Raw genomic sequence first — 144179 nt, 5'->3', positions numbered from 1 at the left:
TTGCAAAATAAATTCTACAAATATTTATTTTTAATCACTCATGGTATTTGTGATGCATTCTTCATAACTACATTCTCTGTCTTTACTATCTTACTTTCAGACAAACTTCTTAAATGAATAATTCAAGAAAGAGGATTAAGGGTTTATTTCTTTTAAAAAAATAATTTTAAACTTTCATTTTATTTTAAACGGTTTTATTATATTGTAAATAATTTTAAATTTTATTGTATTAAAATTGACATGTAGTGTTTTTATACAGCATATCAATACAAAAAAATGCAATCAAGTATCTTCATATTTTATTTCATCAAACCCTTTTCCCCCCCTAATCATATAGGTGATCAGCCCAGGGTTACATTGAGTAAATATTACAGTGAAAAAATCACTTTTTTATATTTGACCCCTCTCCCACTCCTCTTGGAATCGAACCTGGGACCACCAGTACGGTAGGCGAGCATGCTGTCCATAACATTACGGAAACGGACGGTATTTAAATAGGGATAATATACATTCTTAAATCTAAGTAGTTTTCTATTTTCAAGCTTTTTGTCAGATAAGGTCAAATTTAAAATAAATGTTAGATGCTATATTAGTTTGATGCAACGTAAGCTTACAACGCCAATAATTACTTGAAATTTTATTTTTATTTTGAGTGAAACCACATCATACTTACCCCATTGTTGAAAATTCATAATAACATAATTTATTCTATTTTAGTACATCCTGACACCTGTCAATCAAGACAATGAAAAGTTGCAACGCTGCGGCAGACTTCTAAGAAATTTATGCCCTTACATTATTAAGTAATCCTCCCTATATTACCTATGGGGATATCGGCCTTCATAATAAAGCAGTTAGAATTCCATTATCAAATTCATCATTTTCTTCTTCTTCTAACAGTTATCCACACCCAGTGGAGCATAAGGGACTGCTTCATATGGAAGCAGTGTTATCTTGAATATTAATACATGAATGAAAGGCAACCAACCTTACGCTTTAGGTACAAACATAAGAGAAAAAAAATGCATAAGAGGTTAGAGGTTAAATTGATCAAATTTCACCGCTTTTTTATATTATTTGTATATTTTTTTAATCATAGAGCTATAGTTCTTTAAAAATACGCAATCGTAATATTTATATGATAATCAATTTAAAATTAAGATCATTTGTTTTCCTTTTTTTTAACAAACAACTTTTTAAACCTAATTATTGTACTTAATTACTTTCAACCAATGCTGCATAAGTTTCTGCATCAAATTGATGCAATGTTAAGTTGATGTTTAATTTAACGAGTATAAAAGCAAAATCATTGATCTTGCACCTCAGGTACAAGTCAATGGTAATATTAAATAAGTGTTTTAGTGAAAAATCATTTTTTAAATGTATGTTATGTTAGTTTATAACAACTCACCAAGATTTTGGTCTACCGATTTCGAAACGTACCCGTCTCTGCATGAATATACTACTTTGTCTTACATTGAATCTTAAATGTAAAAAATACTTACAAATTTATGTTTACCGGTAGGCTTAATTAAAGATAATAATATAGGGTTCTGTTATAACAAAAAACCTTTTGGTTTGTTTTATGCAAAACCAATCATAGAATATACAGCAAATATTATTTTTATATATTTCAGAAAATCTCTTTCAATTTCTGCGTAAAGACTCGTATATCTCCCTTTTTTATAACTCCAAGCATGGTCTCATTTTCTGAGTACACGTATACACTCTGAATATTATTTCGAATACATTTTGCCTCGAATATGGTATTAACTTCATAGATGTAATCTCGACTTTCAGGGGGCAATCACAGGCGCGCAGAGACTTGTAGAGCCTTATTCAAATTTCTCAGAAAAAGCTCCGCGGGTAATCAATATTTCCCAATACGTTTCCTCGAGTACCTGTCGCATGGGGTGGGAACATAAAAATGTAAATACACGCACGAGCCTCCACTGAGGAGCTAACCGGAAGACAAAGGAGGCTGTAAGATTTTCATACTTCCGCCATACGAGCTCGAGTTCTCAATGTTTTAAAGCCGCACGCTTTGAATATCAATGTAAAGTGTTTGCAATAAAGCGAAACATTTGCGCTACATAAAACGATAATAAGCCTCGGAGGAACTGTTGTCATTATCATATTTTTTATGCGTGGCCATCAATTTAGGCACTGAAAAGGAAATAATTTTTATCACGCTAAAAGAGAACTATTGTAAGACACTAACGGCACTCACGAAATATGAATAATTTACATTTGTATTTAAAAAATATGCCACTGACGATTTAAAAGGACTACAAATAAACGTAAAGAAAATATTAAGTACAATAAAAAATTATTATGGTCACAAAGTGTCCCTAATAATTTTTGAGAAAGGTTATTACTAGTAGAAAAATTCATCGTATAAAACTATTAAGTCTAAATAGTTTTGTAAGATCAATTTTTCTATTACTTTTTACAGTTCAGTATCCCTCCTTGATTTGGTATCATTCAGATGACTAATTGTAATTCGTCAATACTGCATTAAGATAAAAATTTAAATTTATTTTAAAATGACTAAATAAACATTACATGATAATAAGCTTACTAGTAGGTATTTATAAAAATCTTCAAGGTGTACCTTTTCACAAAATTACAACAACAGTAAAAATAGCTATTGCACCAAAATTTTTCATGTATGTATTAACTTACTTTTTCTCGTTTTTTTATATTTTTAGTACTTATTATTATTTAACGCATGGCCAATTTAGTGTTCGATTGATTGACATAACTGTATTCACCATACAATAATTGCTTCCTTAAGGATTATGTGGCATGAGACAAAACATTGCGAGTACTCCATTAGGACGCTCGTCTTGATTTATAAGGTACGCGTAAGTGGATAGTTAACTTTGCTCATTTGTCCGTATATAGTTGCAATATATTCTCATCATTTATAGTCCTGTGCAAGTAAGATGCAGCCAAGTAGAAACGAATTATTTACTCTAATATATCTGCTGTTTAGTGGTTTTCGGGTAGTTGAGACACATAGATCATTCTCTTAAGAATAGGGTTGTATATTCAAAGAAAACTTTATTTTAAACGAAAATAAAAATGTCGAAGTTTAAGAACAATTAGATACAACGTTTTTAAGTACAACAAAGCTTACAACAAAAATTAATATCTACCTAATGGTTTTTGACAATTAAGTCAAAAACAAGATCATCGCAAACACTGGATTCTAACTGTAATTCTATCGTTAAAATATAAATCAAACAAAAATGAACATAATTCATGGTCTTATAATACTTTTTCCAACAGCGTGTTATCTTTCAGTGATTTAAAAACATAAAAACAGTACAATATAAACTCAAAAATAAGTTCTTAAACAAAAAAATTAAAAAAAGGTACTTAACTTACTTCAATTAATTGTATTTTTATAATTTCAAAAGCATTTCAAGTTAATTTTTTAAATTATTCATAGTAAATATGTACGTTAAAACTTGTCTTTGAAAACGTTGTATAAAATTAAAGAATTTTGTTGTTACCTAAAATAATAGTTTTTCTTTTGATTTTCTAAGTTTTTCAGTTTTATTTTTTTTAATTTACGTCCATATTTATTATATTACAAAAAAAATCTGGTACCTGATGTCGACCGTTAAAAATATATAAATAACACATTTCCATTTTTGTTGGTAGACAGCATATCCGAAAACGATGATTAAATATTAGTGATCTCAAATTTAAAACGTAATAAACGAAGAGTGTTAAATTTATTTTCGGCTATAAAAATGCCGTATTAAATTTTTTTAACATTAATAAAATGAATTTAGTACCCTCGGATGTTAATTTAGGTGCCCGTTAATTCTCAAATATTTTTCTAATATTTGAGAGTTTTATAGCGAGTTGCCAAAAGCGTTAGAAAAACGATCCGGCCATTTTATTGGCGGCTACGTTAACACAGACATTTATCGACGTGCCGTCCTCATTTGAGGGTAATCAATTAATTAGGGTAAAGGGTAAATCCTACAACCTTACCCTCTCCATCACCTGACGATGCGTGGAGAACTACGGATGCTATACAGCTTCAGAGAACACAGGGATGAACTTCTGCACGTCATTTTTTCAATATTTTTTTATGCATTTACCATTTACCGATTAAATAAAATGGTATGTATATAAACATAAAAAATTAAAAATAAAATTTATGTGCGTTGCAAAAACATGCATAATCACCTTAATAAGTCTCTACTTTTTTAAACCTGCAATACGTGTTCCAATATAACATTAATCCAATCAAATATATGACATAATAAATAAATACGAAAAAACGTTTTAATCCTGGTCACTGGAATAAGTTTTTTTAAAAGATTCCTCTTAAAGAAATCAAAGATCAGTAATCTATTATTAACAAAAACTTGTAAGAATACAGATACGCATCCCTGAGTAGGTATTTGTAGCAATTTACCTACATCAAATATTCTTTCTCCATTTTAAAACAGTAAATCGGTAACTTCACGTGCATTATGTTTACAACATAAATTATCCTATTTCAATATTTTAGTCTTTATTAATATGAAACCTTTGATAACATGCCAATAAAAAAACTTGGCTACATCCCTGTTTAGTTGATATGCCAGGGGAAGGATTAGTCGAGAGAGTGTTTTGCTGTGAATAATTTGAGGTGGAGATTTGTTTTCCTGAACTGTGATTGATTTGACATCCGAACGGATTTATACTCAGCACAGCAGCCCCGAACACTAATTTCACTTTATTATTGCGGAGTTTCACTACACAGTGTATTTTTTCACAGGGAACTCATTAAACCATTATATTGTTACTAAACAATATTTTTAATGGGGTCTATTGGTGTCATAAACTCTTATTTTTGTTCTTTATTACAAGTGTGTACCCAAATGTTTATAGAATCTACAGTAGTCTAATGCTTGCATATAATGCATCAGGTAAAACTTTATATGACACTTGTTTTGATATTGTGATTGCAGGACTAACGCAATATTTTTTTCCAATATCCACAAGGCTCGGGGTAAGGAAGGGTAGAAGAAGAAAATCACCTACGTATAATATTTTATGATAACGATAATTTTACGTTATTATAGTAACAATATTTAAAAAAAACATATATTTAAAACGTCATTCATTTGAAGTGCTAAAATCACCCTTTTTTTCAAAAATTACATGCTGACCTTATTATACTGCTTGAATTTTAGTAAGCCACATATTCGAGTATTCTCTCTTATCTGAATTATCTTTTAAACCATCCAGAGCTAAAAATATAACGTGTTAAAGGGGTAGAGTAAAAAACTTTACCAAAACTTCTGGACTTTAATATCTGATGAATTTGGCATACTGAAATCAGGCGCCTATCAACATTACTAGCAAATTGTTGAAAATTTATTTCTATCGAGTAAAAATTAAGGTAAATTTATCAACACTGTAGTTAATGAGTTATCTTCTTACTATGATTCCAACCAAGGTAACTTGTGTTTAATGTTATTTGTTCGTCAAAAAGAGCTAACTAATATAGTTTATGTAAAAATATAAAAATATATCTGGTATATGCGAAAAATTATTTTCATTCATTGCAACAACATCAACATTACGATTAAAAAGACGAATATATATTTTTAATTTTGTTAGTGGTCTGAGTATAATATTGATTATCGTCAAACATTATTTAAAAATGTTTAAAGCGTCATTTATGATTATATTGTTAAATGTACGTCATTAATTTATGCATAGTTCACTGCATTCTACTAGATAAAGTTTCACCCTTGAAATTTGAATAAAGAACGTTCAATGAGTTTGCATATATTCGTACATACCCTCCTGCACCAAAGAGGGGTGGCGAAATTTCAAAATTACATACCATGCAGTTGCATCATTTCTTTGATGCCAGTGAAATCCCTAGATAATGATACAGGATACGGTGATTATGGAGACATTAAATCCACAGTCACACGTGTGCACGGACGGTAAAAGTTTATCTTCTCACGCGGCGCGTGGATGACACGTGGCGATTTCGGTTTCAAAGTGAAGACACAGTGACAAATTAAGCAAAATCAGATCATTCCGAAATCACAAGAAAAACAGTCGTAAGAGTTCTCGTGGTATTATGAACTGAGATAAAGCGATCAATTTAGTGAGACTGTGATATTGGAGACGCAGTCCAATTTAGATTGCTTTAAAGAGGGTTTCGGATTTTTAAGCGGGGATTTTATAAATCGTTCCGTTGATCTTTTAAAACTTTAAAGAGATCAGCTTCATGGATTGCCAGATTATAATATTTCATCCGGGTTAGGACCACAGATAAGCAAGGTGGACTTAAATCTTAACACGATCCCTGAATTTGCTTATTCGTATTAATAATATTATTTTTATATAATCTTTTACTTAGTAAATACCACTATTTCTTAAAATCTACTGTGACACGTGTTTTGATGCATTCCGCATCATTTTCATACGGTGTTTGAATGCATCGAAACACGTGTCACAGTAGATTTTAAGAAATAGTTGTATTTACTAAGTAAAACATTTATTAAAAATGGATAGATTTTACCACAAAGTGACTGCCGAATCAATTAATGAAATGATATTATGTTTACAAATGTAACTAGTTGCAATTGAAATATTTTAGTTTATTAATTCTTGTAAAATATTTGAAATTCATAAGTATCGTCTTATGAACCTCTAAGAATATAGAGAAAATTTCAATCAGTAGAGGCAATTATTAAAATTTCTTTATTGTTACTAATGTAACGTCTTAAACATTCTTTTTTATTGTGTACGTTGAGTAGCATCTAAAATATTATTTGAATAAAATTTATATCAAATACATTTATAAATATTTATACATATATATATACATATATATATATATATATATATATATATATATATATATATATATATATATATATATATATATATATATATATATATTTATATATATATATATATATATATATATATATATATATATATATATATATATATATATATATATATATATATATATATATATATATATATATATATATATATATATATATTTATATATTTATATATATATATATATATATATATATATATATATATATATATATATATATATATATATATATATATATATATATATATATATATATATATATATATATATATATATATATATAAATATATATAAATATATATATATATATATATATATATATATATATATATATATATATATATATATATATATATATATATATATATATATATATATATATATATATATATATATATATATATATATATATATATATATATATATATATATATATATATATATATATATATATATATATATATATATATATATATATATATATATATATATATATATATATATGTATATATATATATGTATATATATATATATATATATATATATATATATATATATATATATATATATATATATATATATATATATATATATATATATATTTATATATAAATATAAATATATATATATATATATATATATATATATATATATATATATATATATATATATATATATATATATATATGTATATATATATATATATATATATATATAAATGTATATATACATATATACCACGTTTTATCAGTAAATTCTGGAAACAAAGCTGTCACCGACACCTGATACTCTGAGAGTGTCAAAGCCTTACGTGACGTCACAAGACATCAAGTATCTCCGTCGCATCTCTAATGGTGTCTGACTTCCTCAAGTGGTCACGTGCTCTTCCGAAATGGCCGAAATTTCCTTCATGAAGGATAATGCGTCCTCTGGGTGGGGCGTTTTATCCTCCCCTTCGCTAAGTCCAGAGATTTATGGGGCTTTTTTGTTTTATTTCCACATTTTTTTAGGAAAAACAGGTCTAATCCTGCAGGCTATATTTCTCGTGTACATCGCTGCAGGGTAGAAAGCAAAGGGCAAGATATATTTGCAATAACACCGTGTTGTGGCTACAACATACATATTCTCAGTAGCAACATATTTCTCTTTCCGGATTGTTCCAGCCCAAACAGGACTTTTAAGGATTTTTTATGCTTTTGCGAACTGCTTTCGTTATCCTTGAGGATTTACAGTATGCACTTACACATTTTTATTCATTTCTGTTTTATGAACATTTTAAAATATTTTTTGTCGGCTGGCACAGCCGACAAAAAATGAGTAAATACGGTTTTATAAAATTAATATCCGTACCATGTATACTCGAAAGTGTTCAAAATACGTTTTAATATATATTTTTTTAACGAAGAACCCATATAGCCTATTTACAAAAGGTTAGTCTTATAATTGATTAAAGAATGTATTAGCTTTGGATAAAGGCGAAAAAAATTACATCTATTGTAACTTTATCATAATAAATGCACTCAAAATTAGACTTTGAAACTTATAAAGATGGAGCTTAAGTAGGAACATGATTAGCTGTATTGCATAAGCCGTATCTAGATTTAAGAATCACTTGGAAATTAGATAACTCTAAAAGATTATAAATTTTAGTAATTTTTATCGAGCTGTGTACCCAAAACAGATCGAATTAATAATTATACAAAGAAAATTCATATAATTTATTTGCTTTTTTTAAACAATGACCGAAATATATTTGTAATGAATATCACGTATTCCGACACCGGGACATTGTTTCCTAGAACGTTCTCGTATGCAAATATCCATTCAGTTGGGAAACTAATTAAAAGTTAATGATATTTATTCTAATTGGGTGATTTCCATTGCAAGTGGAGCGCCTTTTAGAATAAGCAAAGTACTGAATTTCAATGTAGTTTTAGCCACTACCAAGTTTCTTTGAGATAATTTAAAGTATTATTAAAATAAAGTTCGTTACGTTGGGAATTCAAATTCTCTTTTGATTTGAATTTAAAACTCATTTCATTTTTATTGTGTTAAAATTTTCTTAAAAGTTTTTACCGTAATTTTAAAATACAATTCCGAAAAAATGTATGTTATAAACGGCTTTATTTACAGGTAAGTATTAAAAATGTTTTCTAAATATTGATTTTAACGTAACGAAAACTTACAACTGCACCAAATACACGCCATTTTTGGAATATAATATTTTTTTACATCGTAACCTTTTTTTGTTAAATATAAATAATTTTTACTATCAAACTATCCCGACATTGCATATCATAACCTTAATTTTGGACAGAAACGTAACAGGTATGGAAAAAGATTAAAAACAATATTTTGAATATTCTTGAGGCAAAAACGAAAGATTTTTTTTTTTGTATTTGAAGTTGATCAATATAAAAAAATTGTTGCGTTTATTTTAGATTTTTTTTATTTATCACATGTTTGCAGCGCCAGTAATTTACTAAAGTGTTAATGTATTCCGTTAATGTATTTTTTTGACAGTTTTAATTACAAGGTTACCTAACCTCAACTACAAACAGGTTCATAAAATAGTGCCATAAGTAGATTATTGAGAAGAATTAACCCACGTTTCAGATACTCATAATAAAAATTAAAAAATACATCTCTAAAACAAAAACATATCTATAAAAACCAAAACTTTCCTCAAGTTTTCGTTTGTAAAAACTCAAAGTTGATCTCGAAATGTTATTCCATAAAATGCTGGCGTAATAATGGTAATAATTTTTATGTAAATTATTTTGAAATTTTAGAGACCATTTTAGGAGCAAAGATTTTTAAAAATCATTTCTCTGAGTTTTTAACTAATTTCTATTAAATAAATGTTTTTTGGATAATTTTTTAACGATATATGTTTTTTAAACAAAAAAATTAAGTCAAAACAATTTAATGAAATATTAATCAATTCACCTTTTTCGGGTTAATATTTTTGTAAAACCTATCAGCTTTTAACAGATCAGTGACACAAATTATCTGTATCAATCCGTGTCCACATATGGATGGTTAAAGGTCTCCTTGGTTAAACGCTGTTCTTTGAGTTTTTGGAGTTTATTTCATTGACTCTTTTCAGAAATATCGGCAATATCATTTGTCTATTTTCATGGTTCACGACCGTTCTTGGTCGATGCTCTGGGTTTTTTCCCCAACTGACATTGTCTCATCAGTAGCTCAGATGTTTGGTGGCCTGCCAGAACCCTTCTATAGGAAGCCCGATATCTTTGCCATCAAGTTATCCTTAGTATTCAAAGTCAAGGAGTCTGTTCAAAGATCTCCAATCTATTATCTATTCTATCGATAAAAAATGTCAAACACACTAGGAGAATTCAGAAATTTTGGCTTGGAGTACGAAATATGATGTTCTTTAATTTTTTTATTTATTTATTACTTTTAACAATACCTTTTTTTTATGAATGCCACATTACGCAAAACATTTACATTATAAAATATATATAACCAGAAACTACAAACGATACAACATAAAATAAAGTAATATAAACACCTACTGCATTAATTAGCGCAGTTGATCACAGTGAAAAATTCACAAGCACATAGTTTATATCAATAAAAGACACATTCCTACAATAATAATGTATAATCTTTACTTTAAAATGGGTATGTACATATTGGTTTTTATTAAATTAACAACACATTACAAATAAACATAATAAAAAAATATTTAAATTACAACACTGTAATTGATTTCCGCCTCCATATTGTTGTAGGTAGAGCGTTTGAATATCATGCTGGAGGTATCGGGTTCTAATCCTGTATAAGGTGAAAAAACAATAAAAGTTTATTTCTTAATCTAATATTCATTTGATTTTACAGTGTACTGGTACCTAAATTACCTAACCTTACCTAACCTAACCTAACCTTCATACTCGTAAAATTAACGATCAACTTAACATTGTATCAATGTGAAATAGTGGACATGGACATGGACAATGAATTGGATTTAGACAAAGGTCTGTAGTAAAATGATTGAGTATGAAAAACAATAATTTTAGTACCATTTAAAAAATTATAAAATTTACAATCCTTATTTTATTAACATTATAAATAAGTATTAATACATTTTTACAGTTTTGATATCATAAAAAATAACACAATTAATAATACTAGCGGTGTTATTTAATAATTTTATCATGTCACCTCTTATGCAAAAGAAATCTATAATGTAGAAAAATAAAACAATTCCTAAGGTTTGAATACCGTCGATAAATTTGCAAAATGTGCTTTTTGTTCGCCTAACGTGAGTAAACGAACCGTTTAAAAACGGTAGACCAAAAGAAAAGCGGTCCGTGCGGAAGTTGCCTGAAATATGGGGGTTTTATTCCCTGAAAAGGCTGAAAAATTGTTCAATCAGGACTGAAATATCTCCATTCTTCTGAAAACATTACGAATAAATGCATCTTACAGTAACAACTTCTCGATTACATCCCATTTATAATATAATATTTTATTATTACGTCGGAAATACTTTAGGGTGACATTAAATGAAAGCTAACATTTTAGACCAGAAGATAGAGTATTTATTATTTAATTTATTTTAATAAATAAAATAAATTCATTTATATTGTCATTATGATTTTATTATTTCTATATTTTTTGTCCAAACTACACAACAACGATAATTATCAAATATTTTTTTAACATCTCATCAAAGGTGAAGAAGAATACGGAAGTCTGGGCATTTACGGGGCTGACGACCGTCATAGGCTGGTTTAAGTGATCACTTTACACACCAGCCCCGTAAATGCCCAGACTTCCACCTTTTTCTTCATCTTTGATGAGATGTTAAAAAATAATATGAAAATAACTCCTGTAATTGGAGATAATCCAGATTTTGTGAACAAGTATTTCGACACACTCAAAATGTTGTAACGATTATTTTCGTTAACAGTCAAGAAAAAACAACAGGGTACAATTAATACAAAATATAATTAGTTTGTTTTTCCATAAATCCATTAACTAGAGTGTAACAGACGATAACAGTACAACAGCGCATAAAAAATATATCATCAAATATAATTATGGAATTGGGTTGAAGTAAACCTTTTTACAAAATTTATTTTCGTCACATTCTACGATTTTATTCTGTAATATAAAAATACAGACCACTCCTATCAAAAATTAGAAGTCTTGTGTTATCTAAGAAAATCGAATTTAATTTTTAACATAAGATAATTAATGGATGCTTCCTAAAGATCTCCCTAGAGGCTGCATCTCAGAGCAGCTATTCAATAGAATATAATAACCAAATAATTACATAATAGGGATAAAGGACAAAGCTTCTATGTTTAGATTTCCTTTATCATTAACTTTAAAATTCATAAATAGGGTCATTTTGAATTAACATCGCTTTTAGAAGAAGGGGGAGGCAGGAGAGGCTTTTAAGTAATTAAGCCTTTTCCAGCTCGTAAAAATATTTTACGCAGCTTGACTTTAGATTATAAATTACTTTGTAGCACAGTTGTTAAATCCTGAGAAACGGATGCTGAAGATTAGTCTTCTTAATTGTCACAATTTTTAAGAAACTTTGGGCTGATCTTCTAATTTGAATGTTGAGACGAATGAGTGAGTCCTGAAAAACGTCTCGACAATTAATTTATATACAAGTACAAATTGTATATTAAATATGTCCATATTTACTGACAAATGAAGTCAATTTCATTTTTATTTTAAATGACATTGTTCTTCTGTATTACATAGAATAATAATGATCAAATTAATAAATAAAATCAATTTGGACAATTCATAAAGCGCCATTTTCTTAAATACTACCTTCGTTCAGTGCGATAAGTTAAAAATGGAATAAATTTCTACATGACCTTCAAGTTGAAAAAAATATATTTAACGAATAAATTCTTTACAATCATATTGTGTTCTATTTTTTTCATTAATAAAAGATTACCAAAACAATGATTTCTTTAGAAAATCATAACATTTCTTTCTGTTTACAAAATCCTTCATAAGCGAAAATTCCCCCTTGAATTTCGATTCATTAAAAACCATTTAATGGCATTCATTTCAGTTATTTATTTTGCAAAACATTTTTGATTAATTGCGTCTTATATAAACTTTTTCAATTATCTCTCTACAAATTCATTATTAATCAGGCGATTTACTTTTAATTATAGTAACAATTTTGGGAGTACATATTTGGTAACTTGTGATTAATTTATACAGCCTACGAACTCTTGGCCAACGGACATTTGGGCAGCACAAATGTCATTTCATTGTCATTTCAATTTAATTCTACATTTTTCATGAAAGAAAGTAGAGCTTTAGGTTTAAAAACCAAAACCTTCTTCTTCGTCTTCTTTTCGTTTTTCTTCTGACGCTAGTAGTGTTGTTTTTTTAATAAAACGTTTGTTTTATTTTAATATTTTGCTCTTTATTTGATTGATTTACATCTGAACGTTTATCTTAATGTTGATAACCAAAAAACAATTTCCTTAATACATATGATATATTTTTTTAATAAAACATTTTGTTTTATAATAATTATTATGGTCACAATATACCTAATATGGTCGCAGAAACATATTAGGTATATTCAATTCAGTCGACGGGATTCAAGATCCGTTGACTACTTATAAAAATTTAAATAATTATATTTTTTTTAACTCACGACTAGGTGTTTTAATTTTTATAATACGTAGTATACTCGTTTATTCTAAATTGTAATAAATGTTTTATTCTATTTATAAAAACAATCAAATTAAATGTACAAAACAATTAACTGGTCTAATCAAACCATGATGCTGCTAAGATTCTCATTTTATCTGTATAAAATAAACATTACCTTAATAACTGTTCACTAAGGCCTTGTTCTATATAGAGTTTTAAATACCAGACAGTTTATTTAGTTCGTACGTGCTCAATACTGTAGACTATTGTAATTGGCTGACTCCAGGAATAACACTGAGTACATTCTACCCTTCAGGATTTCTGGAAACTACCCCTGTACGAAGCCTTTGCTGGACATACAGGACTCCCTGCAGGTCGTGGAATACACTCTATCTCGTAGAAAAACAGCAACTTCAACGAGCAGAGGGGAATTGGAAAATTAACGAAAATCCTGAATAACGAAGGGGAAACTCCGTAATGTGAAGGCGTAATGCCCTACCCGATATCAGGCAACAAGGATAATAAAATAAGCCATTCAATTTGATGGGAAGAGCACAAATATTAGTTTTGAAAACATGGCTCAGAAACAGGATTTATAATGTTTTTTTTTTAATTATGACGATTTTAATTTCAGTTTTTTGAATAGATAAAATAAATTTTATTTTCAAGGATGATTTTTTTGAACGTCTAGCAATACTTTGCGATATGATGACTGATGACTATTGTCAAAAAAATCGTATTTATGTATTCACACATTCAGTTTCCAAAGTACACAAGCTAGAATGTTAACGAATGTACAATCTCGATTGCCTTTAATCTATCATTATACACTCTTTTTTATTTAAGTTGTACTTTTTACTTTATCAAATAAATACCACTTTTTGTTAAAACTGTGTGCAATCAATTTTTGCCATGTTAGTTACTGTTTCTATCGACATGATATATAAGCGATATAAACAATTACTGGAAAAATAACTAGTTTTAAAGTCCATGGCAAATGATGCATTTTTTTTTTAAATTAACCCGTCAACTAATTTTCCACTAATAAAATTGATTTGTGTTAATAAAATACCTTCATTGTACACCGGTCAAGTTTAGGGGAAAACATATTATTTTCCATAGATTAGAAGGTGAGATAAATAAGACTATTCTAGCCGCAGGTTAACAGAATCGGCACGTCTTGTTTTAATAACCCCCGATATTATAATCATGTCTCTCTATTATTGCATTATGTTCAGGGACCGTTCAATGCGCAGTCATGCACTTATCGTAATCAAGACGTGGCTAGTTATAATATTTCCATCGTAGAGTAGGAGCATCATTTTTGGAATATCTAACAATCATACATTTAATAAAAAAAATGTTAACTTTATTCGATCTTCATATGAGTATAACTTTAAAATCTTGGAAAATGGGTGAGTTGCTTAATATAACATGACCACTGTTTTATATTTTCTCAAATTCACTTATTAATTTATTTATTTTCAATTTCCGTTGACGGTTTTTATAAAAACTGTTTACTTTAGAATTATCACTAATGAATGACTGTTACTTTTTTAAATTACCCTAATGGGAAAGAAGTTACATTTTTTAGATTTATATTTTATTCTAGCTTTACTTTTTTAAGGATTGATCAAATTCCAAATACACAACAAAATTTGTGCACAATTCGGCGTGATTAGCTTTGAATAATCGAATCCAAAAACTGGGTTGCATCATAAAATATCAAAATCTTTTAAAGAAGACGTTTTACGATTCGGTTTTCAATTTGCTTGTTTAAATCTAGATTATGAAAAAACATATGAATGTAGTACTCAATCAGCCATACAAATATATTTGTTTGTAAAATTCAATAAAACATAACAGTTTTAAAAAAATTAAAAACACATGAATTTGATAAAATATAAAATAATATAGAGAAATAAATCAGCTTACAGATGCACGCAATTCCAACATTGGTTTACAATATTTCCATTGAATAACTATTTACTGCATAGCTCATTAATGATTCATAATAAAAACGTTAAATTAATCTAGGCAGTAGTAGCCAATTCATTTTTTTTATCTCCGCTTCGTAAAGATTAGGAGCATACTTTTCGATGACACCCTTTAATATTATGAGTATAATCACTAAGCCAAACAGATAAATATTATCTTGAATATTGTATTCAAATCTTTAGTGAAAATTTGTATATAAAATTATTTATAATGTTTTTTATAATTTAAAGATAAACATCCGCTCAATGAGTGGTTGTTACGATATACAGAGCTCATAAGCACGGAGTGAACTCTTATATCACGCAATTTTGCATGATCCTGGGAATTCAACTTAACCTTTTGTATTATAATATCTATTTGGAAACAAATCCTTGTACGAATTGCCGACCAACCCTAGATTAATTTAAACCTTTACTTTCCAAATAAAAGTAACTCTTAATTGTACCTCTATTTATTTATTTCTTTGATCTCAGACTTTTTTACATTAATTGATCTGATTTAAGCATTTTTTTTTTGAAATTTTTTGGTGGAACTGCTTTTTTTTAAATAACAACAACTTTATAGTTTTAAAAATTTTTATTGATATCTCAACATATATGAAGAATAATTTGGAAGTCTGGAACTATTTCTGCCAATATTTTTTTACTAATTTAAACCATGTTGTTTAAATCATGATGTTTTCAATCGAAGTATGAATATAGCGAAATTTGGATAGTATGATTGTCAATCATGGATAGATTGTTGAACATGTACATGTGAATAAAAGTATCACTCAAACCACCCTATGATAGATCGTAAGCCAATTATATATCCAGACTTCCATATTCTTCTTCATCTATGTTGAAGAACCCTGATTAGTGTATAAAGATTTGAACACATCCAAAATTTTATGATTTATGGTTTAGTCAAAGTTAGTAAAGATATCTAATATTTACTTTATCAAAAAATTCTTTGTCCTTTTACGACGTTTGTTGATTTTGTTGGTTAACGTGGTTATTAAATCAGTATCATATTATAATATTATCCGGGTAAATCGTGTTTCCTCGGCAGGAATACATCACGCAGTTACGAAACTAATTTATCAAATGGCTCGATCCCTGAAGCGACCCAGTTGTTGGAAGTATGAATTGGGAAGTATATTTTGGTAGAAGAATACTGAAATTTCATTACTCCGTTACATGCCTGACAACAGTTAGGCCCCTGTCCAATAAACGTCACAACTAAACCGCGGACCTCCGCTTTTCGACTCCTATCTGAATAATATCCTTCTATTTTCTCTGTTGTTCTTTCTAATTTATCGAATTCACGGATTATTAAATTTCATAAAAAAAAACATTAAAAAAAACATCTTTTTGATTGAATGGATGATTTTTTATTATGAATTCAAATACCAGTTTTTTTCTTTGTACCTACATATGTGTTTTTAACGGAAAATACTTAAGAATGTTTTATTGAAATGTATTTATTAAATATGTATCATACTTCAAGTACATTAATTTGATTAAAATAAGAATTCCAAAAATTAAACTTAAATTTAAAATACCTACCATTTTTTTTAAATTTTGACGCGACTATGAAAGTGAATACATCGAAAATACATCGAATACATCACATAAATATATTACATAAATCGATTTTATTAAAAATACTAACTAATAAACCTTCACGTTGCTTCACCGCAGGGGTAGGTAGAGAAAATAGAACAGAGAAAATAGAAATAGAACAGAGAAAATAGAAATAGAGAAAATAGAGTCTTTGCCAAATATTTTTCACCTCTTCCACGTTCATTCATCTCCTTATACATACCCGCCGATTATTTCGACTCCTAACATATTTTAAGAAGTGCTATTCAAATATATATATATATTTTTTTTGAAATCGACATTACCATAAACTGAGTTTATTCGTAGATTTCTAAATACATTTTTTTATTTGAAAGAGAAAAGTCCCTTTAAAATAAAGGCAAAAAGAAAAATATATATTTTAAATAACAAATGTTTATTTTTTTGCCCAAATAATAAGATTTTATTTGAGTCCTATCTTCAATTTCCCTTTTTAATTATCCGATTATTATTTAAAAGGATATCAGAAGAAACAAATACAAAGATAAAGAGAAATGAGGAATTCGAAAATAAATAAGAGAGGGTATTTTATCTGCTGTACATTTACGTAATTAAATTCAAAACATAACAATCTCTGTCGTCTGTGGAGTAAGTACTTCAGATCAGAAGCCCCTTGAACGGGCGACCAAGGGAATTTCTTAATAATAAGGGGAAAGTCTCTTCATTTTTTCAAATTAAATTTTACCCAAAGCAATTATGATACTAAAGGTTTGCGACATAATTTAAATATCCCCCCCTCTCCAAAAATGTCACCCCCACCGCTATTGCCTTGTAAGCTCGCATAACTAATTGACTGAGAAGCGCTTTTCCGAATACTTTCCCATGTTAATCATTTTTCCTATCTCGCTCGAGTCTCAAATATGTGACTTATTTACAAAACGTACATTAAACCCGTGCACTCATAATCAAATTAACTTCAAAGGGTCGTAACATCCCAACAATATTAAGATTCATGTTTTTATAACATAATTGTCTACGTTTTATATAAAAGGATTTTCATTAAGGTATATGTATATAGCATTTAAAACAAAAACGAACAAATTTCTTTTTACAATAATTTAAATAAAATAGACTTGTATTTTGTATATTAAAAGCATTGTATACCTTGTGGTAGAGTAATATAACACTCTCCTTATCATTCATCGTTATCTTTGTGTAATACCAAAATTAAATTAAAGTGTTATTTTTAGTATTATTATAGATCAATTAAAATGTTATAGTGATATAAAAATATAAATAAATATAAACCGCTCGTAGTCAGAAGTGGTGCCATTGAAAATAGTCTCATACATGTATTTATAGTACAGTTTGAAAATAAATCATGAACTTTACGTAAAATAAATCGGAAATAGATATGTGTTTTCTCATTTTGCACAAATATTATAATTTAATGCTTTTTTTGTGAGCCCGTTATTAAAAACTAGAACAAAACCACGGTAGCATATTATATTCTGCCTATAGTAGCATATAATATAAATCTATAATATTCTACACTCAGATTTGGATTATGGTCTCATGGTTAGAATTAGACATCAAAATATCCTCTTATTCTAATTCTTATTCTAACAATTCATCAAAAATTTCATTTCTTTTCTTTAAAACACCCACGTTACCGAGTACAAACTCAAGTACATTTATACATACATATCATTTAAATATTTTCCCACAGAAACAGACCTCTTACCCACTGAAACTGACACCCAAAAATGTTGGAAACATTTTGGTCCATTAGCAGAGAAAGAATTAGTAAAATCCGTGCCTAATTAAAATTGTTAACGACCGCTAGACTTAACGCGCGGTTAGCGATCCGTGGTTTCCTTTCAGAGTCTATTCTCTGCATAGGCCGTTTGGAAAATCATTGCTACAGTAAAAAAAAACTCCGTTAAAAATACCAGTAGTTGTTTTTAGGCGAGTAGAAAAAAACGAACGATCGTAAAATATCGAATGTTTGTATTATATTATTTTAATCATCATGTATCATCAGGTAAAGGTAATTTGTCTTGGAGTATTTTTCATATAATGAAAAACACAATCGTGAAAAAAACACGTTTGCTTTAAAAATTAATATTTTCTTTGTCAAGAATCGAATATCGTGTTCTAGAGTTTATGCTTCTTGCAAAAAGAAGTAACCACAATGATTTGAAATTGACTTATTGTTAGTTCATTCCATGATTTAAACTATATAGATCATTTTTTAAATAAAAACCATTAACTCTTATGTTTGGCAATTCAACTTCCCCATTATTTAAAATAAACAAAAGCATATATTTTTTTAAATACATCTTCCAACTAACATAAATATGTAGGTACATCCAACCAATTAATATTGTGTTATTTCATGAATTAATTTTGCAGTTAAATTGTAATAATATTTATTTATTTTAATATAAGTTTTTCTTAGTTAATACCACTTCTTCTTAAAATCTATTGTAACACGTATTAGGATGGGTTTTTTCATTTTCGGGCATCATCATCATCATCATCATACGGTTTTAAATTAATGATGTGAAATGCATCGAAATACGTGTCAAAATAGATTTCAATAAATAGCTATAAAAATGTCAAGCTTAGTTTCGACATGCAAAATTAGCTTGTCAAATGATAAACTCGTAATTGATATAACTAAATTTCGACATTTAAGGTTTCTGAGTAACTACTCGTTTATCCTATATTAAATATTTGCCAAAGTTTTGTTGGAAAGTCTTCGCCTTACAATGAACCAATCAGTTAAATTATAACACAAACACCCCGGCGCACTAGTAGCTTCTTGTTTGTCAGTAACTTTCGCAAACTCCTGAAAACTGTACCGAAGGCATTCATTCGTCTCCTCGAATACCTTTTAGTGTTACTGTTTATTTTGTATTGAAATACGATACAACGTTTCTCTGACTACCGTTATGATTTCTGCGAATTATAGTTTGTATTTGAGGCATCTACTTGCTTTGTTAATAATACATTCAATGAATAATAGGTTAAGTGAAGTTTATATTCAGTAAATAATATTCACCTCCCGGAATTAATATTAATCACAATAGCCTGAAGCGCTCGGGTTCGATTTCAGTATTATTATTGTTATTTTATTGTATAGTTCATTATTATAATTGAAGTACATTGTTTGTTATTGTAAATATAAACGGATTCATAAAACGATTGTTTATGCTCCTAGTGAATTAAATAAAATAATAATAATACTCGGAAATTTTCAAAATTATCGATAAAAATTTATATCGTTTCTTTGGATGAGCAAACGCTTAAAGTCTGGAATATTATGCTTATGTAATTTACTATTTACTGTTATTGGTTCGATTCCCACCAATTATGAAATAAAATTTTGAAATATAATATCTGAAGAGCGCGCTAGATCACTTTGCTTTAATTTAATTGTCAATCAAATTAAAACCGCGTTGATCTGATACTGTTCTCTATTCACCATTTGGGTATGAATTGGGGTTAAATAATTATTTTATTTAACGAAAGTGTTCTCCAACGTACATGAATCTCGATTTAATTATATGCTTGGAAATCTTGTAAAAAAACAAGCGAAAAAAAATGTAACATAATGGGATATGTATGTACCTATTAATATCAAATAAATAATAATGTGTTTTAAAACGCCTTGCAAAATTACAAAAAAAACCCTCATCCTACAGTTCCCGAAATTCCATAAGGCTTCTGGTAAGCGAATATCGTGGAACCTACCACTTACGACCCCGCATAAAGCCTGTAACATTTATTTATTTGTTCCACTCCATGTGATGTCGCACCTTTACCTTCCTTAGTTTCCCGGGGTTAAGGGAATCCCGGATATTCCCGGGCAACGAGGGCGGCAGGAAGTGACAGCAGTTTCCGCCAGCTGCTCATATGAATCAGATCTTCAAAGGTTATTTTAAAAGTATTTCTCAGTGAAATTCATTTCAATATTTTCATTTTCATTCGTAAAAATACATAGTTTACCAAGGTTAAATGTATTGTACAAGAGTTTGAACCTATGAATGATACAAAATATATATATATATATTTATATATATATATATATATATATATATATATATATATATATATATATATATATATATATATATATATATATATATATGTATATATATATATATATATGTATATATATATATATATATATATATATATATATATATATATATATATATATATATATATATATATATATATATATATATATATATAATAATGCTACCCTTGGCACTGTTAACTAAATAAACGTTAACAGATCATCTCTCAATATTATACAATATGTTAACGCTGCTCAATTATTTATACTAGACTGACTTATTCAAATTATTTATTCCAAATTAGACAAATGTACGTTTTTTTCTTCATTTACTTTTTAATATTTATTTATTTATATATATATATATATATATATATATATATATATATATATATATATATATATATATATATATATATATATATATATATATATATATATGTATATATATATATATATATATATATATATATATATATATATATATATATATATATATATATATATATATATATAATGCTACCCTTGGCACTGTTAACTAAATAAACGTTAACAGATCATCTCTCAATATTATACAATATGTTAACGCTGCTCAATTATTTATACTAGACTGACTTATTCAAATTATTTATTCCAAATTAGACAAATGTACGTTTTTTTCTTCATTTACTTTTTAATATTTCTTCATTTTCTTTCCCAAATAGAGAAGGAATTCCTGTTTATCCCATCAAATATATTATACGAGCACTATTCCTTTATTTAAGAATCAGGATAACAGGATTGATCAGCTTACCTTAGTTTAATTAACGACTGATTTAAAACCTAACACGGTTCAGATGCGTTGCACTATTGATCACATTTATGCATTGCTTAATCAATGCATTAGAATCAAACAAGAAACATAAAATATCAGCTTTTGTTGCACAGAGAACATAAATTTATATACAAATGAATATTTAGATAAAATTAATATGACCTACATTACATTTTTTTAAATATCAATTAACTAATTTCTATAGACGTTACAAAAATAAATGTAAAATATTTTCCATGTATGAATGAATATAAATAAGCAACGTTAGGACTCCAGTTCTCATAAGGATATAAATTGGGAGTAAAAAAACATTGATATCGAAGTAATTCATTCAAAATGTGTTTTTTTTTTAGTTTCTTTAGAATTTCTCGACGGTTGGTTGATCTTACAAACGCTATTTCAGAATGAATACTACACATATTGTTTTTTGACATCTCATCAAAGATGAAGAAGAATTGGGATTAAACCGACTTTTATTATAACTGCCATTTAAGGCTTAAATGTTAACGCAAATTAAAATATGAGATCATTTCTATGTTAAATTCAACCAATATAGTAAACCGACAATCCGATTAATGTATTTACAATTAGACATCAAAAGACATGGTTGAAATTTCATAAATATTTTGCAATTTATCCTTTACCTTTAAGATAAAACATAACTTTAACGTAAAAAATGAGATAAATAATTTTATTTAAACAATTTCAAAAATGAAACGGATTCACATTGTGATTTAACGAATTTATATTATTATTTTTTGATATCTCATCAAAGATGAAGAAGAATATGGAAGTCTGGGCATTTACGGGGCTGACGACCGTCATAGGCTGGTTTAAGTGATCACTTTACATACGTGTAACATTCATCAATTCTACCCATTATTGACTACCACACTACTCAAATTCTTGGAAGTTCTATATATACATATGAACCAATTTAGAAACCTTGTTCTTGAATCACTAGAACTTCACTAGAGACATCTATTGGTGAGATGTAAAGAAGCTTTTTACTTAACAGAAACTTGATGAGATGTCAAAAAATTATATAAAAATAACTCCTGTAATTGGAGATAATCCAGATTTTGTGAACAAGTATTTGGACAAAAAATGTTGTAAATAAATTATCTGGTCAAAATATATGTTGTAAATACTACACATGAACACAAAATAGTATATTAAATGCTAAATAGTTTAAGTAATTAAGTACGTACATTATCACAAATATTATTTCATAAATATGTGTATTTAAAATTTAACATTTTATTTGGCAAATATATTCACTAAAATACCCGAATTCTAGAATTTTATTTTACTTTACGGGGAACCCCTTTCAACTTAACGAAAGATAAAAGACAAAAGAGTTTAAGTTGGAACAGTTTTAACGCATGAATCACGCATGGATTAAGGGAAGATATAGAAAGAGAACTATTAAAGGGTTTAAGGATCCCTTAAACTCCAAAGATGTCCAGTCGTAAAACAGAGATAAGGGTAGCATATTTATGTCATCCAACCTTAAATACATATTTGTATAACGTAACATACTAAAGAATCGTAACTGGAGGAAAAATAAAAATATATTTCTTGCTTAATTTGACGTTTTTACAAATATTGAATTCGACGCATTATAAATTTTTAAGAAGAAAAAAAAGATAGATTTTTTTTGTATTTTTTATTTTTATTTCACGCCTTATTTTTGGTCATCAATGAAAATTTCCCGCAAAGTTTTATACACTGCGTTTCAGTGCCATTAAAAAAATTCAATTAATAAATATAAGAGGATACTTTACAACAGCATACCTATAAAGCAAACCTATAAACATTTATCAAAAGCGCATTATAATATTTTTAAATTTCATATTTATACCCATTTTCAAAAAGGATAAAAATGAGAACCATATGATGCGCTTTTTCATGTCCTGAATAAATAAAATAATTTGAAAAGGCTCTGAAGCACAATGTATAGAATTTTTATTTGTGAAAATAACTTCTGGATTACTTGTTGTTGTTTTTTTATATACTGTGTAAATATATAAAACCGTTGACTGATTTCAAAAATCTCCTAATGACTGTGAAATTTCAAATAAGTACATGTATTAAAAAACTAAAAATTGTATTTAATTTTTTATTGCAAAATAAAGGAAACTTTATTTGTAAGAAATAGTTTTTTAATTTCTTAGTAATAATTTGTTGAAAATTAATAATTTAAATGGCAATAAACAGGATGTTCGTACGTTTATATATTTTGTTTAATTAAAGTAGGCTCAGAATATTATTCTCAACATGGTGCGAGGTAGGTAGGTTGTATAACATGCTTGGGAATAACATAAAGAGAAATTTTATTACTTTGACAAAGGTAATAAAGATAATATAAATTGTTTTGACGTTCATTATACAAAATACAAACACCGATTTTAATTGAACTGGGTTTGTTGTTTGTTATTTCATGAGAACAAATGCGAAAAATTAAGGGTATCATATTAATTCGTTGAAAGATGTGCTTGTACAAATGGTATTAAGTACGAATTACGTCGTCATCCTCCGCGTAATTACGAACCCGAGATTATCATCAGCAATCTTTTTATCCCGGTTCCGAGTAATAAATTGGCTTATTATGTAAATCGCCATAAATACGCCACAAAATGGCGGACGACTCCACTTCCCAGAGGTCCCAGTGGGGATTCTCCCGGAAACCGATCATACTTGAGACTGAATATCATACAATATGATCCTTGACATATACAATTGAGGAAATTGGTAAACATGTTATTTATTATGCTCAAATAAAGGAAATATACACAATGGTCCGTATTTTGATCGCTGAATAAGACTTCATTTGTGGGGTAAACATTGTAAATTTCATCAAAAATATACGATTATAATTTACATAATTTCTTCCTGTAAACAGGGCTTATTTTTTATTTATTATTAGATTAAAACCAATATTTTTAGCTTTTCCACTTTTTTATTTGACCAGTGACCGGGTTTCGTCGTTACCGACATCATCAGACTGGTCTGATGATGTCGGTAACGACGAAACCCGGTCGCTGGTCAAATAAAAAAGTGGAAAAGCTAAAAATATTGGTTTTAATCTAATAATAAATTAAAAATGCAATTCCATCACGAAGTGTCAGTGGATAATATAAAACTTATTTTTTATTATTACAAAAACATTAATATAATATTGTGAACTGCTTAATTTTTTTATCAATGTTAAAGATTTATTTATATTTTTTTATTTTACGTACTTTTTAACTTTTAATTAAGTGGGTGCTTATTTGGGATAAACGTACATGCATTATTTGACTCCGCACTCTATGCACAATTTAAGAAGCGGAACTTTAATGTCTTGAAATGAAAAATTAAAAAATGCGTTTTCTATTGAAAATAATTTGATGAGCATTATGTTAACATTGAACTTGTGTTTATACACGAAACCGTAACAAATTTCCAAATATACATTATTTTGAATAAAGTATTTTTAATAACACTATGGGAATTCTCACTTTATTCTGTAGCAAGATAATTTTTCCTAGATATTTATCAAATGAGTAAATGTGATATTGATGGTCATGCAATTTTAGTTATTGCACAGTGACACGTGTTCCGAGTATATTTTTCTTTATCACATACAAATAAAGGACATTGAAAATGATCAGTATCTTACAAATATACTCGTATCTTTATGATAATTTCGTGTCATAAGAAGATCCACTTTTCATTTCAAAAAGTAATATTTTTCTTCTCTTTTATTTGGAAATATTCGTAAAATTCAAGATTTTTTTAACAAGTGCATCCTGAATACCCATACAAATTATATACGAATATCGTTATCTCTACCGCAGTTAGTCGCTTACTCCCCCACTTCTGGGATGATAGAGCTTGATAAGAAGAACGGACGCATAGCGGCGGCGACGTCCCATGGGGCAAATCTGCTCTGGCGTCGGCGTCGGCGTCGTCTGAGGATTATGGACAAAGAAGCAAAAACATGTTTACTATTGCTCATGAGATGCGCTGTTATGCGCCAATTACAATTACGGAGAACGTAAAGGATGGGTTTTATCTTTCATTTCTTAGAACGGGGTTACTTATATTGTATTCGTAAAGTAAATTTAACGAAATATTTTATCTCCATTCCAGTTTCACAATAAAATGAAGAAAAATATATTCACTAAAAATTTTATTTATTGATTCAGCATTAACATGCATAATGAATGTTGAATATTTAAAAAAAAATAAAACTTGTATAACATTACTTTTTGAATTTACTTCCTTACACACGAGAAAACACAGTTGTTTTCGTCGACAAGTGATGAGTATTTTGATGAGCATTTATAAGTCGAAGAAAACAATTATAGATTTTGAAATTATCCAACTAAAGTTTTTGATAAAATAAAACTCAATTAGTGGTATAATACAAGTATTTAATATGTTTTAATAACTAACTAACTAACCATCATGCCGCTTCACACCATCTCTTCATACATATCTACCAACTATTACAATAATATCAACGAAGAACTTTATATATCAACAAAATATATCGAAGTTTTGTTTTCTATTATATTTTAAAGCATATAAATTAATCATTTCTTTTTTCATTTATTTGTGTTGCCCCTTTTCTAATTTTGACAAGCAAACTAATAAAACAATTCAGACAACAACATCAGTCACAATATAATATGACCCTGAAACGTTCTCACAAAATTTCGGAATTGTCACGCGAATCGGGGGATTGTATGGGTCCCGTGAAATGTTTCCTCCTAAGCCTCCTTGATACCAGTGTTAGTATAGAGCCTTCTCGACATTCTTGCCGAGGGTAAACCGTAGAGCCTTCGTGATGTGAAGGTCCGCTTAAACCTATTCACTAACTAACTGTAAATGTCCGAAGTCTTATTCTGAATCTCCTCGACGCTTACTGTAAGTTTTATTTTCAAAAAAGTTTCGAGAGAACTTGACTAAATAGAGAGTCCAATAATTGAAATTTAACAATAACTAAAGATGTTTCTTATAAATTGAATTAACATTATAATGATATTCCGTAGTTTACTTTATTTAAGTTTATCGTAGGTTTTTAATGATTTAGGTGTAATCATTTATTTTGTGACATCTATTACACCTTACAAGGGCATTTTGAAACCGTGTCAAAAAAACTGTAAACCGAAAAAAAATAAAAAAGAACATTGTCATTTCTCTAATATGTGATTATTTAAAACCTTACATTCCTTAAGATTATAATAAATCTTCTGACGCCATGGCATACAAACCAAGACTTTGGTGCATAAAAAAAATCACTCACCACACAATTGACTTCTATCAACCAATATTATACGTTGATAAGGGGATGTTATTTTTTAGACAAAGCTTAATGTTAACTTGGAAAGGTGAATTACTTATTCTTGAAAAATAAATAGTTTCAGTAGAATCATAAGTTTTGCTACATTTACATTTTTGATAATTGTTCCATATTTTTTTTCATTTATCAACAACAACAAAAAAACTAGAAATTAGTCCAAAAAATTTTTTTGTTGATGACTTTAGACTGAAGTTATTTATTAATTTCTTAATTTTTTCAAGTAAAGATTATTTTGTAAAACTAACAAAATTCACTTTCATTTGCTAATAAAACACATACTTGTCTTCTAGCTCAGTTCAAAACTATTTTCAGGTTAGCCTTAGCGACCTGTGTTTAAAAGTAGGAATTTTTGTTGCAGAGTAGGGGTCGAACTTAAAGCCCACGATTAGAACATGACTCTTGTAAAATAAAAGTTAGGAATAATTCAATGCTTATTGAATTCATTTCATTTCTTAATTTATTCATAATTATGTAATAAAATTGCATATTTCGGATATTTAAATATTAAGTTAAATTGTACGAATACATATTGTTTTCAAAGGATTATGTGAATATGGCAGAAAAAGTCAAACCTCAAACCATACATTTTTGATTTGATTACAGTAAGAGTTTTACCCTTGTATATTTTATATCTACAAAAAAGGAATAATATTTTATCAAAATCTCTTTTTAACAACAGAAACCTTTTATGCGAAAAGCTGAAAAGACATGTATTGATACTTACTTCTCAAAATATTGTGAAGTTTTTTCGAGTGAAATCGGAAGGCATTAAAGATTACGAGTATATGAAAAAACTAAAATGTAGATGTGATTTATAAAATATGGAACGAGGTTTTAGTATGTCACGGCTTTCTCAATATTTTATTATTGTAAATCATTTGTTTTTACATAATATTTTGGATGTGCGAAGAATTTTTTTCTACAATGATGGATTGAACCTTATCTTGAAATTTTTAAATGAAGATATTTATTTTTATCTTAACAAAGTTGAAGAAGTTATGAAAAAGGAAATAATGTGTTCATTGCGTGTTAAAGTGATTATTTTAAGCAATGTGTTACTTACATCATTATACTTATGGTTAACATGACAAGAGTGAGCAATGGATAGAACACCAAACTCATCTGTCTTAACATACACTCATAACTTACTTTACATCTATGCATCAAGTCAAACGTGCCCTCCAATGAAGTAAACTTTAGACATAATCAGATTTTAATTTCTGATTGATGCCACTACCAAGTGGCAAGTCTTTCGTTGATGTTTTTGTTCCGTTTTCTGATTTACATTATTCTTAGTCATTTAATCAAAGTCACTTAGTCATTTCTCATAATTTATTACCTCTCTTAATCTTATTATTTTTTGACATCTCTTAATCTTCATTTTTAATTCTATGATACAACGATTTTTCCACACACTCATCATCGTCTTTTGACGTCCACTGGCTTCATAATAAAATTAGTAATCATATATTTAAATTTCTTACATCAGTGTTGGCACTAACACTCCATTGTGAACTACCAGATTTATATCCATGGAATTATTTTTATTTTTAACATTCAAATTAAAATTTATATACTCTCGGCATTAACTCAATTATTTAAACATTTTCATTTTGTATTATTGAAACAGGAAAAATAATTCGCATAGACCTGTGAGTATACAATATGGTAGAACTTACACTTTCGTATGAAACTAATCGTAATTATTTTAAACTTGAACTTTAAAAGATGCAACCTTTATTAAATAAATTCATAAACCTACATATTTAATCAGAAATCAGATATCATAAAACAGTTTAGGGATGAACAATGACTGCCTTAAAATGAAGAAGTTTGTACAAGCCATGTAGTTAAGTGTCCCTATTTAATGAAACACTATTTATGGTATCATTTAACAGGCATCTCCGTCTCATGAACATGGCCTTATTCAGCGTTGGGTAGAATCTAAGAACCTCTCTAAATTACTGGTATTAATTAAGGGAAATTTACCTTCAAGTATTTTACCCAAAGGCTCTCAGGGCCTCGTATGTTGAAGTGTTAACTGTACGCCACCGTATTGGATCATCCCTTGAGAGGTTATCGAAGGTTATTCTCATAAGACCCACGCTACATGAGATCAAATACTCTTCCCTATTGGATTTCAAGAGATAAATGAATACGAGCTTGTTTAAATAATTGATTGAAGTAAGATGTTTTACATATTTATGATGATAGGCATCATCATTCTTAGATAATCGTCATCGAAATTAATTTAAATTAATACTTAATTTCTCTAATGTAATTGAGGTAATTAGTTCCCTTTAGTAATTTATATTATTAAGTTTTATTTTGTATTGTTCTTCTCTGCCGTGGTCAAACATTTGGCTTACTATATTTACAATTTTTAGACTACTGTTGTGCAAATATTGAATTCTGTCTGATATTTGCGACGTAGAAAACTGTACTTATACTTACATATCTTGGTTAAACTGCATTTTACATGATAAAACTAATTTTTCTCAAGTCTAAACATAACTTAGACACTAGTCTCATGATGTCGGTAGTGACGAAATCCAGTCACTAGTGAAATGAAATAGAAGTGGAAAAAACTTTTAAGTTGCTGCTGTCCGTTCTATTTAAACCATATTTTTTCTTCCATCTGAATTACATTATGTTTAAAAAGCCTTTAAATATACATGAATATATTTTTACATATAACTAACGTGATTAATCGACTTAACATTAACTTTGTAGGATATGGTGATAAATAAATATATAAATTAAATACCCGTGTTAGCCCACTTTTGAAGTTATTAATGTACCTAAGTTTATGTCAGTTTATACTATCACCTGTTGCTGACGACATCTGTAATTCTCGAAACTAGTCGTATTTAAAGGAATGAATCCAAATGCAGCAAATGACTTATTTTTATATTCAAGAAAAAAATATTCATTGAATATTTTCGAAAAAGTGTCAAATTTGACAAAATCCGTTTTTTGGAACATAAAATCGAGCTAAAAGCGTGCCAAAAAATAGTTTGATGAAACCACAAGTCTTCCAGATCACATTACTAGAAATAATTTGAGAGTCAACCCTTAACAGAGAGATTTATTACGTTTGAGAGTTTCTTTACATAGGACCTTAGATAAATGGCCACATGTCCTCTCACGAAATCTCCCTTCTACGGCGACTGTGGCTATAACTCCCACATTTAAGTGCTTGAATAAATTACATCAAGTAATTCGTTGGAATTGTATTAAACGCATTGGTTTCCCCAAACTTGAACATGCGACAAATATTTTTTCCTCGTATCACACATACTTTATCTACAAAAACTAAAACAAATTAATATTTATGGTCACAAGTTAGCTTCTTATACATGTTTGTTATGGAATTAAGCCCTTTTATTTCTGAAATTCAGTGCAAATGGCTAAATTTCGCTAATACATAGATAAGATCAAGATTTAGTGTCGGGTTGTGGACTCGTGGTTAGTGTCGCGGACTCTTAAGTCAGGGTTTCTCGGTTCGAACCCACTCTACCACAATTCGATACCTTTTTCTAATAATGAGCCGCTTAGGCCTACAGAAACAGTATGAAATTGAAATATTTGTGTTAATAATAAAAACATAAATATATCTCATTTTTTTAAATATGTATTCATATATATAGTCTATATCTCGAGACAGAAGAAATGGAATATGAAATTTTTTACTTATTTACAGGCCTACGACTTATCATAAGCCGGTTTAAGTGATTACTTTATATGACAGAGTACAACAGAATTCTGGTTCTAACCCATATGTATGGAGGCGAAGGATGGAATTTCAAAAGAAGGGTATAAGTAGACTGCATGCAGTAAAAATACTATCACTCAGACGAAGGTGTATCAAAACGATGCATGATAGATATTCGAATGGTGAAATAAGGAATGAATGCTTTGAATATGTAAAACGGTTGAGTGAGGAAATAACATTAAAACAATATTAAAGGCAAATATTGTTTAAAATAAGAGCAGAGAAAGACCGAGGAAAACTAAGTATAATCAAGAATTTCTAACACTTGAAAGTGGTCAACTCAGGAGTCAGAATAATCGGCGGGTATTTGCAAAGACAAATAAGTGAGGCGTTCTATTTTCTATGCCTACCCCTGCGGAGAGCATTGTGATGGATTGTTTGATTTTTGTTGTTTTTCTCGTTTTAGGTTATAATAAATATTACCATATTACTGTTATTCATGCTTGTAGAATAAACATACTGGATAAAAATCAATGAAGTTTAGCGTTACCTTTTGTTTAACCTATGTAGATAACTAGAAGGAAAGGGTTATCTTAAGCAGCCCTTAAAGCTGGACCCTCCACAGCTTAACATCCTCCTCCCAGGCATATGGTTGATCTATGATGACCTCAGATTAATCTTAACAAAACTGCCTAAGCTTGTTTACTGAGTTATGTTTTACTATAAAATTTTCCCAATCCCTGATAAGTTTTCAACCCTTTTAGTGTCTGCAAATCTTTGTAAGGTAATGAACTGAAATGTATAAAAAGGTATAATATAGTTTTTTATTTGCAATATCAATTAATTTGAGCAATGTACGGAATCAGTATTGATCATTTTAATCGTTACATCTTTCAGTTGCGATAAGCAGTTACGTTTTATTATTTAATAAATATTTTGAACCTAAATTACTGAAGTAAAAAAAATGATCAGTCTGCGCCACATTAAAAAGAATATTTATCTGATGACGCCTGAACTTTATGCCAATATTAAGCCAATCGGATTCTGGCAAATACTCGCAAAATTAAAAAATTAAAAAGTTTATATCATGCTTTCCCGCATTGGTAGGCACAGAGAATAAAACGCTTAACCAATCTGTCTTTAAAAACCATATTTACCTCTTTCATATTTATATATCTCCTCAAACTTAATAGCCGATTATTTCGACTCCTGGTTGGATCAGATTTCAAGTATTTGAAATACTTAATCATGGCAAGTTATTCACGCTCTTCTTTTGCATCTAATCTTAACTGAATTTGCCACGTTTTAACAGTAAGAAAGTACAGACTTTCTCAATATTTAATTCATATTTATCAAAACCAGTAAATGGCTTGGATAGAAAAATGTAAACGGATAATAAAACGATTTGAAAAATAGCATTTTGGTTGGTTTTCTAATTTGTTTTTGTTTGTTTTAACGATAAATTTCTTAATAAATAAATTAAAGTCATAATTTTTTTATAGTTTTCAAAAATAACATCCTCATATTACGGACTCTAAGCAAAAAACGACCGAAGTTCTTTAGATTCAAAATAAGTAAGCTGGGTTAAAAATAACAATCTTAAGCTCTTTTTTCTTACCCCGCTGTTTTACATTACTTACAGTAGAATCTCATAAATGAAGACATCTTCTAAATACCTCAACATCATCATTAAGGCGCATCTTCGTTCCGCACGCGTCAAAGCAGCTCAACATTTTATCAATATTAATTGCAATGCTCCACTCGTTACACAAAACAAAAGACTCGCGTGGAACATCCCTTAACGATAAGCTAAATTACGAGGTGGTTTCAGAACGTCGGGGGTGGAAAAAGGTAAATGCTTAAGTTAATTTAATCCTTACCTATAGTTAGATATTAAACAAAAGCCTGGAGTGTATTCAGATTGCTCGCTATGAAAGCCAGCAGACCGACTTTACCCAAATGTGCCCAAACAATGGTTAATCCAGGGGCTTAACTGCGCGCGCATGCCTACTCGAGGTGAGAGGTTATTCAAACGTTTGGGAAAGGATACAACCATTTTATAAAAAAATTCTTGCATTAAAAAAATACTTACAACATTTTGAGTGTGTCCAAATACCTGTAAAAAAAAAAATATATATATAAATGAATACTTATTTTTATGATAATAAAATCGATTTCACAAAGGCTTTAAAATGTATTTCCTATTTTAATGTTTATGAATCACAATTCCAGGGAACGTAATACATATGTATTTTTTTAAGAATAGAAGAAAAAAATGAATTACTGTCATCAGTAATTATTTTTGTTGGAATATCTATTTTTTTTATTTCTTCGTAAAAACGTAAACAAGCAATTATCTTTTGAACAAAATAATAGTTTTTTTTATATTCTTTTGTATCATATAATTTATTTGTACGCAAAGGTTGTGTACCTATATTGAATTGATATTTACTGTATGACCCATAATTGTTAATTTTGTATTAAAATGCTTGTCCAAGTTAAAATCGGATAAATTCTTAAAATTTAAAAGAAACCCTTTTATTTGTTTAATGAAGAGATTTACGTTACTTTATTTCATCCCTAACTATTTTTCACAATAAGGGGGAATATTCAGAATGCACAGTTTTATAATAAGAATTCTCTTTTTTACATGTACCTTTTTAATTCCAAATATTGGTGAACACATAAAAAACAATAAGTTTTCAAGGATATTTTTTTAATTACTTGTTGTATCGTTTTGTTTTAAGGGAGACAAAATTTATCATGTAATTATATAGCAAAACACCTTCAATGTAGTATTTAACGCATGTGACACTATATAAACATTATTATTATATCATATTTTTTTGCATTTTTTTGAAAAATAAAATTAACTACTAAATTTTAAGAGTACGTTGAACTTAGAAATAATAGATGATGCATTTTAATTAAACATTATTCATATCGTTTATGCTTTAGCGCATAATATTCTAGTGGCTTAATTATGCTTTTACATAATGTAAAATTCATATTTTAACATTTGTATCGACGACTGAAGAAAAATATTTAATAAACTAAGCGATCTTAAATACGTGACTTGAAAATATATTTTTTAAGTGTTTAAAAAAAACGTACATACATTTATGTTTAATTGGCTATGAAATATTTATTAAGTGAGGAATAAGCATTAATATAAATAACATTTGATTAATTGCATAAAAAATTGATTTTCATTATTATTTCTATGGTTTGTGAATAAACAAAAAATCTATTTAGCGTGTTCCTACCATAAAAATGCAAAACTCAACTATGGTTCATATTTTATAAACGTATATGTTTTTATTGTAATAGTAGAAAAATTGTGATTTAATAACAAATTGTGGGCAGAGAGTAATGGCTCACAGTTCTTCTCCTTTGTTACATGCGATGATTTGTAGCCTTTGAGTGATAATAAATAAAATAAAAAAGGGGTTGAGGACTGCTGCTCACACATTTCACACGGAAATAAATTGCCATACTTAAACAAGGTAAGTGCTCTTTATGAGAATATAGTGTACACGTTCATACAATTTGGTACATGAATGTTCTTCAGTATTTATACCTGTCCGAATAAATTAAGTATCATCACATACGGTAAATTGCCGCAGCAACCGTATTTTTTACAACCGTTCTCTAATGCTGAACAATCTGCAAAAGCACTCAAGTCTATATTTCAAGAGATGGAATGTAAATAATGGTGTTCCTGCGTGTGAAAAAATATCCCTGCTTGGTGCCATATATTTCATAAAAAGATAATGTTTAAAATTGTTTCAATTGTTATACTCGATTTTAAATTAAATGTCATATACAAAAAATATATAACTTTTTTTTTTAATCAATGCGAAGAAGAAAAAAACATGAAATATTCGTCAAGAGTTGTCTATTTAAATAAATTTTTGAATGAATAATGAATTAATGTTATGTAGAACGTGAAGAACACGAAGAAATTTATATTATGGCTGAACATATACAATCAATAAACCCTTTATTTTTCGATACCTTTTGAATCATTCTACATTTAATATTAATTAATCCGTTCATCAATTGATTCACAGTCACTTTGTGTTTAAATCTATCAATTTTAATTTAAGTTTTACTTAGTAAATACCACTTTTTCTTCAAATTTATTATGACACGTGTTTCGATGCATTCCGCATTGGTGTTTGAAAATGATGCGGTGTGCATCGAAACACATGTCACAGTAGATTTTAAGAAATAGTAATATTTACTCAGTAAAACTAAAATAAAAAATTATTTCATCCCATAATATCTACTTTAAGTGGTTCATATTTTATGCAAAAATATATTTATATCCAAACAATGAATAATAATATAAAAATCTGATACATTACATTTTTTTTACCTAGCCTTTGTCCAGTTTTGCATACTGCATAGTGAAATTAATAAAGTACTTTTAAGGACATTTACCTCGAAGGGAGAAAAGGGGGGTGCTGGTGACATATGAGGGTGGGGAATTAGTGCCTTCCAACCCTACTGTGACAATAGTTGGATCCATTTGTGCGTGAAACTGATAAATAAATCCTTCAATGTATATAAAAGTTAACTTTATACTACAGACTGACAGACGTGTACACTAAAGGACATAAATTTGCTACCACTAAATTTAAAAACAAAGGAAGATTTTAAATTATTTTGTGCACTGTATAATAAAAAAATATGATTTATATAGAGCATTTAAATATTTTTTATGTAAATTAAAATTGGTTGAATTTTAAATTTCGTAGAAATTAATTACGGTACATTTCACTGTTTAATATGTATGAATAAAGTTTTGATAATTTCAGCTCGACCCTACCAAATGGGTAGTTTTTGCTGTGTGCAACAGATTGGCAATGATCCGGAAAATTACCCCATAAATTACTGAAATTTGATTTCAGACTTAATTACAAATTTTGGTTGTTCATGTATTTTACTTTATTTATTCAATCTGAATTTTAATTCAATTAGGCGTAAAGTAATGTAATGTAGAAGCGTTTTTAAAATGTGATATATATTTTTAACGACGTTTATTTTATATTCTTTTTTTTTGTTTTAAATCCATTTATATATATTAATTTTTTTAATGAATAATGACATATTTGCAAAATGTTATTCTGACTATCTTGACAAAATATGTATTTAAATTGTTTTATTTGTTTACGAATTCTTCCTTAATTACTACTTTTCGAAAAGGAAAGGAATCCATAAGTCTTCTGAACGTTTACGTCTTGTAACATTATGTTAGTTTTTACGCTGTGCATAAAATTAGTCAGTTTATTTTGATTAATAGCCCGATAAACGGATCTCAGTGGCCTATATCCTATTGTGATCCCGAATAAAAGCATTGTAAAGGAGTTTAGAGGAAATATGCATCAAACGCCTAAAAGTGGGCGGGAAACGATCACGTCGTCGATGGAAACTACTTTTTGACTTTTCCCCTTTCAGAGTCCATTAAGATAATGGCTATCGGATTATCAGGGGAGCAGGTAGGGGCGGGGATGGGGAGACAGGTGGAGGGATAGGAAATATAAGGGATGGAAGGATACTAAGCGGATAGGGTTCAAAAAAATTCGCTAAAACACGTTTATATAATACATTCATTGACAAACAAAAATCTTATAAAATATGTTAAATAACATATAAAAACATGAAAATTTAACGTTCGGTCGCCGTTTTGTTTTTTTTTTTCTGTTGAATAACACAGAACTCTGAGAAATTCTAAATTTTAGGGAATATATTTATTTACAATTCCTCACCTAAATGGTGTAACCCATACACCATTTGTTACGACTAATGTTACTGGCACAATCAAGAACAAATATTTATTTTTCCAAAATTATTGATGAGAAGAGCAAAGGCGACAGCAATCAATTGCATCGCAGCACGATGTTTTGCTTCTAAGCAGTACTGAGGTCTGAACGCAAAGAACACACTTTAACAAACCGATCAAATTATAATCAGTAGGTACTGAACTCAAAGGACAAAGAGCGCGATATATTACGTCTAGATTCTAATCTACTCTGAGCACGCTAAATATTGATGGCCCCCCAAATATACCGTTCTTGTGTGTACGTGTGGTAGGAAAATTTTAAATATCTTCATATTGTAAACATATGAATATGCTTGCAATGAGTCAACGAATTACGTCCCTTTGTTCTTCTCGATTTCAATTATGTGCTGATTTATAATCTTAATTTCTATACACAAAAACATTGACGTACATAAATACAAATAAAAAGTACACAAATTCTAAGAAATGACAATTATTCATATTTTTAAGGCACAGGCAAAAATAAACATGGGTTTTAATCTCTCCTGAAATATAGAAGACAATGTCTATCCACTACCTAGGCCAAACTGTGTTCTCAGTATTGGAATCAAAATGTTAGATGAAATAATTCGCTTGGTTAAACCGATTTGAGAAGAACACCATTTAGGTGAAGATAGGGTCAAATAGAAAAAGAAAATATTTGTTATAATTTATAACAATTGTAATACTTTTATAATGCAAAATATATTATAAATTTTATATTGATTATTCATATTTGTATTTCCCCATCAATCCATAGCTCCTAAAGATGGAAACCGTAACCCCACTTAAAATAATCTTTTTAAAATCGTTTTTAGTGAGGTGAAAATTTTTGCTACATAGAAAGAAAATATCCCATCGTACAATAAGATTAATGAAATTAAAACATTTATTATGTTTAAAGGAATTTATATGAAAAAAACTTTTAAGTTTGTACATAAAAGAATTTCTATGTACAAACTTTAGTCCGTTACTGGAAGCTTTTCTTAAAAAAAAAAATAATAATTTATCCACAAAAACTCGAGTGTGTTAATGTTTAAAAAATTCCGTTTTATCCACTTAGGAGTTATGACATGTCAAAAACTCTGTAAAAACATAGACTTCCATATCCTTTTTCTTCTATGTTGAGACATCAAAGTAAAAATATATTACTTGCATAATGTTAGCATGGTTGCACTTTTGCTCTCTCTTTATCATACTACCTCCAAGAACACCGTTTGCATAATTTATCCTGCGTCTCGGTATCATGCCTCCCCGTGAATCTGCCCATATATCCGGAGACAAGCCAACTGGAAAACTTTGTATTGGACGATTTCCATCTGAATTTATATTGAATTATAAACGTGACGCAATCTTACTAAAAAGGACTGTAAATTAATCAAGAAGCCTTACGCTATTTTAACGCAACTGTAAATACAAAACATATCGTAATATCACAAATATCGTGAAATACAAAAGGGTCAAATATCCCATAAAGGAAGAATTTCGAATCTTTTAGTCTTGACGAATGTATTTTAAAAGGTTTTATACAAAATGTTATAAAACCTTTTAAAATACATAACAAAATATTAAAGGTACAATTTAATATAATATTATATAGTTTAATATAATATAAAGTATAATTCAATTACAGTACAGTCACTATAATCGAAGACTCTGGAAAAAAACACACATACCACAGTAAGCTTTTTTTTCAGTAGAGCAAAATAATATATTATCTTTTAAAGAGCAGCATATTTTCACACCTAATATGAGCGACATACATATGTATTTTTTTCAACATTTCATTCCTCTTTAGGTATTACTATACAAAGGTTTTTTTTAAAGTTACATATCTGATATTTGTTATATGGCCCAAAATCTTTTCATACTCAGTGTTTACAAATAATATTTTTTGTAATCATGGTTAATAAACGTTAACACAAAAAATCTTGACAATTTATTTCTTAGGATAAAAAAACAGCTTCGTTCTCCGCATTGTATATCAATTAAATTATACCAAAATTTCAGAAATTAAAAATTTGTACACAACGGCCCTTTGAAATATGAATTCCCTTAGAAAGAGAAAGATTTTTGTACAATTTTAATATCGGTTTTTGTATCAACTTAATTAATAAGGGCTTCATTTCAAAGGAGGCTTTTGTTAGCAAGTCCAAATCTGTTTTTTCTTAAGTTGGTAGATTTTAAATATTTTTATGAAATTTCAAATACGAAACTGATTACTTCATGTATAATAATGTTTTGGAACAGCAGAATGATCATTTTACCTACATCTGAAAATTACAGGTATATTGCTGTATATCAAAAGGTTTATTATGACGTTTTACATTGTGACGTATTCGGAAGGGGGTTGATTTACAGTCTGACAATTTGGGAACGATATTATTACGCTTAATCAACTCCATGAAATAGTTCCTGGCTCTACACAGGGACGTTAAATAAGGCTTCATTATATGACAGAAGGGTGTTAACATACCCTGTTATTAATTAACAATGCAAGCAGAGTAGACGGAACTATTCGGAAATTGGTTTATGGTATCATTGCTATATTTATTTTATAAAATGGTCATGTTTTTCTTAGCTAAAAAAGTAAGTACTAAATCTTTGAGACAAATAATATAATTGAAGATCATGAGCACAAGACAAATATAGAAATTTGAGAGATACCGTTTATAAGTCAAATATAAATGTCATTTCATGAGTAAGTATATGAAATCTAACATTCGTTGATATTTTTTTAAGTACTATTGATTTATTTGAAATTTAATTAAATTTTATTTTATTTTTATTCGATATCTCAACAGAGAAAAAGAAGAATGTGGAAATATTGAAATTTACTGTGCTTACGACTTCTCATTAGCTGGTTTTATACATCACTTTTAATGGATACATTGTTTTACAAATAAAATATATTTTTAAAAAAAATTAGTAGTTGCATTTATAGTTAAATTGATAATATTTACCATGTGTTACTTCTTCGACGATAAAAATGGTTAAAATCAGTTTCTAACTGTTTTATTAGCAGTGTATGATATCAATTTATTAAATGTTTTATTTGATTCTTTCTTGAATACAGTACAAACTAGGAGATACCTGTAAAAATCATAAGGATACACACAAAATGTTGTGATTAAAAAAAATATAGCATGTTTATTTTCAGTTTATTTTATTTATTTATATCTAATAAAAGAATACTGATATAATCTATTTAGTCGTTTATTCATATATAAAGTGCAGTTCCGCAATAAATGTGAGTAAAAAATGTTTTTAATCACATATGTTACAGATTACTTTTATTTTTGTACAAAAAAGTTAGGAGCAAAATATTAAGTAAGTTGGGTAAATATATTCAGAAAAAATTAAGGTAAGTACCTACATATATTCACAGCACATATTCAAACCCATTTCAGCTGCACCTGAACTGACATCTAGCGGGACGCAATGTAATGATTTATACTGCTGCACTTTGCATGACCACGGAATATACTACATTATGTACATAGCCACTGAGGGCAATTCACTTTGCATTGAAAATACCCAACTCAGCGGTCAGCAAAACGATCCTAAAGCTTTAGGAATAATATATTTTGCGCTGCGTCAGAGAATATCGCACTTTCAGTAGAAATGACTAAAGTCTGCATTGAAATGTTTCCATCCGAGTTTTTACATCAACTCCATATTTTACAAGGACAAGCGACAAGGAAATGTAAAATATTTAATTTTGTTGTGTTCAAAGCCCCTTTGACAAAATTCAAATCCTTCACGACTTTGCCAAAAGTTTTTAATAAAGCTCATATATCACAATCGGATTTTGTAAAACTACTCGTATTTCACATTTTGTAACACTTTTTTTGTTCACATTTTATGTAAAAAATGCGAAGCATAAAATGCTACATAGATTTAATTATAAACCAATATTTTTGAACACATCCATTCGCGCTAGAAATATCTATATATATATATAAAACCTTTATATAATATATCAACTGAAATTTATTGCAATTAAATTGATAGGACTTTTTGTGAATAAACAAAATAATTGATAAAGCAACGGAGAAATTATGAGAAATTTATGGGAATGGATCTTAACTAGCTTATGAAAGGACGTGTGTCCTGTAAATACCTTTCATATTCCATATCGATGTCTCACAAACGTGACAATGGTGGTAATTTTGGTACAATTCTTTGTAATAGCTATTATTTAGTTAAGAAGTATATTTGAATAAAAATTACTCTAGTCTTATCCTTATTTTGTTTAACTAAATAGGGTTTAGACATCGATATTTCCTTCATATAAAATTTTTCTACGTTGTAGAAATTAGACATCGTGATATATCAAATCCACGGAGGATTTGACCATTTAGTGTAAGATTTATATAAACTTGTTAGTAAGTTAAAATAAAATATTGGTATTGGTATTAATACTATTTTAGTAATTAAGATGTTATCGTGCGTTTAATTTGATTGTACTTAAATCTTTTGTTGGTTTAAATTGTGTTTATGGTAAACTAAAAACTCAGGAAATAAGAAGAGAAAAAAAATGTATCAGAAAAATAACATGTATAAACACACGCCTAAATAAAATATTGACGTATATTCAATCACGCTTTTATTTTATTTATTATTTTAAATTACTAAAAATTAAAATGTTACCTGTTTTCACAAAAAAAAATTCTTAAATATAAGGATCCATGTATAAAAAAGGTATTTCAAATTAATTGCAAGGACATGAAAATATCCGTTTTATTTTTCGGCGATATGTTTTTTTAAGACTGAAATGTGTGTAAAACAAGAAAAACATCCATTTTTCATTTTTACGACGTGTCTTATTCTATGCTAGACCAATAAATGTTAGCTCCAACCGAGACGAGGACCGGGGACCGTGTGGAGGAACGTGATTTTCATCTTCGGGAAAAATTTCACGCGGTATAAGTAAGCACCAGATGACAAACGTTTGACATATCATGAATACGGAATGATGAAAAATGGCAAGCGTTGAATTTTTCATTTCCGCACAAAGAGGAAATGGCTGAAAATCTGCTTCCCCTGTCTTATAGCGTCTTGATGACACTTTTATATAACGAGATTTCGTTTGGAAAGCGCTTTCGATTTTAATAACGGCTGTTTTATCGGCCTGCGAAATAATAAATAGCAAAGATGGGCAGGAAACCTTCTGGAATATGTGGGAAGGCTTAACACGAATATATTTCAGGAAATTTTATACACTTTTATATGCTTCCTACCGTCATCCAATTTATTCAGTTAAAGGTTTATTAAGATACATATAAATTATTATTTAGGGATGCTAGCCGCTGCAGGCATAGTGTACAGCACTATGCCTGCAGCAAATTGCACAGAAACAAACAGATCAAATCAAAGGTATTTTGATCTGTAACGATTTTTATATATTTTTTTAAAACATCTAAATAATTCTTCAGCTTTATTATATAATATTACAAATATATTACGTACTATTTTTCCAACATAATTAAATAGAAAATATAGTACGTTATAACGTAATACTTGAGGTTTGCAATCATTATGTAAAATCCGGGAGCTATTTATATCATAATAAAGCTGGTCAAAGTGCACGTCGACATAAAGCCTATTCTGTATTATTTACTGCCAAATCGAACGCACTCTACTCAACAATAGGAGAAAAACTATACTTCTATCACAGGGTCGAAACGGAAATGGGACATTTTAACCCTTAAAATATTATTTTGCAGGGGTTAGAACGACCTCTTTTATGTCGTCTCAATGGCTATCACCTGCGTTGAATTTCACGGAAGGGGGTACGTACTTTATTCCAAAAAAGGTCCCTGAAAAACATAAGCCCCCAGCGATAAGCCGGGAAGACCGAAAGGGTACGTGCGCTGAAATATGATTAGTAAGGTTTGCGTTCCCGCTATCCGTCTTGCAGGCGATAATACCGAGCCCTTTGATGGAATCATAGAAATTACAATCACATAATTCATATGGAGTAGTGGAACACAAAGGCCTCGAGATTGTTTGGTTTCTATGATAATTTATTTTGCAAGTTTTCAATTTTATATATTTATATGTACTAATATCGCATCAATCTTATTCGTGATCCGATTTACCGACAAATATTTAAAATAACATTTTTATGTTTCTTGTATCTCGTCTTGGTTTCGACAACCTATGATAAAATACGCGTAGAAAATAAAAACTCTTTTAAAAAGTGATTCAAAAAACACAAAACGAACCTATCAAATATGCATCCGTACGACCAACCCATCACTAACAATATTATCTAACCAAAATCCACGATGTGTTGTGATCGTGGAGACAGAATTTCACAGAGATTTTCTTTAAAGTAACAGAAGTAACAGCGATCTTCTCTCATTTCTATACACACGAACACAGCTCTATGCGATTTAACACGTCGCGGAGAAAGTGAGAAATATAACGGTCCTTTATGACAATGGATGAGCGTAGAGACAGTGGGAATATTCCCCATGTTCCGTGTATAGAGATGCAAGGGACGCGAACGGCAGGCACCCTTGTCGCTACATGCGCTCCTAGTAAGTAGCTGGCAATAAATATGTCTACCAGGAAAACATACGGGGCTGTAGATGAGAGAGTGGATATGTTTTTATCATCCCAAAGGAGGTATGTGCTGAAATGTGGCGCACCGTCGAGCTGAGTGAAAATATAACGCAAAGAATAAATTCTATTTCTACAAATAAACAAACAAAACAAATAAATTTTAGTTTTCGAGCAAAAAATATTCTCCAAGATGCTATTAAACTTATGATTTCCTATAATGTAAATAATAAAAATTTTCATGCCTATACAATACTATATTTTCATGTGAATTGTTTTAGGACGTTAAATTGAATTAGAAAAAATTAAGATGTCTGCACAAAAATATTTCACCAAAAATAAAAATTCTGTATTGCAAACATTTGTATAGATATTTTCGCATCACCGCTGACCCTTGCAAGATCTCGTATAATAGAAATAGCCATACATCGAATTCGGGGGTCAAATCAAATCACATGATAGGATGAAGGAAAATCCCTTTCGGAATTTATTTCCACCGATATTTATTTTTATTTTCTTCTCTGTACAAATGTTTCCGTTGCAGATGTCAAGATTAAGAAGCAATGAAAATATTGGTAGTTTAATATATTGTAATATTTCATGACGTGGAGTGTTTTTATTTTGAACGTATATATACACACTTATTTATGAATGTCTAATTGTCATAATAATTAGTTTTTATAAAATAAGCAAACTATCTAGAATAAATCTTCATCAGTTTTTTCTTGTTTTATAAACATTTCATTTTCAATGTAATAAAATCGATTTTAATGTGAAATATCTGAAAGATACCTATGTTTTATTTACTTTCTTTCTCATCCTTTCTTACAAAATACACCATTTGAAAAATAAACAAAATTGTTTGTGCCTTTAAAAAAATTATACACTGTAAACAGAATCGTAAGTTTTAGACATATTTATATTTAATCAAAGCGACACAATAAATAAAAAAGTGAGTTTTGTACCTCATTTGGGTATAATATTCAATTGTTCTTCCTCTTTGAGTGAACATAGCAAACACACCACACACACACACACATATATATATATATATATATATATATATATATATATATATATATATATATATATATATATATATATATGAACATAGCAAACACACCACACACACACACGCATATATATATATATATATATATATATATATATATATATATATATATATATATATATATATATATATATATATATATATATATATATATATATATATATATATATATATATATATATATATATATATATATATATATATATATATATATATATATATATATATATATATATATATATATATATATATATATATAAATATATATATACATATATATATATATATATATATATATATATATATATATATATATATATATACATATATATATATATATATATATATATATATATATATATATATATATATATATATATATATATATATATATATATATATATGTATATATATATATAATATGCAATTTTACTTTTACGCCCCAAGCCTACAATATCGATTATCTAAATGATTGCCGGGCCTGGGTACTTTATAGTAAAGTCGATAAATCAAACGAACTCGTAATCTTTAGCTCCAATCTCCTCACTTTCAGTTGCACCTCTGCGTGTATCTGTATATATGTAGGCTGTACGCTGTATTTTGTGTAGCGTAGGTACATCGGCGAGGAAACTAGAAGGAAAATAGAAGAAAATAAACGACGTTCTGGGAAAACGTGACTTAAAAAACGATTGACGGGAAATCGACATTACCGGAAAACCTGAGATGGGCTAAACAGGAAAACGGGATACGCGGGGGGATAAATGGATACGGAGGGCCAAACAAAAATTGGAAATGTTCATTTTATGCATCATTATGGGAGGTTTTCTGTTAGCATGCAAAGAGGACTGATATACCAGAAGGGTTCTTAGATAAATGGATAAAATGCACATTTTTTAAATCTCTTTCTGTTATTCTAGATTTATATCGATGGAATTACTTTCCTAAGCCTTATGATAAAGGTACCTTTTTTAAAACGAAGGATATTTATTCAATTTTGCGACTCAATTCAACTAAAATCAGCAATAATTTCATTAAAAAAAACCTTAATTTTTGAATTGAAGAATTTAACCTACCCGGACCTTAGAGAAATTTCGAGGTCTCCCTTAAACGATATTTAACATGATAACTATTTAAGAAATTTCATCAATATTTTTGTAATTTTTTAAACAAATTAGGTAAAATTTATAAACTTAAATTACTTGGTATTTTTAATCCAGACATTTTTTGTTGTTGAATGCTGAAAACGTGCAATCTCTAATTTATTGTTTTGATAAATATTTTCCCGATCAAACAGTCATCGCGACGCTATATTTTTTTCAATTTAACTACTGCGTGCCACAACTGTGTGGAAGCGAGACAACAATTATGATCTTTATTATTCTGATCATTCACGCCACAATTCTCACGGTCGATCTGTGAACATGCCACTGATGCAAGTTTTTGGTCGTAAGCTCCGAATTTTAATAACATAAAATATTTCCATGAAAACTACTTTTGGTTTTCGAATCCCCCTCCTCCTTTGAAGTATGGTCAATTTTTGGATACTTTGGTGAGGAAGGTTAATCTATTTTTATTTCAATATAATTTTTTACGCAAAATAATTTGTAGTAAATGTAAATTTAGTTTTAAAAGGGACTTACAAGAAATCTAGATGTTGACCTCTCGTACCAGTTCTGTCGAATCAACAGGATTTTATTACATGGGAAGGATAATGTGAGCGCATTCCACCCTTACGGTTTGTACCAATATTCAGTTGATTTCATTCCTTATTCTGTTTGATATTTTAATATAGGGGTGCTTCAAACTCAGCTTCTTTTTTTTGCTTTCTTCATGTTTTTCTTATTTTTTCACGGTGTTTCAGCGAGGAGTACTACTGAGAATGGTATTCGGGTTTTTATATCCGTACTTGTATTTGTTTGTTTAACTTATACAATGAAACATCTACGAATCGATTGAAGTAAAATCTTTGTTTTTCTTATGCCAAAATCAATAGATGTTTCACATAACACATTTTATCTTTTATGACTAGGTACTGAACAATTAAACATCATATTTATTTAATCCTATGTATCCACACCCCACACCCAATGGTGCATAGGGCACTGCATCATATAAACGCAGTGTTATTTTGATTGTGAATACATGAAGGAAAGGTGATCAGCCCTCTGCTACAGGTATAATTCCTGGGTAATATTAAATAAATGCTTTAGTGAAAAATCACTTTTTTGTATTTGACCCCCCCCCCTTTGGGAAAACCCCCCCGGGACCTCCAGTACGGTAACCGAGCATGCGGAACATTACTCTACGGAGGTGCATTTTTTAAATAACCTTTGAAGTACTAAATTCGGTAAATATCGTAAATATCATATATCAATAAATACAATAAAAAAATGTTTTTCGCTTTTATTGATATACGATAGCTAAACGTTATTATGATATTTTAAAAGTTGATTTCAAATACATTTTTCAGTAAATATTTTTTTAAATATTTTTGTTAAAAAGACTTATTCTTTCTTGTCCGAGGCCCCTAGTTTGATTTACAAAAAGCTCAAAATAATACGAGTATTCGTAATTTTTCACTCTCACATGAACTCTGCACTTAAATTTGACACGCAAAACTAATCTCCTTGCCTTGGTAAAATTAACCATAAAGATTACAGTACCTCGGTAAAATGCAATACCCTATTCACCATTGGAGGCAAATTCGGCTCTTCAAGCTTGACTTTATGATTTGCCTGACTCGCTTGATATTATGGATGTAAGCCGCTTGCAGAAGAAGAAAAATATTTATACAAATAAAAGATAGTCATTTGTCATTTAGGTAAATCCGATCTGTCAAGCCGAGATAGTACGTATAAAATTGTCAATTCTAAAAATGAAAGATTTTTTTTCATTACCAACCCTGCTCCATAGCGAAGGCAGTTGTCACGCATGGAAAAGGCTTTCCCGCGTCAAAATCCAATGCGTGAAATCCTCGGGGGAACGTAAGGGTGCTGTAAAAAGCTTTCGTAAGCTATTTTAAATTCCGCTCCTGCTGGAAATTTTTAAAGCTCACTTTGGCATACAGGAATAATGGCATTCGTCACTCTTGTGTAAATCCAAGGCGTGACAATTACACACATGTCAATCATTACGTATACATCCTAAATTCCCGTCGCAAAGGCTAAATAAAATAAAAAGGCTAAGGATGAGCAAAGAGGCGGAAAGTGAAACTTTGAGTCCGGAATCTTATCAGAATTCTCCTTATTGACTTTGTGAGTGAGACGTGATTTATTCTTTTTGCGTAAATTCAATCATCTTGACAACCTTGATACGTTTTTTCATATTATATAGAATATGTTTATGACAAAAATTGAGTGTTTTCTCATATTTTAACCTGATTTTTTTTATTAAATACTTCAGAATATCAAAGGTTATTTTACACATTTATTTTTGAATAATGCAAAATTTCAACTATTCAATTGTCTACGTATAGGGATAGAGAGAGAGGGGGGGGGAGAGAGAAAGAAATACAAAACTGAATCAGTGTTGCTTTATAAATACTACAACATACATATTTTAATGTTAATTCTGTTTAACTTGTACATACGAGTATTATTATGATGAAAAAGTAATTGTATACATTTTCATTAAAATATATCATTACAGTTTAAACTTAGTTAATTTTGATGTTATTATTTTTTAACTTTTAAAATGTTCATTAAAATAACAGTAAAATATCAAATAGCTTGTGTACAAAAAAATATGTATTCCATATTGTCTGAGTTTATACTTGTAACTTTAACGGAGTTGACGAATTAGACCCGATTTCCGTAAATTCTATCGTTTAAACGTTACGTTTGTACACATATTAGATCAGTTGTGTGTGCTGAAGTAATCAGCAAGGAAGACTGAGGTATGGAAAGTTAGTTTAAAAGCAAAGTTGACTGCAAACTTTGTGCTCGGCTTCAGAGATAAAGTAAACAGTCTCGGAAGATAAATACACCTGATGTCTGTAGTAGAATCCACTCCTATATTATACAGGCACTTCTACGATATATATATTTGTAAATACTGCAAAATTGTGATATCAGAAAATTAACGGGGATATGTGATTCTATTTGATTTCCAAAATTTATCAATTTTAATAAAAGCTTTGGAAAAAATAGTTCGTTGATAAATTATATTTTAAAGATAAAGATGAAATAATATTTATATTTATATATTAATTTTTCAACACTTAAATACTTTAAACTACTCTTGAATGTAAACATAAATACTCTTCGATTACGCTTATAATGTATAATAATCCTTTTCATAATTTTAGTGCTACTACATAAAGTTTTTAATTATTATTGATAGGATGATAACCAATTCCGAATAAAATCAAACACTGTATTATTATTCTATAATATTCATAAAGGTAATTTTCCTACATTTGTAAAAATATAGGTACATTCATGTGTGCATAATACAAATTTCCTTAACGTTCTTAATCTGTATTTTACATAACATATGTTATAAAACATAACATTATTAACTTAATAAAATTATCCGGAGCATTGGTCTGTATGTTGCCGATAGTTACCTAAGACCGGATCGTTTCACACTCCTAAATACGAGTACAGGACCAACTTGCTAATGGTAATTCCTGTAGGAAGAGCTACCGCTATGTTGAAAAATATCACATTGGATATTGATCTGTTCCATGTGTCCAAAGGAGTTTTCCTAAGCGGGATTCTTTACGTCTTTAAGTCTTCTTCCTTACTTTTAATATATACGCCTTGAATATTGTTTGTTATGTACTTAAATATAATGTTTTTTTGGTTGAATAAATTGAAATTGAAACTGAAAATTGTTATTCGTAACTGGAAATTATGAGAAAAGTCAAAGCGTTAACATTAACTTAAAATAGCTTTTACTTTATTTCCAAGTAAAACACCAATGTTTATTAATTTTCTTTTTACGTATCATTAAATCCTGATGAAAGTAGACTGGATGCAGTCGAAATGTGATCTCTCAGAAGAATTTGCGACAAAACGATGTATGATAGATGTTCGAATAGTGAAATATGGAAGGAATGCAAAGCTGAGATAAGCATTATCGATAAAATTAAGAAAGGTGTGTTGAGATGGAGTTTGGACATGTTGAACGAATGAGTGAGGAAAGAAAGGTAAAACAAATTTATGAGGTGAAAAAAACATGGCGAATGTAATTGGAAAAAGGAGCAGAGGTAGACAGTATGCCAAATACTTGAAAGCGGCCAGTCGAAACAATCGGCGGGTGTGTGAGGAGATGAGAATGAGGAGATGCATGAACGTGGAAGAGGCGAGGAATGTTTGCAAAGACATAGTGGTGTGGCGTTCTATTCTCTCTGCCTACCCCTGCGGAGAAGCGGTGTGATGGTTAGTTAGTTAGTTAGTTTAAATACTGATAGTGCTGATCTACAATCGGTTTCAAAGTGTACAGAATTTAGAAATAAAAATCCAAACGTAAAATTTACATTAACTCACGTAGTTTTAACTTATCGTTGTAAATCTTAAGAATTCTTAAGAAGTCTGTGAAAATATTTCAAATGTGGACACTCTATTCGGAATTTAACCATTTAATTACCAAAAAGCTTTACATCTCGAGTTAAAAGAGCATCACATTGTTTTAACAGCGTCCCATCCATGGATTATTCATCTAATCTCGGGACTCAAGATGCAGTTCGGGAAGTGGTTGGAAGGCCCGAGCCCACCCCTCGGGTTCAGCGCCCTCTGGTAAGGGTAGGCAGAGGTAGCCAATTCAGCACGCACCGAGGTGGTCCTCTTGTCTCTCCTCTCTACTTCCTCTCCACACCACTATCTCTCGGCTCTACTAATGGGGTACTTCATATCAGTCGTATTCTGAATTTATTTGTTTCCACTCTACCTATATTATTGTTTTATCAAACATATGCAATGTCACGAACTGTATATACATATGCACGTACGTATTATGTACTTACATATGAAATCAAGATGTTTACGGTTTTAAAACATAGAAAACAATGATATATTAGTTATGAGATGAGTGTCACAATTAACATTAGGTTAAAAGCTTCAATAATAATAACAATAACAATAATCATAATAATAATTATAATAAAAATAATGAACTTCTTCCAAAAATGGCTCAAAGATTTGAACAACCATCGAAACAATCAAATTGTGCCGGTATCAAGGTAGTACTTTAGTTCTAGGGTCCGATTCTCACGGGGTCAAAATAAATAAGTATATGTGATTTTTCACTGCAATATTTACATAACATCTTCCCAAACTGGTATCTGAAGTGCAGGAGTCATCACCTTGCTTTTATTGAATTGATGAACGTGAATTCACAGTTTGAGATACAGAACCCTATGCACCATTGGGTATAAGTAATAGTCGATAAAGAAGAAAACATAAAGGGTGTGCAAGTGTGTATAACTTCAAGTTAATGCATTAAAAGAAAAGTATAACTTATTAATCACTAATTTCTGTTCTCCTCAATAATTACGCTGCAATTATTGAAAATCTCTTGAAGTGTGTAGTATCCATTATAATTCTTGACACTTCATTTTATAAATCGACACCCTTGAATAAATGATACTGTTATGCAGACGTGGTTTTAAGTTTAGGGAGAGAGAGATTACATGGGATTCTTCTACACATTTAACATTTAACAAGAGTCTTCTTACTTACTTTTTAATTTTTTTTTTTTAATGTATACGCCTTATATGTTAGTTTTTAATGTATATATTAAGTACTGAATAAATTAAAATTGATTTGAATTGAATTGAATGGTTGTGATTTGGAATAAAGAAACGATTAAATGATAAGGAGAGTGTTGGAATAAAGAAACTTATCAATCGGGAAGAATTCATTAATAATAAAAAAAACTTTTTTTATCGATTACCTTGGAGTAAGTTTTTTTTCCAATCTATTATGTACGTACCATAGTGTGTGGTACTTTCTACCTTCGAATTCCTTTGTGAAGCATTTCAAGCGGAATTGTTGGTGTCACAATGGAGGATAACATTAAGAACCCCCTTCCCTTAGTGGCCGCGAATATACGAGCCTGATTGTGCCTTGAATATGGATGCGGGAAACTGAAACGAAACGGCACCCTTAGTTTACGACGGGACATTGGGGTAGGACTATACAACTAACATCATTACATTCGATCTTGCCCTGAAAGCTTTACAACAGGAAGTTGAGCTGCCGACACGAGTAGAGCCTTCATGTTTATTATAAAGCCTTTATATGCAAAGGACATAAACACTCCAGTAAGTTTGCATGAATACAATAATACAATCATTTGCGTACTTAATAATATCACACTTCGATAAAAAATACAATATTATGGCAAATAATATTTATAAAATAAAACAACTTTGTTTTAATCCCTTTTTTTTTAAAGTGGTTAAAATAAAGTTGTTTAATTTAATAAAGTTTATAAAATGTGCCACAAAGTATCTGCGAAAAACATTTAAGAAAAGCAAATAATGTTGTTTCGGCAATATTTATAGTACAATAATTTTAGTAATTTATATTTGTAAAACATTATTCTCAATCACTTCATACAAATTGTAACGTAACATTTTAACCGTTTGGTTTCTAATTCTTCTTCCTCTTAGAGTAGAGTAGACCATGTGGACTGTTTTTAAGAAGAATTAGCCTCCTGCGATGTCAATTTCCAGTTGTCAATCCATCTCTTTGGTGGTCTGCCCGGTAGTTGTCTACAATGTCCCGGGTTGGCCGTACAATACAATGTGGGATGGTCTGGAAGGTTCCATTCTCCTCGCATGCGCATACCATTGTCTTCTTCTTCGCCTTCCCCAACTAACAACACATTCGATCTCCCATTTTCTCTTTTTCTCGTTTTCCTTATTTTATCTCGTTTAGTTTGGTTTTGAAAATTTATGCTACTAAAAGAGCAATTTCAATGATACTGACCACAATTCCATTGACAATATTTTAATAATAATATTGAATTTTATTTCGGCTAGAGTAAGCGGTGGGTGCTTCACATAGCTATATTTTGTTTGCAATAAAAAGATTTATGAAATTTTAAAAAAAATTGTATATTGTAAATAACACATTAATTGTGCGTGATTCTGGAGATCGAGAGATCAGCTCGCTGGCAATCGTAAAACTACGCTCCAGGTAAATAATAAATATAAATCGATAAAAAAGGTATCGATATTTGAAATTAACTATTTTTTTGGTTTTTGTTATATTTATTTACTAATTATATTTTTATATAGACTTATGCACTTCAGAATAAAATAAAAAAATTCAATGTGAAAATTTTTATTTTATTAATAATTATTTGTAATATGCATACTAATAATAATATTTTTATTGTTTATATACCGCTTCTTTCCTAACATACTATATTCAAGTATATAAAACAGTAAAATCAATCGCATTCTCTCGTTAGGAACTGGTAAAATGATATTTTATTTTTATTTTCTCTGAATTATTATACTTTTGGTAAAAATATGTAGTGCAAGTATAGTACTTATCATTATTTGTATAATTCTTGACATGTAGTATTGTATGTACTAACAGATTGAACGCAAGGGAAAAAGCTTTTGTAAGGCGGATCATTCGGCTGTAATGAGATTGCTCCTATAAAAGATCAGTTTCGTATATTAACTGCGTACTCTGTTATACTCTCGAGGGAACGTTATGAAAATAATCCTAAATGAAAACTCAAAAGACCTCCCTTAGCGACCTCTCTTTCCTTTCAACATTCTCCGACATTTGAACATAACTCAAATTCCTCTAAATAAAAACGAGCTTCGATTACATTTTATCAATAAGCCTTAAGTTTTTCATTTAATGAAAACATGTGACGAAAGTGTGATCGCCAAGTTAATTAAGAAAATAACTACAAAAAACATATTTTTAAGAAAATGCGTTTTAATAATATTGAATATATGTGAGGGAACAATGTAGTTTAATACACCGCTCCCATTCAAAAATATCAAGCCGTAACTCGTTCAAGTTTGTAAAGAAATTAACATGAAATTAATTAAAATTTTATAAAATTGTAACGTTTTATTCAAATGAGGCTTTCTTATAAATTAATTACCTAAAAGCGATTCTCAAACAATAAAATGCTTTTATAACACAACATTTTTGGTTGGGTTTTTTTTTTGTTGAGTTATTTCATTATTATATAAAAAGTGATCACTTTTACATTGTGTAAAAGTGATCACTTTGTAAAAGTGATCAAAAGTGAATACATTGTGCACATTTATAAAATCTAATTCTGAGTTAAACATTGATGTTTTGTTTTAACGCATTGTTTCTATGAGAGTGTTAAAATAATGTAGAAAAACTATGATTGAGATAATTCATGGCATAATTATTATTTTTTAATTGTGAGACAAAAATGTATCATAGTATTATTAAAAAAAAACATTAATTAGAATTGAATTTATAATGCATTTTTATACAATTAAAATAAGTGTGGTAATACTCGTAGTTACTTTTTATACAATAGTAATAGTATTTAGTCATAAAACGATGACCAAATACAATAATTTACATTAAGATCATGTCTTTCTTCAAATTAATGATTATGTAAAATATATTAATAAGTGTATACTAGATGTATAAAATGGTACAGAAATCCATTCCTGTCGTTTTAAAAAAGTAACCGCTGCGGTTTATTTCAAATAATTAGAGTGGAGAAAAGTATATGTGTATTATTGCAGTGCGCGGTAGTTCCCATGACAACACGTTTCACTGTCAAGACACAGTCGTTGAAGCGAATAAAATCCTCCAGTAAGGGATGGAATAAACTTGAACAGGTAGTTCATAAGTCACAAGTTCAGGAAGAAGGACGCATTATTGTAAGCCTCTTTCGTAAGGGGCGGGGCGCGTCTCGAGACGCAGCGGGGGACTTTTAAATTAACCTTTATTATCTTTCCTATACACCTATTTAATGCCTTTACTTTCTTCCCTTATCTCTGCAGTATTGATCTTTCGGGAAACTTTTGCCTGAGAATATAAAAGGCAAATAATTCTTGAGGCAGCCTTTCTTTTATAAATTAATTTAAATTAATTAAGAACGAAATTAAACAACATCAAACTTCTTAAAATTCATAATGTAGGTATAGGTGTTTTTACATACTACATTTTTAGAAATATGTAAATTTTATAATAAGTTAATGTTGTGTGTTGACATTTGTTAGTAAAACCGGATTTTATTTAATAAAACGATTAGTTTTTTCACGACTTTTATTTAATTTGACCAGAGGTCGGGTTTCGCCTTTACCGACATAATTAGTCTGATTACGACGAAACTCGGTCACTGTTCAAATGCATCATCAGACTTATTATATCGGTAAAGACGATACTCGGTCACTGGTCAAATAAATTAAAAATACAAAATAGTTTATGTTTTATTTTAATTATAGCAATTGTAAAATCTTCTTTTTTAACACTTATCCGTACCATTGTAGACAAACGCACTCATAATACTACCGAGGCGGAAATTCAGCAAACGTTTACTAAAAGAGAAGCCTAGAAACAGTTTAATAGACTAATGTCTATTAAACTACGCTCAGTTATTATTGTTGTACTTGCATTTTTTTTTAAATAACAGCAACCGAATTAACAGTCCGGTATACGATTATGGAATGGACAAGCAAACAATTTGATGACACCAAGGTTATGAAGTATCATTCTGCAAACTGGCTCAAATCAAATTTCTGCCGGAAACGACGATTTTTTTGACCTTTTAAAGACATGTGTATCATGAGTTTTTTATTGGTAACTAGTAAGTGGATATTATACGTGTTGAGACTCGCTGCTTCACAATTAAGTTAAAATAGTTACTAAAAATGCCAAGGAATAATAAGAGATCGCAGAAGGGATGAAAGATTGCTTTGTCGGCTGAAAAACAGCGGTCACTGTCAAACAAAACGCTCTTAAACATTTATTAAATTGATTGAAAAAAATCATTACCAGATAACTAAGACATTCAAAACAGTTCTTGTTTACTAATTTGTTTTATTAAAATTCTTCATTCATTCTCTGGATTTGCTCCAGGGTGCTTTTGCGTGTTTTTTCAAAACAATTTATGTATTTTGTTTTTTTTTTTAAACATACTAAAGGGTAGAAATAAAATTTTATTTATCTTTATACAGTTTTTAAGTAGATTTTTGTCATACTTATTGAACGACCCATGTACAACCAACTTCCACCAAAAAATTCATTAAGTATTGTGTTGCTACTTTGAAATCTATTTAACAGGCTGTACTGAGTAAGTGAAAATATTTAAATTTATGTACATATTTTAAGCAAATATTGAGGTAGTACATAGGTACATTATGTGAAACATAAGGAAAATAAGTCATAATGAATATCATAATTGGGACCAAAGCAGAAAAGTATGACAAAAAATATAATTATTCTATTCAATTCAATACTTCTTAATGTTCTCGTTGTTTGAATAACAAGTAGGTACTCTATAGTTTCTACTAATGGCTAGACGCTTTTTTAGTTTAGGGAAAAAATGCTGAGAATAAAGGTACATTTTTAAATCATTAAAAAAATGTTTGTGGAAAGAGTATTTTGTGTCGGTTCGGAAGGAAGTAAATGCAAAAATAATGAGGTATCAGATTAAGGCAAGAAGTTCTAAACGTAATTCTAATTCCCAGAGGTCATGGCTTCGTTAAAAGAATCTACCTTAATCCGAAAGTTGTGCATCCATCCCTTATTATAGCAGGGAAAGTCGCGTCGTTATTAGGATTTGCTTAGATCAAGGGGAAGGTAAAGTCACTAACTGAGATTTACAGCTCTATATCCATGGTAACCAATCTGCCCTCTGCCCTCTGCCTCTGCGTCTGTGACCCTTCAACTATCTTGTCTTATGTATATAAATGATGAATTCTAAAGTCCATGTAACGACTGGGAACTTTCACAAATCCTAACATACCATTGTGTACCGTAATGTAACTACTCCAATGCAATGGGAAAGTATTTTCATTAATTGATTCGGCAGCCAATTTATAATATAGGTATCTATCCGTTTTAAAGCGTAATATTTACTTTTTACATCAATATTATGTATAAATGTTATATGTATTTGAAAATGAAAAACATTTTTTAAAGTTTTTTTTCTCCAAAATATTTTATAGCTTTTAACATAACACATATAATAAAAAATATAGTTTTAACCTAAAACTCCATTGATCTAGTTCAGTGCCTTATGCACTATTAAATTCAATAAATGATCAGATGTGTATACTTATGTCTTTTTTTTAAAATACAATAGTTTACTGACTATACTTTTATATAACAAAATAAAACAAAAACCAAATAGTTTTATTGTGCTTAATTTTTATTTATACAGCGGCCGGCTTTCATGGTTACCGATATGTAAGTACCGATGGTCCCGATAATGTCGGTAACAGCGAAAGCCGGTCATAGGTCAAATAAAATAAAAACGGAAAAAAATTGTTTTCATACTTTATTTTAAAACTTCTTTAAATCAATGTAACAGAAATGATAAAAAAAATAAATAACATGCACTGTTAAAATAAAGCGATTTGATTTGATAAAAAAATTATGATAAGAAATTAACAATTGTTACGTATTATTTTCTGTCTTTTTATAAATAAATCGAGAGAAACAGATAAGAATATTCTATGATAAAACCTGTTTCGTATTTTTAATTTGTGTTTTTTAAGTGCCAGTGATATGGTGATGCTAACTCGTATCCGAATCTCGTATAAGCCGTGTTGCTTCATAACATTTGTGAAGTAACATTAAAACACTAAAGATAAAACAGCTGTGTTTAGCTTATCAGTGTTAAAATAAGAATATAAACGTACGAGCTACTAAACATGTTATTTTGGATATGTTTAAGTGTGGTTGTTGTTTATTTTTACCTGCGCAATAAAAAGGTAAAGGCACAGTGTGATTATTTACCTGGTCCCGAGACATTCCCGTTCTTTGGAAATGGCCTCGAACTCGCGGCCGGTGGGCCCGAAGGTTTGTTGTTTTTATAACTTAAATAAATTATTCTTTACGTCATTATAAAATGGAAGTAATGAAAATATACCAAATGTTTTTCATCATCTTTTACTTTATGTATACGTTTATCATTGTCTGAGATTACAACTTTCGACACTTGACTTCTGTCAATATGTTACTTAGATTATATATATCAGTTATCATAACTCAGTTTTGAATATTATTTTTTAACATCTCATCAAAGATGAAGAAGAATATGGAAGTCTGGGCATTTACGGGGCTGACGACCGTCATAGGCTGGTTTAAGTGATCACTTTACACACGTGTAACATTCACCAATTCTACCCATTATTGACAACCACACTACTCAAATTCTTGGAAGTTCTATATAACAGTTCAGTTCAGTTTTGAATAATCACTTGGAATTTTTATTTATTTAAAAAAAAAAGATTTGTGTAGAATTAACCCTAACCAAAAACTTATAATACAAACTTTTTTTAAATAGTAATTTTCAAAGTTTACTGCCGATACTGACTCATTTTTTATATACATATATAAATACATACCTAATAGTCATTAATTATAAAATCTTACGGTGTATTGCTGTAATTCTAAAATTAACCGATCAGCGCTACAGAAAATGTATTTAAAAAATAGAGGACTTGTGTTGAAAACTATTTTCTTATAGATTATTTTGCAACAGTATGCGGTTACTGGGAGAAATACGGAAATAGATTCAGAATGTTTATAGGAGAAGGCCTGGCCGTGATGTTGGCTGACCCAAAAGATGTGGAGGTAAAAACCTCTTATATTTACTTACCTACATATATATTAATAATACCTTAGATCAAAGTGTACTAATTGTATTTTTCCAAGTAAAAAAAAAACTAAAACTAAACAATATGTTAAGATTTATAAAAAAACATTAAATTAGTAGTTTTGTATGCTTAGTTATCGATATGTAAGTATCTATAGCTTATTTTGTAATTTGGACATTTAATCCAATGTTTTACTTAATGAAAACAAATATAATAACGAATAAATAAAACACTTATTTCATACAAACCATCTTAACATGTTAAAAATAATAATTATAAAAAAATCATTTCACTCTGAACATTTTAAATTTTTCAGAATAAAAGGTTTTGTAAAAAAAAAACATTTTAAAAAATACAACAGAGTGATTTTTTACTTTGTCAAAACAGTAAATAAGTCAACATGCTTGTTATAGAGACATAGGGTTATAAGCAGCTTTTGTATGTACCGTATATTTTGGAAGCATTTATTCAAATAAGTATATTTTGTTTTCAGTATCAACAAATCAATGAAATATTTCCGAATTACAGGTTGTCTTAACGAGTCAAGTAATGATTGAAAAATCGAGGCATTATGATTTATTTAAACCTTGGCTTGGGACTGGCTTACTGACTAGTACAGGTGCGTGGTAAAAACAGTAATATTTTTTTAATAATAAAAGAAGTGATTAATGAATCTACGGTTTTTTGTTTTATTTTCTAGGTGAGAAGTGGAAGAAACAGAGGCGAGTAATCACTCCAGCTTTTCACTTTAAAATATTGGATCATTTCGTTCAAATATTCGATGATCAAAGTGAAATCTTCGTTAAAAAACTCAAACTTAAAGCCGACAGTAATATGGAATTTGATATTTACTCCTACATTACTCTGTGCGCCTTGGATACTATATGTGGTATAAAAAAAATGTTTCTTCTTTAATATTGTTTGAATATTTAGTGACATTTAAGCTTGTTCATATTTGAAAGCTAATAAAAATTATAATAAATTAAATGTTGCGTTATTGTGCATAATATCAAAAACGAAAACATTTCATGAGATATCTTTATCAATATTACTTCATCAATCATTTTGATTTTAATCCAAAATTAGAGAGCGTGTTCTCTTTTTATATATTATTTAATGTTTTTACATATTTTATATATGAATTTCTGACATCTATTGTATAATAATATAGTGGAAAATAAGTTAAAATACAATAAAGTAGTGTTTGAAGTTATATCAAATTTTATGTTTTCTTTGCAATATGTAAACAAGTAAATAGCCATCACAATACCATAAATTACTGACAGAATTATAAATCCATCTGATTTTGAATGCATTTGTTTTTTAGATAGGTATCTAAAAAGAAAACACAATACATATTTGATATTTTTTAGAGTCAGCTATGGGAGTATCTGTAAACGCTCAGCAGGATTCGGAATCTCAGTATGTCAAAGCTGTGAAAAAGTATGTAACAAATCAAATAAATCCATTTTTAATTACCGTTTTACCGTGTAAATACCACTATTTCTTAAAATCTACTGCGACACGTGTTTCGATGCATTCTGCATCATTTTCAAACACCGTAAACAAACGTACGGTGTTTGAAAATTATGCGGAATGCATCAAAACACGTGTCACAGTAGATTTTAAGAAAAGGTGGTATTTACAAAGTAAAACTTAAATTAACAATGGATAGATTTTACCACACTTAATGAAATCAAATAAAAATCATTGAATGAAAGAGAATGTAAATTTATTGATTCAAATTCTATCACGATTTCAGTGCCTGCAATATCATCAATAAGAGAATACGGAGTCCTTTAATGAGGAGTGATAAGTTTTTCCAATTTACAAATGCTTCTAAAGTACTCAAAAAATCATTGGACATTCTTCACAATTATACAGATTCCATGATAATGCAGAGACGGAGACTTCTAGAATTATCCAATGAAAGCTTTTTGTCTTACATTGAAGATACCGACAATGTTTATGGTAATTGTTTTTATCATTTTGATATATTTTTTAGCTTAATTTCCTATGTATCTATGAACGCATTGGGTTAATATTTGATTTGTAGGTGCTAAAAAGAAAATGGTCTTCCTAGACTTGCTCCTCTTGTCAACGGTAGAAGGAAGACTACTATCGGATCTAGAGATACGAGAAGAAGTTGATACGTTTCTATTTGAGGTAGGAAGGTTTTCTTTTAAAAAAAAAATTGATATGTAGCCATACAATTTATATTTACTCACCATTCACACACAAAATGATTCAATATCTACAAACCTAATTGAGTTAGTAAAATGAAACTTTTTATTTATATTTTTACAGGGTCACGATACCGTTTCATCCGCTATTGGTTTTGCTATTTATTTACTATCGAAACATAAAGATATTCAAGATAAACTATTTAAAGAACAACTAGATATATTCTCTAAAGACTTCTCTCGATCCATTATTCACAGGTGAAAATATCATAAGTTATCCTTATTGTTTGAAAGGTTGCCAATTTTACCTACATGGAATCAAATAAATAAATACATTTCTTTCCAGTGATCTCCAAAATATGAAATACCTGGAACTTGTTATTAAAGAAACATTGAGATTATATCCATCAGTTCCTTTTATTGGAAGAAAACTCAATGAAGAGACAATGATAAGTATGTAAATATTTTACCTATCTTACTAACAGTGAAATGAAATCCTTCATAGTTCTAACCCTTATTTTTCAGTTAACTAAGTATATATTTCATGTTTAATGTTTAAAAAATCATCACACTTAGAAGAGGAAAAATATATTTTAATAAAAAGGTTTCTTTCCTTTAAAAATCCACAGGATCCGTCAGGAAATTCAAAACATCAAGAAATTTTTTGAACTAGATGGTCAAGATCCCATCTCTGCTATGATAAAAACCTAGTGAAGAAAATTTGTTTATAAATTTCGATAATATTATTTACAATTTATTTTCAGATGACATGCGTCTCCCCCAAAATACATCTCTAGTAGTTCTATGCTACAGCATGAACAGGAATCCAGAAATATTCCCTAATCCTGAAAAATTCATACCTGAGAGATTTACACTCGAAGAGTGCAATAAACGAAGTCCATTTTCAAGTGTTTTCTTTAGCGCTGGACCAAGAAACTGCATTGGTAAAATAAATTTCCTTATGAATTACCTTACTCGCATGTACTAACTGATTTGAATCACTAAATAACCATGATAATGTTGAGTTTCATAAATTTAAATATAATAATATTTACTAAATATTTTTTGCCATATTAATGCCATCTATCGGATATTACATAAACATAATAAGTACTCATGTCCTTGCTAAGGAATATTTAAACTAACCAGATGCTTTTTAAATGTACAAAAGATGGCAGTAATTTATTTTAGAATATTAAATAATATAATGACACTTTTTTACGTAAATAAAAGCATTAATATCGTAGTTATTAGAAAGCCTATTAATGATTCGCACCTCTACATTATTTATATCTTTGTTTCAGGCCAAAAATTCGCTATGCTGGAAATAAAATCAACGCTCTCTAAACTCATAAGAAACTTTGTAATTTGGCCAACCGATGAAAAACTGGTGTTATCGGCTGATATCATACTGAAATCAGTCAATGGGATTAAAGTTCGTCTTACATTAAGAAAATAAAACACTAAAACACAAGTCATTTATTAGATTTGAATTTAATAAATATATTAAAATTATAAGATATGTATGTGTTTCATTTTAACGAAGTAAATCATCCACAAAAATTATATTATTATTAAAAAATTTCATAAATAATTATTTGTGTATGAATATACACCTACATACTGTTGTATTATTTACTCAAAAATGAAACACTATTTCACGAATGACATTTATTTTAATTACGCAATTGCATCTTTTTTTACGTTGAAACAATTAAATAACTCAAAAATTTTGGGATTAAAAAATATATAAAAGACCTTTCACTGTGATAAAATTTATCGGAGACGGAACGATATAGATAAGAAAAATAGATTGCGCACATATTCTTCGTGTAATTAGCGATATTGATAGCACCGCATCAATCCAAGGTAATATTGAATAATGATAATGGTCATACGAATAAAACTAATTTGTTTGAAATTTACATTTTATTTTTTAAGAAATTTAATAATATATTTAATATACCTCAACCCATAATATTAATTATACTATAAATATATTACATAAATAATTATTAAATTATGCTTTTAAGAACTACCTGCCGTTGCTGCTATCATTATTTTCCTAACATATATATTTTTTTAAATATTCCTTCTCAATTTTCTTACCCACATAGCACAAATGCTTTTCATTCTAAACGCCTTCATGTCACCTGTTTTTCATAAAATGTATTCCAATCATAGATCCTAAAATCCGGAGCGCAAGACAGATCACCCTGCTTTCATATAAGCAGCAATTGAATAAAAACCGCGTCGAGTCTATTGCGGTTCCTATGTACCGCTTGGATAGAGAACATATAGTAAAAAGGATAAATGCTGGGCCCGTTTGGAATGTGAAAGAGGATTTCCTTAGACTACAAGATGCACAAACGTCTCCATCTTCCAGGTTCTATCTGTAATCAAAGATTCTCCAAGACACGTGAAAAAAATAGTTTTCGCTATACTTCGGACATATTCTAATAAGTTTCAAGAAGCTGTAGTAAAAGGGACAATTAATCGAAAGTAAGCGAGGAAGAAGATGGTCTCCCATACAGTTTGGACAGAACAAATAGGATTGGAGGGGAATCATGCACTGAGGGTCTCATATATCAAGATATCACTATAAACAAGAAGATATAGGTATCAAGTGTAGTATCCAAAATGGTTTAAAGAATATTTAGAGTGATTTAGAAGATTTGGTTTCATCGTCTTGAATTTAGTGTGATGTTGATTCCGTGGACTGATTTTAGAATAATATCTGCGGATAATGTGAGTTTTTCGTTTGTTGATCCGATGATATAATTTCTCACGAGCTTTGAAATGGTTGACTTCATCTCAAGCATGGCAAACTTTTGACCTGAAAAAGAAAAATTGCCTGAACTAATGTTTCAACCATACATATACATACATTTTTGATATCTAAGATACTATTTGTTTCTGCACAATCAAATTGAGGAAATACAGAATTTGATGTTTGTTTTTTTTTAAAATCGTGTAAAATATAAATAAATATGTATGGTAGTTGGTCTAAGCTTTTTATTATACTCTAAACGAGTAAAAGTGAAATTTGAAATTTTCCTATAAAACATGATTTTTTACATAAAATAGACACTTAACTGCCATCTTTATTACACTATAAAAAAACTCTGATTTTAGAGAAGATTTCATTATTATATAATTTGATCATTATCATTCATAAAACGAATCTACTTTGCTTAGAGGTTGAACAAGAACAGGATTTGAAGATAATTATGCTATTGGACTGATGAATAATAATAAAAAAGTAAATAAATTATTATTTTCAATATATGTTGTCATTTTTAAGAAAATGAGGAACCGCATTCGGTTAGTTATATGTGATATACTCATGTTTTATATGGTTGGACCCGGTATGTGTCTATCCAAATATTAGGAAGATATCAAAAACTGCTGTAATTCATGCAATATAAAACTGCCTAAAATTGGTCTAAAATCGTCACCAGAGGATGAAGCATTACACTCAGTGGTTGTACGTCACCAGAGGATGAAGCATTACACTCAGTGGTTGTACATGAACATATACTGTACACACAAAACGAGTATTATATTTCATATCTATATATACATTAAAAGCCATTAAAATGCAGTGATCACATTAGCTGACCCACGCTGCATTTATTTGACTAGCAAATATTGAGTAAAAAAAAGTAAACGTTTTTAAAAAGCATGTACCTATACAATTTCTTGCTCCAGCGCTGAAGTACACGGATGAAAATGGATTTCTTTTACTCGCTTCCTCGGGTGAAAATCTCTCCGGAATGAACTTCTCCGGATCCGGAAATATTTCAGGATTTCTATTCATCGCGTAACAAAATATAACTATCGACGCATTTTTGGGAAGTCGCATACCATCTGGAAACATACATTCAAAATTTATTTTAAACAACTGTGCCTATTTCACAAACGTGAGGACTATATTTAATCAATTACAAAACGCTCATACTTAGCATAGTTTCTTCGGTAATTTCTCTTCCCATCATTGGTACTGAAGGATATAATCGCAACGCCTCCTTTATCACTAGATCCAAGTATTTCATATTTTGAAGGTCACTGCAGTAAAATATTAATTCAGCAATTATTTAGATTTATGATTTTAATAAATATGAAGGAAATAATCTTAGAGTTTTGGGTTTTTTTTATTTTTACCTGTGATTTACTGGACGCGAAATATTCCCTGGAAAAATATCCATCTGTTCCCGATATAGTTTATCTTGAATTTCAGGGTGATTCGATAGTAAATAAATTGCGAAACCAATTGCGGATGAAACTGTATCATGACCCTGTAAATAAATTACCACCCTTGATTTTCATATTTTGAAATATATATAACCTTCGCTTTTCTTTGAAAAGAAATCTAAGAGATTTTGTACGTATTTCTATTTATTATTAGAGTTATTATATTCTACACCATAATAAATGTCATTTACTTCTCGTAATTATATCAGTGTAAGAGAAATACGATTATGTAGGTATCGTTATAGTATTTGAAATAAAAAGCGACAGTTATAATAACTGATAACTAAGCTAGTGATGCATTAATATGTATTTATTATGAGTTGACCCTATCTCGTATGATTTTTCATATCTACAACTAAAAAATATAAAGCTATAATTAACTTACTTCAAATAAAAATGTATCAACTTCTTCTCTGATATCCAAATCAGTTAACGGCTGTCCATCGATAGTTGATAAAAGCAAGACGTCTAAAAATGCCATCTTTTTTTTGCTACCTACAAAACATATAACACATGAGAAACATATAACACTTAGTAAAATAAAAGTCTTTAAGGATAAACAAAACATAATTTATAGAAACAATTCCATTCTACAAGGTATAAATCAATGACACCATGACTTTACAAGAGCTTTCGGACAGTCTTGAACGTAAAACGTTAACTGCTGAATGTAAATAACATTAACTTACTTCTGGACTTTTATATCTTATTATTTTTGCATTTAAACCAGTTGTCGATCAGTATTGCCATGATGTTAAGTTTTTTTTAAGAATAAGAAGTAAAGTAATATAGTAATATCTACACCAAGTAGTAAATGTGTTAACTTTGGAACTGATGCCCTGGTGTATCCATTATTTAAAAAATAAAAATATAACACAGTGACAAGATTTTCCCAACTTCTTTGTCTTTATGTCTCCTTGTCACTAGTGAAGTGCAATTAAATAAACAATTATTTCAAGTATATTATTCGGTTTCATATGCTCCATTTTGTATCTTTTTATGGGTAATCATAACGCTTTCAATGAGGAAAAACGGCATGATGTTTAGTTAGCTAGAGTTTTAATATTTATCTTGTAAATTCGTTCCGGTGTCCTGTCACTGGGTGTGGACAGCAAGCAATATTGTTTCTGTTTGTATGGTAACAGTTGTCCAATACACGATGTGTCTACTTCACGGTAGTTTTGGCCTACTATAGAAAATTGTTATATAATAATACTTACTAGTTTACAATGTGTTTAACGTACCGTATACTTCATCTTCCATATAAGACGACAGATCTGCTTTGGATTTTTCCAGGAATTCTCTTCTCTGCAGTATCATCTCATCAGTATAATTATGAAGAGTATTCAACGACTTTTCCAACATTTGATATTTTTGTGTGAATTTGAAAACAAAATCGTATCTCAAAAGGGGGCTACGAATTCTATCATTTATTATACTGCAGGCGCTAAAAACATTAATTTAAATTGAGTTTCATTCATAAAGATACATATTTTTTTATTGCACAGTAATGGATTAAAATATTTTTTCAAATATATAGAATTTAAGGAGATTTATCATTTGATTTATGTTAAATACTTACTCTTTAACTGCGTTTACGTAGGGTGATTCTGAATCTTGCTGAGCATTAATAGGTACACCCATAGCCGTCTCTAAAATTAAACATTATAAAATATCGTTAAAAATGTGTATGTTTATCTATATATGTACTATGTATGTATAATAAAAATGGTAAAGAAACAGTTAATCCTAAAAATGAGATCAATTCTTATACAACAAAAAAAAATACTGTTAAAAAACAATGTACAATAATTTATTAGTTTTTTTTTCATTCCTTAAACTACTGATGGTTTAATTAGCATATTATCTTACCACAGATTATGTCTAAGGCACACAATGTAATATAGGAGTAAATGTCAAAAGGTTTATTGTTATCGGCTCGACTTTTTAACTTTTGTATGAATATTTCACTCTGCTTGTCGAACACTTGGATGAAGTTGTCCAAAATTTTGAAATGAAAAGCTGGAGTGATGACCCTCCTGCGTTTCTTCCATTTTTCTCCTGTGAAAACACAAACGAAAAATACAATTAACAAATGTTGATGCTAACTGTCGAACAGGCGATTCTTAAACAAGCAACCTCAAGATATTACGCTAAAGAAATGGCAAAACATTGCGTTAACAGGGGTATGAGGTATGAGATAAGCGCATGACATAGATTGACGGTAATTTACTACCGTAACTGAATGAAGGTGGGATTCTGGAGGCGTCGATTAGCCAAATCTCCATTTGTGTGGATTTTGTATTGCTGGGTCAAATTTTGACAGGATATGTGAATACGGGAATATGGCTATAAAAAAACATGAATAAAATATATTGATTGTAGATATGATTCCGTAATTTAAAGACAGAATAAACGACAACTGTATCAAGGAATCATTATTGGTAAAACAACATTAATTGAAAGCAAATATTGAGCATCAGACTATATATAAATCAATGTCATTAAGATTTGATACATACATAATAAATGTATTTCATTGAATAAGTCCTATCTATGGGAAATATATTTGTAACCATATTTTCGTACTTATTTGCTCAATTTATATGTTTGGACTTGGATATAAGGGGTCAAATTCCTTTTTTAAACACGTTTGATTAAAATAAACAATAAAAATGAGAAGCATTAAAAGTCTGATTTTGTATAAAAAAAGTCATGTCATTTATCGTATTAAGCCTAGATTAGATATAGCTGGGAGACATTTTTGATGGATTCAGAAGCTGATTCTGATAAAACAATTATATTGATTTTATTCTGCCAAATTATTATCAGTAGATACTGAAGTATGTACATTATATTGATTCCCATTATATTTTAACGTTTTTACATATAAATTGAGTTATTATTTTAGAAAAAGGCCGTAAATTGTCTCTACGCTTATAAACTAGCTAATCCACGAAGTAACAAATGCCGGTCAAAACCCAAAATTTACTCTAATTTCGGACATTGACTGGAGTGATTTTCGTCTATCAGCAAAGTGGCTAAAATAAGGTTAAAGTCCGGTTAAAGCCGTTTGAACTTATCTAAACCTAAACTATTTTTGATAGTACAAATTTACTACGCATTTCATGGGGTTTGCTAGGCAGGAGCGTATTGGTGGCATAATAATTTTCCAGCAACGCCACCGATTCGTCCCTGCCCAACTGAAAAAGCATATTTGAAAAGTATCTAAAATATGATAATAATATATTACCTGTACTAATAAGTAAGCCAGTACCGAGCCAGGGTTTAAGAAAGTCGTAATCAGACGATTTATCTAGGAATTGTTGGCCAGTCATAACAACCTAGAAAATATATCGAAATTAAAAACATAATATGTTTACAGTTTTTCATGTACGCAGATCATTTTTTTTATTGTTCTCAAAATTCGGATTTAAAAAAATGTTCTGCTTAGACTTGTTTAGAGTGAGATTTTTAACAGTGCCAAAGTATGATATCGACTCTAGAACAGTAATGTTGTTTAATACTGTACTAAGTTTATTTAACTGTTTTGATATACCAACATATTTTAAATGATGGATTTAAATACTTAAGTATTGTATAATATATGTGCTACGTCTTTTTTTGTTTCATATAATTAAATTTATTTTTCATCTATATAAATTCAATCATAGTGTATTTGTACCGTGACCTTCGTTTATCTCGCAGAGAAACCTTGATATTCCAGTAGTAAACAAGTCCATAATTATTATTTATAAATGTTTGTAGTATTCAAACGGTCTATTTTATAATTTATTATTCTTATGTCTATACATACAAGATAATATAATATAATACCTCAATATCCTTAGGATCAGCCAAAACTACAGCCATTTCTTCTCCTAAAAACACTCGAAATCTGTTGCCATATTTACTCCAATACCCTTGAACGAGAGTAAAATAATCTGAAAACATACAAAACTATTTTGAGTTTTTGAAATCAAAAATAACACCAACATTTAAAAACTTTGTAAATTGCGTTTGTTTTACCCTGTGAGAAACGTTTCCATTTACAATATTTTTGAGTAGGGTCAAGGTGCCGACAGTGGATCAACCTTTTTTTGAGGGGCTGTAATTTTGTAATGATTCAAACATAAAAGCTAAAATTTTGCATTACCTTAGCTTAATTATCATATTTTTGTAATGCATTGTACTATTTTAGATTTATGAACAAAATAAAAAGTTACAGATGTTTTAAATAAAAATGGGAAATGATCCACTGTGTACTGAGGGTTGGGTACAGTGGATCAGGAATAAATCAACAGTGGATCAATGAAGTACACAGTGAATCATTTAGAATCATCATAGAGAAAATTTAAGAAATAAGACAATTAATTTAACCAAATTAATATTTATTAAAAATTTAGGTTTTTGAAATTACAAAAGTGACTATAAACACAACAAGTAACATAAAATAATATCGTTGGTAATAATAAAAAGACACTTCAAAAATATCAAATGAAAATTTCAAAAGAAAAGCAGTAATATGATTGCTGTCTAGTGGTACTACCACTTACACTTGGTTTCGGGAGAATCAGTTTTATGTCGCACTCTTTAACGGAGGGGAGGTAAGGGGCTCCTACGTCCAAATTTTTGCTAACGAATTCTGGATTTGATCCATTAGGACTTATATTACATATTATAACCTAGATTCTTTTTCTAATATCTCAACATGGATGAAAAAATATTAAATACAGGGCATTTCCATGTCTAACAATCTGTCATTGGCTGGCTTAATGATCACGTTATACATTGTGTAATATTCACTACTCTGCATGTGATTGCCAGCCACATAACTAAAATATTCGGTAGCTGAATTTATACTTTAATTGAAAAGATAAATTACATGCTACTTCGTCGGGACATTTATGATTTAAATATTTCTTTATTTACCTGAATCAAAAATTATGATAATGAATATTAATACCTACATTAGTAACTACTATTTTTTCATAGTTGTATGTTATAAGTCAAATTGAAATAATGTATTTCTTATTGATATTCTTACTGATTTTCCAAATTCAACAAAATGAACTTTCAATCCACGCCTATTAACCGCGAAATATATTTGTATTTTTTACAAAGTACGATTGATAAATTTTCGTTTAAATTATATTATATTACGAGGAAGAAGCTGTATCTAAACCGGTCGACATTATAATTTCAATGTATGAAGACACATGTTGATTCTTAATAATATTATTTTGAAGGTTAAAAAATAGATAATCATAACTTGAGTGCTTCAAATATTGAAATTTTAAACGTGTTTGGGAATTCGACTTTCATTTTTTAATAACTTAAAATTATCTATTATGAATTCCCATAGTGTAAAAAATATAATATTTATACAGTTTGATTTATTTTGTTGAATTCAAATTAGAGTGTTAAACGATTACACCAAAAATGTATTAGAAAAAGTGATTTTCGTAAAATTATTATTTAAGGGAGAATCATATATGTAATAATAATAAACCCGTACCTATTTTTTATTTCACAGCTTTCATTTTTTACTATCAATGTTTTTTATATATAAAAAATAATCCATATTTTGTGAACAAGTATTTGGACACACTCAAAATGTTGTAAATAAATTATCTGGTCAAGTTATAAGCTTATATAATAAAAATGAAAAGAGTATTTTCTGGCGTTTCTCATGTGTGTGATTGAAATCCAGGATTTGGACCTCACATACTAATATAAGAGTTTCTCCTTGGATGTCTCTAGTGAAGTTCTAGTGATTCAAGAACAAGGTTTCTAAATTGGTTCATAAATATAGAACTTTTAAGAATTTGAGTAGTGTGGTTGTCAATAATGGGTAGAATTGGTGAATGTTAAACGTGTGTAAAGTGATCACTTAAACCAGCCTATGACAGTCGTCAGCCCCGTAAATGCCCAGACTTCCATATTCTTCTTCATCTTTGATGAGATGTCAAAAAATAATTTAAAAAAAATATTTTGAATGTTACGGGGTTATCTCTAAGCATTGATAACAGACAGATTTCGTAAAGTTATAAAAACAGGGAATATTGGGTATATTAATATCAGTTTCGGGTTGTGGTCCCGTGGTTAGTGTCACGGACTCTGGAGTCGGAGTTTCTCAGTTCGAACCTACTCTACCCCAATTTGATACCTATGTGTTTCTAATAATGAGCCGCTTAGGCTCACAGAAATAGTATGAAATTGAAGTATTATTGTAAATAATAAAAAAAAACTATAAAAATTTAATATAAATTAAAATATTTATGTGTAAAAAAATATATTTTAATTAAATAATTGTTTTTGGCCTACCACCAAAATAAAGAATAAGGTTGAAGTAGATAAGTAATTTCATAGAGCGGTTTTTGGTGTTCTAATAAGCTACAGTAAAAAATACCTTGAGGTCTTCCAGCTGCTAATTCCAGACCATTTCCTATAAATGGTAACCCTTCAGGTCCTGGCAAGTCACATTGAGACCGTATCTTCTTATGTCGGAAGTAATAAAACACGGACAGCGAACAGAATAGCACTACCCAAAACAACATGACTTAAAAATACGTAATTAATCACAAAAATGCCATGAAGAACGTCGATGGAAACTTAATTAATTATTTACATTTATTTGATTGTCTCGTTGTGACATATGTAACGCGACAACCGAAGACTCTTATATAACTAAATATTTTTAATCAACCCGAGCAGCACAATCAGATAATTGGCATAACAAGAGATGATGAAGCAAAATATTGTTATCTGAAAATATGTTATATTGAAAATAACTATCCGCCTCCGTAGTGTCATGGTCAGCACGCACGGAGGTCCCGAGTTGAATTCCCAGGGAGGAGTCAAATAAATATAAGTGATTTTTTCGCTCTAATATATATTCAATATTACCCTTGACTGGTACCTAAAGCAGATGGCCGATCATCTTTCCTTCACGTGTTAACGATCGAGATAACACTGCATTTACATGATGCAGTGCCCTATGCACCATCGGATGAGGTTAAGGGTTCTAAAGATTGGTTAAAAAATAACTATAATTAACCGTTACGCCGCTTCCCCGCAGGGGTAGGCAGAGAGAATAGAAGGCCACACCAATCTATCTGCATATATTGTTTCATATTCCAATAAACAGGTTCATCCATCGAAGTAATAGTTATACCTATTGGAAAAGTTACCATAATGCTGAAAATAATATATTTGGAAATTAATCTCTTCTATGTCTCCGAAAGGATTTTCTTAAGCAGATTCTTCTTCTATTTTGACAACAGTCTTTTTCATAAGTTAAGAATTAAATAATATGTTCTACGGCATCAATCAAACATTTATTTCAATGTATTATATAATTATATACAGCACTCAAAAATGCAGTTTTAATAGATTGCTGCAAATATTTTAATATCATAATATTGTGATCAATTTAAAACAATTATCTCACAGTGTGCAATTTTTATCGACATTAATAGAGTTTGACAGTCTCGGCTGAGAGACGTGTTTAAAGTGAATACATATAATATCGTTAAATTGGTGTTTCTTGCCTTTGAATTATTGCAGTTCGTAATAATAATTCATTATACGTATATAAAGAGATGTTTATAAAACAACTTTTGTCGTACCAAAATTTTTAATGTTAGATCAGTCATCGTTGGGATAGCACACACTATTAACGTATGCTTGATAATTGTTATCGTTCTCTTGATTACACAGTCAAACAAACAACAAGAAGATAATTAAATTTTGAAAATAAGTTTTTTTTTAAGTTTTTTTTTACATCGTATTATTACTTGCAAACATGTTGTTTATTTTGCTTTCTATGTTCGTCTTGTCTATTTATTTATTTTTCCATAATAAAAGAGTGAAAGATCAGTGTAAGGATATACCAGGACCTTCAGGCTATCCCTTTTTTGGTAACGGTCTGGAACTTATGGCAGGAGGACCCGAAGGTTTGTTTTTTTTTTAATGAAAACTAAGTGATAACATAAACCATGTCATCGAGGATGAAATTAGGCGTCACAAAATATAAATAAATTCACTAGAATCGTAAATCGTGTTGTGATTTTATTTCTATGCAAAATAATAATATAAAACAGAACGGTGCCTCAAAACATTTTTTTATCGAATAAAAATGAAAACATAACAGGTGACAGGTTTTTTTCGTATGCCAGGTAATTTTTTTTATTTTTTAACTTGTTTTTTGCCGAAATGGCAGTGCCATATGTTAAACATAACGGCAACACGTACTCCGGCGGAAAATGTACTCCTTGACAGCTGTGTCACTAAATATTTCAATGTTTTAAATTAATTGTTTGATAGATTATAAATATTTTTATTGCTACACAAGCGTTGTGAGATTAAACTTACAAAGGTATGATTTTTATTTTCTTTTATTTGTATTTAACCAGACTGAACCGCAGCAATGCTGTATTCTAATAGTAAGTTAATAACAAAAATAAACATGAGATTCTACAAAATAGACGCTAATTGAATGAATTCGTTCGGTATTTACTTTACGTTTACTATTTAAAAATACAAAAAGTTTAAAAAAAATTTTTTTACTTTTATACCTCCTTCGTCCATTTAATTTGTTTATCATTATATTTAACAATAATAAAGAAAGATTGGTAATTGAACTAAAATGATATTGTACTTCTACAAAAGTTATGATGAAAAACTTGTTACTTTCAACTAATTTATTTTACCAATTTACGCGTTTAGCCATTTTCTGACCTCATCAAACTAAAACAAATTGGACATGTTAATCACACAATAAAATTGATGCCATTGAAAAGACATTTTTAATTTAATGAATGTCAATCTTTTACCTACATCGTCATAATTTGATACTAAAATTACGAAAACTGGTTTCAACAATTAAATACTATAAATAACCACTAGTAAGCCATGTTTATTACCACATTTTAATTAGTATATAATTACAGAACAAACATGTTAGATAAATTAATGGACGCTGAATGTAGTCCAGGACGTCAGTAAGAAGCAATTATCCAAACCCACATCCGCAATGGTGCATAGGGCACTGCATCGTATGAACGCAGTGTCATCGTGATCGTTAACACATAAAGGAAGGGTGATCAGCCCTCCGCTTCAATTACCTGTTCAGGGTAATATTGAATCAATATTAGAGTGAAAAAAAACACTCATATTTATTTGAACCCCCCCCCCGGGAATCGAACCCGGGACCTCCAGTACGGTAGTCGAGCATGCTGACGATTACACTTCAAAGGCTTAAAAAGTAAAACCTATAAATATATGTGCATTAATTCATACTACATTTACATACGAGTACATATTTAATTCAAGTTATAGTAAATATTTTATTTTTTCGTATATTTTTCTCAACATATTGTTTTTTCCTTAAAACATGATAGTGATTTCTAATTTTAAGCAAGTTACGAAACGATAAGCGAACATCATTAAATAATAATTTCATCACTTCGTCGCTGGTAATAATAACGTGACAAATTCCAATTTCGAATCTCAGTTATCGAAATCCGGTTATCAATAAAAACCAAATGAGCTGTGAAAGTTAACAATATTTTTTTCTTTTTCAAATTTTACTTAGTAAATACCACTAGAAATAGTGGTACTTACCAAGCAAAACTTAAAATAAAAATGGAAAGATATTCCCACAATGGACTGCCAAATCAATTCAAGAAAAATATAAAATATCTAAAATCAATGTCTACTTCTATTACTACTTCTACCATCACGTCGTTTACCCGCAGGGGTAGGCAGAGAGGATGGAACGCCACACACTTCTGTCCTGACATACACTCCTTCACATGCATACATCTAGTCAACATGCCCTCCGATTACGCAGACTTTTGAAACTACCAGATTTTCGGTTCCGATCGAACTGATGCCAAGTCCTTTTCTGCCGTCCTCGTTCTGTTCTACCGCTTACATTCACCATATACATTTTCTTAGTTAATAATCAATATCTAAAAGAAAATTAATATGAACCGTTTAGTGTTATGTGTTTTTCAGTTTTTTTTATTTTTTGTCGTTGTTGATAAAACGTGTTTCGTGTGTACTGATCAAAAAAAATTATTTCATTGTAATTGATTTTTCATACAATAGTGTTTATTTGAATAGTATAATAAGTTACACACTATCATAAATTATTACGTACATCTTAAGTATTTCAAGGCTATCAACTTAATGTGTTGGCGCCCGTGAATTCCGTACCTACTTCAAAACAAAATAAAAGCATTTTTATAAAAATAAATATTATTTTTTTACATAAAAAAATAACTTTATGTATCGTTTGTATAGTTTGACTGCCTCAGCAATAATATAATACAAGCCTGGGTACATTTCAGCCATCCAAACTTAAAACACGTTTTTTTTTGCATTTTTGGACTAAGTAGATTCTAGGTACTTAGTCCAAAAATGCAACAACAAAAAATTGTCAAAAAAATGTCCCTTACTGTGTTTTGAGTTTGGACAGCCGATTTTAGTCTATGTTTTTTAATTCACTTTTTAACGTAATTGAGTGCTATGCATCAATAATGCATTCTAAATGTTATCATATTTTTACTTCATTTAAGTATTTCATGAAGACGTAATGAGTATTTGGTTTATTGCGTTGAATAATGACTTTTATTTATTGATTTGGCGTTTAATTTTTAGAACTCCATAGTATGTATTTTAAATATTAAAATCAAACACTGAAATATTAAAATTTTATTTAAACACACGATAAAAATCAAAATTATGACAGTTGTTTCGCCTTGTTAAGCATTATCAAACTACTGCAGTTGGATATACCATAACAGAGCGAAACAATTGTCATGAATTTTTATTTTATATTTTTGAGTTTTAAAAAATATAAATACAACTTAGAAGACTGAAAGCTGTGTTTAATTTTAAGATTTAAAAAAAAATACTACAGTTTTATTTATATATTTCAATTTTTTTTATTGTATTGGATTCAGATGTTATTATACGCGAATTTTAGTTACGTAATCTTTATATGGTTAAGGTCACCCATGAAGAAGATTTTACAATAATTAACTATGAAATTCTTTGATACATACGGAATTATTTACCTGTTTTTTTGTTAATCAAATCTTTAAAAAATACATCATCATTGCGCATTATAATCGCTCACGAGAAACGAGAAAAAACAAATAGATACATTTACATGTATTTATTTACTAGCTGTTTACCCACAGTGTTGCTGCGGCTCAGTTTGGCTCAATAGAAAAGAAATGAGAGAGAAAAATATATTTAAACTTTGTTTGTCAAGCAATGATATCTTTTTAAAATCTATACTGCACCTTTTAAGAAGCAAACTATCCGTCAAAAGGGATGTTAAGTATTGCGTGTGTTACTATCACGATTTACAGATGGCACTGCCATTGAGGTAAAAATAGCTGTTTTAAAAACATACATTCTTTATTCCATTTGTCATATTTTTATTTTTATAGATATAGTAGTTAATAAAAGTAGGTACTCAAATATTTCGTTGTGACAAAATTTTCAAAGCAATCGGTGAATAACTTATTATTATAGGATTTTTCATTGAGGAATATTAACATTTTTATTCATTTGGATTTTCATATTTTTTTATTTAAATTTCACTCGGTATTTCTACTATTTCTTAAAATTTATTGTGAAGTGTGTTTCGATGGATTCCGCGTCATTTTCAACACCACGTAAAACAATTTTCAAATGATTTTTAATGCATCGAAACACGCGTCAAAATATCAATTTTAGTGGTATTTACCAAGTAAAATTTAAATAAAAAATAAAGATTTTACCACAAACTGACTGCCGAATCAATCTATAGTTATTAAAACTTTTTCAGATTACTTTTCGACTGTGTGCGGATATTGGAAACAGTTTGGTAACAGATGTCGCATTTTTCTAGGAGAAGAAATGGTTATGCTATTAGCTGATCCCACGGACGTTGAGGTATTTTTTATTTAGCTTAAACGATAGTTACTTCAAGAAACTTTTTTTTACAACATTTTGAGCGTGTCCAAATACTTGTCCAGAAATTTGGATTGTCTTCAATAAGAGTTATTTTTAGCATTATTTTTGATATCTCAACATAGATGAAGAAGAATATGGAAGTCTGGGTATTTACAGGGCTCACGACCATCATAGGCTGGTTTAAATGATCACTTTACACACGTGTAACATTCACCAATTCTACCCATGATTGACAACTACATTATTCAATTTCATGAAACTTTTAGATATATTTTGAATTAAGAAGTTACTGTTTAATAAAAAAAGCTTGCCTCATTCCACCATAGAGGTCTCTCATGAAGTCTACCGAATTCAAGAACTGTGTATCGAGTTAAATCAATATATCTTGTAGTTCCAAGAATTTTAATGGTGTGGTTGTCAATCATGGGTAGAATATGTGAATGTTACTCGTGTGTAAAGTGATCACCTAAACCAGCATATGACGGCCGTAAGCCCTGTAAATGCTCAGACTTTCATATTCTATTTCATCTATGTTAAGATGTCAAAAAATAACTTCAAGAAACCTTTAAAAAAACGTGGTTCTAACCCTTTTAATCAATATTCTGTATTATTTTATAAAAGGTACTATTAATTTTAATATTGGTATTCCAGGTTGTTTTATCAAGCAAAGAATTTTTGGAAAAATCACACGAATATACATTCTTTATTCCTTGGCTGGGAACTGGTCTTCTTACCAGTACAGGTAAACAAATACACACATAAATTACTTTAATAATTTATTAATATTTATGTTAATTTATTATAAAAACTTATTTCAGGGTCAATATCAACGTTGTTTATGCGCGTAATTACCTGTGATGTTGAACACAAGTCTACGTAGGTGACTCGTTAGTTCAGGAAGCATCAGACCAACTGAACGTCATCTGCGGTGATAAATAGCGTGTGTGACCTAATAGAATAATAATAAAATATCCATAAAAGAACCCTATCATAAATAAACCATATTAAAAAAATAAACTGGCAGTATGCAATGGATTTCAATAGGTTTCAACCCTAATACATGGAACCGAAGCATGGAGTTGTCAAAATAAAGATGAAAGTAGACTAAATGCATTCGAAAAGCGTTCTCTCAGACGAATGTGTGGCAGAGCGTTATACGATAAATGTTCGAATGGTGGTATAATGAAAAAATGCAAGGCTGAAAAGATTATCGATAAAATTAAGAAAGGTGTGTTGAGATGCTTTGGGCATGTGAATTGAATGAGTAAATAAAAAACAGTAAAACCAAATTATGAGGCTTATGTAGTGAGTAATAGAAGCAGAGGTAGAACAAGTAAAACTTGTATTTCAAATACTTAAAGTTCTCTGGTCAGGGGTCGGAATAATAAAGGAGTATGAGGATATACATGAATGTGGAAGAGGCGAAGATTGTTTGCAAAGACAGATTGATACGGTGTTCTATTATTTTTGCCTAACCTTGCGGGGAAGCGGCATAATGGCCATTTAGTTTTTTTCACCTATTGTAAAATAAACAAATCTAGGTAAAGTAAAATGATAGTAACATAAATTGTAAATGCCATCAAAAAACCATATTTCTCTAATATTTATTTATTGTTGTTCTTAAAATACCGTCTTTAAACAACAACCAAAAATATTTTGTTTTGATCTGGACACACATGTTAATGTGTGCAGTAATGATTTTTTTATGAACCTACATGTTTAACATTTCAGGTGAAAAATGGAAATCTCACAGAAGGGTCATCACTCCAGCATTTCATTTCAAAATTTTGGAAAACTTCGTTCAAGTATTTGACGCTCAGAGTGATATATTTATTAAAAAACTGAAAAGTAAAGCCAATAACACGAAATTTGACATCTATTCACATATCACTCTGTGTGCTCTTGACATTATTTGCGGTAAGTACAATGGGTTTAAGACTTCTGTATTATCAATTCAAGCAAATTACTACAGTAGGAACATATCGATTCACATAAACTATTCATCACAAACCTCGCTCAAAACGAGCGAAACTGGCGCTACCAATTTCAACAAAATGAAATGATTTTTTTTTAATTATCTACCTACCTATCCTTAATATCGTGTTTGCAGAGAGGTATTTAAAATAGAGGCTTTTAGGGCATTTGAAAATTAAATTTTAAAGCATTTCATACTTTCAAGGGTTTTTATTACTATTTATTTAAAAATACTACTTTTTGACATCTCATCAAAGATGAAGAAGAATAGGGAAGTCTGGGCATTAACGGGGCTGACGACCGTCATGGGCTGGTTTAAGTGATCACTTTACACACGTGTTACATTCACCAATTCTACCCATTATTGACAACCACACTACTCAATATTTTTTTTAAATTACCTAACGTCCAAGTGACTCTGAAATCTAACTACGGCTTATGCAACACGGCAATATCATGTCCCTACTCAGGCTTCAACTTTATAAGTTTCATAGCCTATGCCTACTCGTGAGTGGATTTACTCTTTATGTTTAAAGTTACTAAAATTTCATGTAATTCATTAGTGAAAATTCTAGACAAAAACACTCGCTCACACTACTCAAATTCTTGGAAGTTCTATATATATGAACCAATTTTGAAACATTATTCTTGAATCACTAGAACTTCACTAGAGACATCTATTGGTGAGATGAAAAGAAGTTTTTTATTGAGCAGAAACTCTTTTATTAGCTCTTTTATTAGGTATTCAGCACTGTAAATTAACAGACTTCAATATTCTTCTTCATCTTTGATGAGATGTCAAAAAATAATATGGAAATAACTCCTGCAATTGGAGATAATCTAATCCTGATTTTGTGAACAAGTATTTGGACACACTTAAAATGTTGTAAAAAATACTATTACAGAATACTATTCTTCTTCTCCCCTATAGATCCTCGCATCTGTTAGTTTCGTTATCCGTGTCTTGTGTTATGGACTACCAGCTGTCGCTTTGCTTTTCGTATTATTTTTTTAGGATATCTACGTTATTGTTGTTATATGTGTGGTCATTATCACGATAGATAAAGTGAGGCACAACTCTAAATTTAGACTTAGCTTCACATACGGTATTTGAAAATGTATCAAAACACGTGTTACAGAAGATTTAAAAAATAGTGGTATTTACCATGTAAAACATAATATTTATAATTGGTTAAAATAATAATCAAAAATTTCAACAAAATGATAGTTATGCTGGTATATAAAAAAATCGTTGAAATTTTAGTATACTGGCTATCAGAAATACTTATTTTTTCGTCAGGACCATCATTACACCACTAAATTATAATTTTATCAAATTCTCAATTTAGAAACCATTTATATCTTAACTTTCGTTAGCCTAATTCAATGCGAATGAAAGAATATCGGAAAGTTTATGGATCATTTAGTAAATATGCATACATTTTTAAAAAAAAATCCAAATGAAAGCAAAAACGTGCGACATACTGTGCGCAGTGATATTATCACATCTTATTGGAAACAAGTTCAAATTCACCAAGCATAATATAAACATCAACAATCAGTACTAACCTTGACTGCATTCACAGTTATAATTACACCATTCAATGAACTGCATAATACTGCAACGTTTACATCCTTGACATATAAAATATTATCAACATATTGCGGACTCATGTAATGAAATAATAATTTATTAATCTTCTGTTCCCACACTCCTTACTACGCAGGGCGGTCTCCTTGATTCCAGGCATTCTCTCCATCTGGAGCAATCCTGTGACATCAGGGCTTTCATAAATTTTTAAAGGTGTCTCAACTTGATTGAAAACGTGCATCGTTCTTCCCTTTTTATGAAAATAGATGGAAGTTTGAGCATCGTAGAGCTTACGACCTTGCATTTAGCTGGCTTAAGCGATCGCTTTTACGCTTGTGTAACGTTCACCATTCTGCCCATTATTGAATATCCATCTCAACATAGATTAAGAAGAATATGGAAGTCTGGAGATTTACGGGGCTAACGACCGTCGTAGGCTGGTTTAGGTGATCACTTTACACAAGTGTACCATGCACCAATTCTACCCATTCAATTCTATTAATAACTTTAAGATCTTTATATTATTTATATATGATCCAATTTTTGAAACATTGTACAAGACTCACTAGAATTTTCACATTATTGTGACATTATTGGTGAGACGAAGAAGCTTTTTAACTGAGCAGAATGCTAATGTTATGAATATACTAGAAAGCTAAATGTCTAGACATTTACCCATAAAGCCCAGACTTCAATTTTCTTCTTCATCTTATGCTGAGATGTCAAAAACTAATATGATTAATTACTCCTATAATTGGAGATAATCCAGATTTGTGAACAAGTATTTGGACACAATCAAAATGTTGTTAATTGAATATCCACATTGCATTGATTCTTGAAACTTTGTATTTATGCAATGGTCTTAGACCCTTTCGATATATTTGTTAGGTATGAGTGATTGTTGCGCCATCACTTGATGAATTGGCGAAGTATTTATAAAGTTTATTACTTCGTGAGAGCCCTGTGACTTTTCCGATTTCATCATTCCATTTGGTTTAAATTACACTACCAAACATTTATATTGTATTTGTATTTATATTCTAACATAATACGATTTGTTGAGCTTTCGGTTGTTGATTTTATCATTTTTGTACTTTGTATTCTTTTTAAGAGTTTTTATAGACTTAAAATAAAAATCCAATGTTGAAATTTTGATTCTGATACAATAGGAATTGAATAATATAATAATAGAAATAACTAAAATTTGAGTACTTGATGTTAACATATCGAGATGGATATAAAACCGTCAATTAAAAATATTTGCTTTGACCTTCATTCGCGTCTAACAGATCTGGTAAATGATGTTATCAAAAGATTATTTAAATATAAATAAATATTGAAACAAAAGCAAAACAAAGTAACGTACAAATAATCAAATAATAATTATGGTAATAAATAAATATAAAAATATGTTTATATACAAATACGAATATTCAAACATAAAATATGCAGGTTTTTATACAAAAGAAAACAAAATGTTTTTTTTTTTTTTAGAATCAGCAATGGGAGTCTCAGTGAATGCTCAGATGAATTCTGAATCACCGTATGTAAATGCTGTGAAAAAGTAAGATTATTTTATTAATGTCTCGTCAAATAAAAAAAGATCCATGTGATATAAGATAAGATCCATATATAAATATTTATATATTAACAAAAAAATATTTATTTTCAGTGCTTGCAAAATAATAAACGATAGAATTCGCAGTCCTATCACGAGACATGATTTTCTTTTTAAATTTACAAAGGGCCATGAAATATTGAACAGGGCTTTAGAAACTTTACACGGATATACTGATGATATGATCAATCAAAGGAGACAATTATTAAACAATACAAAGGAAAGCTTATCGTCGTACATTGACGAATCAGAAAATGTTTATGGTAAGATTAAATCATTTTATATACATTTGGATTATTAATAATGAAAAAAATTGTACTGAATATTGTAGATATTATTATAATTGTTTTATTAAATTTTTAATTTATCTCAGGTGCTAAAAAGAAAATGGCTTTCCTGGATATGTTACTACTATCTACAATTGATGGAAAACCTCTTACGGATTTGGAAATTAGAGAGGAAGTAGACACATTTTTATTTGAGGTGAGTGCAGAATTGTACGATCTTTTGTCCGAAATGAAATGTTTTTCGACCAACGAGTATATGCTTACATGTGCCTTAGTATATAAAACTGTGTTGTGTGTATTATCATTACAATGTTGAAAATTACCTTTTGTTCATATGTTCATAGTATTTATTGACCTGACATAAACTAACGTATGTGTAGAAACGTAGTGACTATTTAATATCATCCAGTTTCAATAATCCCACATAAAGTGTATGTTTTATCTTAATGCCACGCAGATGAAAATTGACGCATCAATTATAGTTAATAACATAAGTAATAATTATTTTCTCATTTGTTTTTAGGGACATGATACTGTATCGTCTGCTATTGGTTTTACAATTCATATTTTGGCAAAATATCCTGAAGTTCAGGAAAAATTATACAAGGAACAAATCGAAGTACATCCGAATATCGATGAACCAGTTACTCACAGGTAATCACAAAAAAATATATTCATCTAGAATTCAAAGAAGTCGTAACACTCAAACAATATGTTGGGTGCAGTGAAAAGACTTCTCTTCTTTTCCATCTTATTCCACATTACCGAGGGTTGTGACCCTTGTGGAAGCAATGACTTTTCTCCAGCTATCCCTTGACTACGCTACACCCACCTGGCTGCAACCACCGAGGTGCCTGCTGCTGCCTTAACTTGATCGGTCCATCGTGTGGTCAAGATCTCCCTTTCCGTCTCTTCCATGGGGAAAAGACTTATTTTTGTATAATTAAGAATATTTTATTCCCGAAAACTTATATAATATTTTATTTCATCTTTCAAAAAAACCTTTATTACTTCATCGCTAGCATATTTTTAATTGAGTTTTCAATGGTAGGTATTTCTTGTGAATGTCATTTCGTCGTATGTGTGTTATCTGTGTAAACAACCAAATTGTTACTTAACCAATGTTAATAATATTTTTAGAGATTTGCAGAACATGAAGTACTTGGACTTAGTCATAAAAGAATCATTAAGATTATTCCCTTCAGTACCACTCTTTGGAAGGAGGATAAATGAAAGTGTTATGATAAGTATGTTTTCTACGTAATTTTAAAACACAAATTATTTTAAAAAAACTATTCGTTTTCTTAGTATTGAAATTTGAATACGCTAAAATCTCATTCAAATCAGAATATACATTTTATCACAAAATGTTTCCTGTATGAAAAAACTCTAATAGTTTGGTATGCTCACTTCCGCCGTAATCTATGTACAAGTTTAATGAACTTTTTATTTTTATTTTACTCTTTAATTTGATTTGAAAAGCTAACGAGAAAAGTTTTAAAAAATATTTTTTCAATAATCATGTGATATAAAATAATTGTTAAAAAATAGATCTTAGAATCTTGGGAAAATAAAGATGTTTCAAGTCTTAGTAGGGAAACGGTTTACAATTTTTATTGGACTTAAAAAATATCTTCCTTTTCATGATACGAAAGTTTTACATAACACAGGGATTATTTTTAAATGTGAAAGAGTGTAAATTAAAAAAAAAAACATTTACTGTAGTTTCTAACTGGAACAATACACGTAGTTCGTGTATTGTATACGTAATTCTACTGAGAATGTACAAATTTAAACCAATTAAATTACTAATAAAGTTTATTGTATGGCCTAATCACAGTAAATTATAATATTTTGTAAATATGAAATGTGTAGATGACTTGGCAGTACCAAAAGACACAACTGTTCTCGTGATGGTATACAGCATGAACAGGAACCCGGCTATATTCCCTGAACCAGACAAATTTATTCCTGAGAGATATTTACCAGAAGAAGCCAGTAAAAGGAATCCATTTTCATCAGTTTTCTTTAGCGCTGGACCGAGAAACTGTATTGGTAAGGAAAATTTTACTATGAATTTAGTTTTCAGGTTAGATTTGTTAAGGTACAATTTCTTTTCACACAATAATACAAAGGTCATAGTGTTAACTATGTGCTTGTTCACTGTTATTGATTATACAATATCATATAAATATTAAATAAACATATAGTAATTAGTGCATGGTATTAACAAGAAATGTTCGGATAAATAAAAAACCAATTAAGTTTTTTTTAAGTTCAATAAATATGAAAATATTTTTTTTATTGTATACGTATTTTAAATTCAGTGTTATAATACAAAAGTGTTGATACCTTTGCAATGCGTTCAACTCACTGCATTATTATTTATGTTAAAATATTTGGTTACAGGTCAGAAGTTCGCCATGCTCGAGATGAAATCGACTCTTTCAAAGCTTGTTAGAAATTTCGTTGTGAGTTCACCTGACGAGGAACTTGTTTTATCGGCAGACATCATATTGAAATCAGTGCATGGAATTAATGTGAAACTTTCATCGCGATAAATAATATTCCGATAAAGATTATATCATCTGTCATATTTCATCATCAGAATTGAGAGTAACTTCAGCATCATAGTCATCTTACTTATCAGCTCCAAGAACATCCGCATCTGTATGAGGAGCGCCTTTTTTATTATTGTCATCACCATTATTAATCACGAGAGCTTTTCTAAGGCAAAGCCTTCAATTTTATTATCAAAATAAAAGCATCTTCAGCATTATAGTAATATTACTAGAGTTTCTTCGTAAAGAGTAGGGCAGAGCCATCATCTTAATCACCTTAATAAACTTATTCTTAAGGATCATAGTCACCTCTACCAGCAGCTTCAAGAGGATCCACACCATTATCAGGAGTATCTTCAGCATTATTTTCATCACCGTTAGTAACAACGTCATCATAAGCACGAAGTTTATCTTCAGCGGCAGTTTCATGAGCATCCGCACTAGCACCTGAAGAAACATTGTCGCTATCATGGATACCAGCAACGAGAGCATCTTCATGGTAAAGCCGTCTTTATGAACTTTAGAATGAATGTCCTCTTCTTTATCATAGTTTTCTACCACAGCAGCTTCAGAAGCATCCACACAAGCATCACAAAATAAATAATAATAAAATTATATTTGAGGTTTTTTTTATTATTTTTTCTAATACTTGAAAACACGTGAATAATGTTTGATGCTCTATCTTTTAATCTTTTTTATATGGCATTTAACCTCTAAGCTGCTCGATTTCGAGTGTCAAACTTTCCGTCCCGTGCTGGACTATTTTATATTACAATATTTTTGACAAAAAAAGCATATTTTTGCCTATTTTTTGTAGTGAAACTTTCGGATATCCATTATAGATGTTCACAGTATACAATGCACTTTACTTATTATGTTTTTATGGTGTATTTACACAAAAATATTAACATTTACGGACTCGCGGCCTAAAGAATGGCGGCTGTATAGAAGACGCGGCTGTCGTATCTGCGGAGCACGAGTCGACCGGAAGTATTCACGATAAAGTTGACACTAAATTAAAATAATTTTGATATTTTATGACAGTAAATCAAAGAGAACTAATTCATCCATGCCTCGAACCAAATTTAAGTGCAAAAAATTATCCATAGGTGTTGATATAAGTACGTAAAGTTGAAAAACGACTATGCATGCGATCCGCAGTCAACGGTACTTCTATAAAAAACGACAATAGATGCGACCCGCAGCTTACGGGTTAAAGCTAGCCATTGAATCTCATCCATGCTATTACAATCAATATTGAAACTTTCGGAATGTTGTGCTAAAGATCAATGTACAAAATATCTGTGATCAGGTGAGTTCAAAACGAAGATACTTAAAAGACGCATGGGAAAAGAGCAAGAAGTTTTAGACACTGTAAAGAAAAGAAATCTAGTGTACTTTGGTCATTTTAGGAGAGAAATATGACAAAAAATTATTATTATACAACATGTTAAAGTCGGAAGTAAACGCAAGATGAGAGGAAGCCGTATATCCTGGTTTATAAAACTTAAGAGAATATTTCCACTGTAGAAAAGTGAATGATAAGATTACTTTGCGAAAATAGCTATAATGATTGTCAACCTTCATCTTAGAGCAGTATAGTGAGAATAATTGTATTTAGGAAATAAAAATGTTTCATTTATGTTGTAAGTCGGTTAATTGTTCGGTTTACAATTTAAGAATATAATTTTATATATGTTAATTTGATGGCTAGTTTATAATATCAATGTCGTCAATTAATGTTTACAGTGTTTTTTATTTAGGTTAAGTTGTTTTGTTAAAATATAAATTAAAATACGTTAAAAAGTTGTTTGGTTTAAAACATCATTTAAATTAAGTTCATTACATCTTTTGTTTATAATACCATTTAAAATAGTTAAAAATATGTTTGGTTTATAACATTATTTGAAATAAACATTTATTATATGAATATCTTATTTTATTTTCTTTTAAAAAAAATGTTTTTTTAACACTTTTTTTTATTTTTTGTTGAATTTTGGAATCAAAACTGAGGTTATTCAAATTTTCAGCTACACAAGTAATAACAGATTGCTGCAATGATGATTGCAGCCAGCTCTGTAAATAACTAGTCTTTCGTTTTCTCATGAAACGACTTTTTTTTCTATGAACATCATTTTTAACTCTGTGGTTTTATCCATTTTTAAACAACTCATTTTTTCAATTAAAACAGATCTCGTTGTTTTGAAAAAATAATACAGGATTTACTTATAATAATAATAAAGGAATTATAATTTTATTATGTGGACGTGCATTTTTTACAATACTTTTCCTGTTCGCCAGAATAGATTTAATTTAATTATGCATTCATAGGTCAGAAATTGGAAATCGATATATTATAGCACTTTTCTATTGATCTTTACTTTTGACTTCAACTGTACGTAATATTTACATATTTTTATTATGTGCTTTGAGAAGGCTATGAAATTTTGCGGTTTGTTTTATAGCAAACATCCAAAGAATAATAATACAACACATTGTTTATATTTAGAGGTTTCAGTTTTTGTTGAAGCTCCATAGTGTGAAAACGTTTCATTTCTCGTCAATATGTTCTTGTGGGTGATAGCGATATGTATTACTAGCATCTACCTTTATATTCGAGAAACGAATGTACGAAGCAAATGCAAATCTTTACCAGGTCCTAAAGGACATCCTTTTCTTGGTAATGGGATTGAACTTGCATCTGGTGGACCCGAAGGTAAAAATGTTATGTAATTTAAAAGCAGCTCTAAAAATTAATTTATTTTACACCATAGTTCGTTGACTAAATAAAAAAATAATAATAATAAACACCAGTTGACTGAATTTTTAATACCGACTTTTCATTGGCTGATGTATTTGTTTCACTTTCGTTACGGTGTAATATTCACCAGAATTTACAACCACATACAACCATAGATGTCTCAGACAAAATTGTCATCAGAAAATGCAGTTGATCATTTCAATTGAAGCAAATACATTATATTACGAAAATAGACAAATGTGGTTGTCAAAGGTACAATGGTAAATGATACACAGTTTAAAAGTGAGCACTTAAACCAGCCATTGACGGGTCGTAAGCCCGTAAAAGTACCGACATCCGTATTCCTATTTCTAATCTTCATAGAGATAGTGAAACAAATCGAGCATTTGAGAACAAAAATTTGGACACACGCAAAATATATTATTTTGAGAAATAAAAAGACTTTGTTTCTTCATCCACTCACATTTTTATCAACAACCAACTAGTTTCGGCAACAACCTGTTGCCCTCTTCAGGGCATATAATCATATATCTTTAAAATCATATATCAATATGATCCAAAAAGTTAATGCTTTCAATATTCAAAACACACGCAAAATAATTTATTACACAAAACAATTACTATGACGTTCAGAAATTAAATGCTTTTTTAATATCTACCGATTTTTTTATTGATAAATTATTCGTAGATTTAGGTTCACGTTCCTTGAAATGTAATATTATTTGTTAAACTTAAAAATACTTAATTCGTAGATTACTTTTCTACTATGAACAAATATTGGAAGAAGTATGGAAACCGATTTCGACTATTTCTCGGTGACAAACTTGTTGTATCTATTGCTGACCCCAAAGATGTCGAAGTAAGTCTCATTTTAAAAAAAATGATTAAATCTTTGCTGATGGTTTCAATCAATTACATTAAACAATAATACTATTTATATTTTTTGATAAATTATACCCCATATATAAGAAGTGGCGAACAATAGTATTATTGAGGAGAATACAAAGTTTATTGTGTAAGTATATTGTATATTGTAATAACAGTAAAAAATATTATCGTACTGTTGCACTACATAAAATTATTGTATATTTGAGATAAAGTTTGTCCATTAAGTTTTCAAATACATTTGATGAGAGAATAATACAATATTATTGAAAAAAAATATGCCTCTACCAAGAAGGCAAAAGGATTACGTCCAAAACAAATATTTGGCAAAGAGAATGCAAGTTCATGTAAATAATTATGTTCTAAGGAGTAATATTAATTTTAAATTATTATTTTTTTCGTGATAATAACTTACCTCAGTTATCAATAAATATGCCAATTGACTTTGAGTTTTCATTGCTCGTTTTGTTTGATTTATTACTTGTAGTATATATTCAGGTACAAATTTTATGTGTTTGAGGCATTTGAATTATTTTCAAAATACGTAGTTCATTTCATTATAACGTTTCAAAAGTGTAATAATCTTTCTGTGCAATTCGTTATGCGTTTTAATTCCCCTTCTAGGTAGTGCTGATGAACCCTCAATTCAATGAAAAATCCCACGAGTACACTTATGTAAAACCATGGCTTGGAACTGGTTTACTGACAAGCGGAGGTTTGATATAATTTTATTTTAATTTTATATTCTTATCATCGAATCAATATTTACCCTGATTCTAAAAAATTATGAAAGTAGAATGAATGCAGTCAAAAAATGATTTCTCAGACGAATGTGCGGCAAACGATGTATAATAGATTTTCGAATGGTTATATAAGGAATAAATAAATGGTTAAATTAGTACTATTGATTAAATTAAGAATGTTGTGTTGAGATGGTTTCTGCGTGTGAATGGAATGACGGAATAAGGAACAATAAAACTAAATAAAGAGGCAAATATATTGGAAATGGAAGCAGAGGAAGACGGAGGAAAACTTGGCATGATCAAGTATTTCAAATACTTGGGCGTGGTCCGGTCAGGAGTCAGGAGGAATAATCGGGGATATTTAGTACAGTACGCTCCTAGTATACTAATTATTTTAAAATTTCCCAATAAAATAATTGCATATCAGATTTTTTCTGTTTAACACGTTCACCTTAACATAATTGATTCATATTTAAGGTGAAAAATGGAAAAAACACAGGAAAGTGATAACTCCAACATTTCATTTCAAAATCTTAGAAAGTTTCATTGATGTCTTTGACAAGCAAAGCGACATTTTCATAGAAAAATTGCGGATTCACGCTGATCAGGAGGAATTTGATATTGATAATGATATTACGCTGTGTGCATTGGACATTATTTGTGGTAAGTAATTATTGGAAATTGTGTTATAAACCTAATACTAAAAATAAAGACTCTTTTGTTAACGTAATGTTTCTTTGATAAAAACAGCAAAGAGCGCTTGAAATTACTTTTCTCATAATTAATCGTTTTAAAATAATTAAGTGTTTTTGTTATAAACAAAAATATTTCAATTACATATTGTTTTTGTAAGCTTGAGTGACTCATTATTGAAAATTGGTATCAAATTGTTATAATCAAATTTAGAAACTTTGAAAGAGTCTGCAACACTTACAACGGGATCATGACTATAATATCACAGTTATTTTACCTCTAGTTTATTTTTTTATTTTTAACTTATTTATATAATAAATAAATAAATAAAAAAAACAAATAAAACTAGAGGTAAAATAACTGTTAACATAATTGTATTACAGATATTACTTGATATTCTTCTTGATAGTATTATTTCATATAATTATACATAATTTCAGAAACCGCAATGGGCGTCTCGGTAAATGCTCAGCAGGATACTGAATCGGAGTATGTAAGGGCTGTTAAAGAGTAAGTCTGACTTGAAAATAAAAATAATAAAAATATATATAAACAAGGTTCATATACTAATTTCATTATTTTCAGCGCATGCGCAATCATCAATGAAAGGATTCGAAATCCTCTGAAGAGGTTTGATTTCTTATTTCAATTTTTCCCCGATAGTAAGCTTCACGATAAGTCGTTGAAAATTCTCCACGGATATACAAATTCAATGATAAGGCAAAGAAGAGCAGTTTTGGAAAAATCTAATGAGAATTTAAAATCGTATACAACAGATCCAGATGTATACGGTATGTTTATTTGTATAACCTTGCGTATTGATGTACGAAATTTTGATTGTTTGAGTTGTTTAAAATCCAAAACGTGAAACCTTTACAAATGTATTGAAATCCAGATGATCAATAATTGAAGAAAAAAGTATGGAAGAGTATCAAATTATAAAATACGATCTATTATCTATAGCTGATTGAAATGTAAAAAAATACTATATATATATATATATATATATATATATATATATATATATATATATATATATATATATATATATGTATATTTATATATATATAAATATATATATATATATATATATATATATATATATATATATATATATATATATATATATATATATATATATATATATATATATATATATTTATTTTTTTTTATTTTTTTTTTAAATTAAGTCTTTAGGATTAATGTCGATTGGTGCTCTTTGGATTTCGATATAATATACGAGTGTCAGCAAAAAAGTTCTAATAATTTGTAATATATTTTAGGAAGTAAAAAGAAGATGGCTTTTCTTGATTTACTGTTGCTTTCAAAAATTGATGGGGAACCGCTTTCCGATACAGATATTCGTGAAGAAGTTGACACATTTCTTTTCGAAGTAAGATTTTATTTCAAAATATACAAATACATGTTAGATATAAAATAAACTTACGAAAGAGTGCAGAATAAATATGAGATATTCAATAAATGCTAGAGTGAAAAATATTTTTAACTGAAGTATTTACTTAAATTACCCTGGACAGATTTTTCACAAAAATATTTATTAAATTTCACTCACAGTCAGAATTTGAGGTACAGGACTAATCATCTTGCTTCGTATAATTAACGATCAATATACCGATAATATGAAGTACCCAATGCAATATTAGATGTCATGATAAGAAGTAGAAGATGACATATTTTTAAATTTTTTTTAAAAAACATACCAATTTAATAAAACCATTGAATGATGCGAAATAAAACGCACATTGTACAATATAATAAAAGTAACCATATTGTATACTGAAAAAAGCAAATAATGTTGCATGTCTAGGAGGTCTTTAAATTAATATTTTATTTTTAGCATCAAACAATTATTATGTTACAAAATGAAGTAAGTTTTCATTGGTTTTCCTTCGATTAAATTTGTCAATTTTAGGGTCACGATACTGTGTCATCCGCACTTAGTTTTGCAGTTTACTTATTGGGAAAAAATCTAGATGTCCAAGAAAAGCTTTACAAAGAGCAATTGGGTATTTTCCACAACAATGAAATTCGACCTGTCACCCACGGGTAAGCAAAAATATATGAACAGGCATGATATATTCATAGTAACGAATACAATATCTTCTATTTGTATTTACAACCTTTTCAAATGATAGTTTTTTTTTCTAACTAACTAACTAACTAACTAACCATCACGCCGCTTCCCCCCAGGAGCAGGCAGAGAGAATAGAGCGCCACACCACTCTGTCCTTGCAAACATTCATCGCCTCTTCCACGTTCATGCATCTCCTCATACATACCCGCCGATTGTTACGACTCCTAACCTGACCACTTTCAAGTATTTGGTATACCTGATCGTGCCATGTTTTTCTCGGTCTTCCTCTGCTTCTTTTCCCGCTAACATTCGCCTCATAAATTTGTTTTACCGTTCTTTCCTCGCTCATTTGTTCTACATGTCCAAACCATCTCAACACACCTTTCTTAATTTTATCGATAATGCTTATCTCAGCTTTGCATTCCTTCCTTATTTCACTATTCGTACATCTATCATACATCGTTTTGTCGCACATTCTTCTGAGAGATCGCATTTCGACTGCATTCAGTCTACTTTCATCCTTCTTCTGCCAACTCCATGTTTCACTTCCATACATTAGAGTTGGAACCAAGACTCCGTTGTACACTGCTAGTTTAGCTTCCGCTGATAGGTTTTTATTTGCTATAACTGATTTCAGTGCACCATTCACTTTGTTCTCAGCATTCACTCTCCTTTCTATGTCTTTATCAATCTTTCCATCCCTAGAAAACATACTACGAAAATACACGAAATCATCTACCTGTACTAAAATCTCTCCGTTTACCAATATTTCACATTCAGATCTGTATTCTTCTCTTTCAAACACCATAATCTTAGATTTGCTAACATTCATCGACAAATCACTTTCCTTGCACACATTATACACTTTTGTCGCCAACGTCTGCAGGTCTTCTCTGCTATCGGCAAGAAGAACAACATCGTCAGCTTAATAAAGGCAATCTCAAAAGCTCTTTATTGTTTTTAGCGATTTACAAAACATGAAGTACATGGAACTTGTTATCAAAGAAGCGTTGCGTTTATATCCATCAGTGCCACTTATAGCAAGAAAAATTAATGAAGAAATTATGATTAGTAAGTCGATTTTTTTTCTAGCTAGCTAAGGTACAAAATTTTTCTGGAATAACTTTCTTGAATGTTACGCTTTTTGTGACAAGATATGTCATACTTCAGTTGAGTATTTAAATAAAAACGATATAACATTTTCAATGAATCAATCTAATACATCATTCGTTAGTAAATGTACTAAGGTAGGTACTTTCTAGAAGTACGTATTAAAAAACGATTTTTTTATTCAAACTCAATTTCGATTTTCAGATGACATGAAACTTCCCGAGGACTCATCAATTCTCATTTTATGTTACTGTATGAATAGGAATCCTGAAATATTTCCTGATCCCGAAAAATTCATACCTGAAAGGTTTTTGCCAGAAGAGGCTAACAAAAGAAATCCGTTTTCATCTGTTTTTTTCAGCGCTGGACCAAGGAATTGCATTGGTATATTTTTTTATTATTTTTTATTTCATTTTGACAAGATTCTGGGTATATCGTAATGATATAATACAGTAACAGAATTTTGCTAAATGCAAACAAATATTTTATTTCTCATAAATTTTAAAATCATTTAAACACTATTAATCAACTTTTTTCAGGACAAAAATTTGCAATGTTGGAGATGAAATCAACCCTATCAAAATTAGTGAGAAATTATATAGTAAAATCAAATATGGAGCCCCTAACTTTGTCGGCAGATATTACCCTAAAGTCTGTAAATGGGATCCATGTGAAATTAATTTCACGTTGATGCTGTTATTGTTTAAGAATATTTACTTTTAAAGTAAATAAAAAATATTAAAATAAACATGTTTTCATTAATTTAGCATTTTTTACCATGTAAGTACATTAATTGATAAAGAAAAAATAAATTTATATGTTTGAAAAAACCTGCTGTTTTTTTTCCTATCACCTTGTACTACATAGTTATGCGTTTATGAGTGTTTAAACTCAAATGATATTGACATTAATAATATGCACATAAAAAGTGTACTTCATTTTTGGAAAAGTTAGTAAATATATACCACATGTCCTAAATATTATAAGATAAAACAAGATAATAATAAGAATAAAATAAAAATTTTGATTTTGGCACTTGTTGATTGTTAATTTAATTTAAACATAAATCACATTTCAAATACAATAAGGATTTTTTTTATAATTAATCATGATACATAGTAAAATACCGTAGATATTATTAATAAATCGATTTTGAAATTCGTCTAATAAATCAGATTCCACTTAAAGGACACTATTTTATAATCGATTATTATATTTAAAATAATGTTCAATTAAAAAAAAAATCATTCTGATTTTTTTCACACCAATGTATTTTTTCTATAAAACGGTGCAAAACTATAAAATCAACTACTTACAGATAGTACGTATAGGAAGCCTAAACCATTATTTCTCTAACTATTTAGATTCTAAACTATTTGATAGCCCAAAAGCATGGCATAGTTTTAAATAAGATAAAAGCGAGTTGGAATGCAGCTCCCTGGAAAAAAATTGCATAAAAAATGGCTTTTGAGATATTCGCACGTCAATGTTTTATTTTTAACCTGCCGAAAAAGGTTAATGACAGTTTAGAACTTTTTTAAAGGTAAGATGACGTACTGTCAGAGCAAAAAAATTAAGGCAATTCGATCATGCTGAAATGTGAAATATTTCGCAATAATTACGTAACATAAGTCCAAAGTTATTAAATACAGCAGAGATGGCCTTTCGTTGGCTAGTTACCAAGTCGTTCATACTGGATTCGCAGTATAATCAATTTGTGACCAGACTGATAATTAATATTACTTGAGCGTTTTTGGCTTGTAATATAATGTTAGTTATAATAGTGTCGGTTTTAGTGATCTTAGCAGTTTTGTCTCACTTGAGTACTAAAAAAGAAAGAAAAATGTTGAGTTCTGTTCCTGGACCATCTCCGGTATATCCTTTCATTGGAAACGCCTATCATGCTATGGGCCATGCCAACGGTAATATTTTTAATTTTTATTGAACGTAATATTTATTAGTAACCTTTCAGATTGAATTTTATTTTGGTTCCCTGTAACAGAATATGAAATCACAACAGTTTCACTTTTTTTCTTTGTTGCTTTCCTACCTACCTAGATGCAACAAATACATTAATATTAACTTTAAATTTGGCAACCTTCTCCGTAACATGTGTTTATTTTGAAATTTTGATACCACCAAAAAAATTTAAATATTAATGAGAATCATGGCTCTATTTTCTATTTATACAAAAAAAGTCCTTCTGATTTTTTAAATAATATGTGAAAGAAAAATACAGTACACAAACATATCAGTTGCGCAAAACATTAATTAAAATTCATATACTTGATCCATTATTGGCGAATAAAATCGTGAATGCCAATAACGGGCCATCCAGTTAAACTAAAATTTACGATAGCAGGGGAGCTCTATATCTGTTAATACAAGTCATGTCATTTTTTATATACATTAAAAAATAATGATCTAATGTCATATCATATATTGATAAAAATAATAAGGATTTCGCCAACACTAAGAATTAAAGATAAACCGGATAGTTTGAACTTGTATTGGAGAATTGATTTGGTTATATTCAGTAGATTTCACCTTTATTTTGTTTACAACACGATACATGTATTACTGCAAGAAGTGCATTAATGATTTTATTCACTATTTTAGATGCCTTCCTTCTTCTAAATTGGATGTGTGGAGAATATGGAATGAGGAGTCGTGCTTTTATTGGCAACCAACCCATTTTGGCCATTGCAGATGTTAGAGATATAGAAGTATGTAAGAAGCCTTACGTCACCATTTGAACAATGAAAATAATTCATTGATAATGGTATGATATGACTTGTGGCGTTAGCTTTTCTTGCCGACGTTTCGGATCACGTTGGATCGTCAAACATCAGGGCGGATGTGAATTGTAAAATCTATAATTAAAAAAATATTATAATTAAACATTTTCCTAGGGACCTTGGAATAAGTCTTTTTTTAAAAGCTTGGGTTAGAGATTCAGTGAGCTATTTAAAATTATTTTCGTTGAAAAAATGCTAAACAATAAAAATATATTACGTGATAATAATTATTATAAAATATTACTTGACATTTTCATTTGTAGGCGGTTTTAAATAACAAAGATTTTGAAAAATCAGATGAATATTTATTCTTTCATCCATGGCTAGGAACTGGCCTGCTTACTAGCAGAGGTAATTATGATATTTTGTATTAAAATATTTCATAAATTATAAACGAGGTTTAACCATTAAAAATATGAAAAGTTTTGTAATACTAAATGCTAAAATAATATTTCTTTATTTATTCATTTGATTTAGTTATACGATGTTTTTTTATAAAATTTATTTCATTTGATTGACATTTCTATGTTAAAATCTTAAAAATGATTTATTTTTATTATTTCAGGGGAAAAGTGGAAAAAACACAGAAAAGTGATAACGCCATCATTTCATTTTTTCATTTTAGAAAATTTTATACAAGTTTTTAATGACCAAACTGACATTCTTGTGGAAAAATTGAAGACCTTTGCAACTACTCAAGAGATATTCAATGCGGTTCCTCTCGTATCATTATATGCCTTAGACGTTATTTGTGGTAAGAAATAAAACATATGAACTTTACACCTGTGTACGAGTATATTAAGAAAATTTGTTCGTAGGTGTAGTGCTTTATTGCAGCATCTTACAATTTTTGATCATTTAATAGCAAAAAAAATAATATACATATGGTGTACGAAAAGTTTAACAAATAAAAATATTGCTAAATTTCAAGTTCACTGACAAAAATTAATTTGCAGATCATAGATATGTGTCGGATTGTAGTCCCGTGGTTAGTGTCGCGGACTTTCAGAGTTTCTCGGTTCGAACCCAGTACCACAATTTGATACCTATTTCTAATAATGAGCCGCTTAGGCTCACAGAAATAGTATGAAATTGAAATATTTGTGGAAACAATAAAAACACAAATATTTCTCTTTAAAAAAAAGTAGTAAAGTAATGCGAAAATTGCGATTTATTTTCATTCAATTGTAGATAATTATTTTAAGATAAGCATACTGTTATATGGAAGCAAAACGTGAACTATCCGGCAAGCAGAACGGGTGCGGCGTTTGAGATGTGGTGATACAGGCGCGTGTTGGGAATTCATTGGTCGGAACATGTAGATGATTACTAAATAAAGTAATTGAGAGGTCATAATATAAGACACTTAGGCCTGCTTCTTACAATTGCCGAAGGCATGTGCAAAGGCACAAACTACAGAGGACGACCTCACTTAAGTAAGCTACATGGACCAAATCATCTTCGATATGCATTCTGGCAGGTTAGACGAATTGAAGATATGAGCGAAGGATAGAGAAGGGTAAAGACCCGTCTCTGTCCTCATGACCATGAAAGAAGCAGACCAATCATCACAAAGATTGTATAACCAACGAAGAAGAATAATGTTATTTCATGTTTTCAGAAACTGCAATGGGAGTTTCTATAAACGCCCAAAATGATTCAGATTCCGAGTATGTAAAAGCTGTTAAAACGTAAGTCAAAAATAATACAATATGAAATAATTGATCCAGTAAAATAATAAGTCTTAGGTATTTTTATATATATTTTTAATAAATTCTGTAAATGAAATACTTTACTAGTAAAATAAAAGATTGAAGATGTAAAAGTTTTTTAGAGAATGTGAAATAATCGTCGAGAGGATGAAGAACCCTTTTAAGAAATTGGATTTTATTTTCAACTTAACAAATGATTTCAAGAAACAAGAAAAAGCACTTTCTATTCTTCATGGATTCACTAACAAGATGATAAACGAAAGAAGAGCGTTATTGCAAAACAAATTTGAAACCTATGGCAGTTACATAAGTGAAACCGGTCAGTCAAACTTTACGGAATATGATCACTGATCACCCATATTTTTCCTATAAATTTGTCATCATTTTGCACCATAAAACACACTATTATCATTAAATATTCAACTCTTTAAACTTTATTTAATGCACAGAAATATATCCACATAGTAAAGGGTTTATATGTTTATATACTCCCTGTATTGCACACTCTGCTATATTTTCAATCATTTATAGTTAAAAAGTTCTCGCAGTCAGATATGGTGCGAGCAAAAAAGGATTGATATTTGAATGCATTTAAAATAATAATTTATATAAGTATATACTTTTAAACTTATTTCGTATCAAACTCCGCGACTGATTGACATAAGAATCCTCATGTTTTTTTTTTGAAAACTGGTATTTATTATAACTTATCACTAATAATCAAATTTTAGATCCAAAAAAGAAGATGGTATTTTTGGATCTCTTACTTCTTTCTACGATTGATGAAAAACCTCTGGATGACAATAGTTTAAGGGAAGAAGTTGATACTTTTTTATTTGAGGTATGTTTTTCCATTTACTACATATTTTTCAATAGTTCTTAATGCGATCTAATATTTTTATTTTGTTTGCTTTTTTCGTAACTTTAAACTGATCGGACAACATATTTATAACCAGGGCAGTATATTCCACATAGGCAGAAATATATTAGTTCCATATAGGAACGCAACCAGTGCCTACCCTACCTTACAGAGTAGTGCCTACCTTACGTTACTGCTCACCTTTGCCTACTCATATTATCATATTATATTTTTTCCTGGCAATTATGAATTGAAAAATAAAATAATTGTGTTTTATGAATCGATCTCTGTGGTATTTTTAGGGTCACGATACGACAACGTCCGCTTTGAGTTTTGCATTATATTTACTCTCTAATAATCCAGAATCACAGACCAAGGCGTATGAAGAACAGTTTTCTATATTTGGTAGCGATAAAACTAGATCACCAACATACAGGTAAAGCAATAACAATGCACAGCTATGTTTAAATATTAAAATCGCTTTATACGCATATATAAAAATGAATACTTTTTTTGGATCTTTTTAATAGCTTATTGAGTTCAAAAAAATAGTAGGCAATCAAAATGAAAAGTACGAGTGGTTAGTACTTTTCAACGCATGCGCTTACACATTCCCCAATTTTTATTTACAACTACTGCCATCTTCATGTAAAAGTCGGAAACATTTAATAGATAACCCTCGTACAACTACAGTAAACCCTCCTATAACGTTATAGGGGCTAAATGTTTTACATTGTATTTTAATTAAATTATGACTCTTTGACTGAAAATGTAAAAATACAATTTAAAACATTAACCTCCTATAACCCCCTTTGTAAACGTTTACTGAATGTTTCTTGATGTTGTTAAATAAATAAATTTTTTATTTAAGGTTTGTATTTCATTGTTGACGATTAGAGTCCATTTAGTTAAAGTTAAGTCAAAGATTTGAAAACAAACTAGGCTTTAAGATTTTTTTCTATTATTTGTATTGTAGATACATATAATTTAAATTGAATCATCGTTTTAATTGGAAATGTATTATTTTAGCGATCTTCAAAATATGAAATTCTTGGGAATGGCGATACAGGAATCATTGAGATTATTTCCTTCAGTGCCTATTCTTGCTAGAAAAAATTACAAAGATTCTAAAATAAGTAAGAAAATTAAATTTAAGGTTCAGTCAAAATACTGAAGCCTATTTATTATTGTACATACATTAACTGTTTTTTTTATATACCATGTTTTTTTTACAGACGATATGCAAGTTCCCAAAGAAACAACTGTTTTAGTATTGATTTATAATGGAAACAGAAATCCAAACATTTTCTCGGATCCTGAGAAGTTTATTCCTGAGAGATTTCTATCTGAAGAGTGCAGTAAAAGAAATCCTTATTCGTCACTTCCTTTCAGTGCCGGGTCGAGAAACTGCATAGGTAAAAAGTTACAAAATATAACAAAACGCATTGCATTTTAAGCTACATAACTTATTAGAAAAAAAACGTTGAATTGTGTACTTTTTCTACTTCTCATCCGGACCCAATGGTGCATGTGGCACTGTGAGGATAAAATAGACTCTAGCAGTGTATACGACTCCGAGAGCCCTAGATATTACTGCTATTCTTTTTTTTCCTAACTACATTTTTTTCCAATTCTCAACATTTCAACGCAAAAGTTTCACTTCGAAAAGCTACAATAACTTGTAACTATTGTTTTTTTATTTAGGTCAAAAATTTGCCATGCTGGAAATGAAGACAACTTTATCTAAAATTGTGAGAAATTTTGAAATTCTTCCGTCTGGGGTGGACATACAACTTGGCGCTGATGTTATACTTAAATCAAGAAACGGAGTTAATATCAAAGTAAAACCAAGGGAATGAAATATGACACAATTATAAAATATGAATCAATAAAATATATACACATAAGTATAAAATAAAAGTATTTTTATTCAAATGCACTTATTACTACCCTACACATATTTGAAAAAGAGCTGATAAACACAAACGATGTGCAAACAAATAATAATTCGGTTCATTTATAATTTTCTCTCTGGTCTCTTTTAATATATTTTAAAATCAATTATTATTAGCAGATAGTTATTATTATTTTATAAGTCTAGAGGGCGAGATTGATTGCTCTGCCCTTTCCATATAATATGTATAATTAACAATCGAGTTAACACCACATCATTCTAATGTGATGCTTTATGCAATAACTGGGTTAACAAAAAATATCATCTTTGTACCGCTGCACGCTGAGGCCAAACCATTTTTAATTTGCCCGCAGCTGCAAAAATACTATTACATTTCCGCTCTTGAAATTGATCAAAACTGCCGTGAACCAAAAATAAATATTCTTTTATAGCATATTATGTAATTACGCATATATCTTTATAGGGCAATAATATTCTTGAAACCCTGATTTATCATTCATGGTCACTTATCAGTCTTATCACTAATGAGTTTTATTTACAAATGTAGTACGGTAAATCATTAAAACAAAGGTTTTATGAAAAACATAAAAATCCACGCAAATGACAGCTGTGTAGGGATTTTTTTCTCTTATGTCGATAAACTTTGACGGGTTAAAATTATGGTTAAATAAAACTTGTACTTTTGTTTCCACCTATATGTAAATGTGCATTTAGGACTTACTTACCATGCACAATCCTTGTCACAGCTTTGGAATGCCACAGGTCTCGCCGTTCATTGAAAATAGAGAAAATGGCGACTTGTCTAGTCTATGGTAAACAGTTGACAAGCAATTGTGACATGGATTGATAATAAAAGTAAATCTTATAATGAATATCTCAAAGGTCTGTAGACTATGCATTATTGTTTATAATTTTTTCCTTTAGTTTTTAAGCATTCTAAAAATTGTATTCACTAAAGAAGTGAGTGAAATAAATCATTTCGATTTTTCATCTGACATCTAACCTTTTAGCATTATTTTTTTATTGAGCTGGAAAAAATGTTTATTTATGATTTAAGTAATTATATTGAATAGATAAATGTTGTTTCTCGTAATTCGTATATGTAGTAAGTTTTTCGTCAGTATAAGCCGATTTTATATCGATTTATTTCCCAAAATATCTGGGATATTTTACTGTATTTTGTATTATAAAACAATAACATGATTATAGTAAATTTAGGTATGTATATAATCATTAACTAAATGAAAAAAATTCCCACTCAGTTATTTTATTTTTAATCAATAAATGAATTCTAATAATATGTATCATGTGTTTACCAAGGGTTAAGTAATTTCACTAAACTTGGCAGTAGCCTTTGCTGTTGTGGTCTCTATGGCGTGGAATGCTTCTACCAACTGTCAACCCAATGCGATGTTTTATGCACCATCTGGTGCTGATAGAGATGAAGAATAAGAAATAAATATGAATAACAATTTATTTCTTAACAATTTTTTTTTCTTAAAGAATTTCAATAAGAATGATGTGCAACTCGCAACTTAATTTTTATTTTCTTCATAAAATATTTATTCCATCTTTTTCGTTAAACAAATTTGCAGGAAGTCCTAAATACAAAGACATGCGCTGTACATGGATGTCTCAATACAAAAAGTGATTCTCCCGGAGTGTCATTTTTTCCCTTTCCTCTCAATGCAAACAGGTTTGTATTAAACATTTATCAAAAAATATAATTAATTATCACAGCAAATATAGCAATGTTTTAAACTTAAAAACAGGCATTTTATGTGTTATATTCACTATATTTTACAAATCAGGGGAAAATTTATTGTATTTTATTTTACTTACTAGAATTAACAGAAAATATAGTTTTTCTCTAAAACAGTAAAATATATTTTAAATTATATAAAAATTAGAGGGGAAGTGAGAATTTCACTAAATATTTCAATATGATGAAAACTTGCCTTTAAATACTGACAAATTACTGTCAATTTCAACAGTACAAATTCATTGTAAAGGGTTATTAGAGCTACTAAATCTATTCAATGTTTACATTTAGATGTCTCTTAATTTTTATACACTGATCATTTGTAAGTTGTTTTTGTGTTGATTTTTTGTAATCCTTTTTAAGCGGCGTTTTTTTAATTTTGCAGGTGTTTGCAGTGGCTTCTTATGTGCAATAGAAGGGATTTGGTAACACAAATACCCGAATCGCTAAACAAACACTACAGTGTGTGCTCTGTGCATTTCACCCCGAACAGTTTTGTAAAAAATCATAAAAAGCTATTGAAAGTTACCTCCGTTCCGACTCTTCTCATCAAAAAAGATATTTCGTATAATGGTGAACTTTCAGCGGACTGCGGAACGAGTATTTCTGCCTTTCTGCAAGATACCAATTATACCGGAAACAGCTTGGACGAAGCGTTCTTACTGCATAATGAAAATTCTAGAACGAGCGAAAAAAACGCATTCAGAGATGACTCGAACAGTTTGATTCTCAGTATCTGTAGACTGTGTTCCGAAAGTAACTCTTTCAACAGCATGTTTAACATATTCGAAACTGCAAATATTTCGGAGAAAATTAACTCTTGCCTCCCTTTAAAAGTCTATTCAAACGATGCTTTGCCTAAAAATATATGTTTGCAGTGCTACAAACGTCTGGAAAAACATTTCGAGTTCTACCAGACAGTGATAGAATCTGACAATGTACTGAAAGAAATGTTCGAACTGCCTTTCGATGATTCTATCTCAAAAGATGAGAAGAACATCGAGCAAAATGATCACATATACATAGAGGTTTTGCCTGATAATATTACAGAACTAAACAGCGGAGTCATGTCGTTGTCTGATGATCATTTTTCTGATATCAGTGAACATGTAATGGTTGAAACAGCCAGTCGGATCAGAGACAATAAATCGGACATAACCAACTTAGTTGCTAAAGAAGAGAGTAATGATGACCGCACTTTAGTGTTAGAGAATGCCCCCATGTACATGTGTAATATCTGCAATGGATCAGCTCCCGATTTGAATGCTCTCTTTAAACATTCAATTAATAATCATACCACTCGGAAAGGGAAATTTATCTGCGTGTTGTGTGACTCCAAGGTCCATTTTGATAAAAAACAGTTATTGTCGCACATGAATCTTCATAACTTTTCAGTAAGTGTGATATTTTAAATTCTTTTAACTTGCACCCAAAGGTGCATAGAGCACTGTGTTGCATTGACTCGATTGTTAATGTCGTAAAGGCAAAGTGATTAGTCCATGCGATATTAAATAAATATTACATTGCAAAATTACTTGAATTAATTTTACCCCCCCTGGGTATCAAACCCGGGACTTAAGCTATAAGCATTAACCAGTACGCTACTGAGGAGAACAACATATTTTAAGTGGCATATAGATGATGTTCTAATTCAAATTTGTATCTTCAAATGCGACTCCTTGTAAATTTATGACGATACGCATTCACTGCACCTACATAAAAAATATATATTGCATTATCTCTATTATCAATGCTAGAACACTCCTCACTGCTAAAATAAATAAGCCTAGAAAGCTTTACAGTTAAAAATTTTAAAATTTAATTTATAGTTTAAAAAATAAATCTATGAATTATTATCTACATAATAATCAGTTTAAAAAATCCTACCTACACCTAAATGATGTGTCAACCTGATTATCAATTGTATAAGGTAATGTGACCAGTCTTGCTCCTTAGATTAATAGTGGAATATTGTAGATTTGATTACCATAATGGTTAATAACTTTATTTATAAATTTTCGAATACAAATTGCATTAAAAGATGTGTTGTAGAAGTAAAAAAATAAATTTAGTGAAAAAATTAGTTTTTTTTACAATCTGTGGTTATTTATGTAGTTATTTTATTTATTTTGATAATGTAATAAATAAAGGATTGTAATATATATTTACAGGAGTTTTCTCAAGACGATAAATCAAATATGTTGAATATGCAACCAATCAAGGAAGAAAATACAAAATGCGTATTTGGGTGCACATTTTGCAATAAAAAGTTTAAGACAAAACGAAGATTGGAGTTCCACATCAAATTCCATATGGGAGAAAAATCTGGATTGTGCGCTCTGTGTAATAAGGTAACAAGAGTATTATTTCTTAATAAAGCATTTCTGGTATTTGAGATATTCCACTTTACAGTCAGCATTCATACGCGGATCTGTCGGGCAGATTTGCCAGCCAAGTGATATTTGACCACTCACTTATAAAATATTGTATACATACTAACTCTTGTTTGTTTTGTCTTAGACATTTGCCAATGAAAATCTACTATACCGACATATGGTGTTTGTTCACCAAGGAGAGAGACGGAGAAGAAAACTATTTTCCTCCAAGTCCCTCAAGGAAATGAAGTTGTCTGGTGTTAAAGCCTCCAATCCGAAGAACGTCAAGTGTACCCAGTGTAGGGTGAGGTTTGAAAAACATTGGTCACGAATGGTACACGAAGAAACTGTGCATGGTATAAAACGGCACTGTCACGAGTGTCGTCATTGTATGGAAGCGTTTGCTAATATGCCACAGGTAAATGAATAATCAGGCCAAAACAGTACATAATTATTTTAAGGTAATTTAATTATCAAAATCTAAAATTGTGATGAAATTTATTTGATCAGAATTTCAATATCAGATATTGGTAATAAATATTCACACAACTAGTAGGTATTATATCAGGAAAGATAAGAAATTTCACTATGTCATTACATAATACTTATCACATATGCATGTAATAATACATATACATATAAGTATGTATGAATATCTTCATATTGTATATGTATACCTTCATATCGACCCTTTCTTGGCTTGCGTTTATTGCTTGGTTAGGTAAACATCGTTTGGTTTTAGTAATTCAACACTTAATTAATATATGCATGATCTTTAAAAATCTTAAACTCTTGGATTGCTACAAAGTGTATAATTTTTCTAGATCATATGTAAGTATATGTATAAATTGTAATAAATCTGTTAACTATTAATAATAATATTTTACCACAAAAGGGTCGATATTTCATCTTTTAAAAGATTCCTTTAAAGTTAGATTCATTTCAATGTAACTTAAATGTAAACTAAAATACAAAAAAGTAATTTATCCAATTTTTTCCTTAACAGTTCTTGTAATTTAATAATTAATTAATACAGTCATTTTTCTGTCAGAATTTTGAGACTCCAAATGTTTTATAATAATTTATTTATTTAATTTATAATAATTTATTTTATTTATCATTCTTTGTATTATATTGTATGTTTATATTTATGGAATTAATTCGGAGTTAGGTTGTGTTCTCGTGCTAGTGTCGTGGACGTTGAGTCGAAGGTGCGTGGTTCGATACAGACTGTACTAAAATTTGATTCTTATTTTCAAAGATAAACCACTTAAGCTTATTTAAATAAAATTCAATATTACCAATCAAAATTATTATAATTCAAGAAAATATGTCTCCATTTATGTTTTTAGCTCAGCGAACATATTTTTGAAGACCATGGATACACCGCCCAAGAGCAGGATTTAAATGAGATTTCAATCAGCTGTCTGTACCAGTGCGAGTATTGTTCCAGGCTTTATATCAAAATGTCCTCACTTGATGACCACAGGTATTTTATTGTGAATTTTGTAACAAAAATATGTAAACTAACTATCCATCACGCTGTTCATTAAATTACAATGCCTTACTCTTACCATGTCATAATTATTAGTACATATTAGTATTTAAAAAACAATTCACAAATATTAGATACCATTTTCTTCGTACAATGTGCCTTAATACATTTTAATGGAGTATCACCAAGAAATATCTATAAAAGTTTAGCAGCCTTGACTGGTTTGCCTATATCTTGTACACAAGATTTTGTCGACAATCTTCTTTCTGCAACAAAGAGTTCAAGCTGTTTTTAACTGGTTGATCATAGCTAATGAACAACTAAGTGTGGCAAATAATCCAGTCTGAAACAGCTTTGCTGGATATGACATTAGCCTTTGGAATAAGGTGAAATTGGAGAGAATAGTGCTTCCTGCGATACATCATAAATTGATGATAAAACTGATTTGATACATCTTCCCTCAAGTCCATGTCTACAATAGATTCAAGCCCCCTCTCTTCCAGCGATGTACGAGTTTGTAGTTTATTTTGACTCTCTCTCGATTGGTTTTCATATATATTTTTTATTACAGGCTTGCTGCACACAGTAAACATATTGTATTTACATGCCGATACTGCAAAGTGGAATTTGGTAGTTATGAAGAATTTATGCTGCACGTAACACTCAAAACGCACGCCATTTCTCACAATAAGAATGATTACCCAGAGAGACCCGATTGCAAGAAATATTTCTGCTGCCGGCTATGTTCAAAGGTTTGAAACTCACATGTTTTATCCTCCCCGTGGTGTAGTGGTTAGTCACTAACCGTTACATGAGATACCAGGTTCAATTTCCAGCAGGATCACCATTAATGTTATATTGATTTGATCAACCGATTTAGTAATCGATTTACTTAATTTGGTAAATGACACTATTTATTTTTCTTTATTGTGACACATGTTTCGATGCGCTCAACATCATTTTAAAGCAACATATGCTTAATTTTATTATATTTGTAATACATATATAAAGATGTACATACATAATATTTCCAACAAGCAATTTAAATAGGTCTACTATGAACTGTATTTAATTATGTTTTTGTTTTGTATTATATTTGTGATGTTATTTTTCAGACTTTTCAGTCTGTGGCCAAGCTGATGGTTCACGTCGGACGCCACAAGTCTAGTTCATTATCTCTGAATTGTGATCCGTGTGGTCTCTCCTTTACATCAATGAAAGAGGCATACGCTCACAGGGCTCACAGTCATCCAATAACGGTGAGTATTCAATTCACAAAGGAAAAAAACCCTGCATGACTAGTCCATAAGAGCGAAGTAGATGTCGTTTACTTCTAAATCATTATTGCAGAGTACCTATGAGTATTTGTAAATTGTACAGTAAAGGCTCGTTAATTATAAATCAAAGGGACAACAAAAATATTTCAAATGTCAAATTGGAAAATTTCAAGAAAATATTTTTAAAAAAATACTTTTTTTTTCGTAAATTGATCCATGGTGATGTTTCAAAAGGAGTTTATAAATATACAAATATTTTTTTTTACAAATAATAATAGCAGTGAATGAGATATGTTTTTATGAATTCGAAATGCTAATTTTTAAAAATATTTATTATTAAGTTTTATTTAATTTATTTTCTATTACCAAAAAAATTATCGGTGAAGAAAATTTCAATTATTATTTAAATTATTGAAAAATTCTAATGTGTGCACTTTTACTGTAGCAAAGTACAAATGATTTTTAAGAACTTATTTATAATTACAGTGTCGCGGGAAGCAACCTGCTCCGAGGAAATGTAGTTATTGCCCCAAAGAATTCAATAATGAAGCGTCTCTCATCATACATGTCCGGATACACACAGGTATTGTGACATGTCAATTAAGTTGTTTGAAATAATAACTTGTCAATTTAAAATTGAAGGGACCAAAATTCTGAAAATATTTTTAATTTTTACTGAAAATATTTTCTTTTTCGTGTAGTTGCCAAAATAGCAAAATTATGAAATATGAATTTACAAAGTCGTTAATCCAAAACAGAAAATTTTCAGGAAAGGCAAAGAATGATGTTTTGTATTTTTCCCTTTTTAGAAAGTACATATACATATAAAAAATGAGAAACGTAATATCATTTTGAAATATGTAAGAATTTGATGTTTACTTGCTGGCAGTGAAATATTTTTTAACATCACTAATATGTGCGCTCTATACAATTAATGTTTTGAATTTAAATTTTCTACTGAATCGATGGATGTGTTTTAAGAAATCAAATGAAAAGTTAATTTGACATGCTATTTTTTTTTATGTTTTGAAAATGAAATGACCGATTATGAGCACTGACAGACGCAAGCATTAATAGGGCAGTGAGTTAATTCACTTTTTCACCTGTACTGACCCATTCAGTTACGATTTTGCATTCAACTTTTTTCCTCATAATTTCATCTAACATTTTTTTCAAATCATTCAAAGTTTTAAATGAAAACATTACTGTGGGGACAATAAAAAATCATATTCTTTCCTGAATCCTTTTTTGTTGTTTTTTAATGTTTTGTGGCATTCTTGTTGCAGGAGAAAAACCATACATATGTGACTTCTGCGGTAAAGGTTTTAGTCAATCATCTGGTCTCATAACACATACCAAAGTCCACAGAGATGAGAGGCCATATAGCTGTACTGAATGCAAACGCAGCTTTAAGATCAAGGTATTATTTTGTTACATCACTAAATATATTTATCTTCTCTCTTAGACCTGGAGTAGTGTACCGACCACCTCGCCTTCATATAGTTAACAATTAAAGAGTTAATTCAATATTTCAGTGGTATATTTTTTCATGTTAACACTTCAGTTTCTTTTGTTGCAGGGTGATTGTGATAATCACATGAAGACACATTCGGGATTAAGACCATATGAGTGCAAAACTTGTCACAAAACTTTCATTACAAAAAATGTTTTCAGTCAGCATTGTAAGATTCATACCAATAGCAGACCCTATGTGTGTAATGTAAGTCATTTTAAGTTTTATTATCAATGGTAGATATTTTGGACAAGTTTACACGAAATTTGCTAGGTGCTTACAGAAACCTAACTTATTTTGACTTAATCTTCCTATATTTTTCCACATTAAGATATTATACGTAAAGTGTATGTTTGTTTTTTGAAATGTTGTTACTTTACTTTCCCTTGTAAAATAAAAATACTTTACCGTGAACTGAGGACAATATGTATGAGCGAATATTTTATCAAAATTGTCATCTGGTTGAGATTTTGTTTCTATGAATGACACTTTAGATTCTAAAAATCTATAAAAATGATATTTACATTGTTCTTTGTCACTGAATGCCTTCTTCTGGTCTTCATCCGCACTCATATCACTACATTAGATTGATGTAGTATTACTCTATCGGTAATAACATATCCCATGTCACTCAAAGAACATGTGTTGGACTAAATCATGCCTTCATATACCTGAGGATCGACTTTAAGTTGATGCAGTGCCCTAGGTACCATTGGGTGCAGTTAAGGTTCAGAAATATATTTTTTAATGTATAATCTTAATTTCCAGGTTTGTGGCAGCGCCTTCCGGAGATCTTACACCATGAATGTGCATATGTTGCGGCACTCGGGCGAAAAGCCCCACAATTGTATAATGTGCGATAAGCATTATCGGCAGAGAGGAGATTTACTTAAACACATGAAGACTCAACATGGAGTTACTAGCAGCAGCTTGAAACCCAATAGCAATATTCAGTGCGAAGAGTCATAATATTCTATTTGCGAAAGTTTAAAATTCCAAAATGCATAATTTTTGTATTTTGTACATTTTATGGAAACTTTAAAATAATTTATTTTTACTCTCAGTAGATTTTGACACTCATTTCTTTTCATTGAACAATGTAAAAAAGAATAAATAAATAATGAAAAACATGAACGGTTTTCATTATTTTATTTTTATATGATGATCACCAAATAGATTTAACCACTTAATATTGTAATAGTGTTATATTGCGCCAACCCGAGCACTGCTCCTGTTTAACATGAACAACACTGAGCTTGCCAATTGCCACTTGATGCTTTTTATCGGATTTGTTGATAAATTACATAATTTAATATTTTCTAAATTATTAATATTTAATTATCATTATTTTAAAGTTAGGCTTGTTTTATTTTTTTTATTTTATGTTCTGTTTTTTTTTTATTTTTTTTTTATTGCTTCTGATAAGTTTTTTTAAACTGGACAACTTTTAAATTTTGTAAACTCTTTAAATAAAAAAAGATATGTAATCTGATATTTTTAGTTGTTCTATTTTCGTGGACCCCGAGCATCAAGTGGTTAATGTGAGCAATACAAATATGTTTTCAATTTTATGTTTGATGTTTTAACACAGTATAGAACCGTATCTCTTAAGTTAGGGTCAAAAGCGATAGTGCTAACTGGCTCCGGCAACCTGTCATTAGTTGGCCACCAATCATTGTCGAGAAGCTATATATATTAGAAGTCTGTTAATTCAATATTGGAGGAACAGATTTTTGCAGATATATTGAAGCATAGATGTCTAATGCACTAAAGGGTTTTTATTAGCTTTTTCTTCATATTTTAGGAATCACATAGGTTGCTCATGAATGATTTAAAATTTTTTCAGTTTTTTTTTGTATAAAATTTAAAATCTTGAATTTTGAAATACATATAAGATAGTTCATAAGATAGTCATTTTTGGGACCTTGAAAATGGCGAAAATTACAAACTATTATCGTTAAAATGAAAGGACTTTTGCTGTAGCACCCCTAGTTTGACATAAACAGTTAAAGTAACAACTTCGATAACTGTGTTTCGATTTTTGTCACCTTTTCACTTTCCTGGTGTGCTGCACTACTCCCCAACTACTTGGCCTTATGGTACCAACAAGGATGGTTGAAAAGGCTTTCATTGGGGCTAGTAGGGTTGACTTATTAGTGCCTATAGCAGAAAGGCATAGACCACTGGAAAGTCCTTTACAGGACCACTAGGTATAGTTTGGCTGCAGGAGCAGCCTATCCATCACAGAGGCAGAGGCCATGATAACACTAACACCAGCTTTGAGATTACAGTGATGTCCAGGATAAATTCTTAACAAATTGGAGGGTAAAAAGTATAGTACCGTAGAACGGGGCTACTTGAACTTTGACGTGTTACTTGAGCTCAGTACAAAAAAATATTTAAATCTGTATTTAGTCTACAATAATGAACGTATCGACATGATTCATTGTTTCCCTGACAGGTGACACTTATTGTCACTATACTTCGATCAATACCACGATCTAAATATTTTTTTTGGACTGGGCTCAAGTAACACATCAAAGTTCAAGTAGCCCCGTTCTACGGTAAGGAAATGCATTAAATATATGACAAATAATTCAGATCTCTCAACAGACAAATCATCCTTTTTTATACAGTGGGATATCTAGTATATCGCCATCACAGGTTAAATTAAGTGTTTGAGTATAACCAAACAAATTAAAATAAATAAACTATTTTTTAAACATTTTATTACTCTAAATCTAATGTGGTATGTATAACATTAATTCTTCTAGTTTACAAAACATTTTTTGCAATTCGAATTTTAAGATTCACTTTGAATTATTGATTACAGCTTAAATTTGATCAACTAATTTGAAGTTAGTATGCTCAGGGTCTGTTATAATATTGAAGTATTTCTTATAAATTACTTGGTTTTCTCTTCCGCTGTATGTTTTATTTGCCCAATATTTATTTAAATTAGGGTCTATCCTTTCGCAAGTCACCACAACATTACCATTTTCCAATGCATAAAGAGTTGCATCCTTTCCTAAGCCAACCTAAAAATAAAATAAATATTAATAACATCATTTGAAGAATGAAGAGGAATTCCTTCTCTGGTGAAATTGTAAGCATTAATATAAGACTAATGAAACATAGTTGCAACCGGGGCTGAAATTATAAATTCTACATCAATAAGTACTGTGCCAGAAAGTTCAACTTTACTACTTTTTGGGAAAGTAGTAAAGTTGAACGTTCATTTGATTTGGATGTAGATTCTCAGTCACTGCTAACCACTCAAGTAGTAAGATATTAATGACATTTTTAAATATCATTTGTTGCCGGTAAAACACGTAACTGGCTGATAAATGATTTAATTGTGTTGTATCAAGACGTTATTTAATTGTATTGTATCAGACGGCATTGGTAGCCCAGATTCAGACAAAATTTGGGAACATTCCAGAAATAATCACGACGCCCTAAATGTGGGCTTGATATGACCTGGTATTTTATGGCCCCACGGTTGCGGCCGTATGAACGGAAGATAATTATAAAACAAATATTTTTTAATCAACCATGAACTAATTCATCTTCCCAATGTTTCACCCGCCACAACAAGGGCCATCCTCGGGATGTTAGTACTTTAACTCCCTGAAGATAATAACTCCAATTTTCATAAAAAATTACACTAGTAATGGCTGCTGAAATGCAGGGTAAAATTGCAGTAGATTAATCAAACAAATATGTGTTCCATGACCCTATTTATTAAGTTAATACTAACTCCCTGGTAATAATGCATGTTTACAAAAGGTTTCAAAACGACCCAAGTTGTTAAAAATAGACGTCCAGCCATTTTACCCATTAATATTGACGGTGGCTATATTTCCAGCCCTGGTCTTGCGCAACTGGACCCGTGGTGAAGAATAACAGATATCTAAAGTTTATTACATTACTCTTTACTTCACATATACAAATCAAACATCGCTTTTTATATAATAAATGAAATTCAATAAAATAATTGGCAGCTTCACATGTTAATTTTCTACTCTTGCCATTAATCTCTAATCAATTATCTATGTGCAATAAGAATAATTAACGCAATTTACCTTATCCGTGAACAGAAATACTAAACGAATAAACCAAGTGAAAAATAATAGTCCTATACTGATTTGTACAGAGAAAATGTTACTAATAACAGATATTAGGGATTTCTTAAATATAGTTATGTTTGCATTCGATATAGAAAGCATTGTCTTGACAATAATTCAAATGTATCTTACATTTAAACCAGGATGAAATCTGAGAGTTCTTTGGGTTACTAATTTAGTTCCAGCGTAAACGTAATGGCCATCTTGTCTCTTCCAGCCTCGGTGTTTCGGTCTTACTTTAGTATGAACATTCTGAGTGCTGCCTTTAGCTTTTTTGCTGGCATTTCGGACACATTCTGTAAAACAAAAATATTTTATTTGTGCATAACTAGCAATCCCTTTACGTGGCATTAAAATGCATGATAAATAAACTATGAAAACCTTTGAGTACCGGTTCAGGCGCACTTAAAATTCGTTGAAAAATTGATAAAGGAGTTAAAAAAGACATTTTGAAGAAATGTCAAATTTGATATAACCTCAATTTCAAACCTATAACCTCAATCTTCACGGCTACCAATATAACAATATAATACAATATTGCCTCTCCGCAAACGAGGGTTTTCTACCAGCGGTTTTTGCTTTCGGAATTTTGGATGCATGAATCTCATATGTACCTATAACAATTCCGATCGCGTAATATTACACGTAGGAAAAATACGGCTGTGTATTTTGTAAGTAGTTTTTCTACGGGATTAATGCATTCGGAATTCTGAAAAAAATCACATTGAAAATGGTAACGGAAAACGCTCGTTTATAAAGAGGCTTAAAGAGAGTTTTAGTATTGAAAAGTTTTTGTAAGGTTGCATGGAATAACCGGGGTAGGTAGGTTTTTTGTACTTAGTAGTTGCCATACAATTTTAAGGATTATGATACGGGTCATATATATTTTTTTGTTTTTTTTTTCACCTTAATTTTAAGACAACATTGTTTATTCGAGAAATGAAAATGTTTACGTAAAAAATTAACTTTTTATTGAAAATAAAATAACAGAAATTTTTTCAATAAAACCTGCTTTCAACACAACCGATCAGCGACTTTGTTTTGTAAGTATTTTTTTTATTGAGATTTATTATTATAGTGCCATTCATCTCGATAAATGACGCTCTGGGGATAAATCCGATGTTTGAGGGCAATAAAAAATACAATTAGTTATATTTAGGGTCATATTTTATTTTTATTTTATTAAAATATGCTGAGGTAGCGGTTGATTCGCCTATATGGTGAAGAGTTTTGCTATCATGCTCGAGATTCCTTGCTTGATTCCCAAGAACCAAGCACGGATTCTAATAATCACGATTCCAACATGAATCTCTAAATATTTTTTTACACTAATTTAATATATTATGCTTATTGCTACCTAAAGACTAGATGTGATTTAAAATGAAGTTAAAACTCCTTAAATCAAATTCACTGCCTTATACATCATTGGGAATTGATGAGGATCAGAATAAAAGAAAAGTACCTAACTAATAGCTATTTGTAAAAATGTAATGACAAATTTTACAAAATCATATCGGCCGATGAATCCTGTAAAAGTGTAATATATACATACTTACAAATAAATTAATATTACACGACTTGATAACAAAACGGTTCTGTAATAATTAGAATTTTTTCCAAAATTTTCTGCCAAGTGGGAGTTGTCAAAAAATATTACACTTGAAGAAACGTAATTTTTCTCTCTTTTAGCTCCTCCGTCCACAATTCAGAAATCTGAATCAATGGGCTAATAAAATCGATGATTAATAATATATATAATGAGCTAATTCATTGAGTCAAAGAATTAATCGATCGGTAAATCTACGAATCTGTAAAACAGTAATTTATTGTAACTGCAGACAGTTGGTACAATTCCACATTGAATTGTTGGGTAATATATCCAAAATTAAAGTTTAGATATATAATCCAACAATTCAATATGAAACAGTAAGTACATGATTAAACATTTGAGAAAGACATTGACCAAAAATTGTGATTCGGTAAATCAATAAATTTATAAAATATGAACGGACCATGATTTGATCGTTCTCCAACGACCTATCTATTGTATACTGAACTGGTATGGAAAATAAGTAGCATTAATCCAATGATGTGCCGAGAAGAAAATAAAATGAAAAATATTGCATATGAGTCGTAAAATGTTGTATTGGTTGGTCCCTGTAATACAATTCAAAACAATATCTTACACACGACACGTTGGGAAAAATTGTCCACGCTACGAGAAGGGATGATATAAAATAAAACGTTTCATTGTGACGTATGAGGGTTGCTGATTCAGATTACTCGGGAGCAGAAGGTTTTGATGGTTCCAACAGATAAATAATATCCCTTCCTTATCAGAGTAAAACAAATTTTATAATAAATGGGGATGTAAAATTATTATATGAATATGGAATGACGTATCTATTGTTTGTTGTAAGTTTATACTCACGATTTACGGGACAAAAAGATAAAGTAATTTGTAATATAAACGAAGGAATCCTTTAGTTTTTTTTTCTACAGTTCAAAGCAACAAAGGAATCTTCTTCTTCTATCCCTCATTCACACCAATGACAGAGTACTGCATCGCATTGACGTAGTGTTAACTTGATAGTTAATTACGTTAATATGATAGTCATGCGCTTCAGGTAAATATATAAAAAAATAAAGAAAAATCATGAATATTTATACTGACCTCCCCTCTGGGTATTGAACCCGCCTCCTTTGTCACAAAATAAATACATGCAGTAGAATCAAAGATCATTTTTATTCATCCATAGTAATAATTGCAAAATAATATTGCGAACGATTGGAAACAGTAATACAAATATGTATAAAAATAAAAACGGTGGGCTTAGCTATTTATTATTTGTAAGAGTGGATTCGACTATACCTCGAAGCTAAAGAAAATATCTTTCAGTCCCCTCTTACGACTTTTGAAATCTGTGGGATAGGTCACTCTAAAGATGACTATGCCAATCTGAGTTGCCATGATGTGTTAGTTGTTCCAATCATAAAGTCCAAAATTAATTTATTATTTGGATTTAAGTGTAATATATCTATTGTACCGGGTGTAAGAAATGTAATAGAGAACAAAAGATAGCTGTTAAAATATTCAATAAAGCTGTCGATAACTCGTACCTAATTTAAAGTCCGATAATTCATCTCAGTTAAACGTGATGGAATGATGGAAGACATAATAAGACAGCGATCACGAGGAATTCTGAAACTTCAAGCTCATGGGAGGCTATAGGACGGACAGAGGAGGTTGGGGCTAGTATGAGAAAATAAAATATCTAATTTCGTAAAGGAAAACTTACTTTGTATACAATATATGTATATTTATATATATTTATATATATATATATATATATATATATATATATATATATATATATATATATATATATATATATATATACATATTATATATATATATATATATATATATATATATATATTCATATATACATATATATATATATATATATATATAAATATATATATATATATATATATATATATATATATATATATATATATATATATATATATATATTTATATATATATATATATATATATATATATATATATATATATATATATATATATATATATATATATATATATATATATATATATATATATATATATATATATATATTAACATAAAGTATTACGTAAAATAAAAAAATAATAGCAAATAAATACAGAGAGTGCATATATTTTTATACCCTAGCACTCAAAATTTACCGTAATAATATGTTTTCAATTTTGAATTGGCACTCTTAAACCAACAACGACAAATTCAGCTTTAAGGAGACGTTATCACAAATGTGAGACTCCTTCTAAAGTATTGTATGATAGTAATAAAGTTTTACTTCAGTTTTTATTGTGTCGTTATTGCTATCTAAGTATATTTTTTAGAGAGTTTTCCCAGAAAGCGAGGAATTTACGCTGTATACTCCAGTTTGTATCCCGAGTAACTCACTTTTGTGTATGTACGGGTACGTACGTAATGCACATGGTCAGATTATTTTATTTATTTTATTTTATTTTATTTGTTCGGGAATAGTACAGCTTTACATATAAAAACTGATATGGTAAACAATAGTTACATTAACAATAATAAACATTACATTACATTAACAAAAATAGTTACGTTAAAAAATCCAATTAAACAATTCCACATTTATGTTTTAAACTATTGAAAAACATTCAGAGATTATGTCGGCTTTACGAGAAAAATGATTGGAAACGACTGGTCACGTTGCAGTAGATCAATCCTAAACTATATATGCTTGTGCAAAATGAATGATAAAAGCCATGTAAAATAATTCAATAAAGCTACTTAATATTTTATTTGAAAATCTAATGTAGTGACTTCTTCTCAAGGGACTCGTACATATAGTATAAGTAGTGCATAAGCTATGCAATCTAATACGAGTACTTGTATATAACCCCACCTCGGGTTGTATACCAGTACTCGTTCTAGATTGCCCTTGTCTCGTGTTGCTATTCTCATTTTCCTCTCTTATGTAGCGGTAGTGTAATGCATCCTGAGTTCCTTCACAAGCGTCATCAGCATCCAATCAAACGCGTACCACTTATCTATCCATGAATCTAGAGAGCAGGACTGACCACTCTATCTAAATATATAAATACAATATGAACACGAGTTGACATAGCGTCAATTCGAAGCCGTACCCTGAGGACCACTTGTATGTGAATAGAGGCCATAGGAACGGGCATACCGTGAAGCTGATAAAAAACAACATAAATTCGAGGATGTAATATCAATTTGTATTAAAAAAGCAATACGAAAACTTGACAAAATATGAACATTACTACAGTATCACTTGGTGTTAAAGTAATATTGCTAAATTAATTTTAGTCACACGTCGGGATACACACTATAAATCATGGCGAGACACATAAATATGTCATCTCGAAAAATTCATCCAAAATGTATTCGCGCGATGTTCCGCGTTACGCCATATTACTCGTGGCTCCGAGGGGTTGGCTGATGGGAGTTGGGAATATCTTACGGGAACTTCCACCAAGTCCCAACTACTGAATTTACAAATAATGATACGCAGTGTAACAACGCGAAATATTTAATTCAAATCCATCATGCGTACGATCATCCCACATACCCAAATCAACCGTGGCATTGACACGAGCAACACATATCTGTACGAATACATTGTATTGTATATCTCTCGTTCTTTAGGTTTTCGTAACAAATATTTTATGAGAAGTGTCAATATATTATTACGGAACACTTTTTATCCACTGGATAAAATATGTCTTTATTTCCTCACAACGGATATATGTATTTTTATTTCCAAACAAAGTATGCGGTTTGTGAATTCAAATTTGTGGGGAATACATAAAACATGAAGTTGTCGCAGATTTTAGGGTTTGCTGAAAATATTGTAATATTAAATTCCCGTGAAATAATGGCACGCTGTCGTCCGTCTATCAATTCTTTATAATGGAACACACAACACATACATTTTATAAAAATAATTCGTTTAGTATTTGGGTATTGTTTTATTCAAGTAGGTACATTGCTTTATTTTCTTAAAAGCATGTGAAGTTTATTGATAAAAAAATAAATAGAGACTGAGCCACGCGTTGCAGTTGCTCAGTCTAGTTAAACGGAAAAAGATAGAAAATATAAATAATACATTTCTAATATGTGTAATTCGACAATCCTTTTGAATAAAAAAAAAATTGAAAACTATGGAAACGAAAATGACAACAGTTGCCAAGAAGTACGCTGCCTCACCATAAGCAATATTAAGCATTGCGTATGTTGCTTTAATTTTAACACATGGCGCTGCCATTGCATCAGTTACTTTTTTATTCGTAAAAATAAAACACGCGCGTATTCAAACGCAACGTTGTGTTAAAATTTCAAAGCAATTGATGGATAACTTTGGGATATTTAAGATTTCGAACTAACGAACATTTACGTTTTATATTATATAGATATCTGTTAACATTATTACTGGTTTTGTCAGATTTTTCATTTGCTACAGTAACATTATTAAGTAAGCAATACTTCTCGGGAAAACTGCTTGAAAAATATGAGTTTGAGTTACAAATCTTCAACCATATTAATCTCTCATTTTCATTGCGAATATTTTTTTTTATGAATACAAGAAAAAAAAAGTATTTTTCTTAAAATACCTATGATTTGATAGTCACACCTACCTAAGCGTAGTGTAGTGTATCAATGTTTGGAAAATGTCAATAAAGTAAGGAAAAAGACAAAGTTTATTTATACTCAACGTAAATTAAATGAAAAAAAACTCAATCGAATTAACTTAATAAAAAATAAATTTAAATTAAATCTAACACAATATTAATTTTCATATCTGTTCTCGTTTGCATAATATGTACTTATGTAATTTTACGGAAACTTATTTAAGTATTTACATAAATTTATATCCATATAAATTGAATGAAACTGGAAACTCCACTCTTGAATCAACTTTCCAACATTCCGTGCATGCTTGGAATGGTATCTGTGGTATTAGGGAATCTTATAAACATTGATTTTCGGAATACCGTGTATTATAAACTCAGAAATAAATTGTTTTGTATAAGTTTCACCGATATCACGGCACTTTGGAATTATAGGGTGTAAAATAAGAATTAATATAATATGCAGATTTGTAAGTGTCTACACTCCCATTTAATTTATTTTTAATTTTATACTTTATATTAGACGATAATATCAGTTGTCTAGTTCATATAACGGTATTTCTTCAAAATATCGCCTCAGAGGCGCTTTTATATTTTTCTTATTTACTGCTTCGTACTATTTTTTATAATTTCATTTTGGCAAAACACCCAATTACTTTTACTACTACTACTTCTACTACTATCATCACGCCGTAGGCAGAAAGGATGGAACGCCACACTGTTCTGTCCTGACATACACTCCTTTCCAACTCACATCCATACATCTAGTCATACATCTCCTCCAATGACGCAGACTTTTGACAATTTCACATTTGATCTTAAGAAATAGTAGTACTTACCAAGTAAAACTAAAACTAAAATTAAAAATGTAAAGATATTTCCACAAAGTGGCTAAATCAAATCAATTAACGAAATGACGTATTACCTTAATGTTTATATTTATATGTCTATATATATATATATATCGATTAACTTGATAGAATAAAAATCATTGTAATTTTACGGAATGGAATATAATATTCAGTTAACTAAAATTAGATTCTGATTATTATCGGATTATTTTGAAAATTAACAAACAGTATAAAAAGCCGATACAGCATTTAGATTTTTCCATAAAATAACCGTTTCCCGGGTTCCACTAATTTCCCTCCCTTGCACGATTCGGCGATAGTACCTACCGCAAGTTTACTGCAAATAATAATACCTACCCTTAAATCTGGACTTCGCACTATACAATACATTGTTTGATTTGTTGGGGATTGTTAACCGTGAGGCCACAATTGCTCCTTTGGTTCAATCGCACCTCCAACCCTCAACCTAGCAAGGGTGAATAACCAATTATAAGAAAAACTATATTACCGTTACAAATAATATGTACATATGTAAACTTAATTAGGATTATAATTTAATAAAAGATCTTAAAGAAAGGATGATAAAATGGCGAAATATCGAATTGAATAAATTGTTTTTTAGGGTTTTCTGTATCCGTCATCACAATCTAGCCCTATGAATTTTTCAGCTGAAAATTATTATATTTAATTCTCTTTTAAAAATCGTGCGTGTTGACAATTCAAAAGGAGTCCATCAAAGAGTTAAGATATCTAAAAGAGCTTTTATGATATTGTATGTAACACTGTGTAACAGTCACATTGAATACTTTATATCGGTCATCATTCCACCTAAGATTGACACCATACTACTTAAATTTAGAAATAAACTATATTTCCTTTTTTTTTGAAAAACCCTTATCCGCACCCCAATGGTGCATAGGGCACTATGTCATATAAACGCAGTGTTATCTTGATCGTTTACACATGAAGGAAGGGTGATCAGCCCTCCGCTTCAGGTACCAGTCCATGGTGATATTGAATAAATATTACAGTGAAAAAATCACTTATATTTATTTTACCCCCCTTGGGAATCCAACCCGGGACCTCCAGAACGGTAGCCGAGCGTGCTGACCATTACACTACGGAGGCGGACATATTTGCTTTTAGTGACAAGATAATACACATATTTGGTCAAAACTTCATAGGCGAGATTCATAGTAAAATTAGCCAGAATTTGACATTTTCTCATCTCAAAAGAACGTTTCTATGAATATTAGGTCATTTAAAAAATAATCTCACATGCACAGATGGATGTTTCTGTTCAATTATTCATTTAACAAATTGAATGTGAATCGTTTTACCACATGAAGAATGTTTGCAATCAACTTTTTTAAATTATAGAAATGTGGTTGTCAATCTTGCATATAATGGTTACTGTAACACGGTATATGGAGTGATCAGTAAAGCCACCCGATAACAGGTCGTAAGACCTATAAAACTCAGACTTTCGTATTCCCATCTCACTTATTGCTTCTATGTTATAAAATATAAAGAAAAGATCTTGGCAGTTAATAAATCAGTATAGAAATTTACTTACCAAAATCTTTAAAAACGAGAGGAAATATAAAACATTTTTACACTGTTTGGAAATGAATGTTTAAAATCGTTAAAGCAAAAATATGAGGCCATTAACATACTATCGCATTCATAATAATATTACCAGAAAAAGGATTTTTTATTTATTTATTACATTGAATGCTAACAATATTTTTGCTGAGTTATGTAATTATTTTAACACCCTCATTCTCAAAATGACAATATCTACAAATCTTAATTTTATTTGAAGTGTACTTTATTTATTTAATTATTGTATTATTATTATTGCTATAAAACAGTTGTTAAAAACTGTATTTGGTTTTTTGGATATATTCACTTTTCCTTTCGTGCGAATGGTTGAAACTGGTAAACATACCCTCGCTATAGTATTTCATTCGAGAGGGACAATATTGTTATAGCGGAATTCCGCTGCCAAGGAATAACTGTCCCTTTTGGATTAGGCGTTAAGTCGGATAATCGCGTAATTTATATTGGGGACTTAAGCTCGATTGGTAGTTTAGAACATAAACCTGTGGTTTGTTTGGAAACACACATAAATAATACACTTATAAACATAATCGTAATTATAAAGTGAACCGAACAGTTGAATCTTACAATTTCACTGTAACTGCACTAAAACAAATGTATAATTCGTTTAAATTCTTTTCAAACATTTTTCAAACGAATCATAACTTAAATGCCAATTGGTATAGGTAAGAAATCATGAAATGGAAGTTTATGAATAAACAAAGTATTGACATTAATTAGGTATTGTGGTCCTAACCTACAAAGATACCTACCTGACCACATTCAAGTTTGGTAATGTAAACAATTGAAAACAATTTAGGGAGTGTTCAGCAAACTTCAGAATGAATAGTTAATTTATGAAAATAGTGAACGAAATAAGTCAACAGGTAATGAAAAGTCATTGAAACTATTATATTTGTTTTAAAACTGCGTTACTGAAAATCAAACCCAAACGAAAACCTTAAGTTTACTAACTTTTCAGACATATGAAAGTTAGTGAAAGATCTGTTAATTGTAATTTTTTTAGGTGAGATAGGGCTTGATATTCAAGTTTGCAATTACCTTTAAAGTTTGAGATTGAAACGAAAAATCTAAACTAAAAAAAAAACAGATTAGACCTCACCGCCTGTACCCTACCATCTAGTTAAAAATCATTATATTCCATAGCAAAATACCAGCATTTAAGATCATTATGAGCAAAATTCCAGAGCAAATGTAACCGTCGATGTTAAGCATAACAAGATTTCCAATCATAATTTATTTCAGTACCTACCCGTTCAACATTTAATGAAATGCCTCTTGTGTATTAGTTGATGAAAGATTGAGGTTACTAAATGCATGAGAAGACTTTATTCTATTAGTGTTTATGTTAACTATTGAAATATAATGTTACGACTTGCTAAGTAGTAAAAATATAGGTTTAGTCCATTTTTATAAAAAAAAAGTGTTACCTTTGGGATTATTGCGAAGAATTAATATAATCTAATCAATCAAAAACAGATGTGTGTTCAAAAGTTAAAGCCTTATACGAGTACAGCCATTTTTAATTAGAGGGCAAAGAGTGCTAATCAAAAACAATAAAAAGTAAATAAATTGCAATTAACTGCAATATCAACTTAAAATTAAAATTAACTGCAAATCGGTAAAATCAAAAATGGCGCAGGATGTAACCTGGTAAAGATTTCAGGGATGAGATATATAGGAAATCTAAGAAGAACAATTAAAATTTCGAAGCATATTAAGATTTTTTTAATTCTTAAGAAATATGACAAAAAAAATTATAACAGTTAAATCATACACAATATTACATATTAAATATTTAAAAAAAATCTTTTTATTTTTCTTTCTAACTTAACCTTACTAATATCGATATCCAATTGTGCCTAGGTCACCGTATAATATCGACGCAGTGTTATCGCGATTAATATCGTTAATCACATGAAGTTCATTAATGATTAGTAATTACATGAAGTTTATTAATGTCCGGTAATTACAAGAAGCAAAGTGATCAGTCCTGCTCTTCAAGTACCAGTCCAGAGTGATCTTATACAAATATTAGGGTAAAAGTCACTTTATTGGAGCCTTTCTGAGAATCGAGTCCGGGAGCTAAATGTTCTTAACACTTCATTACGATAGAAAACAAGATTGATTTAGAAAAAAATGCACTCCTAAAGATACAAGAACAGTAACTTGTATAGAATTAAGTGTAACGTATATTGACATGTTTTTACAAATTATTTGAGTTCATATATTATCAGGCAACCAGCACATCAGTGGATCACACTATCACCATCCCGAGATGGAAGAAACCGCTAGAAGATGCCTCAAAATATCTACATCATTTCTTCTGTTCGATTTTTACAAATTTAGACATTAATAAATGTAAATGTTTATGTACGTGAAAAGAAAAAGCTTTGTAATAATTACAAACCGTAATATCCCTCAAATACTTATAACCTTCTAATAAAATACAGCACATGCAATAGTTTAATAGAGTACCTACCTACGGTAATTCCAAGAAAAAGCGCAGGCAAATAAAAAAACACACAACTGTGAGTGAATGACAGCTGGGCTGTTTTTTTATTTGATTTTATTTCTACTACGTGTCTATCTCTTTTAAGCAACGTGTTAATTTTCACACTAGGTGATTGACAGCACTAAGCGACCAGCTTCAGATAAAATATATGCTGCTATTCCTGCTATAGCACTCTAGTAGTAACCTACCAGAAATATAATATGTATAAGATATTTAGTAACCAAGTAGTAAGTATATCCATAGGTATGTAAAATACAGAAAAAACGTAGTACTGATTTGTACAAAAATATGTTTTACCAATTTTCACTATTTAAGCATGATAAATAATATTGGAATGAGAACATTTCGATAAAAATTTATTGAAAATTCAACTTTACCTGAGTAAATTCGTATTTAGGCATATCATCGATCAATGTGTCGGGTTGTGGTCCCGTGGTTAGTGTTGCGAACTCTTAAGTCAGAGTTTCTCGGTTCGAACCTACTCTACCACAGGCTCACAGAAATAGTATGAAATTGAAATATTTGTGTAAATAATAAAAAAAGAATACCTTTATTTAAAATATTTATCTTCAACAAAAATATATAGCTACTAATAGTTATTTACTTAAGGTACATTCTCATGTATTCATAACACCTTTTTCATATTTCATATTTACGATGTAAAATGATATTTCAACAATACATCAGTCTCCGACAAGACCTGTCATTCATGCATTAAAAGAAAAAGAAATATACACGTTACTTATCTTTTCAGGGATAAATGGTTAAACCAGGTATTATACTTACGACATATCATAATATCCCTTATACAAGTAATGTAAAAGAAAATCGAAGGAGATACTCCACGTGTACGAGTAAGTGGATTATCCGTCAATCCTTAAATATATTAAGACAACTAAATGCTTTACGAATATCCCCTTCAATACCATATTAGACGTTCAACATAATTTTGAGAGAATAATATATAAAATTAGAGTTCTCTATTGAAGATGTTACTGAAATATTCGCTAAAAAATATTGACTGTTTTGTTAAATCACGTACTATGTTGAATTGCATCGAAATTTTAAGTACTTATTATAACTTATTTATTGGGTGACAGTTTTAGACCATATATGTTAATGTTATACTATGAAGTTAACCTTGCGTTGACATTGATAACCTTTAAATAAAATTTAATGTTTTTTCTACTCCCTTCCATAATGTACACATATAATAATATTTTACGTTTTTTATCATCAAAGTTAGATAATTTTATAAAAAGTTTTCGTTATTGTTGGTTAAACTGTTTTGAACTTTTTAAAATTATTCTTTCAGTGAACAAATTACGTATAAAATAAAAAAAAGAACAGGAACATTTTCTCGCATAATTCATTGATCCCCGCCATGAAGTAAAGTAAATCCACTCCCCGTTGTGTTATTTTCTCTATTATCTAATAAAATTTTGGGGTGAATAATTTACATATTTGAATTTTTTCATGTGGGTACCCCAAAATATTCTACACAACGTAAATATTTTCATTATTTTTGGAACAAAGTACTTGTTCAAAGTTTTCTCTATCTTTAAAAAAATATATATATTGAAATCTTTTAAACAACTTTTAAATTATTGTTGAAGAAATTCGCGGGAGAATTTCATTTATCTGGAAACGGCTTATTGAAAATGATTTATCAATTTTCTTCGACAAACTCCACTTTCACTGAAATTCAAATCTTTATATTGGCTTCATCGGAAATTTAATACCATAAAAAGTTTTGTAATTTCAAATAGCTTAACTGCTGACAGATGATGGCTTTATCTTCATTTTGTAAAGAAATCCAACAAAGATTAATTTAGGAAAACAAAATATACATTCTATTCATTTCAATTTATAAAAGACGCTTCACTGGGAACCTATTAGAAAACTTACCAGATAAACGAAGTAACATCTATTCTTGTTGTATTTTTCTTGTTATAAATACTATTTTCCTTTACATTATAACTTTTTTTTAAATATTAAAAGCAATTAAAAAGTAATATTGAATATGATAGAAATTTATTAGAGTATAAAAGTAAGCTACTGGACGCCAAAACGATGTTTACATGGGAATTCAAAGTACTTTTTTGACAACAAATATAGTTCTAAACGTATGATAATTTTGTATATCGTATGCTACTGAGACTCTCAAAATAGGATATCAGAGTTGATATTCACGTTTCGTGACCGCATTATCATAACCAATAGAATTAATAATGTAAATTTGTCATAATAGAGGATAATTGAATGGTCGATTAATCACAGGGAATGGTGTAGTATCATGCGTTACAGTATTTTGTAGAAAGCTATTTTAATTATAGCGAAGTGTTTAATTTTACTGTCGAAATTTGAAAATAATTATAATCAACGAATTTGAATTCTGTCATCAATCATCCCTAAACAGCTTAACCGATATTTTTACTGGTTAAATTAATCAAGCTTTGAATAATGATTTTCATCCCCTTTATAATGTGTCTTTCTACGTATAAGTGAACAAACAAACGCATAAATGTATGTGATATACAATAATGTACATATGAACTGATAAAGATTCTCACTATGTTAGTTTTCTTTTGAGTTATACTTACATAAATATTTAGATTTTCAACATCCAGGTATACACATACGATACAAACGTATATTTTACGATAAAACCCGATATTTTTTTATTATGATTGTAAGGAAACAATTTTTGTTTGTTCGTTTGCTTCAAAAACAAGATTTTTATAAACTTCCCCATTGCCTCCGATACCTGTTTTTATGGTATAGCCCACATGAGATCAACAATTTGTACTTATAACATTTAGTATTTTAATAGCTCTGTTATGAAACAGATTTTTTGAACATGTGAGTTGAAAATGAATATATCTTAACCTAGATTGTTGAAAGGTCTTTCCGTTTTCAGATGTGCTCTACATCCGGTGGTGTGTATTTTTAAACGAATCCTCGCTGACAGAACTTCGGTCGCTGCACTTCCGGAACTTATTCATAAAACTTCCGGGAAATAGTGTAACCGAGCGGGAGTTTCCTGTTACTTTAAATCGAACTTTGTTCATCCAGTTCCGGTTGCAACTGATGGAATACGGGGGTGTATATTTTCGATGGAAATATTACATTATCTCTTTTCATATTATATTACACATCCCGGATCCAGTAAACCGTGGAAAGTTATTTTATTTCCACATATTTTTAAATATTCTTTCGGATGACTCTGTGATTGTAATACGTACATAAAACCTCGTGATTCTTTTGCAGTGGAATATAAGTGTAGCTTTTGAAAACAAACATGTACACGATCAATTCAATTGTCACTTAACGTTTTTGTTATAATATTTCTTTAGTACGTTACTAAGAATTTCAATTTCATATATTCACAACTATTAGTAATGGATTGTCTCTCATATTGAAATATATTATTGACAAGTAAGAAAAGATGTCACATTAATATTTATATTCAGATGGCTTGCTTACTTATTCCTGTGATGTACTAGGCACTTAAGACAGAGGTAAAATACTTTTTTCCAATAATGTAAAAAGTATTATTTAACCCATTCACACACAGAACTATTTTTTATGAGTTTCTCTTACTCCATAAATTTAACTCAATATTGTCAGTAACGAGTATCGAATACACCGTTATAATTTTTATTTTAAAATACAGTTTTACTGCTTATTTTTCTGTAATTAATCGATAATTGAAGGTTTTTTTTATTATTTCGAGAAACAAAAATACGTTGTGTTTTGATCCACTCACATTTTTATTAACCAACTAGTTTCGGCAACAACCTGTTGCCCTCTTCAGGGTTTAATATATGACTTTTTTTGTAGGTTGGATTGTTAAGCATTTATCATGTGATTATTTTTTAAGTATTGGTTACAAGAAAATAAGATAAAACAGATATTAAATTTATACTCCTAAATCTACGGTACGATTTCCGAAGTCTGATTTACATAATCGGGTTCAATATCTGAAATGTAAATATTATTTATGTTCCGAGATACGTTCATTTAAGCCCAAAATTGTAAGGAACACTTAAAGGATGTCGATTCATATTAAAGTGAGGTGAGAGTTGTTACCCAAACTTAATTACACAAGATCTTTAGTGCAGGAGCTAATGGAAATCCCATTCAATTATTTTAGCTTATAATGGATGTTTCATCTATATGGAAATTGGAATTTTGTATTTACTTCATCGTAATACAAGCAAAACATTTTGTGGCCTAAATTTCTGCAAACAGTATTTTTTGCAAGGAAATCTGATATAAGCGGATATAAGTTATGCAATATACATGCTAACACATCAATAAATGCAGATTTATCCTTAATACTTATACTGTGTAATATTCAACATTAAACCCATGATTATCAAGCACATTACTATAATTTCCTACAACATTTTGAGTGTGTCCAAATACTTGTTCACAAAATCTGGATTATCTCCAATTACAGGAGTTATTTTCATATTATTTTTTGACATCTCATCAAAGATGAAGAAGAATATGGAAGTCTGGGATTTACGGGGCTTACGACCGTCATAGGCTGGTTTAAGTGATTGAATTTAAGAATTTGAGTAGTGTGGTTGTCAATAATGGGTAGAATTGGTGAATGTTACACGTGTGTAAAGTGATCACTTAAACCAGCCTATGACGGTCGTAAGCCCCGTAAATGCCCAGACTTCCATATTCTTCTTCATCTTTGATGAGATGTCAAAAAATAATATGAAAATAACTCCTGTAATTGGAGATAATCCAGATTTTGTGAACATGTATTTGGACACACTCAAAATGTTGTAAATAAATTATCTGGTCAAATTATAAGCTTAATAATAAAAATGAAAATGGTATTTTCTGGCGTTTCTCATGTGTGTGATTATAATCCAGGATTCGGATCTCACATACTAATATAAGAGTTTCTGCTTAATAAAAAAGCTTCTTTACATATCACCAATAGATGTCTCTAGTAAAGTTCTAGTGATTCAAGAACAAAGTTTCTAAATTGTTTCATATATATAGAACTTCCAAGAATTTGAGTAGTGTGGTTGTCAATAATGGGTAGAATTGGTGAATGTTACACGTGTGTAAAGTGATCACTTAAACCAGCCTATGACGGTCGTAGGCCCCGTAAATGCCCAGACTTCCATATTCTTCTTCATCTCTGATGAGATGTCAAAAAATAATATGAAAATAACTCCTGTAATTGGAGATAATCCAGATTTTGTGAACAAGTATTTGGACACACTCAAAATGTTGTAAATAAATTATCTGGTCAAATTACAAGCTTAATAATTAAAATGAAAATTGTATTTTCTGGCGTTTCTCATGTGTGTGATTATAATCCAGGATTCGGATCTCACATACTAATATAAGAGTTTCTGCTTAATAAAAAAGCTTCTTTACATATCACCAATAGATGTCTCTAGTGAAGTTCAAGTGATTCAGGAACAAGGTTTCTAAATTGGTTCATATATATAGAACTTCCAAGAATTTGAGTAGTGTGGTTGTCAATAATGGGTAGAATTGGTGAATGTTACACGTGTGTAAAGTGATCACTTAAACCAGCCTATGACGGCCGTCAGCCCCGTAAATGCCCAGACTTCCATATTCTTCTTCATCTTTGATGAGATGTTAAAAAATAATATGAAAAGAACTCCTGTAATTGGAGATAATCCAGATTTTGTGAACAAGTATTTGGACACACTCAAAATGTTGTAAAACTTTAAAACTGCATTTTCCTTGGATTAAACATACAACTGATTTTTGTTTCTTCTTTAGAATAAAAAGTGAAATAAAACATTATTTTCGGTGAGTTTAATATTTGGGAGAAGTCGTAGGGTCTGTTGGCGATATTTAATATTTAATTAGAGTCTGCGAATGTTTTGAATGTTTTTCACGCTTCCCTGATTCGTCCAAAGATAGACCGAAAGTTTTATGCTTTCGGCGAGCATTTTAACTACTCGAAGATGTAAAACGGACATTTTGTTAATTCACACAAACAAAACGATACAACTTTCTGCGGAAATTAAATCGCTTTATTTTTACTTTCAAATTTTATTCATGCTTTATGCAAAGTCGGTCTCGCCTCGCTTGTACAGGACCTGCCATTGTTATAAACTTGTATTTGCACATAAATAAGATTTAGTTTGTACAAACTGAACTTCCCGATTCCTGCGTCGCGCGACCACTGAGCCTGAGAAACGTACTTTCTGTATTTATTCTATTATATTAGTCGTGTCTGTGTTCTAACTACAATAGAGGAAAAGTCCCTGGAACGCAGTAAAACTAAATCTATTTCCAACTTACAAAGTTGTCGAATCGTTAATGTTCTCTAGTTCATTTGAATAAAAAAGGTGCACAAGAAAAAGAGAATTGGAAAGGTTTATGGTTTATGTCAGATGTTTCAAAACTTGGCGGATAACCCAACTTAGGAAATAACTTAAGGATCGGATAGAAAAAACGTATTTTTTCTTGTGTAGATATCTATAAATAATATCAGGGGCGTGCATTCAATATTGGCATAAAACCAGTGCTTATTCTATCTTACTAAGTAGTATATTTTCTATGGGTTGAAGGTCAATTACCGTTTCTTAAGATTTCCAGGATTTATTAGAGGAAAAAGTTTTATGAAAGCTCAATTCCACGACAAACTTTTTTTTGGTTCGAAGTGGATTTTTTAAATGACCAGATCTAACTCATCTTTACTGCTTACCTCAAATAAAACTCTGTACACACCACTGATTGAAATTATATTTTCAGTCATGTTTATCAAACGAAGAATATGGAAATGATATAGATAATTTTGTTGCAGAATGCTTGATGTTAAAAATATAATAAACCCATCAAAAATTTCATTTATTGTTCCCTAAACTTCATATAGTATCTTGCCTTGTACGCTAAAAATTACACACAGGGTAAGGGTTTTAAATGTTTTACGCGCTTTTGATATTGATACCTTTTTATTTGAAATTCAAAACTTCTCTTTATAAAAAAATAGTAAAGATACAAAAGGATTGATAAAATTATCGAAAATAAGAGTACAATCTTTATGTGTGTTTTTTAAACTTTTTTCAAATACCACGAATATCATACCGCGACATTCATTAATTTTCATATGTCACATGAAAACCAATATCTATAGTAGATTTTAATTGTTTAAGAACTAGCCCAACCATTAAATTTTAAGCAATTTCGTAATAAAGGCAAATATTATAAAAAAATGCAGGATATCGGAATACGGACCAAATTATAAGAAGGTTATTCAATCTTCAAATAAATGTTTTTTTAAAAATTGTAAATATGTTTAAAAACAATAAAAATTTTGTTCTTGATCTTGTAAAGAAATTAAATTTTCCCTCCCAAATACCAAGAATATGCTCTTATTAAGTATTAGACTTTGTACGCCAGTATTACAAGCTTATGTAGATAACTTCAGTAAAAGATATACGAGTAACTGCTGAGTACATAATTCTAAAATTAATACAAGGCTACAACTATTCTATTATACTAAATAGAATTATTCAATCAACATTAATATACTCTCGTTTAGACGAATATTTATAAAACCATTTTTTTGGGAAATCTTTTGGGAAGTAAATAAATAACAAATATTACACGTCTAATTTCCTTCCTTCCTTCTCATCCTAATTCCCCTCCAATGGTGCAAAGGACACTGCATCATCTGTGCGTAGCATAATCTTGATCATTAATAACAAAGTTAGGTATTATAATTAGTCCTGCCCTATGTGTAGCAGTCCAGGATGAAAACTCACCTATCTTTGTTTTGATTCCCCTAGGAATCAAATTCGGAGTAATTTACAAATGAACTATCGCGAAAACTTAAATAAAAGTTAATCCACGTCTCATGTTTTGGTGGAAATATACTCGTACGTATTTATGAAAGTATTTCAAGTAACTCTATATAAGTAAGTATCGGGGATTTTTTCCTTATCTTTTTTGTGTAACACTTCGTTCCTTAGAAAGTCGGGCGGTAATTCAAGGGATAAACCACTATAAAAGTCTTACAGAATAAGGTTTTTGTATGTTATGGAATATAGAACTCTCAAGTTATTTCTTATCAATGTCAGAAAAGGGTTTTCCTTCGTTTTTATAAACTAAAATACTTTTCAATCGCTTTTCTCCGAATCAATTTCCTTCTGAGAATATCGCTTTCAAAACGAAACATGTATCGAGAATTCTTCTATTATCGTTGTTTGTAGGTTTAGCTTACCGATTACCGTAAATAAATGACATTGTTTCGACTCGGTAAATAATGGGCTAATAATAAAAGAATACTAAAAAACTATCAATAAAAATGGTTTAGTATACTTACAGGTTAGTGAAAAAATAAAAATTTAATTAAAAATATTTATTAAACATGTAACTCTTCACTATAAACTGACGACATATTTTGTTGAACTCGTTTTTTTCTGCATTTTAATATTTATTCAATATTACCCAGGACTGGTACCTGAAACGGAGGGCTGATGACCTTACCTTCATATGTAACGATCAAGATAACACTGCGTTTATATGATGCAGTGCCATATGCACCATTGGGGTGCGGAAAAGGGTTTTAATTCAAATTTTTAATTTTGAAACTTGTTATTTACTTTAATTTTTCTAAATCCTTTTTGTTCAATCTTTGGATGTCTAATGCATGGTATATAATTTTTTAGTAAGTTTATTTTTTAATATGCTCTACCTTAGTCATATATTTTTTAATGTTTGCTAGTTGTTATTATTTTTAATTTAAATTAAACTACAAGAATGTACGTAATCTTACCAGCCTTTTAAATTAATTCATATTTTTTTCATTTTTATTAAGTTTTATTTAATTTTTTAAGTAAAAAACTCAATATGTATTTGTTCTGAAATGATTGAGAAATGGTGAAATAACGTGTTTTTTGTCTTATTTGTTGTGCGCTATGAACTGGATAGAGCATTACAAAGGATCTCACTACTGTTGCAGCACTAAAGTACATTGTAGTTACGGGGAAATGTAAGACAATGTAGGTCATCGCCGCAAGTCGAGTGTGTTTCGAAAAAATCCACCGAATGTTATTTTTACAGTGAAATTGTGACATTCGTTTTTAAAAATAAATTAGATATCTCAACAGAGACGAGACTTAATTTTTATACGAAAGAATCTTATTTTAAAGGTTAAGTGATGTAAATTATTTAATTATTAAAACAGTTTATCATAATTCTGGGTCGACTGTTTTTACGATATTTTTTTTAGAATATAATGGAATATTACCTTTAACAGCTTTTGATTTCTGTTGCATAGTAATTAAAATAAATAAACATGTAAATCAAAAGAAGATTAATGCCTTTTTTATCATCGCTTTTATTTTTTTCTAATTTTAATTCTGGTAATTTTGTGGCAGCTTAGTTTCACTTTGATGTTTTTAACTAAAATTACATCCTCATGGATTTTAAATAAATTTTACGAATTTTATACGAATATTAAAATATCAATTAATGCGTTATAATTTTGTTTGAGAAAGTTTTATAATGTTCGATAAATTTGTTGTGAGTGTTATTTGCCTATAAAAATGAAGTGATTTTGTTTGTACTTTTCGCCCTTTTAAAGCGTTTTTAGATATCAATTGCAAAACAACGTTCCAAAACACCATGTTGCGTTATTTTTTAGAAAAATGAGCAAATGTAAAATGGAGGGAAATGCGGATATATAAAAGAAAATAAGAAACACAAAGTTCTTTAGCTAACGTCAGTTGGGTCGGCGGTCGGGTCTGCACCGAGAAGTGTTCGGTGTTGCCTCGAATTATCACGTGCTGGAGTCGTTTGGAATTGTGCAGGATCGAGAAATAAAGCCGAGAAGTCGAGTTGGCAGGATCATGGTGACAAATGAATGCGCCAAGTGTGCCAACTTCACCCTATTAGCAAGCGCGCGCAGACGCTGTCAAGACTGCTACAATGCTCCAGGAAACTTCAAGGAAAACTTTTTAAACTCTCAAGTAAAACCGACACACGTTTTTCATATAAATGAAATATATTTATAAATATAAAGAACATAACACTCGTCACTTTTTTTTAAGTAACCATAAACAAAGTAACCATAAGAATGATTTAAAAAGCTGAATATATTTTTAAAATAATTATTTAATTTTATTTTTAAATTTTAACATGGAATTCCACAAAATAACTCTGTGTATCATTTTTCCTCGCAATATATCATAACATATGAATTTAAATTTTTTTCACAGAAAAAACAAGAAAACGCTTCCTATTTAAACGACAGCAAAACTTTTATTTTGTAAAGTTTTTATTTGGTAAAAACCGCTATTTTCTTTCCTGATATACAAATATTCAATACCACACTGCCGAAAAACAAAACAAATTAATTATTGGAACACAAGACCAAAAACGAAGAAACACATCAAACAAAATGAAACATCTATCAAAGGAACTTTGAGTATTTACTGCGCTTTCCAATTTACAATTACTGTGAATTGTAATGTTCCCTTGAGGTGATTTCTTATGAAAACTGCCCTATATAAATTGTCAAATACCTTTTTTTTTAATTCGCAATAAAGCTCCTTAATTTATAACCATTATTAACCGTTATAATACAAACCCATTAAATAATATAACTATTGTAAAACCAAAACTACTAGTTCACAACGGCGTGCTAGTACCGACACTAATGTATGGAAGCGAAACATAGAACTGGCAAAGGAAGGGTGAAAGCAGAGTAAACGCTCTTGAAATGCGCTCCCTTAGACGAATGTGTGGAAAATCATTGTATGACAGAATTAAAAACGAAGATATAAGAAAGGAATGTAAGACTAAACGAGGAATAATTGAAAAGATTAGGAAGAATTCTTTGCGGTGGTATGGACATGTGGTGCGAATGGATGGCGAGAGAATGACTAAGAAAATATATGTGGCAAATGTGAGAGGGAAAACAGAACGAGGACGACCGAAAAAGACTTGGCACGATCAGATCAATCAAAACCTAAAATCTGGCGGTGTCAAAAGTCTGCGTAATCGGAGGGCATGTATGACTAGATGTATGGATGTGAAGGAGGCGAGGAGTGTATGTCAGGACAGAAGAGTGTGGCGTTCCATCCTCTCTGCCTACCCCTTCGGGGAAACGGCGTGATGGTAGTAGTAGTAGTAGTAGTGAAATATATAAATAATTAAAATAAACAAATAGTACAACCAGTCGTACAATAGAACGGTTTTTGCGTCTAGTAATTATTCATTGAAGGGTTGTATTTTACATAAGAAGTGATGTTACACAAGCTTGCAACGGGATAAGCTGTATTACAATGATATTAGATTAGATTAATCACGATTAAATGTTGTCGCGCTGTCCGACAGAGATGTTTCCGTTATTATATGTCCCAGAATCTGATCTTGCTCCGATTCAATTGTTCATGCATAATTTCCTGATTGCTGCTGTGAACTGTGAAGGGATTGATTGGCCCTGTCCTTTACGATTCGGCTCCCTATTGATGCTTCATCGGGTTATCAAAGCAACCTAATGAAGAGGTAGATCTCAAGGTATTTGCTACATGACTGCTCTGCCGACCTCGGAATAGACCTCCCCCTCCCACGCCCACTGCGGACTTGATTGCCTCCGATTCTTTGATTGATCAATTATTCTTTTTATGAGAAAAGACCGGTCGTTTTTTAAACAGTTCAGTGAAAACGGTGAAAAGGTTTCCACAGCAGATAATATTATATATAGTATCCGAAAAGTAAACAATAATATACAAAACGGACAAAAAAGTTTATTGATCCTGAGCAAAAACCTGTTTAGGATTTATTTGTTTGCTTTCATTTTGTTACGTTGTTTTCTTTCGAGTACGCTCTAGACATTTTATTCTTCTAGTAAAATAAATAAATAACATATGGAACCTTGAATATATTTAGTTAATCATAAAAATAAACTCATTCATACAGTATTATTTTGTAAAAACGTTAAGGGTTGAAAAACAAAGCGAAAACAAAAAAAAGTTTGACGATAACGTTTGTATATAAAATTTAATGCTCAGAAAATATTTCTGACATTGACACATTTCTTAAAAATACGTAATTTACGCGGTGCATGTTGCGGAATATATTGCGTACATGAGTATCATGACCATCATGGATTATCTTCACACTATTTTTTTATCTCACTTGTCAGAATGTAATCTTGAAAGCGTTCACCAGGAATGAGCCTAGAAAAATAAATATAAGCAACATTTTGATTGCGCAATTTTTGTTGTGGTTGTAAATGTTGTATTTTACTCTGCTATGTTTTTTTATTACGATTTTTTTCATTTATATCACTACATTATTATATGAAGAAGTTTATTGTGTTGGCAATATACTTAGTTAGTAATTATTAAGTGTCAAACTTTCCAAAAATATGTCGTAAGCCCTTCCGACCTCCAACACCTTCTTCTTAAAAATTTTCAGGTCTAATATTTAGTATTTTTCATCAAAACTGTGAATTATGGTTAAACGTATTTTATACCAAAGAATTGTAAACATAACAAATTTTATGAAAATTCTGTTATGGATGAAAATGAGAATAGTAGGAATGGCTAGAGCATTAAGAGTTGCATACGCGTACTAATACGTACAAGATTGTAGATGCTACCGCGAAGTTAAACGATCCCCTTGAAGAAATCTGCTCAATGTGACTCCTTATTTTCCTTACTATAAGGCAGTAATGTTATTCACTTCAAGTTCCTGCACTAACGTCATCTCTATTTTACCAAATAAACTTCAATCTAGGAAAAAAGCTGTATAGCAAGACTGATTATAAGACAAACAACAGTGCGGTGCCCTCTGCATCAGAGTCGAATTAAAAAAAAATACCAACGATAAAAATTACATATTGTCGGACCTTAATAACATTCCATAAATCTCGCTGAAAATCTGAGATTATAGCGAGAAGTTGCCGCAAACTCGAAAGGACAATAGAATAAATGAAATGAATGGCTAAGCTTATTGTTTCGGGAAAATTTAAATGATAACACTCAATAAATCTCTTAAAGTGTACCTAATTACTCCGAAAATTTCGCATTAAGGCGCGCACCGTTACATAATTCCGTAAGAGTAATATTTCACTGCGAGAGCCAAAGACCCGGGCTGTTTAAATCTCGACCGCGCCATTTTGTCATGTTTCTTTTCTCATATATATTTCTCGCGTAAATACTCTCCTAAATGGTCTGTAATTATTCAAATCTCCCTCCCAGGTGCCTCCCACCAATCCGCCATTCGCGATCTCTCAAACTCGGTCCCGAGACGAAATATTCTTACCACCGCTCGCACTTAACTTAATGCCGAGTATTTTGATGTAAGTCCCTATTTTAAATGACTTATACACATTTATTTCATGAATCTATGAATAACTTAAGTATTGATATTTGAAATATTTGGATAAAAATTAAGAAACGACTTTGGGGCTTTAATAAAGGTCTCCGGGAAAGGTTAACCTTATTTTTTTCAGCCACATTTTACGATATCTTACAAGTAAAATAAAATACTATTTTATCATGAATTCACATATTTTAAATTATTTTATTTTTTCCGCACTCTGTGATGTATAGGGCACCAAATTTTATCGACGCATTGTTATTTATCGATTTTATATTTCATCATACCTAAATGTACAATCTATACTCACTGAGTTTTCTCGTGACGAGGGCATATTTTACAATATAACTTTTATTACTATAACTATAATTATTAACAAAACGGCAAGGTTTGAGAAAAGGTACAAACAAAGAGGTAAAAAACAGAGTCAAAATCTTTGAATTTATTTTCATTCCCTTGAGAATCAATGAATGCCCAGATATTCAATAATTTAGTCGATAAACTAACGACAATACTTTTGGAAGTGGCCGAGTTTTTAACGGTACAAAAAAATATAAAACGATTTCAAATGAACTTATATCCTGCCTTACTCGCATAGTACACCAGTCCCTATTCTACGGAATCGGGATGAACGGTTGTTTCTTCAGAGCAAGGAGCTTAAATAAAAGATTAATTCATTATTTTTTCTAAGAAAAAGGTATGGTTTCACATAGCCTTAAGCTTTAATTTTGGTTTTTAGCCGCCATTGTCGATAGGATTTGCGATAAAAATTCAAACCCACCCTCTCCCCTCCGACGTAATTTTTAATGGACATTCATTGATTAAACTCTGATTAAAAACCCTGTGAACGCTTTTGTGTGTATTTATTTGAAAAGGATTTGGTATTTGAACCACCAATATAATTAATGTCAGCAGTATATTATCTACAATATTAGATAGCAGCTTACATGACTACCTAAAAAAGGATTACATAGAGAAAAAAAAAAACAAAACACAAATAAACACGGCTATGAGTAAAACACTAAATTACAATATGTTTGTGAAAAGAAAGTTTTTAAATTGATGTGAAAACATAATAACATTTTTGAATATGAATTGCGGAATTTGGCTAGCGTAACTAAATGGAGACAACTTTACAAGCCAGCAACTTCGGTAATGTATGCTAATGGAGGAAAACAAACTAAAAGAACATCCATATTTTTTTCGATTGTTTAACATGCTACATTTTTTAAAACTTTTGATCCCCTTTCCGTACTAGAGCTTTATAGTATATGGTACCTTGTCGAATCAGCGCAGTGTTAACTTAATCGTAAACTATATGAAGGCAATGTGATAAAATTTTTGGATATAGAATTGCAATATGTAATTTTATAATTTAAATTGTAATTTTATACACTTTACGTTAAACATAACGTAACATAACATAAACATAACGTTAGTAAATGAGCATAGGTTGAAAGACATTTCTCATCATAAAACTGTTCTCTGTATATCGTACCTGTTCACATATTTTTACTTACCTATCCATTAATGATGAAGAGTACATTGAAATACATGCCACAATATTTATTTAGGTATATTTCATCAAACACATATTGATAACTTACATTTTATTGCCCTCACTGAATATTCCCATGCCGAGGGCATATGGTTTAATAATTAGTGGTATTTACTTAGTAAATGTGAAAATTAAAATATGAAAACGAAATGTTTAAAAAATATTATATAAAATAAAGTTAACTTTAACTTAAACTTTTAAACTTTTTCATTTTTAAAAAAAAGTTAGTTATTCATGTATTTGATTATTTCTACAAATAAAGAAAAAACATTGTTTTAAAGCTCTCTGAAATAGCATAGAAATAAGAGAAAGTGCCTCACGTAGCCGTTTATGGTTTTATTCAAATATCCCAACCTGCTTACTTCCGGCGTCCATGACAGTTAGACAATGGCCTTATCCGGCCAATTATTATTTCCGTTTGAACATGAATCCTTTTAAGACAAAGCGTTTGTGACCTCAGGAAGATCCGACGCCTTTTTGCGTAAACGTCGCACGGTAGAATGCGTCTTCAAATTATATTTCACTAACGTTGAGTAAGGAGAGGCTGAGCTTTTATAGCCGTTCTTGGTTTTAGGGGCAGTTAAATGATTAAAAAATAAGCGTTTAGGTGATTTTCATTATATATTAATTAAAAATGTCATTAATTGGCAAAACTAAAGTCGTGAGTTTGATTCCTACTTGGGCTTGGTATTATCTCCTTTAAGTTTCTTATTAATTAAATTGTTTAATTTTTATTAATGAAATCAAGCAATATATTGATGTTAATTCCAACTATATTTGCTCATAAATTAAATTCAGATATGAATTTTCTTTCAATAAAATATAACTTTAAATTAAGTTTTTATAATAATATGTTAAATGTTAGTTATATTATATATTTATAAGTTGATTATAAGTTATGTTATTAAGTATGAGAGTGTATGGATTTGGTACCGATTGAGACCTGAAAATTCATCCTTAGTGATAGATTTCTTCAAAACAATTAAGCACAAAGCTTGTGGTTAGTTTTACCATGTTTATTTTTATGATTACACATTTCACTGAAATTAACAAAGACTACTTAACTTACCATTAAATATATATTTATTGGTTTAGAATTTAATTTTTCTTTCAAATGAGGTAATTATTAGTTAGAATCGAGTTGCGGTAATGTGGTTAGTGTCGCGGACTGTGAGTTACAGCCTCTAGGTTTGACTCTTGCCTCTACCACAACTACCAATTGGAACTGAACTGAAATATTTGTAATAGATTTATATTATCCACTGACACTTCGTGATGGAATTGCATTTTTAATTTATTATTAGATTAAAACCAATATTTTTAGCTTTTCCACTTTTTTATTTGACCAGCGACCGGGTTTCGTCGTTACCGACATCATCAGACTGGTGAGAGGCTTTACAAATTTGTATGTTATATATAAAAGAAGGCAGGAGTTGATAACCATGATTTGATATAATTTTATGAGAAATTAATTTAATTTTAGTGAATTTAAGTATTGTATGATATTTTAAATATTTTTTTATAAAGGTTTTTTGTATTGAAAGCACGATTTTATATAAAGTTAAAATAGATTTGTATTTTTTGTAAATGAATTTAAATTATGTAACGAGGTATCAGGAAATGCTGGTTGACGGCTCCTTCCACTAAGCTGTGGTTGTCCGGGGGGAGTCCGAAGTTCTCTGAAATGTAAATTTCCCGGCAGTCATTTCTTATCGACAAGACATTAAGGCATCTATTGTTTCTTTTCTAATGGGTAAAGTAAGGGAGAATGAATGTGTGTTACTTGATCATTTAATATGTCTTTATTATGACAATTTTTTAATCTATTTATTTCCAAAATCTCGAGCCTATCTAATTTTTTACCTTTACTACATTTGTGTAAGATTTTTACATTAAAATTTTTATCGAAATCATGATTTGACTCTATCAAGTGGTTTGCAAAAGTGGAGTTTTCTTTTTTATTTCTCCAACTTTGGACATGTTCGTTTATTCTTATTTTAAACGATCGTCCTGTTTGCCCCACGTATTCAGCACTGCATGATCCACAACTTAATAAATATGAGCCTGAATTTGTTTCTTTTTCCCTTTTATCTTTATTATTAATTAGTATCTTCCCCAGATTATAATTATTATAAAAGGCTATGGAACATTCATCTTTGTTCGCTAGTTTTCCGATTCTGTTACTACTATCCCCTATAAAAGATAATTTAGCCCATTTTTTAACTACTTTTCAAGTCTCTGTAATGAGAGCTTTATTTAATTGAGATGTTGCAAGTCTCTTTTGTTTTTTCCTAATTAATTGATCAATTAAACCACATTCATAACCGTTATTGGAGGCTATCGTCTTTATGATATTAAGAACTTAATATCATAAAGACGATAGCCTCCAATAACGGTTATGAATGTGGTTTAATTGATCAATTAATTAGGAAAAAACAAAAGAGACTTGCAACATCTCAATTAAATAAAGCTCTCATTACAGAGACTTCAAAAGTAGTTAAAAAATGGGCTAAATTATCTTTTATAGGGGATAGTAGTAACAGAATCGGAAAACTAGCGAACAAAGATGAATGTTCTATTGCCTTTTATAATAATTATAATCTGGGGAAGATACTAATTAATAATAAAGATAAAAGGGAAAAAGAAACAAATTCAGGCTCATATTTATTAAGTTGTGGATCATGCAGTGCTGAATACGTGGGGCAAACAGGACGATCGTTTAAAATAAGAATAAACGAACATGTCCAAAGTTGGAGAAATAAAAAAGAAAACTCCACTTTTGCAAACCACTTGATAGAGTCAAATCATGATTTCGATAAAAATTTTAATGTAAAAATCTTACACAAATGTAGTAAAGGTAAAAAATTAGATAGGCTCGAAATTTTGGAAATAAATAGATTAAAAAATTGTCATAATAAAGACATATTAAATGATCAAGTAACACACATTCATTCTCCCTTACTTTACCCATTAGAAAAGAAACAATAGATGCCTTAATGTCTTGTCGATAAGAAATGACTGCCGGGAAATTTACATTTCAGAGAACTTCGGACTCCCCCCGGACAACCACAGCTTAGTGGAAGGAGCCGTCAACCAGCATTTCCTGATACCTCGTTACATAATTTAAATTCATTTACAAAAAATACAAATCTATTTTAACTTTATATAAAATCGTGCTTTCAATACAAAAAACCTTTATAAAAAAATATTTAAAATATCATACAATACTTAAATTCACTAAAATTAAATTAATTTCTCATAAAATTATATCAAATCATGGTTATCAACTCCTGCCTTCTTTTATATATAACATACAAATTTGTAAAGCCTCTCACCAGTCTGATGATGTCGGTAACGACGAAACCCGGTCGCTGGTCAAATAAAAAAGTGGAAAAGCTAAAAATATTGGTTTAATTCTAATAATAAATTGAAATATTTGTGTTAATCAAATATAATTTCTTAAATTTTACGTCGAAACCATAATTTTTCATAGTATACCACGTGAATTTATTTTTGCAATCAATTCTATTTCACGGATATTCATTTTCATCTTTAAAAAATGTACGTTTATAAAGGTAAGCTATAAATGAATACCAAATGTATGTAATTCACAGTAGAAAATATCGTTTCTCAATCTGAAGTTTGCAGTTGATCTGAAAAATAGCTAGCAGAAGAGCGTTATTGTTACTTTGGAGTAAGTTTTGCTAATCTATGGTAAATGCTTAAAATGCTAGGGAGTCGGATGATTTTTATTTTTGGGAGGTTGCGGCTGTTTAAATATTGAGAAACTATACTACAGAATATAGCACAATCATTTACATTAAGAATTAAAAAATGTACTAATTTAATTAATATGGGTTTTAAATAAATTATTTATATTTTTTATGGTAACCAATGAGTTTTTTCTATGCGTTAAAATCGTATTTATATTATTATTTTCAGCTGTAGATACTGACTGACTAAAAAGTAAAACTAACATATTTTTATTAAAGAGAACAAAGAAACGGTATGAAATTAAAAAAAAGGAAATTTAACTGTCGTCCTTCTCAAATGGTTCGTTTTTATGTTTTTAGTTTTGAAATACACAAAATAATACTAATCAAATCAGACCTTTTGTATTGTGTTTTACCGGCCGTGAAAACTTCGTCAAATAAAACAATTTTATTTTGTTGTTTAATACTTTTGAAAATTAAACTAATAAAATTTCCTTTGTCGGAATATTTATTCTAAAAAGCAAAAAGTGAATGTAATAACGTTCTCTTGAAATTTATGTAATTATTCTTGAATTCATTTATATAATATTTATTTCATCCAGTACTTATAAATTGTTGGAAAAACAGGGCCTCGAAGCAAGTTTTTCTTTAATTGTTTTTGGAGGAAAGTTTTTTGCAGAATAATAAAGATAAGGCAAGTGGATATGAAAAATATTTTTCAAATAATTAAACCAACTGAAAATAAGTATTTCTTAAATTCATTTGTAATTGGCGAAAATTGACCTGTTTCGCAGTCGAGAGTCTACCCACCTTCTCTACATGCCTGTCAGAGTTGACGAATTCTTTTAAATGATCAGTAATACTAAAGATTAAGATATTTGTAAATAATTATGAATTAAATTTATAAGGAATTCGGATACAGTTGATATAAGTACTGCTAATGTGTAAAAACTGACGAAATCTCGTGGCATACGGGAATACAATCCCAAGTAGCCTAGCTATTTCTTCTATTCTCCTTTTTCTAACTACTGTTCTTTCTTCATTTCTTTTTACATATTCCAGTAATGTTGTTAACCTCAAAATCCTCTATTAATGTTTTTTAATTAAATGTCACCTAGACCACCTAGACAACTTGCCTTCATATAATTTACGATCAAGGTAACAGCGGCGGGGAGCTAATGCGGTACCCTACGCATCATTGTTTGCGATTACGAATGTAAAGAATATACAATATATTGAATAAAAAATATATGAAAAAATCAAAGTTCCTATGTTTATTTTGCAAAAGTTATATTTGTTAAATGGAAGAAAACTAGAGTTCAACAAGTTTACAAAACTAAGAAGTTTGAATAGTTCTTGCATTGAACAAAATGTTCCCAATATTAGGTAGCAATGAGTGTCCAATTTGTTTGAATGATATTGGAAGTGCAAAACTACATGCTTCAGATATTTGGAAAC

The 144179-nt window shown here is 29.7% G+C and overlaps 5 protein-coding genes across 6 annotated transcripts; 3 read left to right on the top strand and 2 right to left on the bottom strand.

The window, feature by feature from the left end:
* The first annotated feature begins 57264 nt into the window (after positions 1-57264).
* Positions 57265-62054, top strand: LOC148309918 (cytochrome P450 4C1-like). 2 transcript variants are annotated; one of them, XM_088259300.1, is made up of 11 exons: positions 57265-57551; positions 58222-58328; positions 58880-58970; positions 59052-59240; positions 59725-59794; positions 60114-60322; positions 60408-60517; positions 60659-60792; positions 60881-60987; positions 61299-61478; positions 61839-62054. In XM_088259300.1, exons 1-11 carry the CDS (start codon positions 57404-57406, stop codon positions 61991-61993), a joined length of 1500 nt encoding a protein of 499 aa, XP_088115426.1. In that variant the 5' UTR covers positions 57265-57403; the 3' UTR covers positions 61994-62054. The 2 variants fall into 2 exon arrangements, with proteins under 2 accessions (XP_088115426.1, XP_088115427.1); XM_088259301.1 differs by lacking the exon at positions 57265-57551 and having other exon boundaries at positions 58225-58328; positions 58845-58970.
* Positions 62055-62972: 918 nt separating this feature from the next.
* On the bottom strand, positions 62973-71529 carry LOC148309917 (putative cytochrome P450 4d14). Its single transcript, XM_088259303.1, has 11 exons — positions 71201-71529; positions 68626-68732; positions 68042-68132; positions 66661-66849; positions 66371-66440; positions 66033-66235; positions 65174-65283; positions 64699-64832; positions 64496-64602; positions 64225-64404; positions 62973-63370 (listed from the first exon to the last, which is right to left on the bottom strand). Exons 1-11 carry the CDS (start codon positions 71346-71348, stop codon positions 63216-63218), a joined length of 1494 nt encoding a protein of 497 aa, XP_088115429.1. The 5' UTR covers positions 71349-71529; the 3' UTR covers positions 62973-63215.
* Positions 71530-72440: 911 nt separating this feature from the next.
* LOC148309916 (uncharacterized) lies at positions 72441-100310 on the top strand. The gene is made up of 33 exons (XM_088259263.1): positions 72441-72746; positions 76637-76743; positions 77416-77506; positions 78496-78681; positions 81824-81893; positions 82002-82210; positions 82321-82430; positions 82758-82888; positions 83375-83481; positions 84110-84289; positions 84644-84792; positions 87334-87511; positions 88309-88415; positions 89066-89156; positions 89662-89847; positions 90318-90387; positions 90463-90668; positions 91161-91270; positions 91811-91944; positions 92937-93043; positions 93287-93466; positions 93622-93771; positions 94858-95004; positions 95702-95808; positions 96144-96231; positions 96446-96634; positions 97502-97571; positions 97715-97911; positions 98324-98433; positions 98754-98887; positions 99481-99587; positions 99687-99866; positions 100156-100310. Exons 1-33 carry the CDS (start codon positions 72596-72598, stop codon positions 100308-100310), a joined length of 4494 nt encoding a protein of 1497 aa, XP_088115389.1. The 5' UTR covers positions 72441-72595.
* Positions 100311-101170: 860 nt separating this feature from the next.
* On the top strand, positions 101171-109922 carry LOC148309915 (uncharacterized). Its single transcript, XM_088259260.1, has 12 exons — positions 101171-101248; positions 101962-102062; positions 102514-103522; positions 104300-104479; positions 104649-104921; positions 105856-105992; positions 106570-106750; positions 107114-107257; positions 107762-107858; positions 108562-108695; positions 108855-108995; positions 109557-109922. The coding sequence occupies exons 1-12, from the start codon at positions 101234-101236 to the stop codon at positions 109755-109757; spliced, it is 2613 nt and encodes an 870-aa protein (XP_088115386.1). The 5' UTR covers positions 101171-101233; the 3' UTR covers positions 109758-109922.
* A 1578-nt stretch (positions 109923-111500) lies between these two features.
* Positions 111501-113443, bottom strand: mRpL27 (mitochondrial ribosomal protein L27). The gene is made up of 3 exons (XM_088259261.1): positions 113297-113443; positions 113048-113211; positions 111501-111826 (listed from the first exon to the last, which is right to left on the bottom strand). Exons 1-3 carry the CDS (start codon positions 113361-113363, stop codon positions 111623-111625), a joined length of 435 nt encoding a protein of 144 aa, XP_088115387.1. The 5' UTR covers positions 113364-113443; the 3' UTR covers positions 111501-111622.
* Positions 113444-144179: the final 30736 nt, after the last annotated feature.

The sequence above is a fragment of the Brachycentrus maculatus genome, unplaced genomic scaffold (assembly GCF_059751285.1).
Source record: "Brachycentrus maculatus isolate JH-2025_06_01 unplaced genomic scaffold, ASM5975128v1 h1tg000115l, whole genome shotgun sequence".
Classification (NCBI taxonomy): domain Eukaryota; kingdom Metazoa; phylum Arthropoda; class Insecta; order Trichoptera; family Brachycentridae; genus Brachycentrus; species Brachycentrus maculatus.
The sequence above is the reverse complement of the archived record's forward strand: the minus strand, read 5'-3'. Positions and strand labels throughout refer to the sequence as shown.

Excerpts from the sequence above, each read along its gene's own strand:
- LOC148309918 (XM_088259300.1), top strand. The coding sequence starts at position 57,404 with ATGTTATTTTGGATATGTTTAAGTGTGGTTGTTGTTTATTTTTACCTG. Across the intron at positions 59,241-59,724 it reads CGCCTTGGATACTATATGTG|AGTCAGCTATGGGAGTATCT; the intron begins GTATAAAAAAAA and ends GATATTTTTTAG. Across the intron at positions 59,795-60,113 it reads TATGTCAAAGCTGTGAAAAA|TGCCTGCAATATCATCAATA; the intron begins GTATGTAACAAA and ends TCACGATTTCAG.
- LOC148309917 (XM_088259303.1), bottom strand. The coding sequence starts at position 71,348 with ATGTTGTTTTGGGTAGTGCTATTCTGTTCGCTGTCCGTGTTTTATTAC. Across the intron at positions 68,133-68,625 it reads CTGATCCTAAGGATATTGAG|GTTGTTATGACTGGCCAACA; the intron begins GTATTATATTAT and ends TATATTTTCTAG. Across the intron at positions 65,284-66,032 it reads TATGGAAGATGAAGTATACG|GTAGCAAAAAAAAGATGGCA; the intron begins GTACGTTAAACA and ends TATGTTTTGTAG.
- LOC148309916 (XM_088259263.1), top strand. The coding sequence starts at position 72,596 with ATGTTGTTTATTTTGCTTTCTATGTTCGTCTTGTCTATTTATTTATTT. Across the intron at positions 88,416-89,065 it reads CTGACCCCAAAGATGTCGAA|GTAGTGCTGATGAACCCTCA; the intron begins GTAAGTCTCATT and ends TTCCCCTTCTAG. Across the intron at positions 97,572-97,714 it reads TATGTAAAAGCTGTTAAAAC|AGAATGTGAAATAATCGTCG; the intron begins GTAAGTCAAAAA and ends AAAGTTTTTTAG.
- LOC148309915 (XM_088259260.1), top strand. Across the intron at positions 107,258-107,761 it reads CTCACAGTCATCCAATAACG|TGTCGCGGGAAGCAACCTGC; the intron begins GTGAGTATTCAA and ends TTATAATTACAG. Across the intron at positions 107,859-108,561 it reads ACATGTCCGGATACACACAG|GAGAAAAACCATACATATGT; the intron begins GTATTGTGACAT and ends TTCTTGTTGCAG.
- mRpL27 (XM_088259261.1), bottom strand. The coding sequence starts at position 113,363 with ATGTCTTTTTTAACTCCTTTATCAATTTTTCAACGAATTTTAAGTGCG. Across the intron at positions 113,212-113,296 it reads GCCTGAACCGGTACTCAAAG|AATGTGTCCGAAATGCCAGC; the intron begins GTTTTCATAGTT and ends TTTGTTTTACAG. Across the intron at positions 111,827-113,047 it reads GATTTCATCCTGGTTTAAAT|GTTGGCTTAGGAAAGGATGC; the intron begins GTAAGATACATT and ends TTTTATTTTTAG.